The sequence below is a fragment of the Leuciscus leuciscus genome, assembly GCF_965113295.1.
Source record: "Leuciscus leuciscus genome assembly, chromosome: 7".
NCBI lineage: Eukaryota > Metazoa > Chordata > Actinopteri > Cypriniformes > Leuciscidae > Leuciscus > Leuciscus leuciscus.
The window spans coordinates 25,821,103-25,965,281 of NC_138731.1; the positions used below are offsets into that span (position 1 = coordinate 25,821,103).

At 37.3% G+C, this 144,179-nt stretch overlaps 3 protein-coding genes across 5 annotated transcripts; 2 read left to right on the forward strand and 1 right to left on the reverse strand.

The window, feature by feature from the left end:
• Window positions 1-6,802: 6,802 nt before the first annotated feature.
• Window positions 6,803-9,453, reverse strand: LOC309502689 (zinc finger protein 862-like). 3 transcript variants are annotated; one of them, XR_014207371.1, is made up of 5 exons: window positions 9,137-9,453; window positions 8,221-8,920; window positions 7,813-8,042; window positions 7,520-7,722; window positions 6,803-7,427 (listed from the first exon to the last, which is right to left on the reverse strand). XR_014207371.1 is itself a non-coding variant. In XM_082175156.1 (4 exons), the coding sequence occupies exons 2-4, from the start codon at window positions 7,950-7,952 to the stop codon at window positions 6,931-6,933; spliced, it is 840 nt and encodes a 279-aa protein (XP_082031282.1). In that variant the 5' UTR covers window positions 7,953-8,042; window positions 9,137-9,453; the 3' UTR covers window positions 6,803-6,930. The 3 variants fall into 3 exon arrangements, 2 of the variants coding, with proteins under 2 accessions (XP_082031282.1, XP_082031281.1); XM_082175156.1 differs by lacking the exon at window positions 8,221-8,920; XM_082175155.1 differs by having other exon boundaries at window positions 8,221-9,453.
• A 26,548-nt stretch (window positions 9,454-36,001) lies between these two features.
• cntnap5a (contactin associated protein family member 5a) lies at window positions 36,002-114,945 on the forward strand. The gene is made up of 24 exons (XM_082174486.1): window positions 36,002-36,268; window positions 58,704-58,814; window positions 60,057-60,250; window positions 69,999-70,146; window positions 77,366-77,569; window positions 77,908-78,092; window positions 80,058-80,201; window positions 84,593-84,866; window positions 86,851-86,994; window positions 87,704-87,875; window positions 93,189-93,295; window positions 93,723-93,842; window positions 97,545-97,745; window positions 100,382-100,538; window positions 101,560-101,687; window positions 101,883-102,053; window positions 105,287-105,505; window positions 105,647-105,886; window positions 107,503-107,727; window positions 109,513-109,646; window positions 109,901-109,985; window positions 110,463-110,666; window positions 111,328-111,402; window positions 112,667-114,945. The coding sequence occupies exons 1-24, from the start codon at window positions 36,187-36,189 to the stop codon at window positions 112,861-112,863; spliced, it is 3,921 nt and encodes a 1,306-aa protein (XP_082030612.1). The 5' UTR covers window positions 36,002-36,186; the 3' UTR covers window positions 112,864-114,945.
• A 1,968-nt stretch (window positions 114,946-116,913) lies between these two features.
• On the forward strand, window positions 116,914-117,852 carry tas2r203 (taste receptor, type 2, member 203; the record flags this gene model as incomplete). The annotated part of the gene is made up of 1 exon (XM_082175773.1): window positions 116,914-117,852. One exon carries the CDS (start codon window positions 116,914-116,916, stop codon window positions 117,850-117,852), a length of 939 nt encoding a protein of 312 aa, XP_082031899.1.
• Between the last annotated feature and the right edge of the window lie 26,327 nt (window positions 117,853-144,179).

The window sequence follows — 144,179 nt, forward strand, 5'->3', positions numbered from 1 at the left end:
GTCAGTAGGAAGGAACGATTTAGTCATCGTCTTCCTTAGAGGAGCTAAGAGACTGAATCCTCCCAGACCTCCCTCAGTCCCTGTATGGAACCTTTCTACAGTGCTGGAAGCCATGAAAGGTGACCCATTCGAGCCTTTACAGACGATTGATCTTAAACACCTGTCTTTCAAGACAGTGTTTCTTCTGGCTCTCGCTTCAGTGAAGCGCACAGGGGACTTACACGCGCTCTCAGTAAGCGCGACGTGTATGGAGTTTGGGCCTAATGACTCAAGAGTTATACTCAAACCTAAGCACGGTTATGTTCCAAAATCCCTCAACACACCGTTTAGGGCGCAGGTCATTCCCTGTCAGCCCTACCGGTCTCTGACGAGGAAGGAGACGCAAGCTTCCTTTGCCCAGTCAGGGCATTAAGAGCTTATGTGTCTCGCACGTCTGTTTTCAGACAGACAGAGCAGCTCTTTGTTTTCACTCTACGGATGTTCTAAGGGACTTGCCGTGTCGAAACAGAGCCTATCCAGTTGGATAGTTGATGCTATAGCGCTGGCTTATACCTCTAAGGGCTTACAGTGCCCATTTGGAGTCAGAGCACACTCCACGAGAGGCGTGGCCTCGTCGTGGGCTTGGTCTAGTGGGATTGCCTTGCAAGATATCTGTATGGCGGCAGGCTGGGCCTCCCCGTCTACATTTATAAGGTTTTATAACCTAGAGGTTCCCGCCTTGCAGGCTAAGCTGCTTTCGGTCTAAAATCGGTACTGTCTGCCCTGATGTGTTCGGGCCAGAATACTGAAACTGCTTGAGCAAATGCTCGCTGTTGGATCGCGCAGCTCTATGGGCAGTGTGTAAGACCCACTATATTCGTCAGTCCAGGCCGGGGGTCGCCCTGACTGTACGACACATCATCAGTATAACTGCTCCTTATAAGATGTTATATTATTACAGGAATGATGCTATTCTAGCCACTCTTTCCTGGGCTCTCTGTGAGTCCCTTATGATCATGTACTATATGAGCCCGGGCACTTGCCCTTGGGACTTTGGTGCTGGATCTTAGCATGCACGGCGTTTTACACTGTTTCCCCTAGCGTAAGATTTACGCAGTACGAGAGTACCTCTCGTAAGAGAACGTACTCGGTTACTAACGTAACCTCGGTTCTCTCTAGAGAGGAAACGAGTACTGCGTATCTTGCCGTGCCTGCACACGCTCTGGTTCGCTTCGGCGATGAAAAACCAGTGAGCTAGCCTCTCGAAGCTATGTTTATAGCCCTAGACCACGCCCATTCTGGCGGGACGTGACGTATTGGGCGCGAAGCGCCCCCATTGGAGCTGACGTCACGAGTGGGCCTTATCGATAGGCTGCTGCAGTTGCCGCAGGGCAGCCAATAGGCGCACAAGCCGTCTCGCCTGTGTCTGCATGCTGCCGCAACGCGTTTTACATTATTTCAAAATTAAGGATAATTTTTTGGCTTCAGTATCTCGCGGAAAAGAGATTTTCCCCTAGCGTAAGATTTACGCAGTACTCGTTTCCTCTCTAGAGAGAACCGAGGTTACGTTAGTAACCGAGTACGTTTCCCTTGCATGTGTTATGTTTTCATTGGTTTTTCTAGTCACGTGGTTCTCTGTTTTTTGTCTGTAAATAGCCTTCATGTTACCATTGTCTTGGTTTTGTTTGTTATTTTAAATTGTAATATTTCACAATATTATTGTTTTCACTGTATATATCAAATGCAGCAGTGGTGAGCATAATAGACTTATTTCAAAAAGAAAGAAAAAAATAAATTAAAAAATAAATAAATAAGATTTAATGTTATACACATCCAAAGCATTGTAAATCAAAAATGGCTCTTAGATTTGGCTTCAAGTTTTTGCTTGAATGTTTATGGTGGCATCCTTATTTTATTACATGAAATCATATTGTGAAATGGAATCATTATTTTTCAGCAGAAGTGTCTTCCACAGAAATCCTGTGTGCATGTGTCTGTCTCACAGGGAGAAATGCTACAGAAAGATAAAATGTGTCTGCTGGAATTAAGTCAGCTAAAAATGAAGCCAGGGAAAGCCATGTCTGACCTGTTATATGGAGAGGACAATCGAGTCATTCAGTCTATTCCCAAGGAAGCCATGACAGATTCAGATACCATTTCTAATCCATCCATTTTATCTCCATTGTTTTGGCCCATGGGGTCAGTCAGTCTGCTTTAGTTCTACATCACTACATCACACGCAAAACATATCTACTGCATTTATTACCCAAACATTACCCAAAACGAGGCAAAGCAGAACAGATATAGCCTAATGGGGAAACAGGGTAAAACAGAGGGAAATATTATGATGACAAAAGTGCAACTTTCTTTGTTCAAATGTATATGTTGTCAATATTAAAACTAAAGTAGGCCTATTTAATAACAATCTGTCTCACAGCTTTCTTGGCATTAACAATTTAACACAATCAATCCCATGCTGCTATTGGTTTACTATTCTTTTGCTTTTACAACCCCATTTCCGGAAACATTTAGTAAAATTCAATAAAATCAAGAATCTGTGATTTGTTAATTCTCTTTAACCTTCATTTAACTGACAAAAATACAAAGAAAATATTTTCAATGTTTTCACTGACCAACTTAATTGTATTTTGTAAATATAAACAAATTTAGATTTTGATGGCTACAACACACTGCAAGAACTGTGTTGCAACCATCAAAAAAATTAAATAATAAGAATTATATATATATATATATATTTATTTTTTTGACTTTTTTTCTGTTGAATAAAGATTGTATTTTACTAAATGTCCCAACTTTTCTGGAATTGGGGTTGTAAAAATGCTTGGTATTTAATTTTAATTAATTCTCTTTCACACCATTGTATTGATATTCAGTAATAAATTGTGACAAACAAACCCAGTGAATAATATTATTTGGATATGATAAAAAAAATAAAAAAATAAAGGAATTAGCCTTTAAGAAGGCCTATTCTATTCTATTCTATTCTATTCTATTCTATTCTATTCTAATCATAGCAATCATAGCAGTGTTAAAACATTATTCAAGATAGATATCCAGTGGTTTAAGGAAGAGAGATGGAAACTTCACATTTAATGCCTCAGCTCCTCTCACAGATCTCTGGTCACATTGAGATCTAATTATTGCCTTTTAATTATTGTTTAATTATTGCCAGACATATGACTTAATTTCTTGTGCATGACACAATGTTTGAATGCTATTTATGGTTAATGGGGTTATTAACAACATGGAAAGTAAGGGAAACATATGTGATATTCATACCTGCACAATAGCATCATATTATTTATAGATATGAAGCAGTCGAGTATATTGCTTAAAAACAATAATAAAGAAATCTAATATAATTATAATATATTTTGATAATGGCATATGGGTTTATTAATTAAACAGAGCTGTTTAACTCTCAGTCAGTGAGTGTGTAATGTTGAAGGTCAGTGAAATCTAAATCAGCAGAAATAAGCCTGTCCAGACTGAGAACAACACCACCTGGCAGATCTGTCATCCAAAGAAGTGCTGAGATGGAGGATACGGCTAATAACTGAGGGACAGTGAGCAGCATACATAACCACAGTGTTTACGCACAAAGTTATCTCCAATTTACTCAGACTACTGAGAAAATCTGCTTCAGAGCAGCAGTAGTGGATGATATTCCAGAGCTGGGGCAAATGACCTTTTATAGATCATTGAACTGATATACACATTACTCAAATCAGTTGCGGCTGGTGCTTTTCAAGAGGGGGAAGCAGAGATGTAATTTAGCAAAATGTCTTGGCCTATTCAAATCTTTATTTTCCCCTTTTTTGATGTGCACATTTTAGAGTGGCCTTTTATTGTGGCCAGCCTAAGGCACACCTGTGCAATAATCATGCCGTCTAATCAGCATCTTGATATGCCATACCTGTGAGGAGGATGGATTATCTCGGCAAAGGAGAAGTGCTCACTAACACAGATTTAGACAGATTTCTGAACAATATTTGAGAGAAATAGGCCTTTTGTGTACATAGAAAAAAGTCTTAGATCTTTGAGTTCAGCTCATGAAAAATGTGGCAAAAACAAAAGTGTTGCGTTTATCATTTTGTTCAGTGTATTATTACTATTATTATTATTACAACTTTGATTTCCAACCAATATCCAATGTCTGTACGACATTGGATGTTGACGTCAATATGACGATGGGTTCTGACGTCAACCCAGCTTTCTTTTTCAAACAAAATCCAAGGGCTGAGGCTGCCACCGCTCAGAGCCTTCATGGATGACCTCACAACTTTCATCACGACTAAGGTTTGCACTGTGCGGCTACTAAGAAAGCTCCAGGAAAACATTGAGCGGGCTCACATTAAGATCAAGCAGAGCAAGTCCAGAAGCATCTCCATTATCAAGGGGAAGCTGTCAGACCACCGCTTCCACATTGGCGAGGAACCCATTCCAACGGTTTCTGAGAAGCCAGTGAAGAGCATAGGTCGTTGGTACAATGCCTCCCTCAAAGAAAAAAGAGCAAGTAGAGAAGCTCAGGAAGGAGGTAGCCAGCGGCCTGGAGAACATCGACAGAACCATGCTTCCTGGCAAGCTGAAGCTCTGGTGCATGCAGTATGGACTACTTCCACATTTCCTGTGGCCGCTAACCCTCTATGAAGTCCCAATCTCAAAGGTGGAGAGACTGGTCAGCTCATATATAAGGAAGTGGCTTGGCCTTCCCAGGTGCCTCAGAAGAATTGGGCTCTACGGCAAAGGGATGTTACACCTGCCCATTTCCAGTCTGACAGAGGAGTATAAGTGCGCCAAAGTCAGACTGGAGATGATGCTGCTGGATTCGAGTGATCCATTTGTAGCCCAAGCTGCCCCCATCCTGGCCACCAGGAGGAAGTTGACCCCATTGGCAGCAACTGAGCAGGCAAAGGCAGCACTCAGACACAAGAACATCGTGAGCCGAGTGCAGGAGGGGAGGAGTGGTCTTGGCCTTGGGTCCAGTACACCAGCGTGGAGCAAGGCCTCTACATCTCAGAGACGCAAGTTGGTGGTCCAGGAGATACGTCGGGAGGAGGAAGCAGGAAGGTGCACCCAAGCTGTGGCGCAGGCAAAGTAAGGGCAGTGGATGGCATGGAAAGGAGTGGAGAAAAGGAAGATCTCCTGGAATGAGTTGTGGGAGATGGAGGCATTCATGGCAAGTTTTACCATCAGGGCTGCCTACGATGTCCTGCCTTCCCCCGCAAACCTAAGCCTGTGGTATGCCGAAGACTCCACGTGCCCTCTATGTCCAAGTCCAGCAACACTGAAGCACATCTTAGTGGGATGCAAGATCAGCTTCACCCAAGGCCGTTATACCTGGTGGCACAACCAGGTGCTAAAGTGTCTTGCAGCAGTGCTGGAAAGTCGACGGACAAGTGTGAATGCCCTTCCTCTCCCGTCATCCCGGTGGCAGCCGACACCATTTGTTCGGGAGGGCGAGGATCAAGCCACTGGGCAGCTGGTCAGAGCACGGGACTGGAAGCTGCTGGCAGACTTGGACAAGAAACTCTGCTTCCCAGCTGAGATCGCAGCTACCAACCAGCGACCAGACCTTGTTCTGTAGTCAGCCTCACTCAAGCTTGTCTACATCATCGAGCTCACCGTGCCCTGGGAGGGTGCAGTGGAGGAGGCTTATAAACGGAAAGGGCTGAGGTACGCTGAACTTGCAGCCGATGCGCAACAAGGCTGGAATGCGAACGTATGCCCAGTGAAAGAAGGCCGCAGAGGGTTTGTCGCCACCTCAACATCCAGGATACTCAGGGTGATGGGATTGCGAGGGATGGCCCATCAGCAGGCAGTCAAAGACCTCTCCAGGGCTGCTGAAAAGGGGAGCCATTGGCTGTGGATGAAAAGAAAGGACGTCTGGGCCTTCAAGTGAGTTGATGGGAGTGAACTTGGGACACTGGGATTCACTGCTGAACCCTCTGGAGGTGTCGTGGGCCTATCAGCCAAACACTGAAGAATGAGGGCGCCCACTTGATAACCCAAAGGGTGCCATCACTCATTTGACCATACCACGGAGTCTCATCTGTGCCTCAAGTACGCATTTATTGAGGGATATCAACATCTAGTCCTATACAACAGACCATATTAATAAACTTGTGTGACAACAGATGTTACATCAATGTTAGCTCAAGTAGAAACAATTATTACAAAATCAGGTTACCACTTTTTGCAATGTACTCTATAAATTATACATTTTAACTTGTGAACCCAAATGTTATAGACAACCTGCAGCAAGTATGCAACATTAAACATTTTAGAACTAGTGAAGCCAACTGTTACAGGTATTATATAATAAACATCTGTTTCACTTCAAGATACGATATAAATTTGAACAAAGCATGCTGCTAAAATATTATAAAAAAATAAAAATAAAACAACTTAACTAAATCTAGACAATTGAAAAATGAAATGCAAACATGCCAAGGTTTTAGACTGGTCTTACAATAACATCTCTATAGCTACATGGTTTTGTGAGGTTTTGAACTGAAAATAAAATGTAAAAACTCACTCGTTTACACTCTGCCTCTTTCTGCAACTTTTTTTGCAAAGTAGGCTACTTCACAACAGGGATGGAAATTAACTTTTTTGTCCACCGGCCACTGTGGCTGGTGGATTTCAAAATCTACCAGCCACTCAATGTTTTTACCAGCCACTTTCTTGTTTTTAACCGACAATGTGTAACTGCATGTGACAATTAATACTACAAGATCTACAATACTTAAGCAGTTTATTTAATCTCAAGTCTCAATGAAATACTGACATTTTTTCTTTCTCTCTTATACACACACAAACCATGAACTGATATAGATTTCATTAAATGAGTAGGGCTGCTAGGGCAGATTAAACAAAAAACTAACATTCCTCCACCCATCCTCCCATCCTCCCCACTCCCAGTCCAATTTACTCCTGCTCATCAGAATCAGATTCTGAGGTTTCAGAGGTGCTTTCCTGAGCGTTCTTCTTCCCCTCCATGAACTCTGGCCTTCTAGGCCGGATGCTAGCCTGATGCCAGAGCTGGATAGCAGGGGTGGGGTCATAATTCTCAATAGAGGGACTGGATAGCTGGACAGTCAGTAGGTCACAGAGGCTTCTTGATGTAAGACGGGACCTCCAGTCACTTTTCACTAACTTCATTTGATTGAAGCCTCTTTCACAGTCTTCAGTAGAGGCTGGTACGGTGAGAATGAGGTCAACCAGGCTGAGGATGTCGGGGCACTGCGGTTGCAAAGACCAGTTGATTTCTGGCCAGGTCTTCATGTGGAGACTCTCTCCTGTCTCATACAGTCTGGTCTTTAGAATGGTCCACTGATCTGGGATGAGCTCAACAGCGACCCCCGAGGATGTCAGGATGCTCTGGAAGTGTGTAGTTAATTCCTCCACTTCTGATTCACCAAATTCTGAAAAGAGACGGACATAATGAAACAACATTGAGTTATATGATTTCATGACTTTGTAGATGAAATTTTATGTATGAACCTAAACCACATACCTTTAGAGCGATCTGCGTCAGGCCAACTGTTCAGATTCACTAACTTTGTAGCTTGGAGAATCCCTATGGTCATGTCGGTGAAGCGACTTTGCAGACTCTGGCAGAGTTTGTCGAGCAGCTCAAACTTGGCCTTCATGACACGGTTTAGGGCGCTGTCATCATTCTCGTGCTGCTTCATACAGGCTTTCAGCTTGGGTCCAGGTCTGTGGTACATTTACATTAGTAAGTTTATTCAATATATTCAGCTAAGCAGCAAACACATTAACACAACTTTTCAGTTCTCTGACACTCACCTGGTTTTGTATTTTGTGAGCACTGTTTGGGTGGCTGTCAGGCAGCTGTGTACTTCAGCCACTGTGATAGCTGAGGTTTGAAGAGTCAGAGAGAGGCTGCTGAGGTGGGTCAGGCAATCATGCATGAAGTTGCAAAACATGAAAAATGCTGGATCCCGGCAGGTTTGGAAGTAGTGGCGTGCTTTGCTCTTCTACACTGCATTCACCCCTTCAGCATCTGGTGACTGAATCTTTATACAAAATCCATCAATAAAGAAAAGTCATTAGTCAATTTATAATTTTTATATAAGTGTTTTATAAGTGTAAGTTAGTTTGATTTATTAAATTACACTGAACAAATTCCTGACAGTAAACGGACCTAACCTTTTAACTTAACATTCAAGTTCTCTACACTGTTATTTAGCCTACCTGGTCTAGGTGCTGGGTAAGTCCCTGGTAACCCCTCAAAAAATGGTCAATGGCCCTGAAGAGGTGAGAAACCCACCTGGTGCCTCCAACCCTAGTTGGTACAAGGGGATTCTGGCCCAGAATCTTGAAGCTGTGCTTTAGGTTTGCCCTGTTGAGAGCACTTTTACAATAGAATGTATGCAGTCCTGACAGCACATCTTCAATCTGTTTTGCCATAGAGCAGCTCTTAATGGCATCCTTGAAAGCTAGTTCCAGGCGGTGTGCCATACAGTGAATACCCAGGACATGCATGTTACTTCCTCTCAGCCTGCTCACTACTCCTTTACGTGTCCCTGTCATCACTGACGCACCATCAGTTGCACATGCCACCAACTTGGCCTGCCACTCTTCTCCACAGACCTCCCTCATCATGTTATCTATTGCCTGAGCGATGTTCTTACCATCTGCTTTCTCCACATCCTGTATCCCTACAAAGTGGACCTCCACCTTGCCTCGGTTGCACAAGCGTGTATACAGCATTTCCTGTTCCATCACGGCAGTGTCAGTAGACCCGTCAGACATAATGGAGAGGAATTTTGCTGCCGCTATCTTTGACTGAAGGGTCTTCCTCTCAGCTGCAGCTATGTGCTTAATAAACACTCTGGCTTGCTTCCGATTCACGTATGTGCTACCTGTGCTAATTCCCTTTTTCTCATCTAATCTATAAAATGAAAATGGAAAAATAAACAATGAAAAGTTAGAAGTAAATATCGTACCATAGCACTAACGTTATAGGCTACTTTATGCATATAAACTAGCCTAGCTACTGACATTAGTTACATGGGCGCTATATTCTTCTGACCTTATTCAGCATTTAATCTAAAATCTACTATTCAACATTTCATAGAGAAAAAAAAAAAAAAAAGACTTGACTTACTTGCATTGCCATTCGTAATCTTGAAATGGCCTTCCTTTTTTCGCGATTGCGTGGGCATTCCTAAACAGTATTATCATCTTATCCAACTGGGCCGTCTTCAGGCTGATAAGTGCCTTCATGGCAGCCGTATTCTCCGGGGCTGCTTTTCCCTGTGCTCTCTTTTTTACCTGGATGTGGCATTTGGATGATTCGTGGTCTTTTATGGCTTCCAGTTTTAGGTTTTTAGTCCCAACAATGAAACTGTTCGTTTTGGCATCTTCTGAAGCGTGTTGACGACATACCGAGCAGAACATTGTCAGACTTGTCTCGTCGTACACTAACCATCGTTCTCTAAAAAAACGTAGAGAACACTGTCCACTGGCTCCTCCTAAAATGTTTTCTCTGCAGACCTCTTAACGCCTGCGATGTAACGCCACATTTTTTTTGAAGGTGTGCCTCCTCTAAAAGTGTCCGCCGTCCGGGTGAAACAGTATGCTATTTTTATTTACCCGCCACGGTGGCCGGTAGGTGAAGCGAGTTTACCCGCCACAACATAAAATCACCCGCATTTGGCTGGTGGCGGGTGCTAATTTCCATCCCTGCTTCACAAGTTCACACTCACATCAAATTAAACAGAGTAAAGATTATGCGTATTTGCCGTGCTGTCCGGGGGGGAGGGCTCCGAGCTCGGAATTTTTGCCTGAACCCAGAGTACAACCCCGGTTGTTGTAAAAGTAGTTAGGACTAGAAGTGAGGAGATGGGGTAATGGAGGGATGCTGTTAAACTGTAAACAAACAGAGGTAAGTCTGCTGTATATATACACCTCTTAACTCGTTGTTTGGGTTGAATATATATATATATATATATATATATATATATATATGTGTGTGTGTGTCAGTAAAAACACTTGCCCAATGACAAAATATCTGCCTATAATAAAAGGTAGCCTACTCTGATCTCCAGGTACTGACCAAACTTAAACACTGGATTATCTTCTACCCAGGAAGCTTCATAAATGTCAAACTCAAAACAGTCACATCGGAATACAATCAGTAATAATATAGCACATGTGATGTAGCCTATTACCATTAAAAAATGTGGGATTGGTAAGATCTATTTTTTACTTTTGTCTTTTATGCTCACCAAGGTTGCATGTATTTGATCAAATAACAGCAATATTGTGAAATATTTCTACAATTTAAAATAATGTTTTTTTATTGAAAAAATTTTTTCTGACATGATCCTTCAGAAATCATTGTAATATGCTGATTTTGTGCTCAAGAAACATTTACATCAATGTTGAAAAATATTGTGCTGCTTATTTTAATTTTTTTCTGCAAACATACATTTTTTCAGGATTCTTTGACGAATAGACAGTTATATATTAGAAATAGACATCTTTGTAACATTATAAATGATATGCTATTAATTTTGATCAATTTGATGCATCTTTGCTGAATAAAAGTATTATTATTACAATTATTATATCTTACTGACCCCAAATGTTTGAATGGTATGTGTTTGTGTAATATTGATGTTTGTTCAGTTTTATAATGAACGTTTTCAGCATTGTCGATCATCTGGGACAGCTGTTCATGAACATTGTATGAGACCAACACAACCTGATGAGGCCATACACTAAATTTTTCATTGTAACTTGTGACAAAAATACAGTATTTACAGTTCCAGTTGAAGGACCATTAAAGTCATTTGCAATGGGATTTAAAATAAAGTTATTATGACCTGGATTTGTATTTAACTGGATTTAATTCAAACATAGATAATCATCGTTCCGTTCTCACTTGGTCCACTGAGCAAATCCAATCATCCTGACACATTCATTTAGGCTTCCTTTGTGGTCTTTGTCCATCCAGAATGACAATATGAGAAAGATGTGCGATTAAGTGCTCTGGAAATAGTATGTGGGGCTGAAGTAGAGATATTTATGAGCCTTCTAAACAGTTCATGAAGGAAGTTCCTTTACATCTTACCTAGAGTGCACAATGTATGAAAAATACATCCATCAAAACATGTCTAGAAATATGCACATTCAACATAATTAGTAAATATTCACAATAGTTAATGACAATTTACATTTTTTAAGCTGTCTTTATGTATAGGCTATATATTTTACACAGAGTTTGGGCAATTTGATGCTGTGTATATTTGACTAATAGTATTTGAGATGGATGTGAAGTGCTTAGAAATATAAATATTGAAACTGCACACTTTGAGATCCTTCCTTGTGATCTTTAATTGATTTTTTTGTGGCTTTTCACGTAAAAATCTTTCATCTACAAAGAGACAGACAAGATTATTATCAACACTTTCAATATATCTTATCTCTTATCATCTCATCTTCTAAAAATCTCATCAAAGTGATGCAAACTTTCTACTTTAACACATTCGAGTGATGTTAGTAATTAATTGTCAAGCGAGTGCCATTTATTCAGCTTTTTATACATTTATGTGATAACATGGGTCTTAGAAGAGGATACAGTGACTTAGCTCTCATTCCAGATCATCGGTTGATAACATGGAAGTCAAACACCATAACAAGGGAAGTCCAACTCAAAACAGTCAAATTAGGAATCCTGAGTGCACACACACACACACACACACACACACACACACACACACACACACACACACACACACACACACACACACACACACACACACACACACACACACACACACACACACACACACACACACACACACACACACACACACACACACTCATTATCGCTGACATTGACTGCATCATTTGATGACAATGGGGAGACAGAATTTGACTTGTTATCCTCATATTCTTTGTTGACTGATTGGTGTAAGGTGAACATCAGAGGAATAAAATGCATTCAGAATGGAGTGCTTCAAAAGTGTAGATATTAAATGATGTCTCAAACAAACAGAACAAATTAATGAGTAAATAGAAATGGCATATCAATAGTCAGGGCAGGTTCTGTCTCAACACATCAGCATGTTCCTGCTTCTGAACGCAGTTGTCATAACGTGATGGCCTCATAATGTATTGGCCCACTTGTCTGACAACACTTCATCCAAAATAAACTAAGCCCAAGAGGCACAATCCATCTCACTGAAATGGTGCAATGAACTGTCTGTGTAATTTCACTCCAAACTAGCAGGGTTTCTTCATGCTGCAATGACAGAGAGATGAAGTCATACATCATTTCCATCTGATCAGAATGTGTGTGTGTTAAGACCAGTGAGAGATGTCTAGGTAAGTTATGAAACATGTTGTCATAAAAAAGTATGAAAAGAAGTGCTGAAATGTATTAGTATGTGTAAAAAATTACATTAACTAATATTAATAAATGCTGTGAATGTATTGGTCATTGTTCACTATTAATTTACTTTTTCGTTAAAGTGATAGTTCACTCAATAAATGGAAAATGAAGTGTTGATAATTGTAAAGTGCTATTTTTCATATTCCCCTTCCCTTCCCTTCATTCCTTTTCATTCCTTGTCTCATTCTAAATGAGTTTTTGCTTTCTCCTGACCACTTGAGATATCTTTGTTCGCTGTTGCTGTGATTTGTAATTAAAGAACAAATAATTAATGGTTGTCACTTTCCATTCTTGTGTAAGGTGTGTTATTGTACCAGGCAGCCTGAAGACACACTATCATGGCCAGGGTTAAAATTAATGGATATTCGTCACATTGATGCAGTCGTGCCAAGTGACCTTTCAGTTTAGTGTTACTCCTTCCGGTTGTTCTATGGAATGTGTTGTGTTGTGTTGTGTTGTGTTGTGTTGTGTTGTGTTGTGTTGTGTTGTGTTGTGTTGTGTTGTGCAGTCAGTCAGTCAGTCAGTTAGTTAGTCAGTCTATCAAAATCCTAAAAGCACAATTATTCTATATCACTCACTGGCTGTAGGTCCATGAGGGTGATCTCAGTGAGATATACAACATTTTCTTTCTTTTCGACTAGTCTTTACATTTAGACCTTTAACCTTTAGAAAATTGCCTTGAATTGTTTGCCTGACTCAAAGTGACTCAATGGTTCAGCCTCAAGCTAAAATGGTCTATTTTACCCATAAATTGATCTAAAACAGCCCTCCAATGTCAAAATATAGAGTGAAGTAAGACCAAAACTGATTTCACAAACTACATGGCAACTTCTACAGGTCCCAAAGTGATTCTGATACTGAGAGATGAGAGCAGTTTCTGGTTCAGGTGCCAGTGGGATAAATGATGCATGAACAGCTGTCCTCTCTGGCACTTGGAACTTTCACAGCTGTGTTTGAACACCATTTATTGTTGCTTTTTTTTTCTTCTCTGTGTCACACACACAGATTATTGCCGCACAGAACCAAACATGTTGATAAGGCAATCGGAAAGAACAGTGCGCGCTCTGGAAGCGGGTTTTCACAGCTTGGAACTGGCTGACCTGATTCAACGTTTTACACCTTGGTCTCCTATAACTGATAAGGTCAGACAGTAGACATGCCCTAAATTCACTGTATTCAACAGTCCACTGGGAAATATTGATGATACTACTAAAAGATTGCAGCAAACATTCCTCCACCAGTGACGTTTGGTGTTTTCACTTCCTGTGCTCAAGATCTGCTGAGCTCATGACTGACCGTTTCTTGGTCACCTCAATCTCGCTGACATTTACACACTTTTAGCATGACTCTCACTTCTTACATTTTAATGTTTTGTTTTGCTGAAAGTCATGGCGAATGCATACTAAGTGGGTTTTTAACATTTACCTTGAATATTGCCTCTATTTTCATCCATTAGCTGGAGACTCTCAGCCTGCAAAGACCACGGAAGTCATGACCCACTTTAAAGAGCTTTAAAACGCTGTCAGTTATTCATCTCTTTCCAAGGCTCTGGAATACCATTTACAACTGATTCTACTTACAGTATCCTATTTGTCTGCTACAGAAGTGCAGCATAGCAGAGCAGAAGACTGACGTGTGAAAATTTGTAACCCGCACAACAAAAGTTGACTGTCAAAATTTTATAGCCATTATTAAATAAGTTCTGCAAAAACAGTCGATAGGAAAACTAATATGTATTTTAATTACATTTTCACTTTAATAATAGCAAACATTATAATTCCAGATTAACCGAGATAGTGTTGCTTTGCAAAAAAAAGGGTTTTAGATTTGTATCTAGTTTTGAAACTGTACTTCACCAAAATTCAAACATTAAAACTGTTTAAAAACAAAACCCTGATGACTCATTCTCTCTCCTCAGTTGTTGAGGTTTGTCCTTGTTCTCTCTGCACATGTGGTTGCTGTTGCTTTTAATCATGAGGGAACTTGTTGTCCAGATGCTGCGTGGTGCACAGTGGTGACACTGCTGGAACTGTTCACTTTCTCCTCTCTATGGACTAAACCATTGAACTGATTTAAAGAAAATCAGTCAAGATAAGAAAAGCAGAAGAGCACAAACCTGAGGGACAAACCAGGATTAGCTATGTTTGTTTGGTGCAACCAGGAACATTGTCCTTGGGCTTGTGATATACAGTATAGCTGAGTATATGTGCGAGGGGAGGCCAATTATTAAATGTTTGTTACAGATCCAAGTGAATTCAAGTGAACTGCTGCTCTTTGTTTTAGTATTTAAGTCCTGTGAATTACAGCGATCATTCACATCTGTTTGTCAAAATATTGAATACTGAATTGTATTTACACTGTATGAGATTTCAGACCTGTTACTTTGTGAGAATGTTTTTTCAGATGTGTTTGCTTTCAGTGTTAATGGCAGGGCTAGCAGTGTAGAAATTACACACTCCCCCTTTTAGGCATTATCTGAAAATATAAGGCATATAAATAAATAAAGTGTGCTAATTCTACAGTACTTCTCGAATTTAAAGCCATTAAATTAGGCAATCTGGTAATGTCCGCAGGCCTGTTTATAGGTTAAAAGCCGAGTTCATTTGTAAGTATTTTCTTTACTTTTTATGAGACTGCATCAGATGATTTTTGTAGCTCATAGAAAATAAATGATGATAAACAAATTAGCCTAATGGAAAGAATTTTGCAGGAAAAAAATAAAATAAAATAGTGACAAACAAAACCATTTCAGTCTGCTAATATCAAACACAAATGAGACATTCGGATGCAGCACCCCACTGACCTCTCTATGTGGTCTGCATTATGAAGAATTAATTACTTTATATTCCACTATTTTGGGTAAACACTACTTTCACCGTAGAAGACATCACAAATGCCCCTGGATTTCTATGTGGCTGTGCGTAACAACAGGTAAACAAATTGATTGATTCATCTCCTAAAGGTCATTTTCCTCCATTTCCTCTTACGCAGAACTAAATATGGTAATTAACCATAACATTAGCGCTGTCTTTCTGATGGCACGCTTTCAAATGTTACATCTCATTTTCCTGTGAATCTGAACAGACATTTGAGGTATTACTGTGCTGAGCAAATGAGCAGTAATAGCACTGGAGACCCTCTCATCTGCTAATGGACTATCTCATATCCTAATGCTGCTATTATCAGAGTGTTGTATGATGCTCATACTGTTGAATTAGTCTGATCTGTATGATGGCTTCCTTTGAAGTGTCATGATGTTCAAAGATGGTATATTGCTAGAGGAGATCTTCTATTCTGCTATTGAAGTACTGACGTTAGCAAGGATATCACTGAAACTTTTTCATGCGTGTGAACTTTATAAATTGAGTTAATGTTTAGTGTCTTCGCATGTTCTCCTGTTTGTGGTAATTTATAACATACTGTTTTCCACTGTCACAGATGTTTGGTGACCAACAACATCTGTACTTTACACCAGCATGAGAAAATAGCACGAAAAAAAAGAAAAAAAAAGAAAACAAAACCACTGAACATGCTGTGAACTCACAAGAGACAGCTCAGCCTTTGTTTTGCCCAAACTTCTCCCTGTGTTCCCTGTCATCAAGGCAGCAGGCAGATGTGTGCTGCAGCTGGGAGATGGTCCGGGGAGCCCCATTACGTTTAGTGTTTCCAAGGGCCAACCTTAATCACAGCTGTTTCCATCCATACAGAGCAGAGAACACAGCAGAACTCTCACCTCACAGCGCTTAAATGGACACAAGAGAACAACCATTAGCAGTCTGCTGCATACAAATATAGACAATTAGGGCCAGTTCACACAGAGCACATTTTTGCTATTCACTAATTTGCACTTACTTATAATCAGATAAGGTATGAAATATGCGTATTTGGTGTGCTGTCCGGGGAGAGGGCTCTGAGCTCAGAATTTGGCCTGAACCCATAGGCTACTCCCCCCAACCCTGGCTGGGATAGGAATAATCAAGAGTGAGGAGTTTGGGTTGAGGAGGGAGTTGGCTGAGGTGAGGTGATGCTTCCTCTCACATTGATTAATTAGATTATCTGAACGTGCTCCTCCCGAACGTATAATAAAACATAATTTAAAGATGCACCAGCAGGTCAGTAGAACAGAAAAAGCGCAAGGTCTAGAGATGGGTTTTTAAAAAGTTGAACTTCATGTGGGGCTGTTCACACAGAATGCATTTTTACATTCCACTACACTGCTTTTCCATAGTTTTTGTATGTAAACATGTGCTAAATGGACGTGTTTGACCGTTGCGCTCGTGTCTTTATCAGCGTCTCGCATGTGACATGTGCTACGTCCGAAATCGAATACATCCCTATTATATAGTATGTGAAAAAAAAACAGTTGGCCAACAGAGTACTATGTCCAAATGCATAGTATTAGAAAAAAAGTAGGTGAAAAGACCCCGCATTCAATGGACACTTTACTATCCCATGAGGCCACAGGAGAGGATTTATTAATGACAGTGAAGCGACACAACAGTTGGTCACATGACAGTAAAACATGACGGAGTACTCTCTCTTTTTTTGTTCCAATGACCTGCGTCATGCAAGTTTAACTGCAAAAACGAGGTTCTGTGTGAACCGACATTTTACTAAACTATTTGATTAAAATTTTGCTTAAGATAAATTGAAAGATATTCTTTAGCATTTAGACCCAGCGTTCTTTTCTATTTCACTGTGCTTCGTCTGGAGTTTTTATTTATTTATTTATTTTAAACATCTAACAGTTCTGTCTTGTGTCTGTCTTTAAGATTTTTTAAATTATTTGCAATAATGGTAGACTACAACAGTGGGTGAATATAACTGGACACTGATCCAACAGAGTATTTTAGATTCCAAGTAAAAAATTTAATTGTAAGCATAATTATTTACTCCTTGATTTTGTATTTGCATTTTCGCAGATGGTTCACCGATTGTCTTTGATTATGGAATGGGCCAAAAGGGAAGGGACTAGGTTTGTGGGAGCATTGTTAGAGTGTGCATGTGTATGAATGTGAATGTCAATGTATCTAAATGTTTGTTATAGTCCTGTGTTGTATTTACTTTAATTATGATTTTCTATTATGATGTTGATTTCTTTGTACTGACAGGACCCCCTCGAAAATGAGTTAGTTCATCTCAAGGGGCTATCCTTGAAAATAAAGAATAAAGAATAATAGTAAATATCATAAACCTTACTGTTGAGTCCGGTTTATTTTTAAATGAATAAATAAAACAAGATAATGGCGGTGACAGAGAGACATCTGGCGATTTTACCCCCTCTTAAATAACCTTTGCTTATTCACAAATTTCTCCCAGGGTGACTTGAAGCCTCAGGGCAGGAAAAAAGCATTTATATTCCATACACAAGGACAGAGCAGCTTAACGGGCTGTTGTTTTGCCCAGGGGGGTGCATATGCCAAGACAAGACACTTCGAGCCCTAACAGTATGTGTTGTTCACATATTGCTAAATTAATGGTGAAATTCGTGCACTGCATTGTACAGTCACTCTGAGTGGGGTGACCTCACAAAGCAAGACAAAGTTAATTACAGGAACTCAGAGTTCAACCACCTCTACATTGATGCAGGGGCACCTTTGAGTTTTACTGTTTTCGTTGCTTTTCTGAAGTATTCAAGGTCAAGTAATGCTCATCAAAATCTTTTTTTAAATTAAACTTCTGGATCTGGTCAAAAATAACAAAAGCTCAATTCTGTGTGAATTCTTTGAGAAACGCTATATTTTCAACAGTAAAAAGACAATAAATGCATGACTAAGGTTTAAATTACAGGTTTTATTTGTCATTATGTATTAAATTGAAAGTAAACAATCATTATGAATGCATAGTCATTTTCGTATAATAGGAGTAGACACCTCTGGTGAGTATCTGCATGTTTGATGCGCCCTGGTTATTGTCCAGTCTCAGCAGTTTTAGTGATGATTGCCAGGCTCTTTGCCCCCTCCGGTTACAAGACTCCCTTTACAGCAGGATCAAACACGCTCAATCTCTACCACACTTACCCTCAGAAATATATATTGTGGTATTTAATGTGAAATCACCTTTTATAACAGAAGTTGTTTCCCCTTCTTTCTACAGCCAACATAGTAAGACAAAATGAATCGAGTGTGCATCTCTTAAGTGAACAACGTCAATCAGCTACATGTGAAACCTTCACAAAGCATGTGGGAAGTTAATTAGGTTTAATGAATCTTCTACATGAACAGATGGGCTCAGACTGAATACCACATTATCCAGTTTCTCATCTAATCCATCTATGGATTCTGTTGACAAGATGTCCATCATATCCCGCTCTGAGCTGTGGTAGGTCTAGAGCAAAGCCTGCGGTCTCTGGGTTTATTAATGACTCACTGAGGTGGGCTTTAGACAGGAACAGGAACAATAGGAAAAACAGACACAGTGAAAATGCAGAGAATAGTGTGTAGTGAGTAACTGATTATTCTTAAAAATAGTCTGTCATCATTTACTTATGCCGCTCCAAACCTGTAAGACTTTCTCTTTTGCAGCACACAGTTATAGTGGACATTTTTTTCAGTGTGGTCCAGAACAGCATTGGACCCCATTGACTTTCATTGTGTGGCCTAAAAAAAAAGAATTTTTTTAATGTTCTTTTGAGTTCCAAAGAAGAAAGGGAGTTGTACATGTTTGAGAACAAATTGGAGATGAGTGAATTTTTTTTTTTTTTTTTTTTTTGGAAAAACTAGCCATTTCAAATGGGCTTTTTAGACTGAAGGTAGAATTTATTTTGAACATAATACAACAATTTGGTGTTTATACACTTAATGATATGTATTTGAATTTGAGTGTGTTGGTTTACACTTTAGCTGTCAATGAACCGCAAATATCTCAGAATATCCTCTAAATTGGAAGAGTTCTGTGTTGGACATCCATATTCAGAAAAGGACAAATGTAATGTCACAGAATATATTCATTTTCTTTGAATTAATAGGCTCAAGCTTAATCACTCCACACGCTGGAACACGTTTTGTTGCTTTAAAAGTGTCTAGTAGGCCTGACAGCTCTGTTGAGAAAGGTGTCTGTGACTTATTGATCCTTCTGTGGCCTCTCAAAGTCATTCAGAGTCACTCTGCTCCAGGCCTGACAAGCCAAGCGAAGGATCGTGAAATTCTCTGTTAATTGAACTCTGTGGTCGGAAACAGAAGAGTGAAAGTGTTGTGGGAAGGTGGTCAGGGCTTTTATTTAGGAGATGACACTTACGGAAGAGAAGGGCACGGTGTCCTTAAGCGACAGTTGTTGGAGCTGTTGAAGATACTGGGTAGTGAACTGGTACTTTATTATTTGATACTTTAAAAACGGAAAACTTTAAAACCTTATAGGTTTCTTTATTTCTTTCCCTTTTGGTACTCTTTTCTTTCCCAATTAATTCTTTTTGCCCTGCATTTGTTTGTTATTACATGTCACCTTGTATTTTATTTGGACTGAACTGCTGGTGTTGGTTATATTCTCTAATAAATATTCCTTTTCAATGCTGTTTTTCAAATGATTGCACTTTTCATAACATTATGGCAGACAAGGTCGCATTTTTACAAATTAGCTTTAAATTAAAATTAAAAACTATCAAACAAACAAACAACAACAAAAAAGCAGTGGTAATGCTGTTGTAAACTGTAAATAATTCAAATTAATTCAAACTGCAAATAATAATAGGTGTTATATCAGTTTAGCACAATGTTTTGTTTGGCTAAAAATATTTCTGTAAAGGTTTCTTGACTTCAAAAATGTATATTAAGCATTCTTGATTTTCTGTGCCATTAACCAGCTGGAAAATAATTGAGCCTATACAATAACAAGTGAAATCTAACTAGTGTTATGTACTGTAAGTTATTTCTGTGCACTTGTATTATCCAGTGAATATTCACAACCCTGAACATACTACCAATTAAGCTAAAACTCAGCTCTTTTTCAGGGCACTTCAAAGGAAGGGCTATTTTCTCTAATGAATGAGAATCATTTTAATGGCAGTTGGTTGAGGTATTGATCAGAAACGGTGGTGATTACTGGAACGCTTTGGAACATCGGACATTATTTAATTTAATAAACCATTGATGCATTGCTCTAGTGAATAATTAATCCCCCTGCTTGGCCATGACTCACTGTGTATTCAGTCTTCTTCTGCCAAGGTACTTCTGACTCTCTGCACTGAATCGCTATCATTTTCATTAGCGTCCTTTATTCAGAAGTTTGCTGTTGCTGTGGTACTGTTGACTGTTGTGTTGCCACTGCCAGTGTAGTCAGAGACTATATTAGATTTAGTCACAATATAATGATTATTAATCAAATGAATTAATTAGTATAATATATTTTGTCAACAAGATTAATGATAATCATCCATCTGTGCTGGTGTGTATAGTTAAATATGATTTTAAAATCATATTTAATTACACACCAGCAATGCATTTTTTATGCCATTAGTTCTTTTGCATAATTCCATTTCGAAAGTGCCTTATTTTTGGTACTTTATGTTATATTTGATTAAAACCTAAACAGTATATCTCACATGCTGACATTTAGTAACTACTGTAGGTCAATGCAAACTTCTTTAAGACTGTATGCAAGGAAATTGAGTTACATGAACATTACTGCAAATATATGCTCTAAGCAAGTGTATTTTTATGAAAACTCCTTTCAGAAAATGTGCCTTTGTATCTTAATCATTGCAAAGGGCAACGGAGTTCATCTTGCATGAAAATAGATAATAAATGGTTTGAGTATATTTCTTCGGCCAGTAAAGAAGAAGAGCGATTCACTAAAAAGAAATGGCCTTTACCAGATTTCCTTTTAGCATAATGACAGTGGAAAAAAAACATGATCTTTCTCCTCACTTTGCATGGAAAGAGAATGCTGAACCCCATGACAACAGCCAATTGAATATCTACATTGGATATCAAACCTCTTTTTTCAATCTTAAATGATAAAAATTCTATAAAAAAATCAGATTTAATTATTCAGATGTATTTCCTCAAGTTTAAGCATAATTAACACAAACACAGAGCTATGTACAATCTGCCCATTAAACAGCTCTAAACTTAATGATTCTGTTCTTCTGGGATGGAAGTGTCAGATTCTTCACTTGGCTAGTAAAGACTGAAACCTGCTTACATCTGCACATTGTGCCCTAGACCGCTGAGACATTAGCCGCTGCCTCTGATATGAGAGCAGTCAGTGGATATTTAGTGTCTTTGGCAGGCACTTACATGTTTATGAGCTGTCCTGGGCTCTCAGCATTTTTTTATTTTTTTTTGCCACCATGCAATAATGTCGCAACTTATTAATAAAGAATACAGTTTATTGATGCAAAGACTTTCATAAACGCTTTTTTTTTCAACCGTCAGTTCAGTAGTTTTTAGGTATCAGAATTAGGTTCATTACTTGAGTGAAAAATGTAACTGAAAATAACTTCTGTTTTTGTACTGCACACATTACAATAATCTGACATTATTAGTTTCATTTAAAGACATAATTAGAAGAAAGACAATATTTTGTGCATAATATTAAATCATTATCCATATGGTTTCTACCACTGTTTTAAACATAATATGATCTGATCGTCTATCAAGACATTTTGGATAGTCTCCGAACTTCTGGTTTAAACCGCTCGTGAGTAAGACATTCAGTCGTGTATGGAAAACGCCCCCTGTGAGGATCAGTTATGTTAATGAAGGGATGTTGTGTAGAATCAAGACAAAAGGCCACCGACAAAATGGAAATAAATCCGGCTCTGGCTGGGTATTATGACAAATCTCCTGGGGAATGGGAGCCAACTGTGCAATACATCAGAGAAGAAGATTAGTGGAATGTTTCAAATTGGAATTCAATTGAAGATACCAAAACTCAGAATCTATCTCTCTTTTTCTTTTTGCTGTCTTTGAAACAGATGAGATGCCAAACAGTTGCAATGGGACCATCAAAGAAGCACTCAGATGATCTCGCATTGTCCTTGTGGGAAGGAATTTGACCATCAGTGGCCTTTCATCAACAATGATAAATTCACATTTCAAATGTGCCTTGTTTTATATTCCCGCATACAGTGCACAGTTTAGGCAGATTTGCATATGTAATATATGTAATCCTGCCTACATTTACTATTCTCAGGCTCTACATGTAGGCAGGCAGCAGCTGAGTGTCTCTGCATGTGTAACAGCACTAAATCAATAAAGTTGGTTCTCGTGTAATCTTGAATTGGTTCTCATTTAATCTTGTATGTGCGATTAGTATATTATAAGCACTCACATCTTCTGGTGATTGACACTTTTTAAAACGATAGCAAGGAATCCAATGGCATTTGGTCAAATGTAGAATTTGCTTTGTTGGATATACATTAAACATTTGTTCCTCTGTCAAGGGTCGGTCACACTATACTTTTCGTTATACGAAATGTACTTTTGTTTATACGCATGTGAAAGAGGGAGACAGATGCGAATTGTTCCAAAGTTCAAGTTTGGTGAACTCTGCCGTGTGAATTTGTGTCACATGAAGATGTGTGACCAATAGAATATTACGTCAAGGTGAGACCTTTTAGCTGAATTAAAATAAAGCAAACTTTATATCTGCAGGATTGAAGTGTTGCATTGAAGTGGATTAGATTGCATTTTTTTATTTACATTTTGAATAATGTATAATATGTATAATAAAAATGTGCTCATAAAAAGACGTGTGATGACATATTAAGACTGTTGCAATGTCCGTAGAAATTATGCATACTCAAAGCCTAGTGTGACTGTGCCTTTAGCACCATTTTATGGACCCCTTAATGGAAAGGAAAAAAATAGTTATTGGAGGAAATTTTATATTTCAATGCTTTTGCGTTCACCTGTGAAACTTTGTGTCTGATCGAAAAAGTTTTGCATTCCTCCACAAAACTTTACTTGTGAAACTTTTGCATTCCCCTGAGAAAACTTTGCGTTCGCTTGCAAAAGTTTTGCGTTCCTCTGAGAAACGTTGCGCTCGCCCCCAAAAACTTAACAGTTTTGTAAGTAAATGCAAATGCAAATGCAAAGTGAAAACAGTCTTTACTTTTATCATTACTTCTGTTGTTTTTAAATAATATCTTTCTGCTTCTTTCATGTTTTTGAATGCTGAATAGACTATATTAACAAAAATGTGGGCAGTCATCTGTGCTTATGATGGGTTCAAATGTATTTATCTCATTATTTTTTAATTTAATTTTTTGCATCTTGATTTCACTAAATGTTGGGAGGAACACGTTCAAATAATCTATCCAACCAGCATGGGTGATACTGTATATATACAGGCAGCCGACTCAGCTACTCCTTACACTTGGCTGGATCCTATCAGAGCCAGGGGGATACAGGAGGGAGTATGTTCGGGCCAAAATATTGAACTCTGAGCTCTCCCCCGGACAGCACGCCAAATACGTATACTCTTTACTCTATCTGATTATTTCTAAGTGTGAACACGTGAAACTGTTTTTTGTTTTTTGTTTCTCACTGGGGAGGAAGATTTGAGTTCTGAAAGTTACAGCATGTTTTCATAATACACTGAACTCTTTTATCTCAATAGATCAAGGCAGATTTGATTCCTTATGATATGAGCCCTTTAGGAAACAAAATCCGCCAGTGTCATATTCACTGCTCTTGTCATGTAGCATGATAGGTCGTATTAGAGCTTTATTGACCATCTGTCAGTGCCGGCCTCAGATGTCACAGACTGTGTTTGCGTTTGACTGACAGCTCTTCTGTTGTGGTGCTTGTGTGACAGCGGCCTGTCCTAACACTCATCTGTGATCTGAGAATTAAAAAAGATCATGAACCCTCAAAATACTCCCCGAGATAAATGAAAAAGGACAACATTGCTTTACGTAACAGTGCTGCAATTCAGAAACTGGTCATCTGTCATTTTGATTCAAACACACATATACTGAGAAATGATTTGAGATTCTGTACTGCACATATTATAATGTAAATATTGTTTGCATTTGGCATGGTGGTGGAGTTAGGTGGACATATTGACTTTAAGGACATTCCCTTATTAAGGTTATTTCATTATGCTGGAGATCACTCGATTTTGCATTGACAAATCAAACATGCAAAGTAAGTATGCACTTCTGTGTTTTCATTGATGAAATGTAAGTATTGAATTTCCCTTTATAGACTAATACTTAAGTGCAATTTAAAGCCTTGTTTATGCCTAATGGATTCACTCTTTTTTCATTGAAGGTGGTGATATTCTCCAAAACTACAGGGGGCAGTACAGAGAAAGTACAGTATGAGATCAACCTGTAAGTTGCAGTAGTTTGCAAAAGAGGCTCAAGTTTACATTTTAGCATCAAGATGTTTCCTTTAACATATTATATCGTATTAAGACATGAGCTAGGATTTAAACACAAAATGCTATTAAAGTGCCTTTATTTTTACTTTGAATAAGAGCCGTACAAGAACCTGGATGATTCATTTAGTATGGAAAATGTAGTGGACATATACATAATTATATACATTTTCTTTCTATACAAGAAAAAGCTATCAGATATAGAAGGCAACTACACCGTGTCGAGAAAACATGGTGCATCTATATACATTTGATTTATTTTAAATTGTTCAAATTAAACTTACGCCCTTGGCATTATGATGTCTTGAAACAATCTGTGCATTTCAGTAAAGATAAATCAACCTTGTCTAAAGCTAAAACTAGGCACTTCCTAATTAAAAAAATGCCCCTGCGAGCCCTAGAATTAAGTTACTGTTTATAAACATATGTGCAGAGTCATGCGGAAATATATGATAACATTGCTAATTGTTTGAGGGCATTTGTTTGCTTTAGCATAACAGCCTCACAGTTACAGCAATTAAAGATTACACATTTGTGTATGTCAGTAACAGTTTTTTCCCACTTGACAGTCATTTGAATACTATATTTGCACAACAAGCCAATTATAACTTTTGCTTTAAAAACATTTTTATTACCAGTTCTTATTTTACCAAATAGTATAATGGAAGTTATATAAAGTTGGAAAAATTTAATCTTTCTCAGGCAAATATCTGACCTGAAATAAAACCATTCCTCAGTCAAAATCCACATGTACTGTAGATAAACATGACATCAATTTCAAGGATGAGAATCAAAGACTTCCAGAACTACAAATCGATTAAAGATTGAAACATAAAATAGACCTTGGACTTTATACTAATTCAGAAAATACCCAGATCTGATATACTGCAAACACACAGAGTAAGCCAGAGAGAGTGTGTTTTTATTTTATTTTATTGAGGTTATAATGGAGCGATTCTGTTGTGCAAGCTCAGGCTTTGGTGGTGCTATTTTGAATCCCAGCTCTGTCATTGTGGACAGAAGCAATGAATATTAATAATATTTCCTCATCCAATGATCTGAGGAGGTTTGATGCCTCCTTTAGACAGGACCATGCCTCGTGAGACATCGGTCAATGCGATCTACTGACCTACAGACTGTTTGTTCAATAGAAATTTACTTAGTGAAGTAATAAAAGTAAATTTGATGAGTGCAGTGCTGAGCTAAACAAAAAGTGGCTGATAAGTTAGCCATAAACCCACTTCGCCATTCTTGGTTTACAAATGCTAATGCGGTTATTAAAGGCAGAACACAGTCATTCCCTTCCACAATTCCACATCTGGATGCACTTAAAAATCCACTCAACAGACTTAGAAAATATCAAGATGCTTAATGAAGTGGGTACTCATCAGAGTTTTTTAACAGGCAAATCTGTTGTAGTATTTATAGTGTGTACTGTAGCATATAGAACGTGGTGTTACCTCAACTTCAACTTTTAGAAATAAAACATGCTTAAAAACTCATTTTCATACATAACAATGTCCAACAGTGAATACAGTATGCACCACTGGAGAATTCAGTCAAGATCACAAATCAATAGTCATTATGTTTTGGAAATGATGGTGATGGAAATTTCTGGAATAAACCAAAGATGCAATGAAGACATTTTATTTTTAAGATTAAAGAAGACATTTATTAATCTATATAAATTAATTGAATACAAGCACTTTGTAGAATGTGGGATTTATTATAATTATTTATATTCTTCCAGGGAGAAATAGCAGAAATTATTGACTTTGTGATTAAAATATAGCTTTTGTTTTGTTTATTTATTGTTGTTATTTAATGTAACAAATGCAGACAGAAGTATGAATAATGGAATGTTTGGTATGCAATGAGTTTAGCTTTATTCAATCATCTTGAATAAGAGCATCTCTGGAGCATCTGTCAGTACCATTTAGTGACATGCAGTTATAGTTAACAAAGCTCAATAATAGAGCAGCAACACCTACTGCTCTGATGTACAACACTTATACTCAAAGCACAATCACTATACAGTCAAATGGCTGTCAGCAACATGATTTATGTCTGCCATCATGTCGAGATAAGAGTTGTTTCACATTGCGCTTGCCACGCTGACATTGTTCAGGTCTGTAAAGTCTGAGTTTTCCCTCCAGCCTTCACTTGTTTGGTTTCATTCCCAAAATGTCTCCAGGTACTTTTTCCATTAGAGTCGCCCACAACATACACCTGATTCAGCAAATGTCTCCTGACGAACCCAGCTTGCGGCATTTTACGCTTCACATCCAGATCAGCTGATAGTGTCCAGAGAGGTGCTATCAGGATATCTAAACTGTTGCTCTCTTGGGGTTAAAATAAACTTTCAACTGGTATTTCTAACCTGTCTTTACAGCATCCTCTTGTTAACTTACTGTCCAGAAGAATAACACGAGTGCTACAGCGAGAGGTAAAATCAACATTATTCTGAGGGTCAGACCGAAATGCCATATTGTCACAGTTAAAACAAGGTATGTTAATGAGCCACTATGCTGGAGGATGGGAAATGCCCCACATGCCCTGTCAGTTATCCTGCCCTTTTCCCAAGTGGAAATGAAATCCAAGAACGAATTGTGATATTAATGGTGTTTGTGAATATGGTTGTTGGTGGGCCCTCAAGCAAAAGACAAATTTTGAAGTGCAGAGGGCATCTTGATTCATTTCTAGGCAAAATTGTGGCTAATGAGCAATGATCCTGATTAATGTATAATGATTATTTTGTTAAAGTAATTGTGAACTGTAATTGCCCTGGCATTTTCCATCACATAGATCCATTTCACCAAATTAATGTAAAACTGTTTTGAAAAGGCAAAACCACAGAGCAAACCCGAATTAGTTCATCTGAGTAAGGATTCAGAGAATTACCACGTTTTTGGCTCATTTGTGCTAAATTCTTAATAAATTTTGCACATTTTGAAGAATTAATATGTTTTTTTTATTTTTATTATGTACAGTATTCCTCTCTCTCAATATAATTTTGGTAATTAGATAAGAAATCATTCGCACAAGGCCTGTGAGATCCTGAGGGGGAAGTTCAATCATATTTATCATATTGCATATCCTGATTAAGAGGCGCTTGTGAACTGTGGGTTGTGGGAAGCAAGATAATTTTATAATACATCCTCCGGTCACACACAACAACTATACATTCTGCTGCTGCTGCTTCTGCTGTTTTGGATAACGGCAAATTTGTTTTTCATTTAGGGTTTAATGGTTTAATAATCTCAAAAGAAACATGGATGCAGTGCACACTTTTGCAATTACGCAAGAAAGTGGCTGTCATTCATGACTTCATGTAGTCCCATCTGACTGTAGTTAATACACCAGCAGCACCTTCCTAATCTTTCTCAGAGGAGAATGAAGTGTGAAAACACTAACACTGTGCTGGATGATGTCGTGGTTGCCTTTAGCGATGGGCTCATCCTCAGCATGGTAAAACTGATCCAATATAATTCTTTTCAGTTTTGCATATAAATAAAGCCATTTGTCACATTGCAGACACGGAGAGCCCTTCACGTTCAAAGGGGAGCCCTCTCTCTGAGGTGTTTAGATTTCCCATCTGGCTCTTCTGGGTGATGGCTGTGTACTGCAGGAACAGCTGGCGGCCCACCTGTCCCCCCGCACCCAGCTCAACTTCTGTGAGAGATGAAAATAGAGAAATGAACAATGCTTTGACTTATAAAATGTTGTCCTATTTCATAATGTTTTTAAAACACTTGGAAGCCTTTCACAGATGTATGTGAGCAGGTGGCTGAAGAGATGGATGCTGCATTTAAGAATAGCAGTTCGGTTTTGTTGAGTCATAATGCAAACAAAACAAGCATGTGTATTCAAATAATTCCACATTTAGAAGTGTTCAAATTATTCCAGGGTGTTTGCAAAGCATTTTTTTTACTTTTTGGCGGGTCTTATGAGCAATCCTCTTCTCTTTAATGTAACAGTTCCATTAGATTGAATGAACTTATTTTACAAGAAAAAAATATGCAAACATACATTCAAACACTTCTGCAAACATTGATGTGTGATTGCTCATGGTGTCTTGTTTCTGATTTGCTGGTGTGTTTACAGTGGGCTATGTGTTCAGTTTATATGTTTATTCTTTTTGTATATTCTTTATTCTTTAAGTGCAAAATAAAGTTGTGCTTTTCATAAAAACTTTTGCAAACTTTTGTTTTTAAAGATGTTCTTTTACATTGTCTAACGGTAATATTTTTCTGACTATAATTATCAATATGTCAAGCTTTACAGGGTTAAACGCTCACATTTCAAGCCATGATGAGGAGAAGTGTTGTTTTGTCTGTATTAATAATATCGAGTCATTGATTCCTTTATTTTAACCGATTCCATAAAAACACTGATTCATTCGGAGACCAAACACACGCCACTATTGTGTGCTGTTCGGAGATGCGCAAAGCATTCAATCGTGTTATTATTTACTATTAACTAGTAGTAACCCAGCAAACACAGAACGATCCCCTAACGTTAGTATTTGGTTCCCGTTTGATTATATTTTGAGAACCAAATAATAACGTTCTAGGAACATTCTCTAATGACATAATGACAGAATGACTCATGGCCAAATTCACATGTGCTGTATATGAGTATAATGTAAAACATTGTTAGTTAGTTGTGCTGTTGACCGATTACTGGCCTGACTGTGGTTGAATCAAAGTCGTAGTGATATTTGGAACAACAGCAATATTTATTATGTGATGTTTTTGATATTGCTCAGTTATCATATCATTTACTTTTCCTGCTGTGCAAGCAATGAAGAGCTTTAATTTCATCTAGAAACGTTATGGTACATTTGTCATTTAATGGCAGCATTAGTCAGTGCATATTAGCCAGGGTCATTCTTTTCTAGAGATAATTACATCAGAAAATAAGCAATAAGACACAGTGATGATTGTGGTTTGTCAGGTTTCCATGGAGTTTTTCTTTTGTTGGTGAAGACAAAGATATTTTCTTTAATTTGAGGACAGCAGGAGGGAGAGAGAGACAACTCAAAGACATCTCTTTTATTAGTTATTTTTGCAATGAGATAAGTGCAGGCAACTTTTTAAAGCTGCAGTCCGTAGCTTTTTTGGGTTAAAAATTATCCAAAATAATTTTTTGAGCAAGTACATAACCAGCCAATGTTCAAAACTATCTGTTTGCCTTATAGCTCGATTCAAAATGGTAAGCTTGTAATAATGTTTTTAATTCCAGTGGTACTGGTGGACTTCCGCGGGAAATTCAAGTATGTCTTTGCGTCATTACGTCACATCTGTACACGTAAAGAAGGAGTCTCGGCTAGTAGGCTATGATTGTGAGGATGTTGGAGGTTTATAGCCTTTTCTCACAGCACTTGATATAATTAAACTTATCAATTTGATGGTGGATCCAGAAAGGTTCAAACGACAATCACCGGTGACAACTGTAGATTCACCCATTGTAAAACGCGAAAGACTTCGGACTTCGGAGGAAAAAAAGAGACTGCAACCGGCCCATGCAAAAACAAGGACAAATATCGGAAGGGCATTAAATGTAGTCACGCAGTGCTGATGTTGTTAACATTAACAATTTGAGAACCAAGTTTAATTTGCAAGTGGATGTTACTTACTTGTTCAGATTACATTTTCCGGTGGAAATTCTTATGTTGGTCCATACTTCCAAAAAGTAGAATCTGTGATTCCGAATGACAGTATCCACACCACCAGAGCGGTGATTGACAGCTGCACATTCTCCTCAAAACATTGGATTCATCCGCGCTGTGCCATGCCGAGGCACAACGCACGTAAAGTTGATAATTCCGCGAATAACTGCAATTGCAGATTTCGAACAGAGATTTCCAAAGAGGAAAAACTGCGGACTGCAGCTTTAAATACTGATTTATGATTTTTGATGACAGAAAAGACCGAAAATGGGCTTGTAGACAAAGATATTAAAAAGGCCAATCTGGAATTTTTCTTGCTTTCTTTTATTAATTACCATAGCATATGGCAGATGTTGCATGATTCAGTATATTCAGTGTATTCACCTTTAAATTAGTTCACCTTTAAATGTTACCACAGACATATAATTCACATATCCAAGCGAACTCTGCACCAGAAGTATCTCTGAAACCCCTGAGAATGCCACAATCTCCTGCCCGACCATTCATAATATTTAGTGTCAGCCTGTAACAAATGTGTCTCCGCTCTGAAATAGCAAATGCATTGTTTGAGCATTACTTCTTTCTCACCCTGACATCGGCCGTCTCGTGTGATGCTATCTGTCAGTAACTGCTATTACAGAAATGATGGGTGTCACTGGCTTTTCTATAAATCAAACTGATGAGTCCTTGCCTGAAATTTGCCAGTGAGAGTTTGATTTCTCTCCTATTTTTTTAACCTAGAGTCACAAGTGAAGAATAACTGGATTACGTTAGTCAACAAACTCATCCTCTCCTAATGGATTCAGTTTGTTTATTATGAAGTGGGAATATATGTCCTTACACAGAGCCATATGGACTCCGATCTAGAGCACAAGAGCCTGAGGTGACTTGTGGTGAAAGTAATTTTAGGCAAAAGGTCTGTTTTTTCCCCATCATTACCACATGGAAATACAATTGCAGCACATCAAACATGATTATAAATCCAATGCTACTATTACTATTACTACTACTATACTACTACTGCTACTACTACTACTACTACTAATAATAATAATAATAAATATGTAGTTAATAAATAACTTGACAAATTGATAAATGTATTGGCTTAATACATTGGCATAAATGCTTCATTGTTATTTTAGTAGTGAACACTTTATTTTATAGTGTTCATGTTACATGTTACATGTACTTACCATAGTAAATTATGCATAACTACATGCAACGAACCCTTTAACCAAACCCTAACCCTTTAGTAAGTACATGTTGTTAATATAAAATTACTCAGTACTTAAATATATAATCACACTGTAAATGACACTTTACAATAAAGTGTAACCTTTTAGTATAATTTATATATTATATTTGAATTAGCTTTTTTTATATTTTCAGATTTCATCTCAATATTAGTTTTAGTAATTATGTTTATGGACTTATGAAATTATGAGTAATTATGATGTGTTTTTCCACTTTTGTATTACTTTTTTAAATATTTGTTTGTAGCTTTAATTTGTTTGTTTTTTATACAATTTTTAGTTATTATATATTTACTCAGTTAGCTGCCAAGGGAAATTTTCTAATTTTTATTTAAGATTTTAAGTCTAAGTTTGTCATCTAATATGTATTTCTTATTTTTATTTTTTTCAGCTTTTAAAAAAAAAAAAACAAAAAAAAAAAAAAACTTATTTTCTAGTTTTAGTTAACAATATCAGCACTGGTCTGAATATGCTAAAATGTTTTATTCAGAATCCACACTGTGACTCATTTAAACGAGAGAGAAAACTGAGTTGTGTGGGACTTTTCAGATCGTCGTGCCCAGAATAAATGTATCTAAATTTAGGTCCTCTATTGGAGGATATCTCTTGAATTGTGTTTCATAAAATCTACTAGTTTTATATAAAGATACCAAGTTTGATTAAAGACTTTGCAGTTTATATTTTCATATTTCCTGTTAAATTTAAATTGAACAAAACAAATTCTAAGACCTGAAGCACTCTAACAAATGTTCACTCTTTAAAGGTAGATAGACACAGACAGCTGTCTCATGAAGGAAATCTACCCTTTGGAGTACTGTCGTTCCGAGCCTCACACATATCTGACTCAGTGCTGATAGGGCCAGTGAAGGTGAAGACTCTTCTGGAGAGGTGTGAGTAATGAAGCAGCTCGAATGAAGGAGACCAGAACAGACAAAATCCATCCCTCCCAACAGTTACAAGAGAATCTTCCCATTTCACTCCAGGTCTGCTTACAATAAGAACATTGTGGTCAGAGTAAAAACAACAAACAAACAGTTTATGAATCAAATGTTAGTTTTGACTGTGGATGTCAGAGAATGCTCAGGATGATCTAAGCGTAAAATGTATTCATTATATATTTTAGAGTTTGGTGCAGAGAAAAAAACATAAGCATTTTAAATGCAATAATGCTGAGCCATAGTACACCAAATAAATCTATCAAACCAGAATCTCAACCTCTGAATTCTGTATTCCCAGGATGAAAGACCATATGGAAATTACCTAAGAGCTGAATTCGCACAGCATCATTGGACATTGGATAAGATTGGTATACAGCCTTAAGCAGACACCTTTTCTTCATTGGTGTGAGGTTGTATCCGTTTCTGAGTAGCGATGTAAGAGATCTTGAAATATTTAACATCCAGCAACCTTTGAGAATGTAGAATAAATAATACATTTTTCATGGTTCTCAATCTTTAGGAAGGCGATGTTCAACCAGAATCGGATTTGTATGGGTGGAAGAAAGTGTCAAAAGCGGCCTTGTAATTTAATGGCGATTTGGTACAGACTCATAACTTGACATCCAACAAGAAAAAGCTCAGGGTAAGACCTTAAGGGGGAGTCTATTGAGCTGCTAGATAAATGAGAACTGAATGCATTTATGCAGATGGTGGAAATAGTGCCGTCAGTAGAAGTCAGGCACATGAATCATTTTTTCCCCCCATTATGCACATTAATAAATAGTCCAATGCAACTTCTACTACTAAAGCATTAAAGTGGTTTTACACAGACTACTTTAAATATCAATTAAATAGTGTATAATGATTATATAATTGGACAGTCTATCAAACAATAACTTCAGCAATATATTCTCTAGAGACTCTTGTCATATTGAAAATCTAATTCCATCACAACCACTGGAGAAGAAAACAGGAACTAGAATGCACGGTTGAAAAGTCCTCATTTGGAGATTAGATATAGAGTGCGTAATTCTAGCATCTTTGTGGCATTGAGATCATGAATCTTTTTGCACTAATCAGACCACAAGCATATTTATTGCACACAATTGATGATATACAAAGCATTCAGTATTGATCCATGTAATATGAAGTAGTGCAAATATAGACAAAAACTGTTACAGCTCATGAATAAGATCAATTCATTGCAAACTGCAAGCGTGGTCATGCATTTGTTTAAGCAAACCGTTTCATGAGCAATACGATCTATACGCATTATTTGACATATCACCATGCATGGTTTTCAGTTAATAAATAATTGATAAAGAGATATTGAAGTGCTGGCTTGGACTTCACTTCTTCCTTAATATTTAAATCTTTCGTATTTTGACCCACGAGAACAGACATCTGAACTGAGAGGGTAAAACTTTAAATATTAATGTTATTGCCTCTTCATTCTGTCCCATGTGAAGCCTGTTTATACTCTCTTATGCGATAACATGCTTATCACTCTTCCCAGTGGGAGTCTTGACCGCAACATTAAGCCACTGTTGCACAAACACACTTATCATCCAACTGTCCACACCAGTTTGAACCTCCATTGCAATGTCTGTCTCTATCTATCTATCTATCTATCTATCTATCTATCTATCTATCTATCTATCTATCTATCTATCTATCTATCTATCTATCTATCTATCTATCTATCTATCTATCTATCTATCTATCTATCTATCTATCTATCTATCTATCTATCTATCTACTGTATAACCCTTTAATATCTCGTAATTCCACTATTTGGTATTAGTTTGAATGCTTAAATATGCTGTAGAATTGTACATAATAAAAATAAATGTCACTCAACAGCATCTGTTTACTGCACTTGGAAAAAATTTGACCGCTATATTTAGAGCAAGACTCTTTCACATCACCTGTGATGATTTTGTTTCAGTCACTGGGTTAAATTAAGGTTGTTTAACTCACCTGCTGTTGATCTGGCCAGTGATGCAGTCAGGATAATGTGAGCAGATGAGAATAACCTCCAAATGAAGATGAAAAGGCGACCAAAAATGAGATAATGAAGCCGGTTTTATTGAGTTTGGTTCTTGACTTTAAAAGCATCAGGTGCCAAACGAAAGCTTTTTATGAATTTTTTCATGGCATTTGAACATAATTAATTGATTTTCACACCACTTCCTGTTTATTCTTTCCATGTGAATCATTTTAGTCCTCACAAAGGGAAATGGAGGAGCAGTTGTCTGAGTCAGTAGGCAGGTGTTGTCATCCCATTTAAAGCCTATGGGTGTCACCAGCTGTCTAGTAAAGTAAGATGGATGAGATCCAAAAGTGTTTACAACCACCAGCCCAAGAATAAATAAATAAATAAATAAATAAATAAATAAATAAATAAATAAATAAATAAATAAATAAATAAATAAATAAATAAATAAATAAATAAATAAATAGTGCACATGACTAAATGGATAGGCTCACAGGGTGGCAAACACTTTCGAAAATATGTTGAGCATCCATCTTTACTCACAATTTTGAGTGGTCAGTGGCACTGATGGCCAACTTCTTTACTGTATATTGTTAAGTTACATAGACTCTCCTTTCATGAAATTCAGGTTTGACATTCAAACTAATGATGAGTAATTTGGACACTACTAATACTAATAGTCATTAGCATTAATACATTATATTTTCACAAAAATGTCTTGATTTCTTTTTTTATTCTTGTTGCTATAATTACACAGACAACAGAGAAATGGTGGGAAATATTCAGAACTGTATTTAAATTGTTAAAATATCGAGCGCATAGCCTCCGGAAGTTTTTCTCGTGCTTTATAGACCACCTGGAAAAATGTCAACTGTAAAGCAATGGAACACTAACTAGGCTTAATTAACTCACTGGTTGTTGATGTCTATCGGAATCCAACCTGCTGGACAATCTAGCTTAAGCTGGTAGCTTTGTGTTGAAACATCTGGTTTCTAGCTAAAATATTCCAAGTTAGACATTAACTGGTGCTGGTCAACCAACTAATGACCCACTTGCACCAACTAAGTGGATTGGTTATCTTAGACCAGCTAGAAACCAGCTAGCATCTTCCTGAACATCTCCAGCAGGGAAAGCAGCTGCGGAGCTGTCCATGGTGCTGAAAGCGTACCGGCTCACAATTCACTGATGAAATCACTATGCCCTGATGAATATGCCACATACACTTTTCCACATCGTTCGCCTCTATTTCTCCAAAACAAATTTATACGTCATATGGGACTGACTTATGATGCATTTGGAGCTCAACCAGTGTTTGTTTTGGAAAATGAGGGACGCGTGGTAAAAGAGGGAGCGCGATGTGTAAGTGTGTGCGCGTTAGAGGGATGACGATGACGGTGTTTGGGGAGCTGTGGGTGTCTTTAAGAGCTTCTTTCAGCTGCTCACTGGTGTCAGGATAGAGAGGCACGAGCCACTGAAATAAATACTCACGAGAACAGAGAGACACGCATCGTATTGGAAATACGTTTATTTTCATACACATTTAGGATATACTGCCATCGGGAAACCTGGACAAGATGCAGTCGCCAAAGTCACAGGCTTTTGCTGTCAGTTTGACGCTGTTCTCCGTTCTCAGCTCGGCAATGTGCGCCAGTCACTGTAAGTACATGCAGTGCCGTTGAACACTGTATCCCATTAAAAGTTGCTTTGGTTTGTGATTTTTTTTTTTTTTTAATGCGTCTTTATTAGACCCTATGATTTCATACTGATAAATTAATTAAATTATTGAAATAATGCAGGGGATTTAAAGACTATTCCTGCAAATGTGAACTTTTACTTGATCTGGTGAACCTGTAACAATGTTGAATGACTGCATTCGCGTTTCACGATGCGACTTCTCATAAGCATCTGCCAAAAGATAATGGAGCAGGTGTGAGACATTGTGCATTTCAAATGTTATCACGGAAAATGAGGCGTAATAAGCAGTTATTTGCAGGTTATATCATTTCTCGATTAAGTAGGAGATGGGCAATGTTGTAAAATTTTGTTTCAAGGTCTGCAACTCATTGTTTATTTGTGTATTAACTTTTATATGATATTCCCATATGTGTCTGCTACCAAATAAAGTAGTTTAAAAAATCTACTACTTATTACTAAACTGTCTAAATTAATATAAAGTACAGAGACCGCTTAAATGCTGTATATGCAATACCGGATGGGTTGTAACACTAATAAAGCACATTTTACATTTTGTGCATTAATTGATTGTGGCAAGTTCCCCATGCATTACCAGTAAACATTGTATATGAAGCATTTTCATTCACAGCATCTAGGAACAAAATAACAAATTTAAAAATGAGAAAAAAAGCTCTAAAAACAACAGTTCTGGTAATCAGAAATGTAGGAACATATACTGTACCATTTTGTTTTAATTTGTGTGCTTAGTTGAAGTACATTGAAAAGTGTTACAACCCCTCCCATCTGCTCAAACATGATATTTCTAGTTATTCTAGTTATAACATGTATATCAGATTAAACAAGATAACCTTCTGATCCAAATGATTCCAGTCCTGTCATGTAACATCCATTATGCAATGACATCCCAAAATTAAATTATATATACCTAGCGTGAAATTATTATTTCTTACTTCAAAATTATTTTGAAGAGAGTGTCGGTTTTATGATGTGATTTCACTCCGTAGCTCATTTCTAATCAGTTAAATTTATGGTTTTACCTGTTCTTTGCTCTCATCTATGCTATTTCAGTGTTGTAGCTGAGTTATGTGCGCCAAACGGGATGATTTCCAGTGTCATCCCAGCACACTTTATTTTATTTTCATTACTGTGAATGATCGCCATGTGTGTGAAGCTCGATGTGTTTAAAGCGTTCTCACAGTGCCTTCTCAGCAATAAATGCATGAATCAGGAGAGCACATTGTTCCCCTCATGGATCCACCTTTTCCTGTATTATTAAGATGAGAAACACTATGCTACTGGAAGTATCTGTAGATTTCACTACGCAATGATATCTGTCATTTCTATGTATTCAGAGTCCGTTTGCATCATTGCATGATATGTATTCCATAGTCATTCATGGCTCTGCTCAGCATGAGATGTGCTCTGTGGATCTGGATCAGATGAAGTGAATCCTTACTGAGGACATGCAAAAGGATATTCTCATATTTACCACAGGGGTACCAGAATAAAGCTGGAGATCCATCATGCCCTTGTCATCTGTGTCAGGTAACAGAGATAATGGTTGGTTCTGTCTCTCCCAGGAGCCCCTGGCTCGGTTCTCAAAGAGGGATAACAAGGGGATGTCCTTTCAGATCTGGTTTCCCTGGAAGAACAACTACATCCCTTTTACTGTGACCACTGGGACAGTGGATGGTCTCAACATGACACAAGATAAAAGCCTTGTTTCACCTGGCTAGGGCAAACTGAGGCAAGACCAAGAGGCTCAGTGTTTTCTGACATTGTCTTTGGACATGATTGTAGTAAAAATATCCAGCTTTTTTTTTTTTTTTTTACCTCAATAAATGAATAGAAGTAGAGATAATGCAGAATAGTTGATCTAAGTCACTGATAATTGTTGCAAAGCATGAGTGTGAGATTTGCAAACATGTTTTAAACAGCATCTCTAGAACATACTGTGCTGCCATATATTCACTATTACTCCATTAAGAAATAATGGTGCCTTTTTCTTTTTGCATTATATTAACCATTCTTGGTTCCACAAAGAAAGGTCCATATTTCTTTATTATTAGTATGGCAAACATTTTCTAATCTATGGAACATTTTTCTATTACAAAGAACTTTTGTGCAATGTGAAGGTTCTTTACACTCTTAAAATAACAGATCCATTTTGGGTTTCCCAAAGAACCTTCCAGTAAGCATTTCTTAAAAAACTGCTTTTCTTGTGTGAAGAACTTTTTAATAATCCAAGGAACTATTTATTTATTTAACTGTTTAACTGATTTATTTTTAATGGAGAATTCTGGGTTAAATAGTATTAGACCCATACTATTTCTTTAAAGTTGCGATGAAATGGACGGAGTGACAGATGTTTTTTTGCATATTGTGATGCACATCAGAACGTCAATGAAACGCATTATCAAAATTGAAGAAAAACAACAACAAAAAACAACTGGAGACCTGGATGTATTCAGGTCTAATCAATGGAGGCAGATCTGAGAGCTTGCAGTCGATTTTAAGCATGGATGGCAGGTCTCTGCAACAAAAGTAGCCCAACAATAGCTCAATGCGATTTTCTCCATCAGGCGACAAAATTCTCCACTGAATTTGTACGTCTGGGGAGTGTTTTGGGTGTGTTGGAGCGCCGAAATAGTACTTAAATAATATTGAAATAGTACAGGTGGAAATCAACCTGCAGATTTTTTTTTTTATCCGCAGCAACAACTTAAAAGTAGCCCAATTCCTCGGGAAAACCGCGGACTTGGCAACATTGATTGTAAAAAAAGGTTGGGATTAAGAAGACTCAATGATTGGAGAAGTTTGACATATGTCACCAGAGAGAAGTCTGTCGTTTGACCAGAAGAACAAGTTATGACATTCTGATCAAAAATCATGCATGAATAAATTGTTCACAATAAGATTAATGGCATACAGTACATTTAGAAAACAGTTGAATTTTCATGTAATTCCGACTTTAAGAGCGCTTGCTGTTGTTGTTAGAACAAGACTGTGAATAAATCATGCAGTGTTGTCAATCAACCCATCTATAACTGACAGAAGCTAAAAGTTGTCTAAATTCTCTCTTTGAAGTTTGACTCCAAGTTTGAAGAGCAAAATGTGTGCATTGACCCAAACAGGACATAGATATTTATTCAGCTTGAACGCATGTCAGAGTGCTGTTGTGGTGCAGGCGGATTGATTTAACATTCTAAATACAACTCCCCTCTCAGTGGGGGAGAGCCGAGTCTTGTCGGGCATTAGCATGATAGAGTCGTTTATTTCAACTTTCTTATGAGGTCAAACGCGGGAGGCTTTTTAAAGGGAGCTCTCCTGTGGAGCTGACCAGATTCCCTGTGGGCTTTGTAGGGGAGGGAATCTTTAGAGGATTTTCCTCCCCGTTTCCTGTATAATAGTTTGGCACTATGGGGTTAGCGTAAATGAGAAAGGACCTGTTCAGATTTTCTTTGAAATTTTGATGCACAACTAACTTGCTTCTGTTTTAACTGATGTAAAAAGATAATAAATTGCACTGACTCATCTTGGAAAGTCATACAAGAGACAATGGAGAGAATGTCATTAAGATTATAGCACATAAATCACCTTGAAAGGGTAGAGGCGGCAAAGAGCATTGACAGTGTTGTCCATATTGTAAACTTGACTTCATTCTCCATGCTGATTTATGCTGTGTGGGCATCAGAGCATGAAAATATTGATTAATCAAGGCTTTATTCAGTCTAAATCACTGCATCCCCTGCTTCACATCTGTAAAAGGAGATACACGTACCAGAATGAGACAGATATTGCTGAATTTATGATGCTGACAAACTAGTTATGACATTTTTTTTTTTTTTTTGGTACTGCAGGTTAGTGGATAGTCAGCAGATATATTCTGCTAACAATCTTATAAAGATACATTTTTAATTAACCCGTGCTTGTCCTGAAACGCTGACATTGACACACATGTGCTCTGTCTGCAATTATTGTAGCTTAGTAGTTTTTCAGTTCCTACATCATAGAGTGGATAGTTGTAGACTGCCTTACTGTGGATCATGCATCTATAATCTATCTATGATCTGAGATATAGCTATACCCAGTGGGGCTGTGACCTCTTAGGAGGATTGTGGTCAACATATTAATCATTCAGCCAGCTAAATAAGAGTCGTTGTAAAGGCTGTCTGAATCACTCATTTGTTATGATTAGATGAACAAAATTTTTTGGATCATGAATCTTTTAAGTCATTGTGGCTTTTTGGTACAAGAATGAATTGCTCTTGCAGATATTACAGATCATTTACAGTTACTAGCACACATATGGCTCTCCTTTTGTTCTCTGTGTGATAATCCATCACGCTGTTCCTATAACTTTCTTCCCTCAGTGTAAATGCACAAAAAATATATAACGGATAGTTTCCCAGGAGTTCGACCAGAGCCTGTTCTCTTGTTCTTTTTAGAGTATGGCAAAATATTTCTCTTGAAATGTTTACAGTATTGGCATGTGTAAAATTTCTTCTGTGAAAGTTAATCAATATATTTAAAGAAATGTAAATCCAAGGTATAATAGAAAAAGAGGTTCAAATGTTATTTTGTATTTTTATTCTTCTGTTTGGTTCTGTACATTTAATTAAACTGAATTAACTGGCACAATGCAGTGCAAAATATTACTTAAATGTAAAGCTTGAAATAGCTACTTTAATACGAAAGAAACTCTTTTAGAGCGATGCTTTGAAAACTGTCTGAATTGTCCGTTTGAGATGAGCACAAACAAGGAACTAGAACATGACTGTGGCCTCTCATTATATCTTGTTTGCCTTCATCTGATATCTTTTGATGATAGAATCTGGAAAATAATCAGTCCTAAATGAATGAGGCTTTTGCACTCAGGCTTTACGAGAGCTATTGGCAGGATGGCACTGTTGCTGGTCTAGTTTCATTTATTTGAAGATCATTGATGAGAAATGCACATTAAATGGTGGTTTGCAATGCTTTACATCTTGCGTTCTCTATTCTTTCATCCATTATTTGTCTCTAGTGAGCTCCCGGTATTAATCTATCTCAAATCTTCATACAGTCAGCACTCCGGTAAATGTTGTTGAATATCAGCCATGATAACGCATGCAATCAACCTTCCTTCAAGTGCATTCAGTATCCCTCTCCAATTAAAACATGATTCACATGCAGATTAGACATGTAGACATGAATATGTAACTTGTCAGAGTAACGTTAGATACTGTTTCATTTGCCTTTTGATTACAGTGCCTCGGTGTGTTTGCAGTGCTAAGATGTTCACAGGAATAATAGAACAGAAATGTAACATTACAACAATAGCTCCATCTGAATGTTAATCCTAAAGCTTTCCTCTGAACATTTTAAAATCCCCAACATTTGGCTATATTTTTCCCCAATCACATACCTTGAGATACCAGCTTTAAAAAGTACTGTTTTTATCTTTAAACTTAAATTGGGTTTAATTGTGATACAGCTACATTTATGTATTTATCCAAATCGGCTTACATTCAAGGACTATATTTTTTTTTTCTCAGTTCATGCATTCTTTGGGAATCAAATCCATGACCTGCTTTCTGTTTTTTTTTTCTCTTTATTTTAAAATGCAATTTATTCCTGTGAATTTTCAGCATCATTACTGCAGTCTTCAGTGTCACATGATCCTCAGAAATCATTCTAATATGCTAATTTGATGCTTAAGAAACATTTCTCATTATCAGTGCTGAAAACAGCGATAATACAATATTTTTTACATGATACATTGACAATACAATATTTTTTTGTAACATTATAAGTGAATTTACTGTAACTTTTAATCAATTTAATGCATCCTTGCGGAATAGAAGCATTTTTTCTTTAAAACAATCTTACTGACCCCAGATGTTTAAACAGTATGTAATTATTTGTATATAACTATATTCACTTTTAAGTGATTGTATTAAGTGATTGTATTGAAGTGTGGTATGAATAAGTGTGTTGCAACTCATTGTGGGCGTTTGAAGAGAGTCAGATACTGTTGTTTTAAACAGTATGCTTATGCAATGTCAAAAGTATTTAGCATATGCCACTTCAGTGCTTCTCTCTCTCTCTCTCTCTCTCTCTCTCTCTCTCTCTCTCTCTCTCTCTCTCTCTCTCTCTCCCCCCAAACGCCCAGTGGAATGATTTTTTCAAAAGACGTTTCACTCCATTTGTGAAGCTGAAGAACCTGATGAGAGTTTAAAAAAAAAAAATTCACGAAGGGAAACACCACATCAAAGAACATTCTTCCCAGTGTTAAGATTACCAAAACATGCTTTGAAACTTTTTTTTTTTAAGAAGAGCGTATCGTGTCCCATTCCAAATTATTTAACCTCTCCCTGTTAAAACCTTATTTCGTTCTAGAATCCAAAGTATGTCACACTGAAGTCCTTAAACTGTGATGTGGTAACACGGTCATGTTCTATACAGGTATAACACAGAGATTGAAAGAAAGAAGACAACTTCTTCCCCCCCACCCCCCACCCCATTATGAACTAAATGCTAGCCAATCTTGTGACATTTCCATGAGCCAGCTGGGGGGCAAAGCATGTGCCCCACCATCTGGGCTGATGGGATGGAAGCGGACACATGTGATATTCACCAGAAGCTCACAGGACAGTAACCTCAGGCATTCCCTCACTCTGTCCAGCATACAGGTTAACAATGATCTAGCACTGCATGACGTCAAGACTCCCAATTTCTGACTAGGAATCAATAGCAGAAGAGGATTTAAGTCACTTAGCCAATGTGTGGCACCGTCTAAATAACCTTTGACTGAATTTGATATGTCTTTTAACTACTTTCTCCACATGTGTTCAATCTGGTATTGTGTGCCAAGGGCAAGGGGACATTTTTACTACCCATCATTCTTACAAAATATCATAGATATACAATCATGATCTGTGGTCTGGTGGTCCATGTCTTTTCTTCATGCTCCTCTGTATCTTTATTTTCTTCCTTGTGCTATGATGCTTGATGTTGCCTTCTAGCTGTTATTTTCATTCCTATAGGTTTTCATGCTCAGTGTTTATTGGAGAAAAGGCTGATCTTGCCATAAAAAGGTCTGTGCTTCATAATAGAAGACTGGATTGCATTCTGCCATGTACCCTTGAGCTACTTGATCTTCCTGTGTTGCAAGCCTCCTCAATTCATTCATTTCTCTTCAGAGCTTCTATAGAAGCATGTCAGTATACTCATTTAATCTCATATACCAAAACCATCAGCTCTGTTTAAAAAACCCCATCTTTTAACATCCAGTTCTGCATTATAGCAAAGTTATAATTTCTAATCATCTTTTCTCTTTTAGATTTCAAACACAACACACCTACCTGAGGCATTTGATTTTATTCTGGCACAGACAGAGACGTGAGGCAGAAATGTTTTTGCTGGGAGACAGAAAGCAATTTGTTGGCATTATTAAGTCGGATCTCTTTGTAGAGCAATGTTTGTTTTGGTGAAGTGCAGACTGCCTAATTAGGGACCGAGTGATGCCAATCTCCCGTACAGCTCCATGCATGCAGAGGCCACCGAATAACAGCTGTTCAAAAGCTATTAGGAGGAAATGCTGACCAATAATGCTGAAAAATGATAGCTGGCAGAGTAGCCAAAACGAAACTCATCTCACAGGCGTGGAAAGTGGGAAAATGACAATAGACATTCATCATAATCAATTCACGTTACAAAAATATCATGCTTTAATTCGTTTAGCAATGTACTGCAGTATGTTCAGCGATAACAAAAAATATGGGCAGGTGAGGGTCTAATTGAAGACATTTCATTTAGTAATGAATTGTTCTGAAATTAAGGCCAGGCATATTCAGTCGTCATGCCCATTCAAATCAAGGGAATCAAGGTTTCGAATGCAACTTCCAAAAGACCAAAAATAATTTTTTTTTTTTTTTTTTTTTGATAATTAAGTTCCACGAGTACTGACAAAATTCATTGTGGCCCAAAGTTGTCACCTTTTGGAGAATGTTTTGACGCCAAAAATGACATTTAACCTATGTGTATCTTGCAGGATGAGTTTTGCATGCAGGTGGTTGGGAGAATCCATCCAAAAATTTTACAAAATATGAATTTGTCAACACAACACAACCAAAGAGTTTTAGCATTTAATGAGATATGTATTTTATATCCATTTAATTTGTGCTATATATCCATATCCAGGTGCAGCGCGTTAAGGACTAGAGAAAGACCTTTGATTCACAATATGCATTTCCAAACGCAGACATAAGGTGCAGTTTAGCCTTGCGGTGTCAAGCTACACGTTGTTATATATATATATACACGCTATGTGTTGGAGACTGAATCGATGCAGCACTTATAATATTTGTAACATGATGTAATAGCAACAGTAAAGGTGTTAATAATCTATGTTCTTCAGGCTTCGGTTCATAATTCAATATATAACTCTCTGAAAACATTGCAGAAATGATTACAGTGAAAACTTAGTGTATAAAATAACAAGTTATTTTTAATTTGGGGGGGGGTTCTGTTTTGTTTTTTTCTTCTTTTTTCTATGCAACACAGAGTTAGCAAAAAGCCAAATCTGCTGTTTTCCATAGATGAAAATCGAGGTCGATCACTGGCAGGCGAGTTTAGTTTGTTATCAAAATTGGTCACACTTTAGTTTGAGGAAAACAGATTCACTATTAACTATGGCTTTTGCCTCAATAAACACCTAATTTACTGCTTATTAATAGTTTGTAAGGTAATTGTTGTAGTGGTTAAGTTTAGGTATTGGGTAGGATTAAGGGATGTAGAATATGGTCATGCAGAATAAGGCATTAATATGTGCTTTATAAGTACTAATATACAGCCAATATGCTAGTGAAATGCAAGCTAATAAGCAACTAGTTAATAGTGAGAATTGGTCCCCAAATGTGTTACCTAAAAATTGACTATATTATATCAGGATTTGTACCCAACCCCCATGCACACTATAATATTACACTACTAGACTCTGATGTCTTTTAGGAAGATGTGTCAGAACTGTCACAAAAAAAAAAAAAAAAAAAAAAAAAAAAAAGTGCATGAAGCTCCTGGGCATATTCCAGAAAACCATTAGATGAAAAATTGCACTAAAGATGTTAAAAAAGCTTTTTGCAATATATTGTATTGCACTTAGGGGTTCCTCTTGTGTAAAATACTGGGTCTTGTCTGGCTGCCTTTAATTATGAGCAATGGTGCACTCAGGGTGTAACATGCTGTTTTACATCCTTAGCTTGAGTCTCATCAACAGCTTGGGTGATGTTAAAAATTAACTTGGCTAGGTTTCCTGCTGGGTGACCTTCTCTCGATCAGTTTAGCAGTTGTCTTGGCAATAAGGTCCCTATAGTTTTCTGGCAAATATGCACATAATTAGCATGAACCTCTTTTATTTTAAGTGAAGGCAGCAGTATTGTCACTATCAAGGTTTTTCACATAATAAGCAATGCATTTTCTTTGCAGCTGTGTATTAAAGGGATGATTAAAGGAGATATAGAAAAAAATCTGCAGAACATATATGGATAGTAGTTATCATTGACTTTGAAAGAAGGGTTAATGTTTCATAGGCCTGGCTACAATTTCTACTTAAAGTCATTGGAGAGAATAACGTATCAAGGCATTGAGTAATGTTCCTATTAGGCTTCATGATGCATGTCTGTCACAAAAAAGTATTCCTGCCCAATCTGCATGGGAAGGTCAAGTTCTCATATGGTTTGTCCATGGAACAGTATTCTCTTGCTTACTGCTGGGCCAGCAAATCCCTGGGTTGGTGTGCATGCAGAGCAACTGCTTTAGGACATAACTCACGTTTTCAAAAAGAGACCACACACACCACTAACGGCAGTCCCCACACTACTGCTGACAAGAAAAAGGGAAGAAAAAACAGTTTGGACCTTTTTTTCAGATGGGCGATGCTGTTCTGTTTCTGGCACAAGCTTGCACAAGCTGTTACTGGAATAAGACAATGTATGTTACTGGCACAGGCTGGTTACGCTGGCTATTGTTGCAGGTAGACCATTTCAACCTGTGTAGACATGCCAAAACCAGCATTAATGTTGCCAAAACATAAGGCCATCTCAAGGCCTTTTCACTCCCAGACAGAGAGAACCGAAAGACTGTTTTCATCCAATTAAAAAAAAACCTGACTGACCAATTGTCAGGGTTGGTTGCAGCAGAGATGAAACAGGATCTAAGTGCAGCAGTCTTTATTTAGAAATAAACTCAACTTCACAAAACAGAATCTCAGGACGAGGAACAGAACAACCAACATAAACCAACGTAGAACTGACAACTGAACTGAACCAAACACAGATGACAGGAATACAGACACACACAGGGAAACATGAACTGAACACATGCAGTGAAAACTAATCTAGAAACAGACATGAACAGAACAGATCAAAAACAAACTGTAAATTTGAACAAACTGTGACACCAATGAGATATAAGCTTTTGGCCACATTTCCCAAGCCACTGTGGCTGCACAATTCACCTCACTGGTGACACTAAAGCTATTTTGCCGACACCAGCAATGCAGTCCCTTCCCTGGACACTGGTAATAATAAATGCGCATATAAAATGTGCATAAAGATATTCCTGCAATGGTGCTCTTTTACTTGTATGATGCAATATATATATATATATATATATATATATATATATATATATATATATATATATATATATATATTGTGTATATTGTATATATACATGTGTGTGTTTGTATGTATATGAAAAGTTCAGATGCAAAAGCCTCTAAGTGCCATCTGAAATTTTCTTCTAGAATGATCATTTTTATCAAGCTCGTATATTTAAGTTCAGTAATTTCACTTAAATGGGAATGAAAATTACCTATTAATTGTCATTTAAGTGAAATTACTGAACTTAAATATACGAGCTTGATAAAAATTATCATTCTAGAAGAAAATTTCAGATGGCACTTAGAGGCTTTTGCATCTGAACTTTTCATATATATATACACACACACACACACACACACACACACACACACACACACACACACACACACACACACACACACACACACACACACACATACACACACACACACACACACACACACACACACACACACACACACACACACACATCTTTTGTTTAACCTGCGTTTCAGTGCTGAGACTGTGGGAAAAAAACACTGAGCTCAGATAGTTTGTCAGTATGGCTTTTCCTTTCTCTAATCAGCTCAACTGCCAGCAGTGTAAGTCTCAGTTGTACGCTAGAACTAAACAAGAATTTATTTTTTTTACTGAATACTGTCTCACTTTATTTTGTTAAGCCTTACCATTGAGTGTTGACCTTTTGGCTACATTGAATGCTTACAAAGGTCAAAAGATTGTTACAGTTTGACGGAGTCAAGACACTTTATGACATGCTGGCGAACACAAGTGTCCTCGTTAATCTGCTGACAATTGTGAATTATAATTAATGCAGCCAGCATCTGTTTGGGCTGCAGTCTGTGACAGTGGGAGTCAATGATGTTAAAGATGGATGGCTCGCTCTAGATGGATGCGGATAGAATCAGATTTAGTGGGCTTTCATTTCCCAGCAAGTGTGGGAGTGAGAAAGCATCTTATGCTTATCATTGAGAGCAGTATAATACAATTACATTGATACTAAATACATATTATCACAAAGGGACTGTTTTTGACAATTCATCCTTTGCTAAAACAAACACACTGATTGTAGAACAAAAACAAATGCCACTTGAGTTTAATGAAAATGGTCATCCTGTGGTGATTAGAAGAGAAATGATGAGAAATGAGAGCAGAGTTCCCTGAATTACCAGCTAACATGTAAATGAAGACCAGATCTAAGCACAAGTACTAGCTGAAAGGGACTGATTTGAATTACAGAGAGTGTAATTCACACATGAATTTACAATGTTTACATAAAAATTGGAAGTTGATGTGTTTTTCTCTGGTTTTAATGTCAAAACACAAACACACATGGATTCAAGACATGGAGATACTGAATAAACCATCAGCAAGCTGTTAAAGGTGTGCACATGTGGAGTGCAATTGAAGTAATATGGAAAATTCTTGGAGTGAAACATGTTCAGCACACAGATTTCATTCTGCACGTAAACACCTTTATTGCTGTGTAAACACCTTTATTGTCAGATGTTGTTCTCTTTTTCTTTTTTTTCTTTCTTTTTTTATGTGCGCATGTCTGTTTGCATTTAGAAGTCAAAACCTTAGAGAAATCTGCCTATTTCCAACAACAACAAAAAAAACAAAGCTTCCACCAAGCTGCGGCGTAGTGCTCCCCTCTCAGTCTTTCTATTGAACCAGTTTGTTTGTGAGGTTTTTTCAAATGACCAGATACACAAAAATAATTCAACTGATTTGACTCACTGTACTATCTTTAAAGTTTGACTGTGTAAATTGGGGTATTTTGTTTTATTTAGAAATGTGTCCCTTTTTGATATAAAAAAAACCCCAGCAAAAATACAGCTTTGATTAATTAATAAATTACACTACTGTTCAAAACCAAAATTAATGCTTTTATTCAGCAAATACACATTAAACTGAACAAAAGTGACAGTAAAGAGAGTTACTGTAGAATTTGACAAAAATGTTAGTAAGTAATATAATCTAGATTACTAATTTTAGGTAATGTATTCTGACTACTTTTTGATTCCCACTGAGCAAAGGTACGTCCAAAAGTCGACGTCTTTGTCACATGTTGAAAAGATGTCCATGAAGAGCCAGAATGAACGTTTTTTATTACGTCTTTTATATGACGTCTTCTGAACGTCCGATATTAACATCCATATGACCTTTGTACAATATTAAAAACTAGTTCAAATGTGGACTTTGTTGACATATTTTGGCTCTTCGGGGGACGTCTTTTCAATGTGTGACAAAGACGTCGAAAAGACATCTTTTGTACGTACCTTTGCTCAGTGGGTTACTTTTTAGATTACTTTTGACAACTCGTCTATCTATCACATAGATTTGAATAGGATTTTCTTGTACCATATTGATATAAAAAATAAAAATAAAAAATAAAATAAAAAGAGAAATAAAATACAGATATATACTTAACATGCCTACGACTTTTGCAGAGTATATCACACTCTTTGTTTTCAACAACATGAAGTGCATTAAATATAAGGCCGCGTCAGCGTTACATAGACTGGCGTTCGTGATGGTACTGCAGGGGCTCGTGAGTTTAATGAGAAGCAAATAAGTAATTAAATCATAAAATAAAATAATAATTTTAAAATAAAAACAATCAAAATAAAACATTTAATAAAAAAATATAGTTTCTGTTTCTGATTTCAAATGCTTAAAGTGTAGTGGTATAATATGAATTGCATTTCTCACAGCTAATGAGACTGTATGGTGTAGATAGAAATTAGAGGAATAGAGATTGTTGTCAGGAAGAATGAAAAGGTTAAATCATAAAGGGCTTGAATTATGCCATTAGAGCGTGTGACAGTGTCATCGGCATAATCCCTAAGGAGTTCTGATGTATTACGGCTATGTAATGGCCGAATAAGACACTCACTCAGATGTATGAAAACAGCTTGATCCTCTTCATTTGGCTGTTAAATCAGTATTACAGACATCTGTTTCACATACATGATATGAGTGCAGTAAAGCCAGGTCACACAGAGGGGTTTTACCGCAATGAAATGATATTTTACCTCATCTGCACTCAATCCTTTTTTTTCTCCATCGAGCTGAAAACATTGTTCAGCTCCCTCTAGCCTGTCGTGGACACTATTTGAAACCGAATGGATTCGCTAAATGAACACAACTCTCGACCCACAGATGGCTGGAATGCAGTGATTATTGTAATCGCTTGGCGGACAGTCTTCACTGTGTCCTCGCTTGCTCTACGGCAGATTAGAGTGTCTTGCTGTGCACTGGCGTGGAGACGTGGAACAATGGGGAGAGAGTTGGAGTCCAGGCAGATCTGCTCCCCTGCCTTATCCCGGATCAGCGGCCTGTGAGTGCTGACACACTCAGATCGTTGTACTCATAATCTGCCACTCCACGCTGGAGGCACAGTAATCCTAAACGCTGCTCAACGAGCACACAGGGAGAGCCGGGGCCGCCATAGGCTTTCTCGAAAAGGTTCTTGTCATCGCACTTAGTAGCCTAGCCTACTATACGTGATGTCTTGTAACTTGTACGTTTTTATTCCTTTCATCAAAAGGTGCATATTTGTTCAATAATTTGCACTACATGCCATCTATCAATGAGGATCAACATGATGACTGTTTCTGACTTTTATGGACATTACTTTACATTTCATTCCCTTACTTGGGAATTAATTATTGCTATTATTATTTACACAAATCCTCACAACTTTATACATGCTTGGGCAAAAATAAATAAATAGAACAGCCTTATTTATACAAATGCAGAAGTATATTATTCATATAATAAATCCACAATTAATTAATATAACTTTATTAATTAAATACAATAATAATAACTTGTATCCACATCCTATTAAATTTGCATAGCAGCAGTTGCAGTAAATTTGCATTGATGAATAGACAAAATCTAAATATGCCAAGGCTAATTAGCCTTGTGCATATGGTTGTATAATATCATATATCCGTACTTTCTGTTAGAGGTAGCTACTTTTTCAAAAGGGTACCTTTAGTTTAACTATATGCAAATTATATGAATCTTATAAAAACAGTTTAGAATAGCTTAATTAGTCCAGTGTTATTTTAGTATTATTTATTTATATATACTGTAGGCTATTATACATTTTAGTAATATTTTATTTATGTTGCTATTTATATTTATGTTTTTTATTTGAGAATGTTTCTGGATGTCATGACGTTTTTTCACTAACTTCTCTGAAGTCTATCTTCATAGAAAACATATACATTATACACTAATTTTAATTTGAGACTCATATTGTTCACTTTGCTTGACACAAAATTCAAGAAATTAGCCAGATTGTGTGACATTGCAAAACTACAAGATATTTTACACCATCTATTTTATGTTTCAGACAGCAAGAAAACTCAACATCAAATATCTTCATAATCTCTAAGATATTATGAGAAATGATCCATAAGACACAGTTACATACCATGTCCGGGTTGCAAATTGTGCATACACCAAAATTCTTTTTATGAATATGGCCCATTTTGAAGTGTTTGAATCCAAACAAACAATATTCGTAGATTCTCCTCTATTATTGTCCTCTACTCTACCGCAGAATTGGGTCTGGCTGCAGACTTGTACTTGCACTCTCAGACTTGCACTCTCAGACTACATATGTAACATGTACTTACCATAGCAATAACAGTAAATTATGCATAATTCCATGCACCTAATCCTACCCTAACCAAATCCTACCCTAACCCTATAGCTGGTTACGTCACTTGCAGAGGAAGCGCAGGTGACTGCAAGTCTGCAGCCAGATGCTATTGGGGCACCGGGAACAATTTATTCTAATAAAAATAAGTTAATATCGCCAAAATGTCTAAAAAACAGTAAAGCATTTTTTCATTTTCCATATTCACGAATAAAGCTGATGGTGTTTCTGATGAAAAGCGATCCTGAAGATCAATTAGTACCCCCAGGGGCCCTCCAAAGGGGCCCTCCACAACCACACCCTCCAAAGAAGGCGATAAGTGCAGGCAGCTGACCTTCGAACCACCAGACACACTCCACACATGCAAACACACAACACACACACACACACACACACACACACACACACACACACACACACACACACACACACACACACACACACACACACACACACACACACACACACACACACACACACACACACACACACACACACAGACAAACAATACTAAGGCCCACCAGGTGTGTACAACATGTACAATGTACAACATTACCTTGTTCTGTTTTTCTGATGATGACCGGTCTCATCTCTGTCTTTTTCTACAACAACTTCGCTAAAGCTAGCTACCGTTAGCTGAAGCTGAGCTTAGCCGGTAGGGGGCAGCGATTCTTCCAAGCTAATGGTGGTTATCCTCCTTGACATCCTCCTCTTCATCATTCTTAGATGTTTTAAAAAAGCTATTTATTCGACATTTTTAATAGCAGCCGCTTCTTTCTCTTCCTTTTCCTTCTTTTTTTTTTTTTTCTCTTGGTAGTCCCGCTGGGCTTTTGGTTGCTGTCCATTTTTTGCAAACACCAACTTTCCGATAATTTCCCCACACTTACTCGCTGATACAACCCAATCTGACCGTGAATCTGTTACAAATTAATTCCACTCTTTTAATCTTAACTCGTTCTTAAAAAACTGATCTTGAATCAGTACGATGTAAACAACCTGCTCTATGCCCGCCCACCTTTATCATTAGCCAATCTACACAGTGCATGCGGCCTGCTTCCAATCATCATCTGTCCAGCCATCCAACTGACATATAAAACTTTTTTAATTCTGATTGGATAATTGTCAAGATCGAGGCCAAGCCTTGTGTATACTATTTTTATGTAGCAAAAAAATAAATAAAAATAAAATAATTCCCATCACATCTCTGCGCAAGGGCCCCTAGGCACGTGCCCAGATTGCCCGGATGGTAGATCGGGGCCAGCTGAAGATGTAACTACTTATAATCAGGATAGCAGGAGACACGAGCAAGGGGGCAGTCAGGATAAGAAATTGATGGAATGGAAGAAGCAACAACGTCAAAGGTGAGAGAGATTATCACTGATCAACTGAATAGTATTTGGTCTCAACAGACTGGTCAGACAGGTCAGTTTAGCTCAAAAGAAATTATTAATTAATTTATAGGAAATCTTGAAAGAATCACTTATACGGCCGAGCAATTGACTCGTCCAGCATTCATTTGAACAGACCGTAAATCAGCTCTGCAGCGGATATAAATATCCAAACTAGTGAAAGCACTCTTTATTAGCAATGTAACTTAGATCAGCAGTTTAAGACATTAAATTCATAAGCACAAAACACAAGAACACTTATTTTTTAAATACAAACAAGACTTTATTGATTATTCCAACACATAAAAACGATCTAACGTTGACAACGTTCTTCCTTTAGCTGGGCTCATCTCTTTGAAGCTTGCATGGCTGTAAAGTTCTTAGCTGGGGGGTTTTGTTGGTTGGCGTAGACTGGCTGGAGCCTGGATTTTATGGTTCTGGATTGATGATTTGGGGTCTGAGGGGTTGAGTTTTGTGTGAAATTATGCTTGAACAAATCATTTGGAAGATTAATTTGTGTTTGGTTTGCCCACAAACCCTACAGTAGCTATATGTAGGTAGGGCTGTGCAGAAACATATGAATGATGCTCTTATAGTTGTGCCATCACCATTTAGTGACGTTAATGTATGTTCTTGGAAAATTGAATCTGTATTGTCAGTGTCAGTTACAGCGCCTTTAAAAAAAAATTGTGTATTATTATAGTGTACATTTATATGAATTACAAATCGCTGATCTTAAGAGTGCTTTATGACCCACTTATGGCGCTTTTCTACTGTATGGTACAGTTTGGTACGGCTCACTTTTTTGGCGCTTTTCCACTGCATGGTATGGTACTGCATGGTATTCGCTTAAATAGTACCACCTCAGTTGTGGTTCCAAGCGTGATGTACCGATACTAAAATGTGACGTGTAAACACTGCAGATAACTGATTGGTCAGAGAGAATCGTCACTACCAGCGTCATTGGATTTGCGATTTTCAACAGCCACCGCAGTATCATTAGTTCACACGACTTTTTTAACGACCGTCACACATAACTTGAACAAATAAATGGCTGAAGCCAAAGCGAGCCGAGCGGTGCTGTGCCGAGCTGTACCACGCAGTGGAAAAGCGCCATTAAGTATTAACGGGGACCTATTATGCCCCTTTTTACAAGATGTAATGTAAGTCTCTGATGTCCCCAGAATGTGTCTGTGAAGTTTCAGCTCAAAATACCCCACAGAAATTTATTATAGCATGTTCAATTTGCCACTATTTGGGTGTTAGCAAAACATGCCGTTTGTGTGTGCACTTTTAAATGAAAATGAGCTGCTGCTCCCCGCCCCCTTTCCAGGAATAGTCTGAGCCTTTACAGCTCCTGCTTTGGGAATCTCACACAGCAAAAATGCCAGAAATTGTCAGTAGAGGTGTTCAGCCTTATATGTTCAAACCGGAGTTGGACACTAGAGACTCAAGAATAAGTAACTTTTAGAATGCAACAGGGCGTTTCTGAATGGTTAGTTGATGAATTTATGTAGGGGAGCGCGGGGCACAACCTAACACGGGGCTAGTTGTAACACGCTTGTTTTAAATACTTCCGCACATGCTTGGATGACGAAACTTTGTGTATTTACTAGTTGCCATATCAACACTATATAGAAAAAACAATTCCGCCAAAATTTTTTTTTTTTTTGAAGATATCCATAGACATTTATTAAACCATAGCAAAAGTAAATTTCTTACTTAAGTTAATTTTTCATCTCTATTTTTTGTGTTTATTTAAAATAAGACAAATCTGATATTATTTTAATCTCCAAGATGTTATTTAACAGTTGAGATAGTTCTTTAATGCTTCGCTAACTAGCAGAAGACACTAGCAGGGTTTAAATCCCAGTTGTGCAGGCGGGGGCATGTTGTAACACTGCGTTACAATGTGCCCCTATTAGAAATATGCTATTATATTCTATACTTTTATTAATTTTATTGGGAAAACTTGAGAAAAAGGTGAATAAAGACTGAGAGTCAATGTTCAGAAATTACTAATTATTTATTTGTTTTGAACTATGTTGTATAGCTTTGTTTTCATGTGTTCATAGTCAAAACTCAAAAATTTGTTTATATTAAAAATTGCCATTATTTTATATGAAAAAGTTTTTTAATTGTATTTTATTTAGAAAATATTTTAGTTTGTTTTGTATATATTTTTTATTAGATCAGATAACATTTTAAGCTGTCATATGTTATGTTACAATGTGCCCCACACATGTAACAATGTACCCCACCTATGGGGCATGTTGTCACATTTCACTTCCATTCTTTCGGGGTATGTCAAGAAAAAAGTATATACTGTATTAATAAAACAAAACCACATAATTGTACTAGACATGTGGGAAATTAATGTGGGAAAAAATAAATACTCTGAACCATAAGTAGATTTACACAAACTGAGAAAGTCAAAAAGCGTTAAGTTGTGCCCCGCTCTCCCCTAGATGTTGGGGAGTTAACTTGTACAGGTGCTCATGTGGGAACTGTAGTAAGATTCCTACAGAGCCAGAGAATATATACTGCAGCAGGGAGATTGGACAGATATCATTTTGTTTAATTACGGTTATAATTTACATAATCATCTTTAGCCACATTAGCCTTACGGCATGCTAACAAGCACATTTAGAAACATGATTTGGAAACATTCACACAAAGAATTAAGTGCACTACTTACTTGTTCTGGAGATGAAGTTGGTATCGACCCATCTTTTATTAGAATCAACTTTTGTGCAAATCCAGCATTGAACTGACCCTGGTTTGCGAAGCAGTCCGGCGTAAAATGATTTGTACAAACATATAAGACTTAACCTAACTTCTTCGGCACATTTCCTTCAGAAATGCAATTCATCCACTATGTCTTCAGTGGCCAGGGAGTTTATGGATACTCTTATGTTCATTGGTACATCCAAAGTAGAACATTTTGTAATGTTTATGCGGCATCTTAGAAACAGAGGAGTCAATTGGATATGGCAGGGTATGGCGACTGCCATACCTTGTCTGTCTGGTCATGTCAATGCAAGTAATATGTTTTTATTGCAGGATTAACAGTTATAATACTACGTGTACAATGTAATTTGTATTGTTTAATAAAACGGAAAAGTAAGTAAATTAGAGCGATCTGGTTGTTATATTCGTGTCATGTGAGTTTGTCAATGTGTCTATTTATAATGAGATTTTTCAGCGTTGAGCATTGTAGCCAATCACTAAATCACAAAAAAAAAATAATAATTTAATTGCGACACTTTTTAGTTTTTACAAATGAGGACAATCTTTGAAGGATGAACAACAAATGTTTTTGGTCATCACATTAAACATTTTATTTAAATTGAATAATATTCAGACTTTTGAGCTTTGAAATGCTGGAAAAAGTTGTGTGAAGTACTTTAAAGTGGGATTGTCACGTCGAGGGAGTGAGATTGGATGACGTCATCAGAGTCTGCCATACCTTGGATTTTGGTGAATTGGCTCCATCACTGCTTAGGATACATGCAGAACAAGAGATTGTAAGGTCTTCTTAAATAAGAGCTTCTCATTTCCTAACGATTAACGTTTCATGACAGCTTTCAGGAAAGAGATTTTGTTTTCTGCTGTTGTTGGTCTCACTAGGAATCTGCAAAGGTCAAGAGAGCTTGAACATAAGAATATGATACAGAGAAGAGATTCAGACACTGCGGTGACTTCACATATGTATGAAGGTCAAAAGTGGTTAGCGCTTAGCAGGAGGTTAATAGCTAAACATATGTCGTCTAAATTTAAAAGGAGGGGTTATCTGGAGCGTGCAGCATTTGTCTGTGATGCTTTTTGTGATTAAAGTACTTATTCATACTGTATAGTATCTGACCCTGAGAACTTACAACAACTGGTGACTATCATTTCATTAAGTTTATGGCTATCAATTTATGTAAGTGCCCTTCAAAGCCTTTGACTCTCACTTATATTCACATATCACATATTACTCTTTCATATCTTTCTTCCTGCCTCAAGGCCTTTGCTTGCAATGCGAAGTAATTTACATCATTTGGAAGCTGTAATGAAAACCACAGTGAAAGAAGCTGAGCGTCTTTAGCAGACACCCAGGAGAAGGTTCGAGATGGGTTTGTCAATATGCTAATTCGATTTTCAGTCAATTATTAAAAACATGCAGTTGTCTTTACAGTTCAAAATGTGTGGTGTTTAATTGTAGGTTTTTATGTATTTGTGTCTTGAAGCCATTGGAGGTCTCAGTGAGGACAGACACTATAGAGCTGGTAAGTCCCGCCCCTTCCGCTAACCCCACTGGACATCTAGGTTGAAAAATCGGCAATGCAAGTGAATGTGAGAAAATAATAATTTTCTGGTCCCATTTGAATTTTGCCATGAATGTGAACATATGTTGTCTGTGAATTTTTAATATAATTTTTTGTGTAAAGAATGCTACAATTTAGCGGGTAGAAGTTTGATACGAATAGACTTTGTGTGAGAGCACTTTGTGGACTACAACCTAGTTTTTACATCAGACGGGAATCTGAAGAAAGAACAGCCCATTTGGTTTGAATGGTGACATTTGGGTACAAAACACACAGGCATCTCGATCTGTCTCCATAGATTATCGCATTAGCACCGTGATTTGACAAGTGGAGGGAAAATGTGTTATGGGGTGACGTCACATAGGCGACATGTAGTCTTTCTCGTTATGTCTTTTCCACAACTGCTAGCCAAAGAATCATACAATATACTGTCAAACTCGTAACATAAAAAATTATATAAAAAATTCACAGACAACATATGTTCACATTCATGGCACAATTCAAACGGGACCAGAAAATAATTATTTTCTCACATTCACTTGTATTGACGATTTTTCAACCTAGAGGTCCACTTGGGGTTTTACGGATGGGCGGGACTTACCAGCTCTATAGTGGCAACTTTCATTGTCCTTGCAAAAGCATGTTTATAGGCAAGATTTGTACTATATCTTTTTTTGAAATTTTGTAAGCTAGACATTTTTTTTTTCGTAGTATAGTATAAATAGGTGATTTATTGTCTTGTCTGTGAACTTTACATGATACACATAGCACTTACCCTTTTCTATCAAACAGTAAAGTCAAGACCCCTACTGAGTTTTAACCCTAATTATGGCACTTTCACTAAAGTACGGAGGTATATTTTGCTGTTACCATAGAGATAACCTTCAGCAGTTGCTTTCTTGACCCAGAAACCTGTTTTCTCTCCATCTCATTTTTAAGCTTCTGACCACTTATCCATTTTTTTCATTACAACTATTATACAATATTTAAAACATGTAAGACCATGTCAATGCCAAACCTTTGTTTGTTTAATTTTATTCAAATAATTGCTCAACTTAATTTCATCTGAGATCTGTACATTGATTTCCTTTTTTTTTTTTTTAGGTTGTGCCTTAAATCTACAGGTCTGAACTTATTAAGAAAAAGGTTCACTCAGTTACTCTGACTCTCAATATGTAGCCTACAACTAGGTGTGATATGATCAATATAATACCATGGATTATTTTACTGATTTATTAGTGAAGAGATCCATCTCATCGGTCTGACGGAAGATTATTATCTCAACAGTAAAGGATTTGCCTGAAGAAAATGTGAGTAGAAGGGTTTATTTTCACATTAGCTAATATTTGTCTGTTTTATATTTGTTGTTTTATCCAGACAGCTGTGATGGAACTCTAGCATCTCTTCTGCCTGCAACCTCCTTTCAGAGCTCTTCTCATTTCTCAGACAGTCGGGCTGCGTATTTTGCCAAGCTAAACAAAAGAGATGGTAAGTTTAAGTTCTTGTTTGTTTGTTAATTCATTCATATCTGTGTCAGTTAAGGAGACAACATAAATGACACCTAGAAAATGTAATCCTTCTTAGAGTCATGTTCTTTTTGTTTAGTTTTTTTTTGTTTATGACCCCTTTAAACCTCTTCATTATACAAAATTCCCATTCAAAATGTGTCCCTGAAGACGGAATTAATAATCACATAAATTAATATTTTTTTAAAATTATATTCAGTTATTTTACGTTGTAATACTATTTCACAATATGGTTGTTTTTACTTTATTTCTAATCAAATAAATGTAATACATCCTTGGTAATCTTAAGATAATTCTTTCAAAAACATTTTTGTTTACATGTATACATGTTAATGTATTTATGTATATTGTGTGAGAATATTCTTCATATTTATACAATTATTATACAATGTTTTATGCAATTAAAATATTTTATATTATATTTTTAAGATAATCATCATCATCATCATCTTTGTTTAAAACGTATGAATAAATTATAAGGCGAAGAAAATCCTTACAAGATGCAATGATGCAAAGCACTTATTAAATATTTACTGCATCCATGTGCAATTAATTCATGCCCAAAAAATGAAAGAAAAACCACAACTTCCGAAAGTTGCAGGTTTGATACATTATTGAGCTTTTGCTTTCGCCCTATCTCTGCATGTCCTGAGCTATTTATAGATGTGACCAAACTCTACCTGCATGCATCTGTAACAAACTAAATGATTCCTCTCTTTAGGGGGTCTGTGTAAACGCTGCTTCTTTCAAGTCAGAGGTCCCAGGTTTAAAATTCTGCTCTGATCTGCTCCTGTGGTGTCCGCTGTGCTTGAGTAATGAACCTCTCTGCCCAAGTCAGACCAATTTCTCCATACAGTTCTGAGCTGGAGGATTGTAGTGGCAGAAATGCATCTTTAAATGGAACACATGTGCCGACAGCCTTCTCTGATTCAAAGTGAATGCTGTACATGTTAAGTGAGGTCAAGAGGTTGAGGCTCTTGGCTTGTTTTGGAGTGGAAGAAGTCTACTGATTGACACCAGCTCACCCCATGAATACAAAACCAACTGAAAAGCAGTTTTTTATCATTTTATGTAGTTTCTTAAATTAAAACCTTTACCAGTTTCCTTTCCTGTATGTCTTGCTTTTGAGCAAGGACACCATATGACACTCAAAGTTGAATAAGATTTTAATAGACATTGACAGAGGTCTTATGGGGTTCTCTAGGAGGAGGTGGTTGGAGCCCAGAGTCGACGGACAGGTCGCCCTGGCTTCAGGTTGACCTTCAGGACCGAATGGAGGTTACAGCAGTGGCCACACAAGGTCGTCACGGCAGCACGGACTGGGTCAGTGCCTACATGCTCCTGTACAGTGACACTGGACGTGTCTGGAAACAGTACATGTTGGAGGACAGTGTTGGGGTAAGTGTGTGTTTTGGTACCAATTTACCGTATCACCCTGAAGGGCCTTATTTTGTGAAATTGACTGGCTGTCTGTGTATTAGGCTATCCCACTTATCACTTACGTAATAAATGAAGAAATGCAAATGAGATATTGATTTTGGTCTAAATTATCTATATTATGTGGGAAGAAATATTACCTCAGAGTAATATTGAACTAGCATAGCTATAGGAAATCAGCTGTCTGGGGCAATGGAAGATTATACAGTTTAGTGGTCATTATACAAAATTATTACACCGCGCTCTGGAATACTAAATTGGGATTAGTCAGTCACAGCATTCAGCAGTTGCATTTTTTTTTTGGTAATGATCGCTGAACTGTATATTTCACCATTGTCCTTGACAAGCAATTTCCTACAATGTGGTAGTTCAGTGCTTTTCGTATCACTCCTCAGTCTCTTTCTTTGCACATAATCAAATAATTTCAACTCAACTCAATATTTCATGTCAGTTTATTTATTTATTTGGTTAGTAATAAGTGGCGTAATGTACATTCACCAAATCTTTAGTGCAAAATAAACCCCTTCAGGGTTATACAAGACTCTTTTGCTTTGTGTCTGGGTTCTAATCACCCTATTTGGATTCAATTTCAAAAAAGCATATGAAGTTATTATCCTTTTTGACAATCTCTTTTTGAGGCTGAATATTTACTGATTTAATTGATTATCACCTGTGCTACTCCAGAGGGAAATGATTGTCTTGTTTTGGACATCTTCAGTGCAGCTTATTTTCATGAGCTGAATAGTTCTGATCCCATTAACTGAACTCTGAATTCAGTTACAAACATATGAATTGCTGCCAGCAATTTCTGAGATTCCTGAAATACAGTGTACTAATGATGTTGAACCTTGAGCCTCTTGAGCCTCTCAATCATCACAGGTGTTTAAAGAGAGCTTGATGCCACCAATGCATCTATTGTCTTTGTCCTCAGGCTTGGCCTCCACACTTACAATGCCTGTAGATGACGAAAAATATTCATTGTCTCATATTGCTGCTTTGTAATTATATTCAAACGATGAGACTGCCGCTTTATAAAAGATATAATGACATTTTCAAAGTGTGTTTAATGAAAAGAGAAGATTACAGTCGAGTAAGATGTAATTATTTTTTAATGTGGTGGAAATGTAGAATAAAGTGGATCAGAAGTCTAAGGGTAACATGCTCAGCAGTGTGAAGTGATGCAGTAATAAATTCTCTGCATTTTCCAGGTTTGATTTGCTTGGTTTAGCAGTACTACCTAGTCAGACTCTCATGTTTTTTTTTTTTGTTTTTTTTTTATCGGACATGAATAATGTCAGGACTCTCTCTCAGCTTTATTAATATTCCATACGGCACTTTTTATTTGATACACAATTGGCTCATTATAAAGCTCTGAATGTTTGACATGATATACAGTCAGAAATGGTCCATATTCTCAGTCAACGCGGTGCATTCATGCATAGTGGATTGATTTAATAATCTTTTGATATAAATGTTTATACAACTGGTACAGTTGATTGATTTTAATTACAAGTCATTCAATAGGTTAAGAAGCTTGATTATTTCCCTTTTACACATAAATACATCCAAGCATTATAGAAAAGGCATTTCTATAAATATGTATTATATTATACTGTATAATATAAATATAAAAAATATAAATATATATTCCTACAAGTGAGGTATTGGGAATATACAGACATTTTCATCAATGGCAATGAATAGTAATCATGCAAGTTTAGACATCCATGTAGTAATAAATTGCAGCACTTGCATTTATAGCAAGGCAGTGATTAGGTTTAAATATTATATATACAAGTAAAATCTACTCATTTTCACACAAGCATGCATTAAATTGATCAAAAGTGACAAAAATGTCACAAAAGGTTTCTATTTTAAATAAATTTTGTTCTTTTGAACTTTCTATTCATCAAAGAATATTAGTGATTTCAACATTAATAATAATAAAAAAGTGTTTCTTTAGCAGCAAATCAGCATATCTGAATGATTTCTGAAGGATCATGTGACACTGAAGTGACACTGAAAAGTTGGAGTAATGATGCTGAAAATTCAGCTTTGCATTACTGGAATAAATTATATTAAATAAAATATATAAAAAATAGAAAGTAGCGATTTATTAATGATATTTCACAATGTTATGTTTTTACTGTATTTTAAATGATCAAAGATAGTCTTGATGAGCATTAGACATTCTTTCAAAAACCCAAAATACAAATCTTACAGACTCCAAACTTTTGAACAATAGTGTGTGTTTAATACTCTAGCTGCCTTGACTTATTGTTTTTTTTTTTTCTATCACAACGACATAATATTCTCATACTTGAGGCATTATTGTGAAAACGCATTATGCAAAGATGGTACATTAGGCTGATATTTTTCCCAGCAGCAAAATTTAAAGACAGAGTGAACAAATATTTCCTGTCATCAGATCCTCAGTGCTCCTGTATTAGCATTCCTAAATGCATAGATAAAAGCATCTTTGAAATGCAATGTAAGCCTCTTTTGATAAGATGTTGTAATGTAAATGTAAAACTGCATGTCTGAATCTTCTGCTTTTTCCTTTCTTTCTTTCTTTCTTTCTTTCTTTCTCTGCCGACTAAACTTTTCTTGTTTTAGCGAGCTGTGACAAGCCAACAGTAAAGAATACGAGTTTTAGACAGCACCTTTCACAAGGGTTTCACGTTCACAATGTTCATGTGAAAAGGTTTTGAAAAGAAAGTGTCTGATAAATGAAAAAAATGACTTGTCCATAAAAAGAATAGGAAGAAAAACACTCTTAATTTGCTGTCAAACAAGTTCTTTGTCTTAATGAGTGCTATAACTGTATCAGAAGTGGTGAGGAAAGCTGCCAAAGGTTTTGGGCTGAGAGGGTGGCGCAATCGCAGAGTTTGCCTCCGCTGTATGTCAGAAAAGGTCTTCCTGTAGGAAGGTGCGAATGGGCTCCCCAAAGTGACGGATAATTGCTCTCTCCAGTCAGCACTGCTGCTGTTGGGTGTGGTGATGCGTAATAGTGTTTGCTGTGAGACCGAGGAGGATAGAGAGAAAGAAACAAGTACGTCTTGTAAAAGCATGAATTTCTCGTATCTTTAATCAATAATCATGCAGTCAATAACGGAGAATGTTCTAGCCGATCTCACAAGAAAACATCACTATTTTACGAGGTGCCGAATTGCACGAAAACAAAAGTTTTTTTTTTTTTTAAAGTGAAGGGCCACCCATAAACATAACGTCACTGGGCCGTAAGCAGATAGTTCCAAAACATACGAATAAAAATGACGAATTAGCCACTAGTTTGCCATTGCCAAGAAGTAAAATATTATGAATTGCCATAAGATTGTGTTGAGAATTTGTGTCCAGGTGCTGATATTTGGTTGAACATTTGAGATTCAAACAAGAGCTTATGTCATTAAGTCTTAATATTGTGGCCCTGGTGAGCTGAAGACAGACTAGCACTATAGCCTTCAAAGCAGTAATAGCTGTCGACATGTATCTTTTTGGAGTTTCCCTGACACATTTCATTTTTTGTCTTCATCTTCTCTCATCTTGTATTGCCATCATTTCCTTGCGGGGAAACAGGATTCGCTACATTGACGGAAAATTGCTGACTGCATAAGCTTTGTGAAGGCCTCACCACGGTCATTTCTTTCGTCTTATAGCCTGCAGGGGCTTCGAGCGACTGAGCTGTGTTCATGCTGTCCTTTGTCATTTTCTTTCCACAGACAGTCTGTGTGTGAGAGAAGTGTCTCTGTAATGTGAGAAGGTTACCCGGAGAATTTCTAGGACTGAATCTTACAGGAAGGATCTGCTCTTTAGAATGACAGGAATCAAACTGGAAAACGTTAACAATATGACAGATGTTAAAACTGGCGGATATAGACATCCAGGAGACCTGATGGATCATTTTGCTTTCAAGCAGCACTGTAATGACATAAAGACCTTTTTCTTTTTTTCTTTTCTTTGTATTCCACCCCCCCTTTTTTTCCCTGTTTCTCCCCCATAGCATGTAAGCAGATGCATATGTAAAATAACGCGATCATCAACATTAAACCGCATATAAATCAAAACTGCCTAATGTTACTGAATGTCCTGTGTGCCGAAACTCGTTGGCAAAATAAAAAATATTCCTTTTTCAGCCGCATCTTTTGTTTGTTCTGACCCCTTGACGTCACAAGTGTCGCCGCTGGTATTGTTCAAAATGAATTTTGTTTCTATTCCACGCACCTTGCTGATCGTGTGAAGTTGCACCAGAACAATTACACAACATTTAATGTTACTGAATGAAATGTTGACCCAGGACGAGCTACAGGACTGTGCAAGCTTTGGGGGTTTTGATGGACTCGATCTACTCCATTCAAGTTTTGATCATCGTTCTGAATCCGATCCAGATTTAGATGTAGCTGTCTTTGACAAAAACGCAACTTCCTCAGCTTTTTGCTCAAAATGTTGCTTTTTTTTTAAATGAAACTTACTGTACCTATATTCAAGTGTTGATAAAAAAAGAATGCATTAAGCTAGAATAAAACAGGCTTTTTTTTTTTTTTTTAAGCAGAGGCTTTGTTCATTTTTTATATATTGCATGTTCAGATATTCAACAAAATATTTGGGAGGCCATGAAAATTTTGTGAAAATTGATTAAAAAAAATTGGCTTTTTGCCAGGTGGCTGGCAAAAAAATGGTGGGGAAATAGTTTTTTTTCTCCTCTGTCCTTTTTTTTCTTTCAAAAGAGATTACAAGCTTGCATTCTCACCATGAATGTATAAGCCAAGGCCTGCTTCACACCACACACAAACTTTTTTTTATTGCCATATTAACAGGTTACAGTATTCACACTGCGAACATGACTGGAGCAGTACCACTTTGCAGGAATGTAGGTGTGAGCTGAGTGTTAGTGCTGTGCCTATTTTTGCCACATATAAAGTAGCTTTCTGAACTCTGTGAAATATGGTAAAAAAAAATACAATATGGTTCTCCTCATGTAAATTAAATTTTATGACAATGATGTTTGTAATAATTGTAATAGACAACTTTTAGTTACAATCTTTTAATTTATGTCCATTAATGAACTACAGTATATGTAATGAAACAGGCCTAACAGTCCTTAATCAGAAAGGACACAAAACCTTTACGTTTTTTAAAAACCTTTAAAGGTGGGGGTGGGGGAGAGGGTATCCGGAGTGGATGTAGCCTGCTCAAGGGGGCAGATTTTGTGAAATCCTGGCAGTTCTTTCAATCAGATCATTGGATCAATACCATAAAGGTTTTGCCTTACATCAGCAAAACTGTTGTTGTGCTTGAATAACTAAGGTTCAAAACTTGTCAATAAAGTGCTATGAAGTCTTTGAACTCATTAAGTAAATGTTCTATGCTTTTATCATTGATATAAATACTGTACAATTATATTTTTTTATACTTGGTATGATCCATTGCACTAAACATAAAACACAGCCCATTCTTTCTTTCAGTCACTTACTTGCAAAGAAATGTTTGCTATTTTTTATCTTGAAATTAGTTTTGTCAATATAGTGCATTTAAGTAATTTTTTTTTTAATACACATTTAATCATGCCCCTTATCCATGTGTAAAAAGGGAAATTAAACAAACACATTTGACTTTGTCACTTTTTGTAATGTGTTCAATGCATTTATATGCAACAAGAAAATAATGTCTTGTAATTGTCTTAATTTAAGCCTTTTATCTGCAAAATATTAATATATGCTAATACAGTAATAGTGATTATTTGTTTAATTACTCTGCATATTATGTAATCATTTTTAATTGATTTACAGCCCTAAAAAAACATCATAGTTTCTGCTTGTCAGTTCATCTTCATTTGGTTCCCATGCGCTAACTAACTCATTTCTTTCTATATCTCTCTTTCTCTCCCTCCATTTCACATCCATACCTCCCAGGTCTCACATTACACGGCGGCTTGAGCAGCCCCATAAGCAATCGATAGGAGGGCCCATGGTTTCGTCAGATTAGCTTGCTTAAAGCATGAGCCTGCTGGCCCATTTGGGTCCCATAAAGTATAATTGAAGTAACGAATGGGCCAGAATCAGAATCGCAGTAGAAGTGTTCTAAAAATCACCTCAGGTGTGAGCTTCTCACTTGGCTAGCAACACACTTCAACTCTCAGACAATGATGAAATTGTCACTTGCCAGGCCTTCGGATCCCTTTAGATATTTTGTCTGTTTTCTGCTCCGCTGAACGACTGTAAATAAAACATTTATGATGTTTCCAGGCGCAGGCAATGCACATTGGTGACAGTGAGAGAGGAAAGCAGGAAAAGAAGAGACTCTTTGTCTATTGTCTGGGGACAGTTTTGCTGTCTTAGCTCTCGTTTAAACAGTCACTGAGGCACTGAGGTGCTGTCTATTTCTGACACTCTCGGGCCCTTGCTTCTCCGGGGACGGAGTGTAATTCTTGTTTAGAAGGGGTCAGTGGAAGCCCGATCAACACTTGGGCAGCTCAGAAATCGCTTCCTGTTGATGAAAAGTGACATTAAATCGTTTAGCATTCATTTGCTGCAGTGTTATTTTAGGATTATTTTATACTATTATAGTTTTTTATTTATATTTTGAAGTAGCTTTTTTCTGTTTTCATTTTAATTTTACCTTAATGTTTAGTTATGTTCGTGCTTTTTCTATTCTAGTTATTTACAGTGAGTCATATTATTGATTCAACTTTAACTGATTTCAGTTTTCATCTAATATTTATATTTAATTTCAGCTTTATTTGTATTATTTCAGTTATGTTTTAGTTAATGATAATAACCCTGGTTTGCTATTGAAATCTGTCCTTCATTAGAGACATACACTGTACAGTAGCAAGCACCAACAAGAGTTTTCCTGCCAGATAGCAAATATAAAACCCACCCCAATTGAACTCATCTTGTGCTGGCTTTTCTTTCTGTTGTGGATTCACTCTGGGTTTAAGGAAACGATGCCTGGTGAATCACATGAGAATGTAACCGTTGCAGACGTAACAGGGCTGATGAAACGGTCCGTGGAGAGTCCGTGATAACGCCAGCAGTGCACGGGGGCTTAATGAATGAGAGGAGGTCTAGCAGGAGTCGATACAGGAATAGAGTTAATGAAGTGTAGAGAGGAGCTGTTTACGTGGGCAGCCTGTAACCTGGGCATCTCCCCGGATCCGATGGGAGCTCTGCTGTGCCCTTGGGCTGAGGTGAGCTGATAGGTAATTGGATGGATGTATTGTTTTCTTTTTTTTTTCTCTCAGAGGGGGAAAGAGAGAGAGGAAGCAGCTGTCAGGGACAGGATGTTGTCGTCATTGAGTGCTCAAATGAGTGTCGATGAGTTGATGATGTAATGACAAACATGCTCAGGTTGAGGTTGATGCGTTTAATAATGGAAAACAATATCTAAACTGCTTTACAAAGGAAAAAGAAATGATATCATAAAGTCTTGAACTGTTTGATTTGAATCAGAGAATCTTTGTATAGTAACAGCAAAAGATTTGCAGAAAATGTGCCCTCTTTAATAAAAATAACTTCCCCTGCCTCTTGGCGTGAAGGCGGGACAACCTGTCACTCAAATGAGATCACAGCTAGTAAACCACAACCAACCAACCATCCAGTCAATTCCCAATGAACAAAATCAAGTGTTTCTTCTTCCGAGTCTGTCTGCCGGGAAAACAAAACGGGACCTTTAAAGTCACTAACGTAAGATTGATGTTTTTGCTGGCATCATAACAGCATTTGTGGGCTGCGAGTGTCTCACCAAGGGAGGTGATGATATTGTTGATGTTATTTATCTCAAAGGGACATGGAAAAGTCCATCTTTGAAAAAAGCTGACATCTTCTCTTGGTGATTCATCCGTAAATGTGGTGTTTTGGTCATCGGTTCTTATGTTCCATACAAGTCTCAACTGTGAAGTGAGTCAGACACAAATTACTGTCAAATTATGTGTGCTAGCAGATGAAAACGAGGTGACATTTACATAAACTGTTGAGACCTTTGAAAGACATACTGCTCTTTGGATTCAATAGGATTTGTGTATTCATAAATGGCATTCTGCAGAAAACATCTTATCAACCTGCATGTTATAAATTATTATAAGGCACTTTCCATAAATATGGTATAAAATAAGACATGGAAATGTGATGTTTCTTTTGTATGTTTTTACTTAATTTTATATAGCTGTAACAAACTCAGGCTTGGCGTCTGTTGAGAATCCATAAGCAGAAAATCCAAATCGACAGGTAAAGCAATGATCAAAGATAATGGCTGGGTTCAGTGAACAAAAATAGACGGTCCAAATAGGCAACCAAGGCAAAAACAGTAATCCAAAAACATGATATCCAAAAGGCAGGCAAAAGGTCATAACAAGAAGCAGGAAAAAATGGCAATGGATAGAACGCTCAGTATGGCAGGTAAAACTGGCAATACTTCACAAAGTGTTAGTGGAAAGCCATGGCTCTTTATATCTATCAAACAGGAAGTGACTGTAGAAGAAATGGAGTGATGTCAGTATTCAGGTGAGGGCTCCCTCTGCTGGTTGGAGGGAACAGATGTTACAATAGCTTAAACCCTTGATTTGTGTGATTTTATTTTAAAATAAATGGACAATTTAACAATGGGTAGCATAGCATTATTAACTGTAATGATTTAATTATGCATCACTGTTTGGTGCATACAGTCCAACGACGAATTCAGTCAGCCACAGGCTATCCACACTCCAATCCAGAATGGGGCGCGCGGTAATGCAACGCTGTTTGTTAACCGTTACATCAGAAAAAAGCGGAGAAGAAGAACAGACGATTTATGCATATATATGTTTACGTCTATTCTCTCAATCAGTGTTTTAAACGTGGAAAGAAATCAATAAAACCTCTTGAGAATAATATCTCACGTAGCATGACATTTACCTCAGGCAAGTCAATTACTCTGGAGGGGATCCTTTCAACTTATATATTAATTATATTTACTTTAATGTCTTATTTGCTATTATATGTTTAAATACATTTGTCATGAAAACAAGGTGTGATAGTAACTGTAAATGATTATATTTCAAAAATGACGTTTTTTTTTGTGTTTTTTTTTTGTGTTAATTGTTAAATCTATCTAAAAATAAATTAATTATAATTAAATGTATTTAAAGAGAGAGACACAATTTGTTCAATAAACCACTGTTTAATAAAAAAAGAAAAGAAAAAAAAAGAAGCAGTTTGGGTTTAGTTTACTCCCTGTACCAAACCGTCACTTCAATACTGAGGTTCGAACTGAACCTTCATGTTTGTGTACCGTTACACCCCATATATATATATATATGAAGAGTTCAGATGCAAAAGCCTCTAAATGCCATCTGAAATTTTCTTATAGAATGATCATTTTTATCAAGCTTGTATATTTAAGTTCAGTAATTTCACTTAAATGACAATTAATAGGTTATCTTCATTGCCATTTGAGTGAAATTATTGAATTTAAATATACAAGCTTGATAAAAATGATTATTCTATAAGAAAATTTCAGATGGCATTTAGAGGCTTTTGCATCTGAACTCTTCATATATGTATATGTATATGTATGTATAGTATGTGTATATATATATGTGCGTGTGTGTGTGTAATACTTCTCACAACAAAAAGCATGAGATTTATGTCTCTAATGCTTCAAAAAAACTACTGGAACTCCAATGTGTACCATATTCATAGAAAGTGAAAACCTTGTCCTTTTTTTCTATTTCCAGAGGATTGTGGGAAACGTGAATCCAGACAGTGTGGTCCACCATAAACTCAGCCAGTCTATCAGAACCCGGTTCCTCCGCTTCGTTCCTCTGGACTGGAGCCCCAGTGGTCGGGTGGGCCTCAGAGTGGCTGTGTACGGCTGTGCTTACCGTGAGTGAGAATGTTTAATGTTGAAAATATATATTACAAATGACCAGCAGGCGTTTTACTTTCTGAGACACAGCAGTTACATCTATTGCATTCAATTTTAAAGGTGTGGTATAATGCCCTTTTCACAAGATGTAAAATAAGTCTTTGATGTCCCCAGACTGTGTAGGCCTATGTGAAGTTTTAGCTCAAAATACCCCACAGATATTTTTATATAGCATGTTAAAATTGTTACTTTTTGAGGGTGAGCAAAAACGCACCGTTTTTGTGTCTGTTCCTTTAAATGCAAATGAGCTGCTGCTCCCGGCACAGAGGGCAGAGCTTCAACAGCTTGTGTCCTTTTACCTCACACAGACATGCACTGAAAATTTCTAAAACTTTTAGCCTTTTATGTTCAAACTGGAGTCAGACAATGATGGAGAGACTCAAGAAGAAGTGACAACATGTAGAAGCAACAGGACATTTCTGAATGGTTAGTTGATTAATTTATGTAGCTTATGTGTAGTTATCTTCTAGTCATTGATTAGCATATTCGGTCATGATAATCTATAAATCGCGTTCCCGGGGGCGATATTTTTTTTCCCAGGATGGTAGGGTAAGGTACCGCCTCTGATTGGCTAGAAGGGCTCTCCTCCGATTGGTTATTTGATTTGGCCGTGAAACCATCTCACGTTCATGGCAGACTGTCGGCTAGTCTGTTTTGATCGTCTTTACAACAGAAGTAAACGAAGTCAATCCAACATAGCCTATTAAGAAAAGCGCTATATGTGCGTGTCTTCAGATTTATATTAGGATTAGGATTAGTCTTAGCTGTTTGGGGGAATTTTGTGACAAACATGTGAACTTGGGAGTACAAATCTGACCAGCCTACGTTTTGGACAGGGAGCACAGCTCCAGTAATAAATGGTTTTGGCGCAGGTATTGAGAGGTATTGATTGGTTAAGGTTAGGCTTACAGTAAGGGTTCGTTGTTCGTTGTGTTGATAGGTTCTAATCTCTTCAAATTATCTGTGACCTGTACTTTTTTCTACTACAATGCAAGTAAAGAGATAATTGTAAGTTTGCCTTTTGAAATAATATGGTTGATTTACTAACATTATGTTTAATTTATTTTAGTCTAGCAGTTTGGGGTAGTTTTGTGATGAGAGAGAGAGAGATGGTAGTGGTGGTGATGCTGTCGGCTCGCGCGCTAGTCTGTTTTGATCTTCTTTACCGCCAACATAAGTAAACTAAGTAAACAAAGTCAATCCAACAGTGTGATAAGTGCGTGCCATCAGATTTATATTTCAAGTTCACATTTTCATAGCCTGTTTAGATCATGTTTAGTCCTAGATGTTTGAGTGAGTTTTGTGATGAGAGATAGTGAGAGAGAGGTGGTAGTGGTGGTGGTGGTGGTGGGTGGTGCAGAGGTGTGTGTGTGTGTGTGTGAGAGAGAGAGAGATGGTGTATCTAGGTGAGGCAAACACTATGAGGGTAAATCGATCGAAGGTAAATCGACTGTACAGTAACTTATATGCTATGAAAATGTGAATTTGGAATATAAATGTGATAGCACGCACTTATCACACTGTTTACTTACATAATTCACTTCTGTTGACGGTAAAGATGACCAGAATAGACTAGCCGACAGCCTGCCATGAACGTGAGATGATGTTTCACGGCCAAATCAAATAACCAATCGGAGGAGAGCCCTTCTAGCCAATCAGAGGTGAAAAAGGCGGTACCTTCCCCTACCATCCTGGGGAAAAAAATATCGCTTCCCGGGGGCGGGGTTTATGTAAATTTTAGGGTTTGTGATGTCACAAACCCGGGAGGAAGCTTGTGTAGTCCCTACCAGCCGTTTGTTGTAGTCCTTAAAAAGCAATTTCTTTAAAATAAAATATCTTTGAGCGTTGTAACTTTGCAGATGTTGTTTATGCTCAAACAGCAACATTACACACTAACTAAAGTTAGAAAAGTGAAATCCTATTCAACTACCAATTTAAGGGTACGCAGTATTTCTGTGCTTGGCATTAAAGTTGGAGTTTAGATGTAGTGTTCCATATTATGCAGTTAATATTTCACATTATTTCGTAAGAGTTGAAAAGGAAAGAGTAGAAAAGTGTTGCAGAATTAGATTACAGAAGCATCCTAGATCCAATAGCAGTTCACACAGCACATTTCCGCAGTCTTGGTAGCAGGGGTAATAAAATAGTTGTGGCACAGTATATAAGGTGATAACATTACCCATAATTCTTGCTGCAGATCTTCACATGCCTACTGTCCTTTGTCCTTTTCCAGTCACACAGTATTTTTTACAGGTGTTGAGTTAAGGTGACACAGATAATTCACTGCATGACGGCAGCAGTTTCACTTTTCTCCTTTAAATGAAGGTCGTTTGATGACTTTCTTTGATAATACTTTTCCAAAACCGAACAAAGATGTCTACATATCAGACACTTATCCAGTCAGGCTGTGTTAAATAAAAAGAAATGTGCCTTTTAATGATACCGAGATCCACAAAATGGATCAATTGTTGAATTACATAGACATTTATAAAAAGGTACCTCATTATTCTGTGGCATGATCCATGTATTAAACTCGGATGAATGTGTGCTTTGCAGATAAACGTTCAGCTATCTCGGCTAATCAACCACAGACACTTAAAGAATTCACATGTGAATCCCATGACAAATCTGAACATAGAGTTTCGATATAATGAATCTATGTGCACTAGTCTGACTATGTACACTGGATCTTGAGTGTTGAATATAACCTTGAAAGAAGAGCATAAATGTTATTTTAATTATACATGATTTGACGGCTAGTGCTCACTGGAAGTGCAGTGATTGCACCTAACAGCTCAGATTAACTTGAGCCACATATCACATAATACTAATCAGCCGACTGCTGTGACAGTTGTGAACTCAAGCTGAACCTGAGAATGGTGCAATACTAGATGTGTCATTATCACGACTGCAAGATTGCTATGACTAGACCACGTACCTCATAGCTCACAGTATCCTTATTTCACCAAATGGAGCGGTTGCTTATTATCAAAAATAGGTCATTATATTCAGTGCTGAAAAATATACAGGCTTTCTGCTTTGCTGCACTAATCCGAAAAAGGAGGCATTCATTTTCGATCTATTTTTTAAACTCACCCCTTCGTTTGATTTTTCCGTAGGCTGCGGGGTTTTGCTTCATGATTGGCATTATACAGTAATGAACTGGAACACAGATATAGAGATTTCTGCAAAACAACTTTGCAAACAAGCATGAGAAAAAGAACATTTTGTGTTTTGATCCTGGGAATATTTAGACTGTTTTGGTGTATCAAAAGTAAAAACAAAAAACAAAAAATCAGAAAATTCAAAAGTCATGTCTATAAAAGACAACAAAGAAAGAAATGTTTAAACTTCTGTCTTGGAACAATGGGTCACACTGGATGCATTGCTCAAAGGCGTAATAGAGAACTGAGTCATAACAGATGTTTTCCATCAGGTCATATGCCTTTTTGACTATCTCAAGACAAACTTCATTAACTTTCTAAGCAAAGTACGTCATCTGAAAATTGAGAAACATTTCTGTTTACCAGTATGTAATATAGAATATGCAGCATTTGATCTCTTGACATGTTATGACATTCAAACACTAGATTTAAACATTAGTGAAACGCTTGATTCGCTGAGTTGATCGTTTGTGCTGTGAGCTGTTGAGCCCCATTAACTTGCTCGATTAAAACTTCAATGGGGAACAGTGCTCCTGTAAGAACTCTACTAATATCTGCAGAAATGTTAGTCATTTTCTTATAGCCTCCCATTTTCTAAGTAGCTCAATTAGAACTCCAGTTCTTGGCTGGAATACACTACATGACTTTTGCCCAGATTTTTGCCCCATTTCAAAGTCAGAGCCATCAGTCTGCAGAATTTAGGCAGTCGGAGTGGAACGATTTCACATAAAATTTCGTTGTGTATGATGGACACAGATTTTATTTTTTTTTTGCTTCAGACTGATTTTATCCAGTCTGAGGATATGTCAAAAATGTTTGATATTATGATCTAATTTTAGAAATAAGGATGCACGATATATCAGCCACCATATCGGTATCAGCCGATATATGTTCATTTTTAATGTTATAGCTGTCGGCCCGATACCAAATTTTGGCTGATATATTAAGATCGATATATTAAAGCCGATACATAATGGATTATTTCCTTCAGCTGATACACTTCAGATGCGCACTGTTCGCCATGATGGTTTTGAATTGCTTGAAATATGATCGGAATCAATTCAGAAAAGGAAAATACAGTTAAGTTCAACATATGCAGCGCAAGGCTGTCATATGAGCTACATAAAATTATAATGACAACATTAAAATTGTGTGCTTGGGACATGGCCTTAATGGTGAGACTTTTGTTTTTGTAATCAGGCTCTCAAAAATTATATAAAAATTTGGATTTAGATTTTTCGGCCAATATCGGCTATTGGCTTTCAAATATAAAGAGTTATCATATCGTCACAATTATCATATCAGTACATACCTATTTAGAACACATATTATTCTTATTTGTCATGTGTCTCCTAGCAACAAGGCACATGTTTCTGCATGAATTTATTGTGTTCGGAACAAGAAGTCTGGGACTGTGTGATCTTCATTCATTTAGTGTATGATGCCCAGTTCCTTTTCAAGGGAACTCGAGCTGCGTCGAAATGCTGTGGGAACGCATCTGCGTGATTGCGTCATGAAGCATGTATGAAACCAGTCCAATGGCATGACGGAACATCATGTGACGTCATCGACCAGGAAACTATAAAGCACACCTGAACCAAACAGCGTCAGCTTCTATGTCTTTAGCAAGCGCTCTGTGAATCTATGTCCCTGGTGTTTTGTCTGTCTTAGAATTTGCTAGGCAGGAGTTTTCACCCATAAATATATATTTAAAAAATATATATAAAAAAAACTTTATAATGGCAAGTGACCAAATTTTCAATAGTGTGTTCATCCCTACCCAGTCTACATCGCGGGTGGGGATACACATGTATTGTGTGTTGTTCATTTGGGAGTGCAGCACGCTCAGTCAGGCCTCGAGGGGGCTGAATATGAGCATTGTTGTGAGACAGTTGAGAACGCTGTGCTCCCGCCAATCACTCTCGAGTCGCGGGGTTCGCAAATGGATCTGGCAGAGGGGTTAGGGACGGGCTTCGCCCTTTCTCTGCCTTCACCTGCCAGGCCCAGTGTCTCTGGGGTTGGATGCTATGTTGCAGACGTGGCCGTGGTCATGTCTATACGCATTTCCCCCAATTGCTCTGCTCCCAGGAGTTCTGGAAATGGTTCGCCAGGATGGGGTCAGTCTACTGCTAGTAGTCCCGTTCTGGCCAGCCCGAGTATGGTTTGCGGACCTAGTGTCTCTCCTCGACGGCTCTCCCCTGTAGATTCCGATCAGGAGGGACCTACTCTCTCAGGTGAGTGGGTTGATCCTTCACCCCCGTCCAGAACTGTGGAAACTGTGGACTTGGCCTCTGAGAGGGCCCAGCTCATAAGTTCTGGTCTCTCAACCAAGGAAACTGGATACCTTGAAGTGGAGACTTTTCACTTCCTGGTGTGGAGAGCACCAGCTGGACCCGGTTAACTGCCCAGTGGGTGCAGTGCTGGAGTTCCTGTTGGAGTTCCTGCAGGAGCGCTTCTCCGTAGGGTTATCCCCCTTCACACTGAAGGTGTACGTGGCAGCACTAGCTGCTTACCACATTCCTTTGAGTGGAGTATCTTTGGGGAGACACCCACTAATAACTCGTTTCCTTTATGGCACTTTGAGGCTGAGGCCTCTCCCTAACTCCATTCGAGCCCATTGAGGAAGTTTCTGAGAATATCTCTAAAGATATTTTTTTCCTTGCTATTTCATCTCTCAAGAGAATTGGAGACATTCAAGCACTTTCGGTATCTCCCTCGTGCATGGAAATTGGCTCCTGGTATGGTAAAGAGTTTTCTTCACCCTAAGACCAGGTTATGTTCCTAAGGTTTTTACTAATACTGTAAGACCTAGAATTCTGCAGGCCTTCTGTCCTCCTCCGGACGTCAGACCTAGAGAAACTTTACCTGCTCTGCCCAATTAGGGCCTTAGATGCTTAAGTCCACAGAACTGTGGAGAAAGTCTGAACACTGTTTGTTTGCTTTGGGGTACCCACAAAGGGGTGCCCGGCATTTAAGCAGAGGATGAGCAAGTGGGTGGTCAAGGCCATCTCACTTGCTTATGAGTCAGTCAGTCAGCCTTTACCTTTGGCTGTACGGGCCCACTCCACTAGGAGTATGGCTGCTTCTAAAGCATTACTGACAGGAGTTTCCCTCCAAGATGTTTGTAATGTGGCAGGCTAGTCCTCACCGCATACATTCGTGAGGCTTCACTAGCTGGACCTCGGCTCCAATCGCTTTTGCCTAGATGTGCGCATTGATTTCACACAGATGGACACTTGCTCTTATGGCGGCGTGGGCATTAGCGTTCCCACAGCATTTCGACACAGCTCGAGTTCCCTTGAAAGGGAACGTCTCGGTTATGTATGTAACCCTAGTTCCCTGAAGAGGGAATGAGACCCTGCGTCACCCTGCCATACTCCCAGCATACCTGTGATCGACTTGCTTAAGCCTATCAGAAACTGACGCTGTTTGGTTCAGGTGTGCTTTATAGTTTCCTGGTCGATGACGTTACATGACGTTCCGTCATGCCAATGGACTGGTTTCATACATGCTTCATGACGCAATCACGCAGAGGCGTTCCCACAGCGTTTCGACGCAGCGTCTTGTTCCCTCTTCAGGGAACTAGGGTTACATATGTAACCAAGACGTTTTTAAAATGAAAAATTAAAGTGTCTGCTAAATGATTAAATGTAAATGTAAATTTACAAAGTCGGACGAGTTATTCAGAAGTTCTGTAGTGTATTCCAGCCTTGGGTTAATTTGGGATTGTAAATTTGGATTTTAAGTTTGCAAAAAATTTTTCCTGACACTTTTCTAGCAGCAAATTCAAGTCTTTTGTCGTTTCAGGTGGTCTCATCCCTAGGGTTATTAGTTTAGCCAATATCATCATCTAGTTTAATCATGATTTTTTAAAATGTCTATTTAATATTTAATGTGAAATTAAATGTTAATTTGTTTTTCTGTGTACTGTCATTTTATTTGTTATTTACATTTTAAGTGCAATGAGATTGTGTCCAGTAAGTGTTTCATACAAAATATCATGTGTCTATAGGATCGTATGTGGCTGATTTTGATGGCAGAAGCTCTTTGCTCTACCGATTCAACCAGAAGTCTATGAGCACAGTGAAAGATGTTATATCGCTGCGATTTAAGAGTCGACAGGCAGAAGGTGTTTTACTGCATGGAGAAGGCCAGCGAGGGGATTATATCACTCTGGAGCTTCATCGTGGCAGGCTGGCCTTGCATCTAAACCTGGGTGAGTTACAGTACTGGGGGAAGCTAGCAACTTCAAAGGGTTGAAGTATTATTCATGTATTTAACCATATTTATTTTGGAGTGGAGACTATTGTAGTGTTTGTTTGTACAGAATATAAGAGTGATTTCTGAAGGATCATGTAAGACTAGAGTAATGATGCTGAAAATTATTTTGCCATCATAGGAATAAATTACTTTAAATTATTTTAAATTCTAATAACGTTTCACAATATTACAGTTTTTTTTTTACCAACCCCAGAGTTTTGAGCGGTAGTGCATGCTAATGACTGGAAGTTATTCATGGCTATTAACATATATGGAAAAACTTCTCATTGGCAGATGACAGCCGGGTGAGATCCAGCAGTGCTCGTATGGTGGTCACCTTAGGAAGTCTCCTGGACGATCTGCACTGGCACTCTGTTCTGATCGAACGCTTTAACAAGCAGGTCAACTTCACTTTGGATAGACACACTCAGCACTTCAGGACCAAGGGTGATGGAGTCTCCTTAGAGGTGGACTATGAGGTAGGTGTCTGGGACTCCCTGTTTTCCTCTTTTTGAAAATGACAAGCCTTTTGAGGTGGTCAATTCTACACATGTGCAACTTGTCTTGTGTGGTCAAAGTTGTACGCAAGTCTAAAAAGGGGTGCAAGAAATGTTGTCAGCTCTTTCAAATGGCCTGTTATACTAAATTCATTTGACAGATGTATGTTGATTTTTATATAGCTATAATGAGAGATAAAAGGGTCTCATTTGTATAAAAAATTTAATAAAATGATATATTTATAAAATATAATATAGTAAAATACAATATTTTCAGTTGCATATGATCCTTCAGAAATGATTCTGATGTGCTGATTTAGTGCTCACACTAACAATAATATTTCTATCATCTCGTTGTACTGCTTAATATTTTTATGGAAACTGATTCTTTCCACACACACACACACACACACACACACACACACACACACACACACACACACACACACACACACACACACACACACACACACACACACACACACACACACACACACACACACACACACACACACACACACAAATAAAAAATAAAATAAAATAATTACTGACCCCAAACATTTGAACAGTAGTGTATATAAAACTCACTGATATAATTTTGAAATGAAATAATACCCATTGTCTAAGTATAATTAAATAATTTATTGAACCCATAATTGAATATGTTATTGAATTACTGTAAGCGTTTTAAAGAGGGCAATACAAATAAGATCCAACCCAAGAGATGCATATCAGGTGTTTGAGGTAAATATAACTACAGTACCACAGAAAAAAAAAAAAAGAATAGTTTTTGTATTTGTATTGTCTTCATCACACAGGTCTGGCTTTCGGGAGGCCTAGGAAAATGATTTTTTTTAATAGCCATGTGGTGCTAGGTTACCACAAGAAAATGCATTATTGATCATCGAAAGAAAAATGTAGTTCATAAATCCACTGTGATGGAATATCTGCCTCCCCTCGTATCACTGTTTCCCCAGGCGTCCATCGGCTGTCCTAGAGCCAGACTTACAACAGTCAAAGGCTAACTGGAGTGCAGCTGATGAGGTGCACTGAAGTTAATTGCACTATAAATGCAGCAGTTCACCTCACCTATGAGAGATGGCACTGTCCTGTGTATGAGCAGAAAAGGTGTCCTCAAGATCCAGGAATGACATGACATACTGTAGCTTGACTGCCACTGAGACCGCCTGGCCACAGACTGACCTTTATTCCCCTCAGCAGCAAGGACACTGCTGTTGTTGTTTATGCTTTCTAATTACTTGATCGTCTTGCTCATTTATATATTTAATTTTAAATGTAAGCCCCTACAATCCTACTGTTTTAAATGGAATCTAGTGCTCTCTGCAAAGGAACATCACAGGACTGGGGAATGTAGGAAATGTGTTAAAAAAAAATAACCTGATCTAAAGCATTCAAGATCCAGCAGTGCTGGACAGCGGAGTAACTGATGGAAAAATTTATTCTGGACTGTATTCATAAATTGTATAGAACCATGTCAGATTGTCCATATGTGAGATGGAGCCTAACAGAATGAGGCTCAAGCAGAATAACAATGAAGCTTCACAGAATGAATGTACTGGCTAAGCCTGAAGAAATGGCTCTTTTGGAATAACCAAGTCAGTTCCTGACCTTAAACCCACTGAAATGTTGTGGCATGACCTGAAACAAATCATGTAAGACAGTCCAAAATACCACAGACTTCAGGCATTTTGTTTACCACAACAATGTGCCAGTCTCATGACAATGGTCAGATGCAGTGTTTAATTTTATGGGCTGAGTGGGATACATTTTGTGTGTACATTTTATAAATAATTATTAATTTAATGTAGATATATAATATTTTGAATATATTGTGTATATATATATATATATATATATATAGAAAAGAAACATTTAATGTTGTTCATGTTTTGAAATTAGATATGTTTTATTCATTCTCTATAACAGCTAAGCTTTGGTGGGATCCCACTGCCAGGGAAACCTGGAACCTTTATTCGACGTAACTTTCATGGCTGCATGGAGAACCTCTACTACAATGGAGTGAATGTCATTGACCTGGCTAAACGACGAAAGCCTCAGATATACAGTGTGGTAAGCAGCTGGTTTATTATGAGAAATGGGTTTTGACCTAGTGATGTTTAATCATATCCAGACTCCAGAGATATTACTTCTGCCTCTTCAATATCAGCAAGAATCATTAAATGTGTGCACAAACTGTGCCAAGTTTCACACTTTATCAGGGCCCACGTGTCCTGGAAAACCTGGAAATACTGGAAAATTAATGACCAATTATCAGTCCTGGAAAACACATGGAAAATGAGAGAAAACATAAAATGTCCTGGAAAATCTGGAAAAATCTTTCTTTTTTTAAGTGTTTTATTTCATTGAAGAACAAACAATTTACAACTGGTCCGAAGCAACGTTAGTAGCAGAAAGTGCAATGTTCAGGACATTGAGTTTTGACACATGAGAGAAGTGTTTTGAATTACTCGCTGTTTTAAACTCGCTGTAACGTAGTGGCTTTCGACACTTGCCTATGCTCGCATGTCCGGGGGGCCCAATTACAGAAATAATGGTAACACTTTATTTTACAGTGTCGTTGTTACATATGTTACATGTACTTACCATAGTAATAACAGTAACTTATGCATAGTTACATGCAACTATCCCTCAACCAAATCCTAATCCTATACCCTAACCTATAGTATGTAGTTAATTAATATTACTCAATACTTAAATGTATAATTTCACTGTAACAGTGACATCTTAAAATAAAGTGTAACCGAAATAATATATATTTTAAATTATCATTATTGTTATATCACCCTAATGTTAAAACCTATAAGACATTTACTTTATAAATTAACAAAATGTACAATTTAAAATATCATCTCTGTCTTGCAGAAACCTTGTATCTCCATATTTCGTCTTTTTTCTTTTTCATAAACCATTGCTATTGGTCATCCTTTACATCTGTCTGTGGGTTTTGCAAATATTTAACCAACCAAAAATTATTAAACAGAGCTTGTGTTGTGGCTAAACCTCATAACTCCATTGGATCCTCAAACGGTCAGTAAAACCTCGTGCTGCATGCAGTTTGGACTGTCTTTGCTTATATGCAATGCAAGGGTAAAGGTATTTTGTTTAACTTTGTTAATATTAATTCTTGCAAACTAATAATTTTTATACGGTATGCAAGTCGGCAAACTACAGCATGCATGACAGCATTGTCTATGAACTTTCATTTTTGCAGTAACTCTGTATATTTCTATGACAGCGCTGTCGAAGAGTAATTAGCTAGTGAATTGGATTTACTTAATCTAGAGCATTGTAATGTTGGAAGCAGATCTCATAACAAATTTTACTAGACCAGGAAGATTTAAAACGAGCAGTTCATTCATAAATCTGTAAGATCTTACCTTCATGCTCATTACCTTTCAGTGCTGCGGTCATTGTGTTCTGTCTGCTGGTTTGTATTTCCACAGCATGAAGGTAAGATCTTAAGGATTTATGAACGAACCGCTCGTTTTAAAATGTTCCCGGTCTACTGACATTTGTCATCCGCTTCAAACATTACAATGCTCATGATAACTTTCATTAGTAAATCCACTTCACCAGCTAATTACTCTTCGACAGCGATGCCATAGGAATATACAGAGCTACCGCAAAAACTGAAGTTCAAAGACAAAATTCTAAAGAGGGCTGCGCGCTTGTTTCTCTGGTGCAGAAGGTCTATAGAGTGCGCGACAGTATAAGAAATCTTTGAAGTTCACTTAAATGCTCCATTTAAAATGACAAATAAATGCATACACTGTGAGCGCTCCACAAGATATGTTTGATTATACCATCTGGATGCTCAAAATTGATCGGGTGAATGCACGTTTTAAACAGCTTATAAGTTAATCACCATTCTGAACTAATGCGCTGCTTCATTGTAACGCACACACATACAGACAGTAGCTCCACATCACGTGCAGATCGTGCGCACACAGAAACATTCAGTAGAGCAGAAATGTATTGTCAACACTGTTCTGTGATTTGTCAATAAAATAGCTTATGAAAAGTTCTAGCATAAATTTCTTAAGAACTAAAGCCCACAGCTTCACTGTTAAAAGTTTCACAGACACATTCAGTTTATTTTAGGTTCTTGGACTTTCTGTTTTGTTTACATTCATCACATGTATTCCTTGTTCTAGTTTCCCGCCACTGATCAGTCATCATGGACACTAACACTAATCATCACAGCTGTTCGTATTTTAGTTAATAATCACTGTGAATTTAAAGTTCCTGCTTTTGTTCTGTTCCTTGTCCTGTATTGTTTGTGCATAGCACACTGTCTCACATGCTTAGTATCTTGTTCTGTGTTGTTTAAATAAACCCAGTGTAATACCTCATCTTCTTCATCCTCCTTGGATCATCGTGTTACAAAAAGAGAGATGCTGCCAGGTAGAATTAATTCACACACAGTCAGCTTTAATTTATTTTTTTAAAGTAGCTTTCCTTTTTACTATTAAAATTATTTATTTTAAAACATTAAACATAATAGCATAATTTCTGCAATTGTGATATATCTTTAAGACTTCTATAGAGAGAGGAATTTATTCTTTAGGCCGTGAATCTGTATTCTTTGCATGTCTTTTATTCCCTTTTTAAAGAAATGCGAAATGTCCTGGAAAATGGTCTCTGAAAAAGAATGGGAACCATTCAATACAAATCATATTTGTTCTGTCTTCATGCTGAAAAGCTTCTTGTTAGAAAGACAGAAATATCTTTTAAATGATCACATCACACTCCTGTCTATTTCCCTAAATCAAAATGACAAGACCACCATGACTCAATCACTTCAGAGGAGAGATGAATGATATTGCATCTACTGTAGCTCTGTAAGAAACAAATATGTGTTCACGTTACACAATGCTTAATTGCCAGATCAAAAATAGCAATTAAAAGGTGCTGTGACTGACATATGTTCTGGAAAAACTGAAGTTGTACAGTCAATGACGTCTGTAAACGGTGATGGCACAACTAAAAGAGCATCATTCATAGGTTTCTGCACAGCTCTAACTACATGTACGTAGTTAGAGCTACATGTTCTACATGTAACTACATGTAACTACATGTTCTCCCTTTTTTTTTTTTTTTTTTTTTTTTTATTTATACCTATGTTACTTGTCTTGTCACTTTATATTGTATGTGTACTGGAAGCTACTGTCACCAAGACAAATTCCTCGTATGCGCAAGCATACTTGGCAATAAAGCTCTTTCTGATTCTGATTCTGATTCTGATTCTGATTCTTTCTGATTCTGATTCTGATTCTGATGTACATAGCTTTACTGTGCGCAAAACACTTAGCTGTAAGCACCAACCAATGAGAGTGATTTTGAACTTAAGAAAGCTGATTGGTCAAAAATATATGCTGAGGGCCAATAGCAAAACATAGCCTCCAAATTCATTTACATAAACCTATGCTTACACTTTCTTGCTATGTCTCTCGCACACACTGTCAAAATGTAATGCACTTGTTAATGCCGGATTGTTTCAAAACAAATTCTGGAAAGCAAAAATCCCAAATCTGATATTTTCCGGAACAAGATCCGGTGGGATCCGGCTCAAATTAAGCACTGACGTTACACAGCTTAAGGCTGTCAGGTTGGGAGAAGGTCTGCCGAGGCCTCAGTTCAGTGATCTGGTGTCTGTACAGCCCTGTGGCACAGAGATCAATGAGGTGTTCACCTCACACTGCAGTAACCTTTTCACGCCTACGTGAGCTTCTGTCCTGCGGATGTGCTCTCTGTGTTTCTGTTGCTCTCTGTGGATCTGCGCTGGTGACATTTAGCCAGACCGCCTGCTGCCTTTGTGGGTTTAGCCTGTCTGGCTCTCAGCCTCCCCAATTCTCATGTAACCCTTCAGCTTGTTTCCTCTTTCTTTTCTTTTCTTCTTTTTTTCGCAACCAGGTTTCTTAATTGCATCTCATTTTTTACACTCTTTTTGTATTTTCCATTAAGTTTTTCAACTGAGGTTTATATACATGTTTTGAATGCACCATCTCTATGACAAGCATGTTTTAATCTCTGTATTAAAATTCTTTGCAATATGTTTTTAGTGCATAAATTCAAAAGTAAATATTTTAACCAAATATTTTATTACTTTTTGCTTGATGATTACAGAACAAGACATTTTTAGAGTCAATTAAACTTTTCTTGAAACTTGAATATATTTTTTTGAAACTGTCCTGAATGCAAATTGTACATTTCTGTGAGAAGTAGATTTTTAAAGGAGCTATCCTTTTCTTTTTTTAAGGACAGTATTATACGGTATCTCTTACACTATCTTGTGATTGCGTGATTTTGGCCTCAGCAGTGTCATCTGAGTAGATGCAATCAGCTACAGTAGATATGCAATTGGGTCAGGCTGCATTGCCATTTGGTCATACCCTGCTTGCATGTAAACCGATGCTTTGGCGTTCTCCCTTCTCTCACAGGGCAACGTGACCTTTTCCTGTTCGGAACCACAGCTGGTGGCCGCCACATTTCGGAGCTCCAGCAGCAGCTTTCTGTCGCTGCCAGCACCTGCACCATTCCTGGAGGGCCTTTCGGTGCGCCTGCAATTTCGCACCTGGAACCCTGATGGCCTGCTGCTGTCCAGCCCACTGATCTCTGGACAGGAGCCACGTTACCTGATTTTGCTGATCAGCAGTGGGCGCCTCCACCTCACACATCAGACGTCAACTCTGAAGATGTCAGAAGTGTCAGCTGGTGAGTAGACCCATCTCGGCTCTTCTGTAGCTTGACTTTAAATCCCAGTTCTCTCAAAAATACGGTTCAGATACTTTGATACATTGAGAGAACTTTTGGGGCAAACCCTGCTGGAAAATCATCTTAAACCAGCCCAAGTTTGTTTGCTGGACTTAGTTGGTGTCCCAGCCTGGGGTGAATGTCCCAAAAGCGTCATTAGTTAACTATTGTCCGTCACTGGTAGCACAGTTCAACGAATCGGTGTTTCCCAAAACCATAATTCAAATTAACTTTCTCAAACAGCATCGCAAAGTTGTGTGATTGGAACTACAGCTCTCAACATGTGGTTAGAAGCATAGTTTCTTGTTAGTATGACCTGCTAGGACTAAAATAGATTAAAACAAAATAAGAAAGCTAAAATGCAGTACATTACTATAAATAAAACAACAGGGAACAAAAATAGCTGTGTAATCCGCAGATGATTTCAACAATAATAATCAAACATTACTTTTATCGCGAACCAAACCTAAGTAGAAGTTATTATTCCACCACCTGACGTCATAAACGACAATTCTATATTGTTGAACAAATGTGATTAAAACGACAGATGTGCGACAAAGTTAATACTGTTTTGCGAAACAGTTGTGACTAGCTAGTTAATTTAAACTGCTAAACCAGCTAAAAAACAGCTTGGCCAGACTGGGAGACCAGTTGAAATCAGCTAAGACCAGCAAGGTGTTTATCCCCCCCAACCCCCTGCAGATTAGATATCATTTTACAACCAGACTTTGTTCTTTAAATGCTGGTATATAAAAAAAGATTAAAAACAGAAGTATAGTATAACAAACACTTATGGTGCTAAATCATGTAATTGATATAGCGTTTATTCTTTTTAACATTCATTCTTCAGCTCAGCAATTTAACATGCACCAGGCAAATTGTAAAAGGTATAAAGCTTCAGCAAGTGACACGGAAATGCAGCTGTGATCAAATGGTAGAGCTGTCACTTTTATCTAGGCATGACACACTCTAGCCACTGAAATTACTGCTTTGAAGGAGTCTAATTGGAAATGCTGCTCAGTTTCAGCAATTATGTGCACATAACGATCAAGAGTATAAATGTCTCTGTTTTTCATTTCTGCCAGCCTGGCAATGCAGAGGCATCCTATTACTTTCACAGTACAGAATGACACGCTTTTTCTATGGTCCTCTTCTCACCAATGAGATGCTTGAGCAAAACAAAACCATTTGTATGAAAGGCAACACTTACAGCTTATCTTGTCACCCAAAAAGGCAATAACGTCATTTTTGTTCAGCGTTCTGGACAAAAGATCAAAGGACACACACATGCTGGTCTAAACAAGATTAGTGTCGGAGACCAACAGTTGTGTGTTTCAGTCTAGTGAGAAATCCTGATGTTCAACAACAATCGACACGCAGCAGGGGGAAGGAGGGCGCTCTCCATCTGTTGTGCAGGGCCAGTCTGTTTTAAAGCTGCTGTTTTATCCTACCTTGTTTTTTTTTTTGGTCTAACTCTCGTCATAGGAGCATTGGCAGAAATAGAGAGTGTTGTAATTACCGGAATAGAAGAAGTGAAGCGCTTGAGCTCAAACGACAAACAGATGGCTGGCACAGGGGAGACTGTAGACACACAGTGGCCACGCACAGCTTGGGCGCCCTTCACATATAATGGCCAGAATTAATTAAATCAAACCTCAAAGAGAATTTATCTTTTGGGGATGGGGGTCGAGGGGGCAGGTTTTTTATTTTGCCAGCAGATTAGCTTTCTTGGCACTTTGTATTGTGATATTGAGTTCTCTGTTTCATCATAGTTTTGTTTTGTGTGAGAGTTGACGGTTCATTCTGATTGTTGCCTTGGATGACTTTATAGTATTTGTGTGGTTTGTTTAACATATTGTAATGTGGTATTTTGTTTCACTAAAAGGTGTTTCATGGTCATAAACACTTGGTGTGTTCCTTAAAACATGGTGATTTTGATTGACAGGTCAGAGGGTGAATGATGGTTTGTGGCATTCAGTGAGTCTCAATGCTAGAGGTCTGCAGATCATCATGACCCTGGACAGTGAGCCCGCATCCACCATCCAGCTGACCAACTACCTGGAACCAAAAGACAAACACTATTTTGGAGGTAAAAGAGTATCCAAATATTTCCAGAAAGGATCAAAAAAGATAATTTCAGTTACAGATTTGACATTTGTATTCATAAAAACTCACAAAGTTAAAACATTTAAAATGAAACAGAATCAGATGATAAGCCAGTGTAATTTTAATATTATTTATATAATATTGTATTTATAAAAAAATTGAATTATCTTTTATTTTTGTATTTTCATTTTCATTTGAGCTAATGTGCTGTTTTGTCTTTTTTATTAGATGTTGTTTTTATATTTCTATTCAGTTTTAATTCATTTTTATTTCTTTTTAGTAGCTGTTGTAGTTCAAGTTAAACTTATTTTATAAGAGTTATTTGCCAAGGCAGCATTTCTTATAATCTAATAATTGTATTTTATTTCAGCTTTATATCAATTACCAGAAACAATTATTTTTAAATAATTTTAGTTTTAGTTAACAATAACACTATCAGGAGCTAAAGATGAATTCTGCTAGATAAATGTAATTATGTATTAAATTAAATATTTTTTTTATGTATTCAATATTATAGATATAGATAGATATAGATATAATGATATATAGCAATACTCATAATGGCCCTAATTTTGCCTTTTGTGCATTTAGTTGGCATACATGAAACCATATAATATAATGTGCAAAATTGGGAAGATATAAATGACATATTTCACACCTACAGTCAGATATATTTTCATCTATTCTTTCAGGATGTCCTGTATCCCAAAACAAATCCAGCTGCTTGAATCCCACGATGGCCTTTCAAGGCTGCGTTCGGCTCATCCTTGTCAACAACCAACCTGTCGATCTTCTGTCAGTCCAGCAAGGCCATCTAGGAAGCTACAGTCAGCTACAGTTTGACTTATGTGGCATTCGTGACAGGTGCAGTTGAACATATGCCTCATCCATATTTCTTTTGCTGTTTTACATTTGTCTACCAAAAAATATCTATTGGATTTTATTTTATTCATGGCACCTTGGAAACTTGAACATATCAGAGCTGTTCTTTGTTATTAAGGCCTCAGGTTGTGCTGTCTGAGCTATTGGCAGAGCCCTAATTAGAAATAGAGGAAGTTCATTTGTAATCAAGGTTGTGGCCCACTAACAAGCTCAGTGCTGCGTTTTGCACTTCTTCTCATTACTGCATACTGGAATCAAAGCCCTCATCGACCATGAGCCGCATGACCCCTGCTGTCCCCAGGTCTACAGGCCTCCTGTTTGGAGAATTGGGGATTTCTCTTGTCTCCTTGTTAAATTTCTTTTGAGTAAACAAGATAAATGCCAACAATGGATGGTGGGATCTTTAGTTATAGATCTGTAGAAGATGAAGGGGATATACACTTACTGTATGTACAAATGTTAGATAAAGGTCTCTTATGCTCACCAAGGCTGATTTTATTTGAAATACAAAAATAGAGTAAAACAGTAGTATTGTGAAATAATTATCAGTGTTGAAAACAGTTGTTCTGCAATATATTTACTGTCACGTTTGATCAATTTAATCTGTCCTTGCTGAATAAAAGTATTACATTTATCAATACACCTTCCACAGACAATGTAAATACTTATAAATACACTGCGTTCCAAATTATTATGCAAATTGGAATTAAGTGTCATAAACATTTAAATATTTTGTTTTTTATCAAACTCATGGATGGTATTGGCCTCTTTGGATCACTGAAATCAATCTCAGAAACCTGTGATAATTAGTTTGCCAGGTGAGCCCAATTAAAGGAAAACTACTTAAGAAGGATGTTCCACGTTATTAAGCAGGCCACAGGTTTTAAGCAATATTGGAAAGAAAAAGGATCTCTCTGCTGTGGAAAAGTGTCAAATAGTGCAATGCCAAGGTATGAAAACATTAGATATTTCACGAAAACTTAAGCGAGATCATCGTACTGTGAAGAGATTTGTGGATGATTCAGAGCACAGACGGGTTTGTGCAAATAAAGGCATAATGAGGAAGGTTACTGCCAGACAAATTCATTGGATTAAGAGAGCAGCTGCTAAAATGCCATTACAAAGCAACAAAACGGTAATTTGAAGCTGCTGGTACCTCTGGAGTCCCGCGAACCTCAAGGTGTAGGATCCTCCAGAGGCTTGCAGTTGTGCATAAGCCTACTATTCGGCCACCCCAACCTGTGCTCACAAGCAGAAATGGTTGCAGTGGGCCCAGAAATGCATGAAGACTTGTTTACTGATGAGTGCCATGCAACCCTGGATGGTCCAGCTGGATGGAGTAGTGGATGGTTGGCGGATGGCCACCATGTCCCAATAAGGCTGCGACGTCAGCAAGGAGGTGGCGGAGTCATGTTTTGGACCGGAATCATGGGGAGAGAGCTGGAAGGCCCCTTTAGGGTCCCTGAAGGTGTGAAATGACCTCAGCAAAGTATATAGAGTTTCTGACTGACGACTTTCTTCCATGGTACAAAAAGAAGAACCATGCCTTCCGTAGCAAAATCATCATGTATGACAATGCACCACCTCATGCTGCAAAGAATGCCTCTGTGTCATTGGCTGCTATGGGCATAAAAGGAGATAAACTCATGGTGTGGCCCCCATCCTCCTCTGACCTCAACTCTATTGAGAACCTTTGGAGCACCCTCAAGCAAAAGATCAATGAGGGTGGGAGGCAGTTTGCATCAAAACAGCAGCTCTGGGAGGCTATTCTGACATCCTGCAAAGAAATTCAAGCAGAACCCCTCTAGAAACTCTTCTATCTAAGAAGGGGTGCTATGTTAACATGTAACTTGCCCTGTTAAGATGTGTTTGATTTGAAATAGCTTTTGATTTCAGTGAATATGACCTCCCAATGCTGCAAATCCAACAAATGACCATTTTTAGTTCTTTACAACCTATAAAATGTTTTCAAACTCTGTTGTGCATAATAATTTGGAACAGTGCATTTTGAGTTTTTTATTTTTGAAAAAAAATTAAATACTGTTTTCGTTGGGTGGTTTGTTCAATGAAATTCGACTTATACCCTAACGGTTGGTTAAAAAAAAAAAAAAAAAAAAAATCTATAATTTTGGAAATTATACTGACTGTCATTTGCATCGACTTTTTAGGAAAACAGTGTAAAATATCATTTGCATAATAATTTGGAACGCCGTGTACATTTAGACCACTTAACTTAGTGATTGCTATCAGGATGTGAAGAGACTTTCAACCATCATATCACCTACCCTGCCTTCAACCAGATCACCGTACTAGCTTTAATTCAGTCTCTCAGTATGTTTTCATTTGGCGGCAGGGACATGTCCCTCTGGCTTGTCTGTACAGTGGGATTTTATTAATAGTGAACTTGTATGAACATGACAAGACCCCTCCATCAGTGGCAAGTCTAAATCATTCATGAGCAGCTGTCATAGTCTGAGAGGCTCCGCTGTGAGCTATGTGACAGTTTTTGTGAGCCTGCCAGAGGGCGAATGCTCCCGGCTGCTAGACTGAACCTTTCCTCCGTCTCTGCCCCCTCTGTATGCAGCCTCAGACTGTCTCTGATAATCGTGTGCCAAAATAGCTGACCCCTGCAATGCTTTGCCCTCTTTGGGGTTTTGGATATTGTCAAAGAGAGCTTCTCCATGGAGACAAATTTGTTTAGTTTTTTTCCCTTTTGTGAAGCACTTACATTTTTCGAACTTAATGAAGCCTCAGTGGAAGACATCCATTTCTTTATTTTAATGATGTAGTCGTATTTTGTTTGAAGGTGGTGACACATGGGAAGCAGATTCAGGGTGAGAGATCTGCAAATGAGCAAACTAACTAAAAGTGTCAATGTTGTAACTTTAATTCTGTTTTGATTTATACAGTAAATAATATTAAAGTATAGTTTATATATATATATATATATATATATATATATATATATGCATATTTATAAAGTAATTTCCCCCTCCCCCTACCTAATACCTTGGGGTATTGTTTTCGCTAGTAACGTAAAGTTTAGTTCAGGGGTTTTCAAACTGAATTCACAAGTGATTTTAATTACTTTATTCTATTGACAGCATTTTTTAAAGTTTATCTTGAATATGCTGTTAATTTAATATATTTAATAACTAAATGTGTTAAATACTATAGAAATGTCCATCCATTGTCCAAACTGCTTGTCATGTAAGGTCCTGGGGATGCTGGAGCCTATTTAAGGATTTTGTTATCACTAAATATATTTTTTTCACATAGTTTAAATAGTAATCTATACTAGTACTGGTTTTAGTAAGTTATCATTTTATGCATGAAAGTACACTACCATTCAAAGTTTGGGATCGGGAAGATTTTTAAAGGTTTTTGAAATGTGCAGGGTACATTTATTTGATCAAAAATACAGTAAAAACTTTAATATTGTGAAATATTACTACAATTTAAAATAAATGTTGTTTATTCCTGTTACGGCAAAGCTGAATTTTCAGCAGCCATTTCTCCAGTTTTCATTTATCATCACAGTTCAAAACAGTTGTGCTGCTTTCAAAAGAACACAATACATTTTCATTAGATTTTTTTTGTAACAATGTCAAAGTTTTTACTGTCACTTTTGATCAATTTAATGAATCCTTGATGAATAAAAGTATTAATTTATTTATTTATTATTCTTGGCATCAGTTTGGACACCCTCAAAATGCCTAAACATTGCTGTGCATGTCCCATTGATAATAAGGTCATTAATTCTCTTGTCACAATTATCTTTTAATTCCCATTTTGATATATGTGTTAGTTCTTTGATTTATGTATCTATATTACAGTTATTGCTTTAAATTGCTAATAATATTAATGCTATTCTAAATTTTTTATGTTACTGAAGTATTAAAGTGACCGTTATGTGACTTAATGGGACTTATATGACCAGTTAAAATCACCAGTGGAGAATGACTGTCCATCATTCATTGAAAACGCACATAGTGTCCTGTTTTTTCCACATCACAAACCTAACAACAAATTTTCAGGTCATCGACTTTTACTTTAGACAATGTCCCCTTACTAGCAACCTCTCGCTAAAATTTCACTGGGCGGTTTATTGCTCCAGAGCAGTTCTGCACGTTGGTTGGCATAATTTTATGGTCCAGCAAAGCCCTTTTCCAAGCATGACTAGAAATAGCACCGAGGTAATGAAATCATCACCTGAAACAGTATCCAGCCTGCAGTTGACTCTCCCTGTAGTGGTTAATGGCTGTTTGAATGGCTGTATTGCACGTGGAGGCCTCGTAAAGTGGGCTCTTCAGGGACCAGACGTGCAAACTGAGCTCTGTGAAATAATATATGCAGGCTAAAAGGCTGGTAATTGTGAAAGTTAAGCAGACAAATTAATGTGCTATTAATCAACACATCTCCTGAAAGCATATCAATTTTTTGCATGTCTCTGTGTTAGTTTATCGAAAGCCATTGCAATAAAACGACAGTCAGGAAGAAATCTAGGGCTCGTTCAGCACTGTTATTGAGGAAAACAGAAAGGATGAAATGAGCTGAAATTGGCTTAATCAAATCCTAAATCCTAAAAAAAAAAATTGTAAATTAATGTTCATCTACAGTATTTTTTAAATAGTATATGCTGGGTTAAAATGGCATTTATTGTTATCCAATATTACACTGAATGCTTCTATTGAGTAAGCTTTGAGCTTTTGTTTAGTTTTTTGCTCTCTCATTTGTAAAAGGTTTCCTTTGTTACAGATTATAAACCTCAGTGCTTTTCATAGAAAAGCAAATAAATTCTTGAATATGAAATTCATTTTCTCCAGTCAAGCGACAATCACATCAGCCCCTTGTCTCTGATACTCTCCTCACAAAAATCAAAGTATTAATTTTACCCTCTCTAAATTAGATCCAGCTGCACTTGATATTAAATATTCCGTCAAACGCCCAACTATTCTCTTGATTTAACAGACTGTTCGATGCCGTCTGAGTGGCGAGGCCACATTAAGGTCTTTTTCAATGCCGGCGACAACTTAATTGTATACTGACATACTGACATAAAATTGATTTTGACTTGAGATGGACATGTAGCAGGTTCTCTGTCGACTGACAACTGTTATTCGAAATGAGCCTGTTAAAAATAAATGCTGACTGCTTATATTCTGTTTAAATTAAGTCTGCATTGTAACTTTTGGTCACACTGGGTTTGTTCTCATTCTATTCACAGTATGTTTGTATTGTACTAAATCTTTGTGTGTCTCTTTATACAGTATGTTTCTTCCATTTCCCTGACAGGTGTCTGTATAATTTCTGTGAGCATGGCAGCCAGTGTTCCCAGACGTGGTCTTCTTTCACCTGTGACTGCACTGGTACAGGATACAGTGGAGCTACGTGCCATAACTGTAGGTCTGCACAATGGATTCCTACATTTCAAACACACTGTCTATTTATTATGTGAGATTTAATGTACACACAACATTTCTGGGAAGTTTTTATTTACAACTCCTATCTTTTTTAAACTAAAAAGTAACAATTAGTGGGTCACATATCAAAGTTTCCTTTGGGTATTTGAATTAGAGCTTATGCTTTGAAAACATGCACACGATACAGAAATTAACATGACATATATGGACATTATCAAATACCTTGTATTTGAAGATCCCTGTTTTTCCTCAAAGTCTGTTTTTAACTGGAATCATCTTTAGATAATGTCTGTTAAAAGTGCGTACATCTAGACAGCACAGAAGATTCAAACAATAGTCTTGATCTTGTTTATTAAATGTTTCAGGTGCTTTAATGAAATCGTTTGTTCTCTGTTTGCATTCCTAGCCGTCTATGAAGCGTCATGTGAACACTACAGGCTTGCAGGAAGCACTTCTGGATATTTCTCTGTAGATCCTGATGGAAGCGGCCCTCTTAATCCCATTCAGGTCTACTGCAATATTACAGGTCAGTTATTCCTGTCCTCACCCCATCTCAAATGTTTTATTTGACAAAACTGTTATATTTTTCCCACGTGTTTTACAAGCACTATATACATTATAAAGAGGGTTTGAAATTAACACCAGCCAACCCACCAAATGCAGGTGAAAATCAGGTGATACCCGCTTAATTAATCAGATAAATAAACTCGGGTGACAGGCGGGTAATACACTCGCTAGCCAATTTGGTGGCTTTTGACCAGGAGTTTCCAACATTAGCAAAACGAACTGTAAAGAGGGTCGCACTCTGGACAAGAAGCATCATGTCTTTAAAACATTAAATTACATTATCAACAGTTTGGGACAAGTATTTGTGACTAGGCTGGAAGATTGTGCATTTTTTCAGTATTCTGGCTTGAAAAATGCTTGATATGAAATATGATAATATACATTTTCTGTTTACACAGTTGTTTTTTCAAACACTTAACCCTCTACCGCACGCATTATGATAGACCAATAGAAAAAAATATTTGACTCTTTTCTTAGAATGGCTTAACTTGAAGAAAAACGTGAAAAAAACTTGGAAAAAATATTATTTTAAGGTACTTTATGATATATTGCCATACGGCAACAACATACAATAGTGGACGTTTTTAGAAAAAAAATTGCTATTTAATTTTAATTTTTTGTCATAAAACACCGAACAATATTATAAACACAACACTTTTGTTTTTGCCCCCATTTTTCATGAGCTAAACTCAAAGATCTAAGACATTTTCTATGTACACAAAAGGTCTATTTCTCTCAAATATTGTTCACAAATCTGTCTAAATCTGTGTTAGTGAGCACTTCTCCTTTGCCGAGATAATCCATCCACCTCACAGGTGTGGCATATCAAGATGCTGATTAGACAGCATGATTATTGCACAGGTGTGCCCTAGGCTGGCCACAATAAAAGGCCACTCTAAAATGTGCAGTTTTACTGTATTGGGGGTCCGGGTGGGGTCCGAAACCGGGTGGGGTCCGTTGTTGATTATGGCCTGTAGAATGTTGGTCCACTCCTCTTCAATGGCTGTGCGAAGTTGCTGGATATTGGCAGGACAACGTTGGGAAAACGTTGATGTGTTTGGTCACTTCTAAATTCATTGCTGTTAGATACCATTGAATATACTGGGCTAAGCTAAGTGCTATCAAAGTGTCGCCGCGCGCCAGAGCGATTAAGTGCACGCACTGAGATGAGAGAGGTATGTATCAACTCGTCTTAGTTAAGGGAATAACATAGTTTAATATGAAAAAACGGTGGAGTATCCCTTTAACAGATTGCAGCTGACCTTTCTATCTAGCTAAACTATTGCAATAATGTCATTCCACTATTGCACAGTGTTGCCGCTTGGCAACACAGACATTTGATCGATTTACCAAAAACTAATTTCATAATGTGTGTATATGATATGGGCTGGTCCTTGTTTGTTACTGACGTTTTAGTTTGCTTTCAGCAACTACCGACAAGAGATGGCAGTCTGTCAGAAATCGCGACACAGAAAAAAACTGCATGTCATGTGACTTAACCAAAGCACATTATTGGCTAAACTAAGGTCTTCTCATTCCAACAAAAAACACGAGAATGTTTTCTTAAAGAGACAGTGGCAAGGAAATGAACAAAGAGTATGTTGCCATATGGCAACACCATGCGGTAGAGGGTTAAATTCAAACTCATTGTTGAAGTGAGCTTTCTGTATATTCACTGCTGCCTTGAACTTCAGAAGACAAATAGCCTACTGAATGACTCGTCCTGTGTGCGTATTGAATGGATGTCAAGGGAAGAGAGGCTTTAATACACAGTGAATTCAGTTCACTGACTTTTGTGAGGAAACTGCTGCTGATCACTTTATGAATTGACAGCCTGTCAAGGCTAATCTTTTGCGATTAAAGATTCATTCTGGAGTGAGCTGTATTTGGAAATTACAATGAAAAATGTGGTTTTATAAGAGAAGTCACTGAGAATTTTGCTTTTATTTCTATTTTATATTATTTGTATGGGTTCTGCAAACAATGATTGGATGTTGTAAAACTGCAAGCCATTCAAGGATTCAGAATTCCTATATTTAAATCTAAGCAGCGATTTTGATAATCTGGTTTATTTCTGAAATTTTTGTTTTGTTTAGCAGAAGTTTTGAATGGCCGGTAACTTAATAATTTATTAGCCAAATTCCCTGATTATGAAATTAAATTAATTACATTTTAATCATATACAACATAAAATACACCCCAAACTTGATATAGTATACAGTTTTACTAAATGCCAAGGGATCCACAACAATATGCTTAAAACGGCACCATTTTCAAAACGATCCCGTTCACACAGATCCGCAAAAATGACTAAAGCGCTGCATTCTGCTGCCAGGCCATTAGATGGCGATGAATCGCTATAGATTAATCACGTAATGTGCATGACATCATTGTTTTCAGAGATTTGCATTTTTTTTGTTTACACTAAGGCCCCGTTTACACGTACATGGTTATTTTGAAAAACTGAGACATTTCCCTTCGTTTGCGCCCTTCGTTTACACGCAAACGGAGGATTCGCCAATGAAACCGATTCTTTCTAAAAACTCCGGTCAGGGTGGAGATTTTGAAAATCTTTGTTCGCACGTTTGCATGTAAACTGAGAAAAACTGAGTTTTAGGCAGCGACGTCACAGAATGTGACTATTTTCAGGATTCTGATTGGCTAAGGTGGGCTTGAGCTTCTCGTTACACTGCCACCTACAGGTTTGGCATGCTCTTGACAGCATATACACAGGTTCGTGTGCACGATGTTATTTTCGAAAACGAAGAGGGGTGAAATATCCGTTTATGAAAATAGCCATCCACGTGTAAACGTAGCCTGAGACCGTTTTAAAAAACTTGCACTTTGAAACCCGTTTTCAAAAGTTTGCGTTTTCAGGCACCCAAAACGCCCGTTGTCGTGTAAATGAACGGCCAAAACACATAAAAAGTTTGACGTTTTTAATTGAAAACGGTGTTTTGTAAACACCAATGCTTCTTCAAGATTTGAACTTGAGACTTCTAAGACATTACCATTAATCTTTTGAATAATTTCTCTGCATCTTTGAGTATTTTATTATATATTTTTGTTTTATTTTAACTGATTATATTGTGTGTGTGTGTGTGTGTGTGTGTGTGTGTGTGTGTGTGTGTGTGTGTGTGTGTGTGTGTGTGTGTGTGTGTGTGTGTGTGTGTGTGTGTGTGTGTGTGTGTGTGTGTGTGTGTGTGTGTGTGTGTGTGTGTGTGTGTGTGTGTGTGTGTGTGTGTGTGTGTGTGTGTGTCATGTATTTAAGTATATATAAATAAATTATTATTATTTATAAACCAAATCATTATTCTGTGATACTTGTACATTTTATATCACCGCATTTGTTGAAAAGACACTAGGGGCCAGATTTACTAAACGGCAACTTAGCGGGAGACAGGAGTGGAAAGGTCTGTGGGTGATCTACTGACAATGCACTAATTAAAGAGCACAGACACAGCAGCTCATTTCCATTAATCGCCGCCATGTCCACATCTTTTCATTGCTAAGTTTTCACTACAATAAAATCCTAACAGTAGTTTTTTAACGCCGGAAGAGGGTTTGTGCTGGCGCAACGTATTAGTAAATTTGGCCCTATATCTCCTATTTTCTAAATTGTATATTAAAAAACACAAATTTGTTTTATCAAATTTTTCAGGGAACAAAGTGTGGACGGTGGTTCGTCACAACAGCTCGAATGCAGTCAGAGTACGAGGCTCTACACAGCAGAAGCCACATGTCGAATGGTTCAATTATAGCGCCTCATCTGAACAGCTGAAGGCCCTGGTGTCTCTGTCAGAACACTGTGAGCAGAGAGTCACCTACCACTGTAGAAGGTCACGGCTCTTTAACCCCTGGGGTAAGTGCTGGTTTTATTCTCTCAGGCCCTGTTTATACCTGCCATTAAGATGCGTTTTGGTCAATCGGACCACAAGTAGATGAGGGAAACACATTAGTGCTTGATATAATAGATTGATTGTGTCAGTTACTTCTGCTGAAGCTAATAGCAATAATGTTTCTTTCCTCTCTTTATTCTTTCTGAATTATGATGTAACATGAATCAAAATTAGACATGCCACTCTTGAAGAGAATTTTGCATGAATACATTTTGGTCTGTCAAAGCATCATGAGAAAATAAAAGTGCATGACTTGATAATATTGGCATGCAAAAATGCTTCATTAGCATCTCACCAAACGTATGTGAGAGAGGTCATAATGGTCATCCAGTGTCTGCAGGAAGGAAGAGAGAGATTTTGAAAAGCTGTTATTTCAGTTTGGGCAGCTCTTAAAGGGAGTCATGTGCAGTTTTCCTCAGTTAATGAAAAATTGATGCATCTCAGTTCCCCTGAGACAGATATCATATCACTGCAGACTATAAACAAGAATATTATTCCGTACCTATTGTATCATAAAATAGATGTTTTTATTTTCTTTCTTCTGGTCCAGCTGTCTTGAATAAAAAGCATAATTTGTTTTATTGCTTTTTTAAATATAATTTTTCTCTCTGTCCCTCTCTTGCTATTAAAAGTGTGATATCTTAGTTACAAGTCAGCTAAGTAGGTAAATGCCTAAGTAACGCAAGTTGCTTTCTTTTCCCATTTATTGACTGACAGCTCTCCAGTCCCCATGTTGAGAGAAATCGGGAGTAAGTGCAGAGGCATTTGGTTCGCTGTGTAAACATTATGGCTATTGTAGTTCTAGACTAAATATAGACTAAAAGCAAAAATTACTTCACATTTGTGTTTCAATGTTTTATTTTTAATTGCTGAAGTAAGAGTGTTGAACTTTCTTCTCCTGCGTCATATTCTTCTGCGATCCAGAATGGCAGCACAGCAGAAAGGTTTGTTTGAGCTGTGACCTCTACTGTACAGGCGTGAATTTTCACTTCTGGTGTGAAAGGGCCTTTACATTTGCCAAAAATATAACTTTGGTTTTGTTTGATATTAAAAACAAACAAACAAGCCCAGCCCAGGTGAAAAAGAGTAAAGCATCACTTTCCATAAAGAGTAACTAAGTAATGCAATTAGTTACTTTTTTAGATAGCAACGCAATATTGTAACACGTTACTTTTAAAATTAACTTTCCCCAGCACTTATTTACGTATGTGAAGCATAAAAAAAAAAACTTTAAATTAAACTGAAATGGATAATTATATTAGTTGAACATTCCGTTTAAATATTTCTTAACAGATACAAAAAAAGATAGAATTTTTAAGATGTAATAGAGTTATGGAAGTATTATTATAGAGTGTATTTCATGATGAAAATGGTGTATTTGATATCTAAATTACATATAGCAGTAAAATATTAATGTTAAAGGCTTAAAAAATACTTTTCTTGCTTGTTTTCTGTCATATTTGTTTAACACATTTAAAATATTTATTTTGAGGGTTGTTGTCTTGACAAAGATTTTCATTTCATTTTAGTGGAGTGGGTGAATTATCATGGTGTAACGTAATTATCGTGGCATAATATCGTGGGAGTGTTTCTCGCTCACATTCAGGAGGCAGGTCTCAATAGATTTGATCAAATGCTGAAATGTACATGAGATAGCCCAAAAGTTGTTTTATTTAAGTAACAGATGTCTTGTAGTTCATAAGCTAGCAGAGAATGAAAGAATATCCATATATTTATTTTCAGTCTGGCAGTCACCCCAGTCTGAAACTATAATTATTGCCCAGATTAAATTCCACTTGGCGTTAATATGCAGTGCAGACCAAAGATTTATTGGAAGTCATTATTACAGTACCACACCTTATCACAAGTGTTCTGATTAAGTGTGCTAAATTAAACTGTCAGTTTAAAGATCTGTCAGTTCTTCCAAGTCTAGACTGCAAACTCTTTTTTTTTTTTTTTACACAAATGGGGTATATATGGGGTATAGGTCATATTTCCCAGTCACTGTTATCAAGTAATTATGTCACTTTTACTGCTACCTTTCCTCTCAGTTTTAACCAAAAAAAAAATCCATTTTAATTTCTGCACGTGTTCAAAATGGAACACAGTAGGGAAGATCATATATAATTGTTTGTTTTTTTGCCATATTTTTGATTTGCTTATTGAAATTTTACCTTAACATCTTTGATATATCACTACCTATGTCAATAAAATGTATTACATAATTAAGTCATGTGATGTTACATTTATAATGCCTAGGCTGCACAGGCTAGTTGTAAGTGGGGTAACAGTAAGTAAAAAACACTATAATGTCAATGTGTGAATTGGTCAATTGCATATGAAATTATGTCTCTATAGCCCACATTATTATTTAACACGAAAAAAAAAAAAAGTTTTTTTTAAAAAATATTTGTGCCTATTACCGAAAATATGCATGAAACTGTCTATTATTTTGGGAGGAGGTAGAGGACTGAATTGTACAGGTCTTAAATGGAAACAGTGAGTTTGTTGTGCATTAATTCAATATCGATGTTACAGTTTTTGAGCCTTACATGTATACAGGTTCTCCATTACTTGAATGAATCTGGTGTTGTTGCAGATGGCACCCCTCTGTCCTGGTGGGTGGACCGCAGAGGAGAGAAGAGGACCTACTGGGGTGGATTCCAGCCAGGGGTGCAGCAGTGCTCCTGTGGTCTGGAAGAGAACTGTGTCGACATGAACTACTTTTGCAACTGTGATGCAGACAGAGTGTCATGGTAACAAGGCAAATGCAACTCATTATGTCTGTTAGATTACAGAGATGATGGACCTTACTTTTACTAACACTAGGTCTCATTCACTGATAATTGCGCACAAGATGCGTAATTATGTGCACAGACAAAGCTCAAAACCTGATGCAAAACAGTAAACACCTTTTATATAAGCCTAGACTACTTTTATTTAGAATTGATGCCAGATCTGTGTTTTTTTGTTTGTTTTTTTACTCTGAAATAAGACTTATTTTTGGGTCACTAATTTATTACATTTATGAATTATTATATAAAAATTATATTTTAAATATTTATTTTTTAACTTTTACTTATTTGTTTAAACTATAGTAAAACAGTAATATTGGGAATTGTTGTTTTCAATTTTTATAAATTTTAAAATGTTATTTATGTGATGCAAAGCTGAATTTTCAGCTTCATTACTCCAGTCTTCAGTGTCACATGATCCTTCAGAAATCATTCTAATATGCTGATTTGATGCTCAAGAAACATTTTTATTTTTATTATCTCAATTGAAAAGTTAGCAGTTGTACTGCTAAATATTTTTGTAGACACTGTGATACATTTTTTCAGGATTCTTTGATGACTAGAAGATTCAAAAGAACAGCATTTATTTAAATTTTTTATACATTCTTTACTGACACGTTTGATCAATTTAATGCATCCTTGCATTAAATAAAAGTATTAATTTCTGTCAAAAAATTAAATCTTACCTACCCCAACATTTTGAACAGTAGTGTATATCTAATATATCCATGATTCATATTAGTTTATTCTAAAATGCATCATAAATATAGAGTAGATTGATGATTTTTGCATGCTTTCTGCATTAAACATTTTACCCACAAGTATATGCATAGGCTACCATATGAAGGATAAGTGAATGCGAACCATTGACTGTTTGTGTGCAGTCTTTTTTTTCTTCTTTTTTTTAAATGCTGTCTCTTTGGACTTGTTGCCTTATGCATCTATTGATAGGACTGTTTTGAATTTGTGCTTTTGTTTACAGGGAGAATGACACTGGTGTCCTCTCGTATAAGGAGCACTTGCCAGTGCAGGAGATTGTGATTGGCGATACTTACAGACTAGGCTCTGAAGCCATGTATGTCGTAGGACCCCTGCAGTGCTCTGGTGACAGTACGTGAACTGAACTGATCTGTTCTGCTGTTGTCAAACATGACAGGGTTTGCTGTTTGAAAGAGAATAAGAGGAAAAGAAAAAGAAAGAAAAAGAAAAAAGACGACAGATAGCAGATAATGCTATGTATAAAAGGAATAGGTAAAGGACCAGACTATCAAATATATGACACATATCTATCTTCCTCCCTGTTAGAGTCCCTGTGGAATGCTGTATCTTTTTATCAAGCGGCTTCAAGTCTGCAGTTCCCAACTCTTCAGGCAGAGCTTTCCCTCGATGTCTCCTTCTACTTCAAGACTGCTTCCCCCTCCGGTGTCTTCCTGGAAAACATGGGCATTCAAGACTTTATCAGGGTTGAGCTGAACTGTGAGTCCCATTATCATACGTCTTTAAGACTGTAGAAATATCATACTAAGGTTTCTGTTTTAGAAATCTAATTGCACAAATAATTTAAAGGGGTCTAGAACTGCATTATTTGATTATTTTATAATGTTTCCTTGGGTGCACTTATAATGTTAGTATGATTTTTAAATAAAAAATTGTCATAATTTAGAAAAATTAAAAATTGTCAATACCCTGATTTCAGCCTTTGATTTAAACAATCTGTTTGAAGGGGCGTGTCTGTCACTGAGACTTCAGCGTAAACGCCCTCTGCTGTGATTGGCTAACATCTGTGTTAGTACATGTGGAACTCTCGAAAACTTTAGGCACAATTTTATTATTACAGCTCTCAAAGCTCATCAAGAAAAGTGTTGATTACAGCATTATATTTAGATCTATAGCATTATATAGTTCATGGCATGAAAGGTTGCAGTGATGAGCATGTAGCCGATCACAGACATGTTGAGCGCATGAATGCAGTGATCTCGTCTTTGCAAGTCAATTTCTGCACACTAACTAATGCTTTCATCATAACTAAGTGCAAGCACGATGTAAATAAAAGATTTGTTGAATGTAACAGGAGTTTTGTAGCCTGGTTAAAACCAGACCATTCTCAGTAGTAACTGAGTTATGGTCTGGCAAAGCTTCATTAATAACTCATTTCCAAAGGGGCGTCACCGACGGACGTCGCTCAAATGCCTCTGGGCGCAATTGGATAGACCTAAAACCAATCAGAGCGATCGTCATCGTGTAAAGCCATATGCTGCATCCCAATTCGCCTAAGTTACACTACGCCATAAAAGTGTGTACTCTTTTTGTGAAGAAAAGGTTTTTACTTTTGAATGTGTAGCGAAAAAGTAGACAAGCTGTGGGACATACTACTTCGTCATCTTTATCGGACGGATCTGTCGCGTGCATCCTGTAACTTAAACTGCCCTGTCAATCATCTTGTCACAGTTAAAAACTGCCCTGTCAATCATCTTGTCACAGTTAAAATTCTCTATTAAATCTAATTTAATTTCCTACCGTTTCGGAGAGAAATGTAGTAGCACGTTCATCTGCCAGTGGGTCTTTCATGGAGACTGTCCTCATGTGTTTGCAATTTGAATATAATAATGCATTTAAAAGTTGAACGGACGTCGCTCAAATGCCTCTGGGCTAAAACCAATCAGAGCGATCATCATCGTGTAAAGCCTGCCCCAACGTTTCTGATTGGTGCCGTGATTTCGACAGATTAGAAATGGGCTTAAATGAGCTCTTTGCCAGACTACTTGCAGAGCAAATCTAAATTTGCCGCAAGTTGTCTGGGTTTTCCCAGGCTAGGAGTTTTGGCAAGAGTCCAGAACTCAGTCACTGATAAACTCGCGCTGTTTGATTGACAGCTCCTGCGATTGTAACAGGAGCGTTTCTTTGATCATTTTCCATATATTATTTAATCACAGTTTAAATAACAGATTATTTTCCTCCTACTAATAGAAACAATGTGAAGTTGACCGTTTAGTCACTGGTTTTACAAACGATTTTGAGACAAAGAACATCTGACTGTACATGTATCAGAAATCACTGGTCACTGATCAGGGTATTAGAATTAACTCGGTTACTTACATATTGTGGCATTACTGTCGAGTCCATATCGTAAAAGTCTGTTTGAAAAGCCTGTGCCACAATTACGACTGATTTACAAAAGAATACACAGTGAAATGTACCGAATAAAAATAAATAATGCTCAACTGAGACATTCACATTGTTGAAAGTAAATAACCGCATTCCTAGCATTAGGATCATTTAGGTCCTAATTGAATTTTTAGTCCAGTGATCCCCTGATCGCTCTTCCCTCCTCTTCATCTCACTAACACAAAAGTTGAGATGATGAAGTAGGTGTTGATCTTCTGCAAAGGCGGTCTTTCACCTATGACGTCATAAAAAGGCACATTTCAAAACTAGTCGTTCTCTTGGCTTGGTTTCAATAAAAGCTGTTTTTGAACTAACAAGGAAGTTTGCAGTTCTGAAACTTTTTACAGTATGATGACCTCGTATATGTCAAAAGAAAATTGGATTTCTCAATTCATGAGAAATTCATCCCCTTTAATATAACACATACAGTAAATCTAAAATAGAAGAAATTTAGATTAAAGGGTTAGTTCACCACAAAAATTAAATTCTGTCATCATTTACTCGCCCTTATGTTATTCCACACCCGTTAGACTTGCATTCATCTTGGGAACACAAATTAAAATATTTAAAAAGATCTGAGCAGTTCTGTACTATCCATTGACAGCTATACAACTGACACTTTTACGCTTCAAAAAGTGCATAAAGAGATCGTAAAACTAATCCATATGAATTGAGTGGTTTAGTCCAAATTTTCTGAAGACACATGATCACTTTATATGATGAACAGATTAAATGTAGGCTTTTATTTACATATCAACGAACATAAACAGAAGCTCATCTGAACCTGCTTGACATACAACCTCATTGGTTCTTGCAGAAGCTCAAACGTGCTGCATAACACATGAGAATGAACCTCATTGGTTCTCGCACATCAAGTAAATATGCTTGAGCTTCCTTTCATCATTAATGATGTGTGTGTTGATTAATGTTTATCTGTAAATAAAAGCCTAAATTAAATATGTTCAGCGTATAAAGTGTCTTTTCAGAAAATTTGGACTAAACCGCTCAATACAAATGGATTAGTTTTCCGATCTCTTTATGAACTTGATGTCAAAGTGGTAGTTGCATAGCTGTCAATGGAGGGACAGAAATTTGAGAGGAAGCAGGGCCTTGAACTATTATTGGCTGATTTGATCCATAATGCATAAAATAATCTTAATTTATTCAAATTAAAATGTTAAAAATGTATTAATGTACTGTTATTCAAAGGTTTGAGGTTGGTACAATTTTTCAATAAATATTTATACTTATTATTTCAAAAGAACAGAATTTAAAATAGAAATTCTGTGTAATATTGATAAATTTAATGCATTTTTGCTTAATAAGTGTTAATTAAAATCAAGCTAACCAAGGTCTTCAGGATTACTAAAGTTACAGGAAGGTCAGTGTGATCAAGGTTGGTGCTAAACTCTGCAGGAAAGCGGATCTCAAGGGCCAGGGTTGAGAATCCCGGCAGATTTTGCTTTATTGTTAGCGATTTTAGAAGTGTTATTTATTCTACTTGTTCAGACTGCATTCAAATCCTCATGTTCCTGTGCACCCAGCTCCCTCAGCTGTGACTTTCTCCTTTAATACGGGCGACGGGCCAGTAGTCCTGACCGTCAAATCTCCTGTCCCGCTGAACGACAGGCAGTGGCATTGGGTTCGAGCCGAACGCAATGTGAAAGAGTCCTGCCTGCAGGTCGACCAGCTGCCCCTGCGGATCACAGAAACACCACCTGACGGACACCTTCGCCTTCAGCTTGGAAACCAGCTGTTTGTTGGTAAAACTGACCTTTTGAAAGTGCATTACAGAAAGAAAGGAGCTGTATTCATTTGTTACTCTTCATTCAGTCCAGTAGTAGTTGTCATTTCATGCATCTGCCTCTGAAAAAAAAGATTTTTTTTTTCATCTCATCTCTCAGGGGGCACAGCCACAAGACAAAGGGGCTTTCTCGGATGTATTCGGGCATTAAACATGAATGGAGTGAATTTTGACATGGAGGAACGGGCCAAAGTGACACCAGGAGTGAGTTCAGGGTGTGCGGGACACTGCAGCAGCTCAGCTCGGCTCTGCCACAATCGGGGGAAATGCATTGAGAAGAGCAGCGGTTACATGTGCGACTGCACTCACTCCGCTTACGGCGGACCCTCTTGCACAGAAGGTAATATTCCAAATTGAACTAGTGATGTCAATAAATAAAACCTTTCATAACCGTTAAATCAAAACACAGAAAATGACAATTAGCTAGAAGAAAAAAAGGAAAGCACTTAAAAAGACTTTTCAAAATAGCTAATAACATGCTTAATTTGATAGAATCTACTTTTTGCTATGACTTGGTGAGTACCAAATAAACATAATCAAATAAATAAATGAATGAAATATGAAATGCATTTCCTTTTTAATAATCAGATGCAATCTAACAATTAAAACCCTGGAATTGTTTTTGCAGACAGTCATTATGCAATAATGAATACTTCCAACAGCATAATCTTTATCTCAGACATGATGAAACTGCCATGTAATATGAAACATGAATTCATGGATGACTTAGTGACGTCTATGTATTTGCATAAAATTCTGTAAAAATAATTGCTCCATATGTCAGTGGGCAAAAGCGCTGCCAGTCGCTGAATAACTGGGCTCTATCGACGGCTGTGTGATGCTGGATTGAAGAGCTTTGATGTTTCCTGTATGAGCAGTGAAGCACAGAAGTCTTGGAGGCGTACGTGTTGAGTGGGATTTTTGAACATCTTGATGTACAGAATCTGAAACAAAGCTATTTTTTACATAAGTATCCAACAGTTCACAGAAAAGCTGCCCTTCCATTAGTACAGAACAACAAAGCAATATTGGCTTATCTTAACCTTGCTAGGTTTGAATTGGCCATTGTTCTAGTGTGGGTGGAATGTTCTAGCTTCTTGTTAATGAAAGTTATGACATACTGGCAGATGTACTTGAAAACATACCTTTTCAGAAATGTAGTTATACAAGGTTTTATAATGTAATGTATAATCTCTGTCAGTAAATAAGAGGAGAAAATCCACACATTTGTATTCATGAAGACATCAGAAAGTCGGATGTGCGTTCTTTAGTTGGATCTGATCAAAGGCGCTGAGGACGAGATGAGAAAGTCTGACTGTTCTGTTCTCTTGTCTGATAGTCTGTGTCTAATAGTGCTCGTCACTGTGATGATGCACATTGTTCAAATACAGACAGAGAAGAAAACATGGTTATTAATGCCAAAGTATTTCTTCTGATTCTTGCTGCAATAGTCATTGAATTATGATATGTGAAATATTTAATATCTTGAATATTTAATTTTGTGTTAAATATACTTTGAGTCCTACTTTCTTTGTTATTTTTTTCTTCTTTCTTTCCTTCTGTCTTTTTCTTTCTTTCTTTCTTTCTTTCTTTCTTTCTTTCTTTCTTTCTTTCTTTCTTTCTTTCTTTCTTTCTTTCTTTCTTTCTTTCTTTGTCTTTTTCTTCTGTCTTTCTTTGTCTTTTTCTTCTGTCTCGGTCTGTCATCATATTATGGAAAAAAAAAAGTGAGTTGTAAATGGCCTTTCATGTTGAGTTCAAAGCTGTACAGCCTTTTTTTTTTTTTTTTTTTTTACTTTTCAGAAAAGGAATTATCAAGCCAACATTCAGAGTTTGTCTTGACAGATTTTCTAGTCACATACCCCCTGTTTAATGTGTTTAAACAAAACTTGAAGGAAATCAGGTGTAGTCTGATTTATAGCCAGTGACAATATCCATCTGGTGTTTTTGTGTCCACAGAGGTGTCCATGTCCTTTGAAAGAGGAGCGTCGGTCACCTACATATTTCAGGAGCCATTCTCTGTCATTCAGAACAGGTCGGCCACAGTGTTGCCTGTCCCCTCTCAGTACAGCAAGACCAGAGACAACATGGCACTGAGTTTCCAGACCACTCAGAGTCCTGCCCTGCTGCTCACAGTCAACACTCTCAGTCAGCAGTATGTAGCCATCATCTTAGCACGCAACGGTGAGACGGCTGTGCAAACCTTTATCATACATCATATTAGTTTATGAAAGGTTTATATGTCTATAATAGGGATATTGCAGTATTAAATTAATTACTCGCGTCCCCTATTATCTGGGATACTGTACAACGAGATTAAATTTAAAGAAACATAAAAATGTATAGTTCTCTGATTGTGTTCTTCTCTAATTAGATTTAGGCCACACGGCTGTTGATTAATCCTGCTGAATTGGTTCTTTAACTGTCAGTTTTATAGCCTTGTAGATCACTGGAAGGTGTACGTATCGTATTAACAGTAAATCACAATTAACTAGCAAAACATTAACAGCCTAACTAGATCAGGCTTTTTCACATAACCAAAGCTTCTAATTTCATGCTGTTCTTCAAGGTCACATTAAAACTCCTAAAAAGATAGTTCACTCATCTATCACAATGAAAAGTCCGTCGTTATTTATTCGTTCTCATGTCGTTTCAAACCCATATGACATTCTTTCGTCAAGCTACAGCAATGACAAAAGCACCATAACTATATGTTTTTATTGTTAACTAAATATAAAACTATACAAAATGTTAGATGAAAATAAAGCTGAAGTACTGAAATGACTAAAACTGAAATAAGAGTCAATTGAAGCTAATCATAATATAAAATGACAAACTAAACTAAAACTTTTGAAACCATAATTTTAATAAATGAAAATTGAAAATATAAATTTAAAACATTAATAAACTCTATAATATAAAACTCAAATATATCATAACAATAGTCCAAATTACTTATTTTATATTCCAAGTCTTCCTAAGTCATATAATAATTGTATAGATAAATTATGAGAACATTTGTCATCAATGACACCTTGATGCTCCATATTTGAATATATAAAAACATGAAACGTAACTAACATGAAACTAAATATTTAAATTTCCAAAAACTTTATGATATGAGACGATTTATGATTTACGATGCTTTTATGATACTTTTTTGTCCTTTTGGTCACCATTAATTTTCATTGTGTGGAAAAGAGCAGAATCCCACTAAACTAAGTTGTGTGTTCCATGGAAGAGGCAGTAAAATGCCGAAAGAGCTATTATTTTAAGATCAGTCATGCCTTCACCCAGCTTACCAAAATATGGATTTTTATTGTGCAACACTCATTCCTACATAATAGTACCACCCACATTCTTTTTGTGCTAAATCCAATCACAATCCGTTTTAGAAATATTGACATAAAAGTGTTAAGTGCAGTAATCTTTGGCACATCAAGAAAGTCAAGAGATGTCTCAGATATAACTGTACCAACTTTGTGAGGGAATCTCAGCACCGACCTGCACCCTGACCCTTTATCTGCACTATATGTGTGTAGGAGGGACAAATAAATGTGTATTGACAAATTCAATACAGAGTAAAAAGGGCTAGAGGCTGCCAGGGAATTAATATTTATAAAGCTTAAAGAGCAGCTGCTAAGGTAGCTGCCTGTTTAGTCTATATATAAATACATTGTCTTATAGACTTATGCAAGACTCTTCTTCTTGGGAGCTGGAGCTGTAAAGTCCATATGCTGAGCTCTGTAAGAACGCTACAGGATGACTCACTATTATATTGGAACATACATAATTCACCATGACTGGAGTTACATGGTTTAAATTTTTGCTTGACTAATCCAAGTACCAACTGGATAATAAAATGGATTTTTACAATGATTTACAGCATGCTCACAACAAAATCATTCATCTCTGACTAGAGCTATAAGTAACTTTTGCCAAATATGCTAATGCATCTGTTCCTCTTAGGGAGTTTACAAATCTGGTACCAACTGCATAAGGAGAAGAGACCGGATGTGTTCAGCCCCATCCTGAGCAGCCTGGCAGACGGACGACTGCATAGAGTTCACATCCAGCGGGAGGGAAAGGACGTGTTTGTTCAGGTGTTATATTTCACTGGATACCTATAGTTAGCAAATGTAGGAACACAAAAGACTTTGCATAACTGGAATATGATTGATTGAATTGCTTTTTTACATTGAATTTGTTTTTGTTGGATGTGAGATCAATACACAAAGCTGTACAGGTGAAATGCAGTCAATATACAATAGTTCTTTGCTTTTTGATTAATCTATACTGTAGCTCTTAGAAAATGATTTTCATGTATTCACTCAACTGCCCTTGTTTTTCTTTATAGGTTGACCATGAAAATAAGAAGTACACACTTTCATATGATGCAGCGTTTAACACTATGAAGTCACTGACTTTGGGAAAAGTCACAGGTAATGAATCTAATTGATCCTAAAAAGACACGTATTAAATCCTTTACATTATCTGTAATATGGATTAAAAAAGTATTTTGATACAAACCAAAGTCCTCCCGCTATTATAGTGCCATGACTATATTCAGAACCTGTCATGATGCTTGATGGGTTTGAATTTTCCCCTTTCCTGACATTTAAACAAGGGTGATTCAACAATGCAAAAAGATAAAAGGTTTCAAACTGAAGTCAGCCTTCAGTCTCTCAAGGTTTCTAACAATCATGAAACACATGAGCAGAAGTGTGATTGTGTCTGGAATATTCAGGGATTTGAAAACAGTGAAACTTCATATGTTCGTGGCTGTCTGTAATTGTAACTTTTAAAATAAATGCTCACAATAGCTGTAAGCAGCATTTTTAATGAATAATTACTGTAAATGTGTGTGACAGAAACAATCTTTGATGTTTATACATTTATTATTTTCTTTTTCCAAACAGGAAGTGATGTAATGGATGATGAGGTAGCTCATGCTGGGTCCAAAGGATTCATCGGCTGCTTCTCATCTGTCCAGTTTAACCACGTTGCTCCACTGAAGGCAGCGTTATTGAACAGAGGTAGCTCTCTGGTCAGCATACGAGGACATTTACTGGAATCAAATTGCGGAGCATTAGCTGACCTTTCAACTTCTGTGTCTCGTTTAGGTAAGTTCTTAGACATCAATACGAAATGATCAAGCTGTTTGAGAATGGATCGTTTTTGCATTTGAATGCATCATGTAGCATTTCGTTGCAATGAAATTGAAGGAATTTTTTTGGTATTGAATGTTGTCTGACATCATATCCATCACTTAAATAACAAATAAAAAAGGATGTGTTTGGTGGGAAACATCTCCTAATTCACCATGGTAATTGTGATGACAGTGGGTCACCTGGCTTTATAGTTACAATTGGCATGATAAAGACTTCCCGTGGCTGGGTTAGTTAGGAGAAAATAGATGCGATTTAAAAAGCGAACACTTAAAAACCGTTGCAAGAAGCAATGAGCATTGTCCCATTTCATATAAAAACTAATGTGATGTTAGATGAGAACTCTGCAGAATTTTTTTAACATTTTTATATGGAGTTGCCAAGCAACAAAATCACTAATCTGTCGTAACTGAGATGAATTTAGACACAAAAATAACTTTTCACCATTGAATGTTATATATTTTTAAAAGAGGAAATAATATAATGAAAAGAAGGTCTAATTGGGCGCTATGAAAAACAAAAGGGTTGAACCTTTCAAATGTAAAGCAACTGTATGAGAAAACCGATCTCTTTCGAGTTCAGTCTGTGCTGTATTTCTATGTGATGATTCCTGTAGATCATGGAGAGGAGGAGGGAAAAGATAACGAGCTTCGTGAAGACAACAGCCAGCCTGATTCAGCTGTAATCGGAGGTTTGTTTTACCACCTCAGTCTGCTTCATTGTTTCATTTGTAACAGTCAGTGAAGTATGAAATGAGCTTTCACTATCACGCGTATTGTTTATGTTCATCTTTTCTTTTTGCTGTCTTTATTTCAGAAACGGGTAATGACTTTGTATTGGTAATTTGTTGTGCGCAGTAACTTATGGTGATAAAATCTCCATTAAAATTGTCACAAGGGATTGTTGACTGTTAGATATTTCTCGGCAACATAAATGTTCCATTAAAGGAGAAAGAGAATTTGTAGAATGTGTGAGTATTCATTCACTTGCACATTTATTGTCATTGTAATTTATTTTATTTTATATTATATTATATTATTTTAGAAATCCTACATAATTTCTGCTGTAATGGACATTATGCTGCCTATTAAGATTAACTTTAACATGGAATGTTCTTTTAACGGGTAAAGGCCGGCGAAGTTCTTTTTCATTCTACGTTTAGGGGTAAAACGAATTTCAAAATATGTGAGCAGCGATATACTGTTTGTGAACATCTGACGTCACCCACACTGCTGAGAGCGAGCATTTTTTTTTTTTATAAAGCATAAGAAAAGCATCTGATCATAGCAACGTGGATGTTTGCACGAGCTCTGCAATTCAGCACTCTAATAAAGTCACGTCCCGTTTATTTATATAGCACTTTCAAGCAGCTTTACTGTATTAAACATGAAAAACGGTATCAGTGTCTCGTTTCATCTGAAGTACAACTTAATTTTCTCTTGTAAAAGTGGCTCTCCAGTGTGTTCAAGTTTTTACTCTCGGGCGTCTGATGTTGAAGGACTCGTCAGGAAAAATGAACTTGAAAAGATTTCCATGTGTAAGAAGGCGGAGCCTCCGCGCACACTTACCTATTATGTAATCACCACAGACCAATGGTAGTACAAAGGTGTTTACCAGCCAAAGCAAACTTTTCTGGAAAGTTCACTTTGGAAAGCTGTTTCGAACTCCCAAAACAAACTCCAAACGAACTTCATTTTGGCCTGATTTTGTTCGAAATGACGTCACATCAGTTCATTCTTCGATTTCGCTTGAAGTATTTTGAGGCCTTTCAAAAAGGATGGAACCCTTTTAATATATATTTTTTTTTTTTATTGAAAATTGTGCCATGAAAACCTGCCTTTTCTTCTGTTCCATTGGTCTCCATTTATCTTTTTATGAAATTCAAGAACGAGTCCTATATGTGAACAGCCCCTTTTCCAATTCAAAATAAGCTGAGTGTCCGATCTGATTCGCAGGTGTGGTGACAGCTGCAGTTTTTAGTACACTCTGTGTGCTGGCAGTGATGACCCGTTTCCTTTACCAACATCGACAAGCTCAAAGAACTGCAAGTCTCCAAGAAAAGGAGCACCAACGTAGCCTTGAAGCTGCTTACAGGGCAGAGTTCCACCTTCACAACTCCATGAGAGACAGCATGCAAGAGTACTACATCTGATGGACTATCCGACCCTGTAGTTTTCAGTTCAGCTATCAGTTCCTCCAGGTTCTCCTTCAGCAAACGTGTCGTGAGGCGCTTTCTATCCTGTAAGGATCGTTAGTTGGAGATTTCCTTGCTTTGGGGACAGTGGAATCTTCTGATCTGTGTAAGTAGTAGCTTGTAGTTTTCACAGTGCTTGCCCCAAGTGTTGGATCAATCAACATTAGGTCATTTATGGGATGTGAGTGGTGTGTTAGGAGGTGTTTGTATTAATTTAATAATATGCCCTCTGGATAGAAACTGGAATGGAGAATGAAACTGTCATCTTTAGTGCATGAATGCAGATTCTGAAGTGTTAATTATACTCTAAACAAAATGAAAAACTAAACACATATAAGTCTGTGAATTTTTTAAGGTTGCCAGAAATATCTTTGAAGTGGCAACATTGTGAGAGGAAGTCCTGGTTCACTGTTTGAATATCCAGTGCTTCAGGTCGAGGACAGTAGCTTATCCAAACCTGGCTAACAATTTTACATTATTTTGCCTTAGCATTGTTAAGGAGGAAAGGAGTTTGTGTAAACATGCTGGGCAATTAAAAATGGTCCTTAGGAAATTATTTTTGTTTCACAAAGAACCTGCTAACAGAGACAAAACTCATTCAGTAAAGTGACTTAATTTATAAATTGAAAATATGCGCAGAAATATTGTAGGTTTAAACATGATGCTGTCTTTTGTAACATTACCCATCTGTGTTATGATGTGAAATATCTGCCATATTGATAATGGATAAATCCTAATGGGTCAGTAAGACTTTTTTAATTAATGTTTTTATTCAGCAAGAATGCATTTAATTATCCAAAAGCTACAGTAAAGACAGTAAATATTTTTTGTATTTCAAAAAATAAATGCTCTTCTTTTGAATTTTCTATTCATCAAAGAATCCTTGCTGCTGAAAATTCAGCTTTGCCATCACATAAATAAATATATTAAAATAGAAAACAGTTATTTTAGTTTCTAATAATATCTCACAATATTACTGTTTTGACTGTCTTTTTTTGATCAAATAAATGCAGCCTTGTGAGCATATGAAACTTCTTTCAAAAACATAAAAAAATTATAATAATAATAATCGTACCAACCCCAAGCTTTTGAACAGTAGTGTGATTCTGGATTGGCTGAGTTGTTCTAGGTTACCTTGACATGTTTCTCTCTTGACATTATGAATAAGTGAACTGATGATGGAAATTCCCCAGCATTTAACCTCATCGCACACAGTAACGTTACAGGACGTGTGAATTTCTGTTACACTAACGATGTTAATCACGATCACAGATGTGAATTGGGGCAAAACCGGTTTCACAGGCCATCCACCCCTCCCTGAGACAATCTGACCCCATTTACATCTGTTTCTGAAGGTCCAACATTAGCATGCAGTGACACAGAAGTACATCTGAAGTTTGACTAAAATAACTTTGAGCTCTACTCTAAAAATCAGAGAACATTCCTTTGAAATTGAATCATTATGCTGTGACATCAGATCACCTGAGATGGAGAATAATATCAGGTGTCTATGTCGTATCACTGAATTTCATGATCAGTTCACAGTGTCTAAATGACAAGAATAACTGTAGACATCCTTCAATGATCTGGATAACTGAGAATCTTCACAGACAATTCTGAGTAGGTCGTAACTGTAGCAGTTAGTCCTTTAATATTTGCCTGTGATACAAAATCAGTATTGACTCTGAAGAAAAGATTTTGTCATGCTTATACATTTTTACCTGTGGTTAACCACTTCCTTAAAAGTCTATTAAATGAACACAACAGATATTATATGTTCTTTACTCCAATACACAAGATAATCATTGTAAAGTGAGTGGCATTTTTTTTTTTTTTTTTTTTTTTTTTTTAGATAATTATTATTTCTTCCCAGCTAACACAAAAAGTGGTTGTATTATGTTGGACTGGTCTGACAGATCTTTCTCTTTCTCTTTGGAAACTGAAGTGTCCTTTGAAATATTTATCTTAAACTCTTTTGTACTTCTATTGATATTAATTATTTTAGGGGCTGTTTTGTATGAATGTAAATGTACAGCTATATTGTAAATACATGTTTAATAAAAAAAAGACTTTTTTTCATAATTGAGCCACATTTTTGTGCAAGTACTCATTACTAACATTTTTATTTATTAAGTCAGATGTTTAGAATTTTTAATTTTTTTATATAACAGATATAAGTACTTTACAATTACAGTATTACTTGTGGAATTTAAGAAGAGGATAAGTCCAAGAGCATTAAGTGAAACTCTTGATGTGAAAATAATGGTTTGAAAACCTCTAGTCGGTAATGTAGTTTAGTCTCATTTCACATTACAGTGGCTGTCACTGTATTATTTTAATTATAATTATTTCGATTGCTTTATTTATTCACTATTCATTTCCTTCATTCACATGAGGAGAGATAATGTTTCCCCCCCTTTTTAATATCACAGAATAAACTAAATAGTTTATCAAAAGAATTGCCAGATTAGACAATGGTTTAGCATTTTTTCCACGTGTAACATCAATGGGCCTTTGTGCCAATGTAGACCTTTTATTAAAGTCATTATTGTCTTTCACATAGCATGCAACATCATAACTAATGTAAATATCACATAAAGGTTTGCATAATCTTGTCATGGTTAATTAAACACTTTAATACAGGAGCCCGGCTGCATCATGCATATGCAAAAGTGAACAATGAGTTACAATAATGAACATTTACTTAAGGTTTTACAGTGGTGGACATTGTTGTGCTTACCTGAGCAAAACTTACCACTACTATAAGCTGCTTGCTATGTGGTTACTAATTGGCCAGAGCCAACCCACAAGATGCTGTAATCCATCTAAGGTACAGTATGGCTTAGGTCCCTTTTTCAATGTAAAATCTGTTTTGTTTTGTTTTGTTTTGTTTTGTTTTGTTTTGTTTTGTTTTGTTTTGTTTTGTTTTGTTTTGTTTTGTTTTGTTTTGTTTTGTTTTGTTTTGTTTTGTTTTTATTTTGTCCACCAGGCAGATATGTATATTGACCTAGTATTTTATTTTAGAGACTTGTTCAAATCCCTATAACTGTTGTAACTACAGTTATTAGTATTATTATAAACACCACTAATTAAATAATGCAATCTCAACATCTGGTTATCAGAATATCACAGAATGTGATTTTCTTAATACACATCAGATGACATTTTAGAGATAAAATCGGTCATTCTTCAGTAACTATGGGACAAGATTCAATCTGCAGTATACAATATTAATTTTTTTTATTTGTAGGTAACATTTTATTTTGATGGTCTCTTTTGAACATTCTGTTGACTAAGTATACTGTAAAATAAAATAAAAAATAAAAAAATATATATATATATATATATATTGTTAGTTTAACTTTAAGTAACCTGGTTGCCTTAAAATGTTGAGTTAAAATTTAAAACATTTTGTTAATACAATGTAGATCAACAGAAACTCAAAATATTGTTATCTGAACCACATAAATTATCTAAGTTGATTTGACAAAAGAAAAAAAATTACAGTTTAACTTTGCAACTACATGTCAACTTAGAGTATCTGCTTAATATCTGATAACTCTTTATTGTGATGGTCCTCCAACAGACATAAGTAACTTTGCAACTACATCAACTACTCTAACCCTAACCCTACCAGTCTACTAATACTCTAATAACACTCTAATGAGAGTTAGTAGACATGTAGGAACAACACTTATAGTCAACAGAATGTGTTAAAGGGATCATCAAAATAAAGTGAAAGCCAGTTTTATATATAAAGTATTGAGAGTTCAAACAATAATTTTTGCAATTGCACTGACGTAACACTTCAAGAAGAGCTTGGGTAGTTCTGTTTTAATCCATGTAAGAATGAGTGTGATTTGCTTATGGCTGGCCGTTGAGCCACATTCAATTTACCAACATATTTTACTTTCACCTTATTTGTTGGCAATGTCGTAATAAAAACCTTGGTGTATCAGGAAGAGCAGGACATTTGCTGCACACAACTGATTGGAGGCAACACTGAAGATGGAGCCATGGCTATTTGTTTTGATCTCCAGTCCCCTTTGCCTCACAGCCACCGTTTTCAACATCATCTTCTTTTTTTGCCTAATGCGACCAGTCTCTGGAGTGACGCTTCGCAATCCACTGCGCTTTCTGTTAATTGTTGTGTTAATCAATTCAACATTTCAGCAACTGATCACTGCAATTACCATTATTATGCTTTTTTTTGAATCACCTTTCTGGCTTCAAACGCTATGCAGAGTTTTGATTTATCAATTTTTCTGCGGCAACTTCTCATGCAATGCCTGGATCAGCATTTTCTACCACATGTCAATTGTTCCTCAACATCGTGCCATCTTTATCTGGATTAAGAGGAATATTAGAGCCATATTATATGTCGGCTTCGTTCTGAATCAGATAGTGCTTCTATTTTCTTTGTCTTTGGGAACAGTAGCATATTTTTTGCTTGAGCCCTTCCCAGATAATTTTACCTCACATGAACTGAACACAACATCACTAGCAGAAAGCTTCGAGGCAGACCTGTATTTATTTCACTTGGCAAACTTTTTGTATTTGCTATATTGCACCTGTCCGATGATCACGTTATTAATCTCTTGGGGCAAAACCTTTGTTTATCTGCGTGAACATATGAAGAAGATGGGACAGAGCAGTGAATCTTATTCCCAGCCCCAGCAGAAGAGCCAGATGCGGGTCACAGTAACAGGCATGGTACAGGCCGCCCTGTTCCTGCCCAGTAGCCTGTGGACTGTAGCGGTTTCTGTCTTATACTTGACAGACCTCTTCGAAAAAGTGGATCCTCAGAGATTTATCACAATGTCATTTTGCTCAGCATCCAGCTTGGGAAATATACTTTGTTTTGGATTCTCCCAGTCTGTGTTTCGCCATGGAATTGTAAGTGTGATTAACAAACTCAAGGGAATAAAGATGAATGCCTTGAGTTAGGATTCTTGCTGTTTATAATCATTATATGTTGATATCATTATATCTGATGTAAACAAATATATGCTTAAAGCATGCAGACTCTACCCTATATTCATATGCTAGTAAGGTAAGAATAAGAAATGTGTGAAAATATTGTTGTAACAGATTTCATTTAAATGTCTGTAGCTGTGTTTTTTGTGCTATATATCTCAAGATTTTATACAATATTCCCATATCTGTCTGCTTCAAATTAGTTTAAACATCTACAGTTTATCCGTTAATGTCGAGATTAAGAGCTGTTGTTGTAACCTACAGTGGTAACCATTAGCATTAGTGTTTTTGTTTTGTAACACTAGAAAATGTGGATGTTTTAAATGTTGTGCATTAATATATTGTGATAAGTAACCTTCTATTTAATTTTAATTAAATGAAATAACATTTTAATTGAACAACCACTGAAAGCAAGCAACAAATACAGATAATGTATGTGGCATGTCGCACAATTGCAGCATATGTTTACCAATCTTGGAAAATACTGCTGTTCTCCTGTGCTTCTCTCTGATTGGTCAGGATTGCCAGGAAAGCGCTGACGCCCCTTTATTTGCATCTGCAAAATGTCCTTTATGGAACATTTACTGTGTATCAGATCCTGCACATGGTAACCTCTGAATTCAATCTAACCATTCAATTTGATTGCAATGTATAGTGAAATCCATGACTGCCCCTTCAAAGAGAGAATAATTTGCATTCACTACACCTGCTTTATGCCTCATTAACTGTGATGGGGGTGTGTGTAGCACATGTTTTGCTGAACAGCCTGTGATATAGCCTGTATAGCTTTATTTAAATCGAGGGAGAGAGTTTAGGGTTAAATTAACCATTAAAGCTCCATAATAATGTATGTGTCTAAAGATGTTCAGTGTACTATAGCATGACAAAATGTGGAAGTGTCTTGTTCTCATGCATGTTTGATTGGAGCTATTCCAGACAACTCATCACTCATGAAGATTCACATTGTTACTTTACAATGGAATATTGTATGTTTTGTAAACCACTACTGTACACATGACTCGTTATTAAGGATAATCTAAGATCAAAAGTTTCACCAATTTCCTCAGGAGTTTGTTATAATAGTGTGCAGCCATTATTGAATTTATAGTGAACTATAAAATTAATTGCACTTGGCTGGGCATATTGTTTTCTGGCTGACGGCTTCAGATTCTCAAATCACAAATCATATCAAATCATAACAATTAAAATGGTGAAGGTATTTATTGCAAATATTGATAAATCTCATTGTTTTTATTTTTGTTTTATATGTCTGTATATCTAACTGGTCCCATTTTTGCAAATTCCGAAAATGTACCTTGTCTAAAAAAAAAAACTAAAAAACATTTAAAATTATCTGTTAAATAAGTGCTGGGGTGACCAACATTTCTCTCTGTATTTGAAGCTAATTATGCAGGGATGGCTGATGAAGACGTCTTCATCTTATAAACCCCTGGTTAAATACTGTAGCTTGAAGGACAATTTTGGCATTTTATCTAATTACCTGCCTTATCTCTTCCCAGTGACGATCCAATAAAACTCTATAATTATTCCCTCTGGGTCTTAACACTCAGTAAACCATTTAAACTCCAAATATAACTTGGGAAACAGGAAATACTGCAGTCTCTCATTCAGTCTTTTAAAGAGGTATGATAGAATCTAGCTGCTTTTCATGATTGGTTAATACAAAATTGGCTAAAATAATAAATAAATAAATAATAAACAAACAAACAAACAATAAAAATAAAAATAAAAATAAAAATAAAAATAAAAATAAAAATAAAAATAAAAATAAAAATAAAATAAATAAAATAAATAAAATAAATAAAATAAAATAAAATAAAATAAAATAAAATAAATGGTTTTATGAAGAAAAATATTTCCACACCTGATATGAAACAGCTGAAGAGCACATTTGGCTTTATCATGATCTGTCCTTTGAGACCAATAATGCAGTGCAGCCAAGCACTCGACAATAAAACTGTCAGTGACAATGATTACTGTTCTCTCTCCTGAAGAATATCTTTATCTAATTTCACATGAGTCAGTGGCCACTAAGGAGTGCACAAACAGAGCAGGTAATTACTGTAACTCTGAATGTAGATCAAGGGGAGATGCTTTTAATCTGCTTTTAATGAATTAGGCTCAACCAATGTTAGATCAGCAGTGTTTGGATTCGTTAGGTGAAAGTGGAAAGCATGAGGGTATTCACCTTATTTTTCATGCAAGAGCGGGCGGTGCCGTTTTTTTAATAATGTGTTAGATTTCCGGTAAGCTATAGCTAATCGTAGTTGTATTGTGAACCCGTAGTTTTGCGTCGACTGTAGTTTTGACTGGCTAGCTACTTTTTAAAATGGACTACAGACAGACTGGCGTCCTTTGCACAGTTAGGGTGTGCCATACTGGTTCAAGCGTAAAAAATACATGCAAGATATTTGTTTTGACCATAATCCACACACCAGAACTGAATGTGGACTTGGGGCACCTATGATCTGCACACTGCAAAAAGCTTGTCGGCTTTGGTTAAAACCATTATTGTAATGTGTGAACACGCTGGCAATGCGAGTTGCTTGTTATTTTTATGTTTTAGTCAAATAGTTGCATTAACCACTCAATCACCATTTTGAGTTATTTGCACGCACACGCTTAATGTGTGACACGATGCAGTACATGTGAAACGGTGCATGTTAAATGACGTTAAGACTCTAAATGCAGCAGTAGTTTATGTATTTCTCTTGTGTGTATTTGAGCGACACATTTGTGAGAAACCGCCAAAATTTCGGTACGTTTGCTCTTTCCACTTCGTTAATGGCAGACCCATGGAAGATCATCCCTTTAATATTTGACCACTTCTTTACGATAGAAATGTTACAGCCACTGTAATTTCTTGAACAATAACATGTGGACATCAAAACATGCACTCTCATGAGGGTTTAAACTTTTATTTTGAAGTTTAAATGAATTAACAGTTTGCATATACGTCCCATATGAACTTCATAAGCAACCCAAACTCACAGCATATGCAGAGATTGCATTTGTCAGAGCTGCTGAGACGCGCATCCAAGACCCGTTTACTCCGAGTCACAACACAAAATAATTGAAAATATTCTCATAAGATGTCAGGCCACTTCTTCATTTCATCCCCCCACCTCGGGTGTGATAAATATTAACCATCATGGTGTTTAACAGTGTTTTGTGCGTGCCCCCATAACATGGCTTCTTACCTACCGGCTAGTGAAATGGAAGTCTAACACATTAAAAGGAAGTACGTCATCGTATTTACTTCCGCGTTGCAAAATAAGGTGGATAAAGTCACAATGAAACGAAAGTAGAAATAGATCTTTTCGTCCATATTGTGACGTACATCCGATAGTAGGACGGGGACTTGGTTCAAAGCATCAGTTGTTGATTGGATTTTGAGATTATAGATGAGAGAGTTGCACTCAAATGTGGTGGCAGATGAACATGAGCTTGCAGGGGTGGAGTTTAATTGACAATGATTGGAAAAGTCTTGCATACGTCTTTTTCATCAGAAGGTCCAGCTGACAATTTCATTAAACATTATGAGGTCAGAATATATATTTATATAAAAAATTAAACATATGCACGGATAAAATGTTCACAATAAGATCTATAATATGCACTTAGAAAATAGATAGGGTCATGGGCGGCGCTAGGGAGGGGCTAGCAGGTGCTTCAGCACCCCAAAGAAAGACCAAAGCACCCCCAAAAATAATTTCTAATTATTATATTCAGCAATTATATTCAGGCTGTATTCTATGGAAGCCCTGAACAGCATTTTGAAGAAAAAAACAAAACAAACTTATCTTGTTATTTCAAGATTTCAACATAATATCTTGTTATTTCGACAAAAGAAGTCATTATTTCGACATAATAAGTCGTTATTTCGACATAATATATGCTATTTCGACACAATATCTCGTTATTTCGACATAATAAGGGGACATTCTAATCTGCATTAAGCCACATTAAGCGTTCTTATAATGGTTTTCTATGAGAGGAAAATGCTTAACGTAATTAAACGTTGCGTTCATATTCTGGGCTCATCTGATTTTTTGTACATAGTATAGCCTACTTTGTTATGATTTTAGTATCATAATGATTAAAGGCAGGGTAGGTAAAAAATGTATAAAAAAACTTTCTTCCAAATTTGTTTAGACTTTATATATATATCAATGCATAATTAAAATCTAAGTACTCTGAAAAAGAAAGTATAAAAATCGAGTGTCTGTAGACCTCTCATGACTGTTTTAAAGACAGCTCATTATTTCCATTCACTCCACCCCCTCCCTTCTGGGCTCCTTCCAAAGCCACGCCCCCAAAACACATGAACGCGCGACTCCGACAGCTGAGCTGAAGACGCATTGTTTACCTGAGACGAGTGGAGAGGAGCGCAGTGCATGCAGTGACATCATGTCAGAATCACATGTAATAAAAAAATTGAACTTTATCATTATGAATATAAACAAATAAGATGTATTTTAGTACTCACTATCAAGCTAGCATATTGATATTGGTAAAGTTTAAATTATGCACAATTCAACACTATAGCTATCATCTTGAGCTAGACCAATAGATTATACTACGATAGATTATAGATTATCTCTACTACAGCTCGCTAAGTAATGTTATGTTAGCTAGCCTATATTACGCAGCTACGTGTGCTAATGACACATGCTTCATGAAAAAATAAACAAAAAAATATGTATGATCAAAATACAAAAAGAAAGATTTACCTGTCCAGCAGAAATAAAGCCATCGAGGAGTCACTTTTCAGCCCCTTGAGGTCCCTCAGTTCTCGCCATCGCTGGAAAGCCACGCCGATATTAACTCGCGTTTTATTTCTTTGTTTATCCAAAGACTTTTTGTTCAATGCCTTTTCTTGTACTGTTACTGTCTTCCTTTTTTTGCCTGGTTTGCCTTCACTAACTGCATAGGCCGGTACTGTGAATTTTGCTTGCTCTTTCTCTGCCATTGTTTTGGTATTCCTAGGTGCCTCTTGAATTCCTCAAATCAAACGGGACGCGCAAGTGGGCAGGTTCTGTGTGGCAAATGGGTGGTTGCCATGGTTGCGAGAGAGTGACAGCCGCCTAAGCCAATCCTATGTTTCGTCCCGAATGGAAATAATGAGCTGTGTTTAATACAGATTAAACGGTCTAGAGTCACTCAATTTTTATACTCTTTTTATCAGAGTTCTTACATTTTAATTATGCATTGATATATATATAAAGTTTAAACAAATTTGGAAGAAAGTTTTTAATAAATGTTTTACCTACCCTGCCTTTAATAAATGCACGCACAATTATCTGTGAACTTGATTTGAACAAATGGCTTTCAAATTGTGTGTGCAAAATTCAGAATTAAATGAATGTGCAGCAATTTGTGCAAATAGAGAGTCTGTAGGCGTACTATACTGTTGTAGCCATTAAAAAAGCGCATTTAGTTTCATATTTATTCAAATATTATAATGTTTTTTTATTTGTTTATCTATGTTGATTATGAAAAGTGAACAGCACAAGTAAGATAGGATGTGCAATATATCGGGAGACATGGAGTGGGTCAGACATGATTTTGACCACTTCATTAAGTTTTGTTTTGTAGAAAACCTTTCTTTAAAGTGAATTTTGTTTTGTATAAAATGTATCTTAATTTTAATCAATTTTTCTTCAACCAATTGCCTGGATTTAATAACTAATAAGCAAATATAGCAGACAATATAACCATGGAGGCGCCCGCGCGGTCACTTGCATTGCACGTGAACTGGAGCGCATCTCCTCCTAACTTAACCGAAACTCATATGCCTCACAGACATGAGAAATACATCAAATACACAAAGCTTGAAATGTCTTTAAATGAAATAATTCAAAACGAAAAGAAATAGGCTACTCTCTGATTATGTAATCCAATATGTGCATTACTCTCTAGGCGCGTTCACTACGGATATGGCGATCGTCAACTTTATCTTTGCAGCCGACACGGACACAGAAAACACTAGTTTATTAATAAAAATCAATGCACGCGTCACTGGATTTACAAATGCACATCTTGCTTGTTGCACGCACACATATTATGTCGAAATAACGAGATATGTTGAAATAACATTTTTGATAATAATAAATCTTTAAAGCAACACTAAGGAACTTTTCCTCTTCGGTTGCCCTACAGGTCTGAAGCGGAATTGTTCATTACCGCTGTCGTAAATAATTTTGTAGACTTGCCAGCAGTCTACTGTCGCACGCATGCTCGCTGTTTATCCAGCACCGGCTTTGAATGAACGATGTCCACAGACAAGGTAGAGTATGTTGCATGATTTCATGAAAGTATGAAGTATTGCGATATCAGAAACAAAGAAAAACAAATGATTCCACAGGAAAACTGGTCAGTTGTGAAATATTTTTATATGACAACCACTAAACTGCATATTTGTGTCCCAGGTAAACAATCTCCTGAATAGCAATACTAGTTTCATGTTTCTCATTTCACTCAGATTTCCATTAATATGTCGAATGGTGAAAGCTCAATAGATGTGAGACTTCAGCTTGTTAAAAATCACTGAAAATAAATATACACTCAAAACAAGCACCACACATTAGGGATTGTTCAGATTGAAACCACCCATACATTTAGGTGTGCAATGATCAGAACATCCACAGGGCTTAATAAATGGATTATTCAACAGAGAGACTGGCAGAAAATGGCTCAGTGGTATGATGCATATGCTATCATTTTTTCCGCTACCTGGAGAGAAAAATGGTGTGGATAAATTGATTTCCCCCCACATTAGAAAATTGTTATTGCCAAAGCTGGTGAATGAAGAAGTGGCAGGCATTTTTCATCTATAGCAGAAGCAAAATGACAGTTTAATATGAAGCAGATACCCAGTTATTTTATACATTCTCCATATGGAATTTAAAGTACAAGACTCTAAAGACTAGATCTGAAAATTGATGGCAGAATTGTAAGAATAATTATAAAAAGGAACTTGTATCATTAAACATTGATTTGCCTCATGTGGTGCAATTTCCAGCTGGCTTACTCCAAAGTGATTCTGCAGTAGACAAATTACAAGAGTTTAAAATGAAAGAAGACTTTGCAGAAATCCCTTGGAAACTTATCTGCATGCAACAAATCTTTCTTTGATTTTTCTATATAACGCCATTGCCTCATAAAAGTCTGCAGCTGTGTGGTCTCTTATGCTTACCAATACTGTATTTATATGATACAAAATGCAGTAAAACAGTAATATTAACATAATTATTAAAATTTAAAATAACCATTACTGCAGTCTTCAGTCTCACATGATCCCCTTTAGAAAACATGTTGATTTGGTGCTCAAGAAAAAATTCTTGTTATCACAATTGAAAATGTTTGTTCTGCTTAAAATTTTTTTTTATTTTTTTTTTTTATTGTTTTTTATAATAATAATATCACATTATATTTGAGCTATTAGAAATAATCCTCATCATCAGTGGATTATTATCTGCAAACTGTGTCAGTCAAAGGTAAGCTTCACAAAGAAACGTATTCTTTTCTCAAGTTGATGTATCTGCATCTTTCTGTTGCATCAACTTTTTCAAAATGAGGCACATAATCACTCAATCAAAAGAGTTTTCATTTTTACTGTGCATTAAGCATTGACATTATTGCATTAAATAAAACCGTACTGTCAAGTCAGAGGGATTTTGGAATGTTAATACCTCTCTCAGGAATTCACATGAGGTCTCCGTGCAAGCATGTGATGAGCCTGTGAGTGACAGTCAATCACTCTTTAATCAGTGATGGCCGACCGAGTGTCAGGGATTTAAAATGACCACCTCTTACCGGGGTTTATCAAGCGTGACTCTCGCACCGTAGCCCTAATGCCACTCAAGTCTCATGTAGAGAGATGTCCTCATTTGTCACTAAAGCAGAGAGTGGCAGCAGCTCCACACGTAGAATACAAATGATGTGGCAAAGTTTTAACACACAGAGCAAAAAAAAGATTGACATGGAGCATACAAAATGTTAAACCTCCGGGGAATCACCCATTTTAAACAAACACCAAACAGAGGAGAGTCTGCTGGCAAAAGAGAATGTGATAGAGCTCATATTAATAAAACGAGAATCAACATTGGCTTGGCTTTTCAGAGATGGCGAGAACTGAGGGATTTGAAATGTTGTAAAAGTGGAGATGCCGTTTGCATTACTCAACAGGTGAGTAAGGTATTTTATTGAACAGTGAAAACCATTAATCCACACAGTCACGCAGAGCCGAAGCACAACCAAAACAATGTTCCAAAGCAGTTTTGTGTTTTAACCGCTAGAGGGCCAAAAGTTACCAAGTGTACCTTTAAAATAACATAATAAAACAGATTTTTCTCAATTTTCACATTTTTCTAACAATCATCCTTCACCAACACCATGCCTTTTCCTCCATGTATGGTTATGTAGATGTGTATTCCCTTTTCACTGTAAACCCTTTCGGACAGGCCACCAATCTCTAATTGGTAGTTTTCCTATTATCAAGAGGGATGTTTGTATGGAAATTTGCTGACCCGTTTAATCAGACAACACACTCCAAGCAAAGTACATGCCATTGGTCAGCACTTATAGATTTAAAGAGCTTTCTGTCAGCAAAAACAAATGAAGGAAAATAAAGGTGAACAGATAAAGGTCAACTTCCACCTGGGAGCCAATATAGAATACAAGAAAAGCCCCTTTGTCAAGTCAAGTCACCTTTATTCATATTTATATTTATTAATATATATATATATATATATATATATTATGTTATTTTATGTATATTTATTGTGCTTTTTACAATACAGATTGTTTCAAAGCAGCTTTACAGAGATAACAGGAAAATGCAACAAAGTTTGTTTCTATAAAAAAAATAGCGTCATAGTCCAGCTTAAGTAAGTTCAGTGATGGTTCATTTTTGTTGTAAAAAAGTTATTTATTTAGTTCATTTATATATATATAGCCGCTCTGGATAAAACCGTGATGTCATCGTCCAGCTCAGTTCAGTTCTCATATAATGGTGTCAATGCAGGCAGATCAATAATATTGTTGAATATTAAATTACCCCAACTAAGCAAGCCAAAAGCCAAAGGCGACAGTGGCAAGGAACCAAACTCCATCAGGTGACAGAATGGAGAAAAAAAACCTTGGGAGAAACCAGGCTCAGCCTTTGTGTGATTAAAGGAGTAGTTAACTTTCAAATAAAAATGTCCTGATCATTTACCCACCCCCATGTCATCCAAGATGTCAATAGCCGCGTTTCCACTGTCGGGCCAGGGCCGGGCTAGGGCTAACAGCGAGCCGAGCCGGGCCAGTGGCCTCGGGCCTCAAGCACCGGGCTTGCGTTTCCACTGCCGGGCCATTAGCCCTGCAGCGCTGCCCTAAACCCCGCCCTTAACACGCCTTCCTGGATCAAACGTCATACAACCCCACCCATTTCAGCGGGAATTATGATGTTCATTCAGGCAGGAAGTTAGAAAACTTAGATTTTAAGAAGATAGCATATATTAACTCACCGTCCGCGGCTGCCATAGTGTCCCGACTTGTCTCTCCACTAACAGATGGACGGTGACCCAGCACACCGTCCATCAAGTCGAACCATGGAAAGTTCCTTCTCTGGGCACCGCTTTGTCCATTGGGCGTTTTAATCGCCTTGTACTGCGCCCACAACTTTTTAATTTTTTCCCGAACTTGAAGCGTTGTTCACTGAATGCTTAGCTTAGCAAGTTCAGCAACGATGTATTTTATAACGTCCTCGTTTCTGCACAGAGGAAGCTCCCGAAAAAAAAGTTGCTTTATTTTATGATAGTCCGGTATAAAGAGACGAGACGTGGGCTACTGACAGATAAAATAAAAACATGACTGTGATAGCCTTTATGATTGGTCGGATTTCTTCAAGCGTATGTTTTTTTACTATGCGTATCTTCAAGCGTTTACTATGTTTACTATGGTAACGGTTAGCGCGCATAGTCTTTTGCATCACAAACACAAGGCATTCAAACATGAACGCGAGTTAAATTATTTTAGAAGTCTTTAATGCTGACAGAATCATCCGGCGCTGCCGTCTCTCGACTCAGGTATACTCCGCCTCTGTTCGTAACCACTCCTCTAGCCCGCTCTGGCCCAAGGTATTCGACGGGCCAGAAATCCTGGCCGTTGGCCCTGAGTAAGCCCCGATCAAGCCCCGGAAGTGACAGTGGAAACGCGACTGGCCCTGGCACGCACTAGCACGGCCCGGCCCTGGCCCGACAGTGGAAACGCGGCTAATGTCTTTCTTTTTTCAGTCAAAAAGAAATTAAGGTTTTTGAGGAAAATATTCCAGGATTTTTCTCCATATAATGGACTTCAATGGCAACCAACAGTTTGAAGGTTTAAATGCCAGTCTCAATGCAGCTTCAAAGGCTCGACACAATCCCAGTCGAGAAATAAGGGTCTTATCTAGCGATACGATCAGTCATTTTCAAAAAAAAATTTAATACAAAATTATACTTTTTAACCACAAATGCCCGTCTTGTACTATCTCTGAGATGCACCACGCATTTTGTCATCACGTTGGAAAGGTCACACAGTCGGAAGTACCGACTCAGTGTTTACAAGTTTGGAGTAGGAGGTCCGTTCAAAGTTATTGTATGTTGAATGATACATATTTATATGTATTTGTGTCAGTTTATTGTTTAAAATGGTCCTTACGAGTGCATATCCTGGATGTTTAACGATGTCACGCTTGACCTTTCCAACGTGATGACGTAATGCATGGCGCATCTCAGAGATGGTACAAGACGGGCATTTGTGGTTAAAAAGTATATAATTGTTATATATTTTTAGAAAATGAAATCGTTTCACTAGATAAGACCTTTATTTCTCGACTGGGATAGTGTCGAGCCTTTGAAGCTGCATTGAGATTGACATTTGGACTGTCAAACCATTGGTTGCCATTGAAGTCCATAATATGGAGAAAAATCCTGGAATGTTTTCCTCAAAAACCTTAATTTCTTTTCGACTGAAGAAAGAAAGACATGGACATCTTGGATGACATGGGGGTGAGTAAATTATCAGGAAATTTTTATTTGAAAGTGTAATAAACCTTTAAGTGTTATGATGAGGAGCACCTTAATGGCCATTATTGAGAATAAAAAGAAGAATATTGTACCTTTTGTTATGGCCATCAGCCTCACATTGTGTTTTAAGAGGTTTATCAGATACATTAACTGTTTAGAACAAGGGGGTAATCCAGCACCCGGAAAGCGTACCTTGCCTGGGGGCCGCCATTGGCTAGCAAGCCACCACCTGCTGTTAGCAATCCATTGACTCCTATTCATTTTGGCATCACTTTGACAGCAAATAACTTTGCATCTAAGGTGTTTAAAGACTCCATTTGTCCATTGTTTATTTCTTAAGAAACACGACAATGTATAAAAGGCTCCATTACCTTATCTTACGTTATGGCCCCGTAGAAGCTGTTTTTGTAAAAAATAGGCTAATGATTGCGTCATAACCAAGCGACTCTCTGTCGCACAGTAGAGAAATTACTGTATAGACAGGAGGAGAAGCTCGCAGGCAATCAGGGGTACGTGGAGGCATAAAGTCAGATAAAGTCAAGGGAGAAGCCCATAGAGAGTAATAAAGTTGCTCCTTCTCCTAGCTCATGGACAGCTCCTACTCATGCTCTCCGTCTCTGCAAGATTCGGAAGGGAATGATTCAGATTTCGCTTGGCACAGCTACTAGAAGACTTACAATGATCAAACGGGTTGCTCACATCACATCTATCTACTGTACGTCGTCAAGCTCAGTTTGAGGCTGGGCAGTACGCTCAGCCATCAGGAAGTGAGTGTTTCTAATTGACTTCACTTTTCTCCGTTGAAGTCTATGGGGTCGCTCTGTCCATTTCTTTTACTGTCTATGGTTTAGAATGACAAAAAAAAAAAATCTAAGCAAACAAAAATTTTGAAATAAACCAAACATTTCAGAATGAGCAGTATGTTTGTCTGGGTCGACAGGCACAATTATGCAATGAAACAGCAGCTCAACTGAAATTACAAGTCTCCCAAAACTCAAGGCATCAAGCTGAGAGACAATTCAGAGAGTATTTGGAGATAGTTCTGAAGTAAAAACCTACCCAGTCCCTTTTTAGACTCAAGAGCTTAAGTGTAAACACTGTCTGATTGAGACAGTGATCTGCAGACATCCCTGCAGTATCAGTGAAAGGTAAATATGGTTGAGAAGTTGAAACAACATGAGAGTTGGAGTTTCAAAAGTTACCAAAGTGAGAGATGTTCTAAAACACAGAGTTATGTCATGGTGTAAGTTATGAGTGATAATAACAGGAGGACATTTGCACAGGGATTTTAAAAGCCTCATTGATGTTCGCCTGAGTCTCACATCAGTGCAGCCAGAGGGACTGATAGAATCCATCCCTATGATGTGCTGCAGTTACAGATTTCAGAAAAGAGCAAGGGAATTGCTTGCTTACATTAAGTCTTTTTCAAAGGATTTAGATGAGGACAGATTTGTTGCTTGAATTTGTGGGGCTTGGAACAACATTTTTATGTATGTGGCTTGGCCTGCGTCCGTTACACGCACCCCCCTAAACCCCACTCCCATCTGGGTCACGGCACCAAATCTAAACGGTCCTGATCGACCCGCTCCGACATAGGCCAGTAAGAGCTGTGCATGTAAATATTTATCACCCTACCAGACTTGAAATTAACCGAACATTTCAGGCAAACACACTAAAGCTTTGTTAGCGTGCCCTTCTCCCATGCAGGTTTGAAACCCGCTCTGAGTGGGTCGAGTAGGACCAGTTACATATGGGCCCTCAAACACTCTCAAATAAAGACATTTAGTGGGTATCACCACTTCATCACAGAGCCTAGGACAATGTTACATGTGTAAACATCGCATCAGCAGGCTTTGATATTGTTGGGATAAAATGACAGCTGTTTAGTGGAGTTTCCATCTGTTGTTCCATGGCAAACAAGTGAGTTGTGTATTTATGGTTGGGTAAATCTGCTGCCAATAGCAGAAAAAGTTGGGGAGTTTTTTATCCATCTTTTTATCTGCAATCCATCGTATTGCAGTATTAATGCAATAAAAATACTGTCCCTTTTTTTCCACACACTACTGTCCAAGGGTGTGGTCACATTTATCTTTGTAGAACCAGAATCTGCGGGCCAAATGCATTCATCTCAAAAGGAATCCGCTCAATCTGGAATTTCCCAATGCGGATTTCTCATTGCATTCAATTTGGTTAACATGTGAATTTGCAGCACTTTTCAATTTAAAGCAAATAGTTTGGAGTTTGAAGTCACCTCTGAGTAATCGGTGCATCATTCATCATTGCTACACTATTGATAATGGACAATGGACATTTTTCGGCTGCAAAATTTTCCTGTACAGTTGAACAGAATGATGCCAGAGAGAAATACACAAAAATATGGTCCCACTACATCCCTCAAGGTTTTACTGAAGAGATCCCTGACAGTTCTCAAATTACAGCCCATCTTCATCTCCCTTGGAGAAATGTTACATTGTGATTATTAGAGTCCACATGTGGTCAATAACAGGCCAGTGACCATTCAGGCTCCATTAAAGGGGTTGGGAATGATGAGCATTCATTGGGGGAAATGGCCCACAGAGAGAGAGAGAGAAACTGCAAGGAGAGACTATGAAGCTTACTCAAAAGGATAGCTGCCTATATTGGAGCCTAAACAAGCACAACGGGTTTTAAAGCTCCAACTTTTATATAAGCAAAACAGAAAGTTTGGCTTTTATTGCTAAAATAATTCAGATTAAATTGTTTCATTGTAAAGCTATTTCACTTCTTCAACAATTTGTGTGGAATGCATCAGTGTAAAATAGTTATTGTTCTCTATACAGTGTTTGTCATTATAAAAACCACATTAGACTCCACAGGGAGCAGAAGTGATGACCATAAATGTATGACACTGCACATTTTTACAAAGTATTGTTTCACTGGTATTAAAAATGACTTGTGTAGCCATAATCAAACATATCCCCACTGCCTTCCAGTTTTTAAAGAATTAAAGGCAGTTATATTGCAATATAATCTAGTTCTCCACTTACAGTTTATATTCCCACAGTATGATAGATAGATAGATAGATAGATAGATAGATAGATAGATAGATAGATAGATAGATAGATAGATAGATAGATAGATAGATAGATAGATAGATAGATAGATAGATAGATAGATAGATAGATAGATAGATAGATAGATAGATAGATAGATAGATAGATAACGTTATTTATTAAAGATGGACATACAGTTGTGACACTGAAGACATTTTCTGGCAAATTAGCACGGCTAATATATAATCGATCATATTAACATAACACTAAATTTTGTAATTACCCATGTTTTAGCCACACACACACACAAAAAAAAAAATTGCATTTGTTCATTTCACAGAGCATCAGAAATAGTCAGACAGAGACTTTCTGACAGGAATCAGGAATACATATCAGCCAATTTCATGCACATTAGCAAAAGGGATGAATTTCTACTTGCTCTATAGTGGGAATTGTAAGCACCAGTCTGGAAAATGCATTAGTAAGCTTCACAAAAAGCCACACAATATTCTGATATATCTGCACATTAGCTGTTGGTGGGGGCTCAGTTGTGTTAGTTATATTGCTCCGTTCTAACACAGACACACTGAAACCTTTTTAATGCAAATCTGATTTACCTCCCTTTTCTAAAAGCATTGACTTCCTCCTTCCTTTGAACAAAGCTGACACAGAGACACTAACATGTTTAATTGAGGGTGTGACAGAATCAGTCGTACAATGTCAGCTGACATCTGCTGTGAGAAATCAAAAGAAATCAGAATGGATCAGCTCCCCAGATCAGTTCAATGGAGTCACTGAAAGGTCACTTTTTTAGGGTGTATTTAATCAGATACATTCCTGGACAGTTTGAAATTTTTCTTGGCTAATGTTCTTGCCAAAGGCAAAGACTGACATTGTCCAAGCAAAATGCTTAAAATGGCAATAAGATATATATATGAGTGATTTTGCATTTCAAAAAGTTAAGGGAAAAAACTTCACTAACATAAATTATTTCCTTGATCTTAATGATAAAATATTTCATTTTAATAATTCATTGCTTGCCAAACTCAAGTTATTTCCTCTTTTTACTTTTAACGAAAGTAACTGATTTCTTTATAGTATTGTTTGTCAACTCTGTTACTGTCAATTCTTTTACATACTGTCAACATTGTTACTCTACCTTGGTAACAGAGTTTTATAGTAACAGAACTGATCATTTTAAATGTTTTAGCCAAAAACTCCACTTGCTAGAATAACTGCTAAGAGTGCATGGCACTAATGAAATCATGATTAAAAGACTTTTAAACAACCCGCTGTGTGATCAGTGATAAATTATGATATTGTGGTGACAATTTTGACATTTTACAAAATAACTCTTGGTGAAATAACTTTTTAGATTAAAATATTCTCTCAGAGAGAGCACACATTTCAGTGCTTCATATCTTATCAGTGAGGGAAAGTGACATAATTTCCTGTATGATACATAATTGTGGGAGATAATTCCACCAATTTAAAGGCAAAGTAAGGTATGGTAACAGAATTGACGCAAGATTTATGGACACACATTTATTATAATATAAAAATAAGTTATATTTTTAAACAAGTTAATGTTGTTGAATTAGGAAAATTACTATTTAGGGCTTTAACAAATAAAATAAATAAAATATTACCCAAAGAAAAGTAAAGTGAAATATTTTGATTACACAATGATACATGATGGAAAAAGTCCACTGACTGATTTGGAAAATAAATAAAAAATCATGATTTTCAGCTATAAAGACACATTTTTTACAGAAAATAGTATATTGTTATAGCCTGTAACATTTTGTGATCCATGACAACGAGTAACAAATTATTAAAATAATCAAAAACATACCCATTTGAAAAAAAAGCAGATAAAGAATCACTTTGGACACCAAATGCACCTGCAATTATAGAATCACACATATATTGCCTGATACCTGAGGCAACTTTCATATTTTAGACGCTGAACATATGGCTCATTGTTGCAGCTGGGAAGATGTCTCTTAGGTGAGTTTTAATAACTGGTAAATGGATTTCAAAGAAACAGCAAAGTGCTGAAGACCACATCATATGAATGTGACCTAATTGGTAATCAATATAATGTAAATGGTTGTTTCACACCGATACTTTTACATGCCATCCAATTAAGTCGAAAACCAAAGTTCAGCTAAATAGTCAATATATCATGCTGGATGTCACATGTGGATTCAGTGATTTCGCACTGCTCCTCAAGAGGGAAATGACTTTGTCAGTGAAAGGAAGCTGAGGTCAGGATGTCACAGATGAGTTAAACAGCTCCAGAGACCCCGTGCAGCACTAATGAAAGGTTTCACCGTCCCTTCATTCTGCAGAACATCCTCAATATTATTTGTCCCTCTAAGTGAGCACAGAAATGATTTTTTTACCCATATTGGGGGCAGACTAGTGTGAAAAACAATTTTAGAATCTTAGTCGTATGGGAACAAAATGACTTGAAAATAAGAAATAACAATGCTTTTTTCTGCACTGATAACCCAAGCAGTTTACATTTATAAGACTCAGTGCCAGCCACTGGGTGGTCTTTGGTGTCAAGCAAAAAAACGGTTTGCCCCAGTTTTTTACACACTGTTGGGAGGAAATTTCCATTTAAATGATTACTGATCCCTAAAGATAGAGGCAAAGAACAGTGAGTATCTCTGCAAGGTCACCGCTATTCAGCCATGCCGTGTCAGAGAGAACAAACACATGCTGTAATTGATTTGACTGCCTCCCGTGTGGCTACACTGAAGCTCACAGGTCTGAAGAATTGCAACCTAGTGTGTTTGTCACTCACTGACTAATTGTGTTTGATAGTAAATGAACAGAAGGAATTGGACATGATGGACAGGAAGACATGTTGTGAGTGAACATTCACAGAGACACAAGATTCTGTGGCAACTAAGGGGACATAATAATTATTAGTCAGATAGTATTGAAGTTAATTAATAGGTCTTTATAAATTAACTGATGCAGAATACATGGCCAATGAAATGTTTTTACAAAGTAAACATTTTCTGACTAAAATTACTCCTTTACTATTTCCTCCTTAAATAATCGCTACATCAGTAGGTGGTGACAAATAGCCTAACTGTTTTATTCATTAGTTCAAGAGATTCGTTAAAAAATTGCCTCCCGATTTAATGATCTACAGCAAAATAGAGAGAGCTTTGGTGTTAACTGAGCAAATATTTAATTACCACAATTTCTCGCAAGAAATGATATCAGAAGGTGAAAACATTGGTCAAAAACGTACATTTACACACAAACCCACTACCAACCGCAGCTTTCAGACACCATCTTAATTTCTTAGCTCAGCTGTCAAAGAACAGAATCACAGGACTGTGCACAAAGGTGAATTAAAACATATGCTGCCTTCAAAAATCAGTCAGATGAAGGTATTTCAGGAGACAGGAAGTGAAGCTAACTTTGGATTCGGACATGCCTTGATTCCTTCCTACATTGGAATGCGTCCTCCAAAGGCAGCATTTTTCCGTTAGCCAAAGAGAGTGAGTTATGATTTACGAATAATTCACTCAACCGATTCAATCAACCACTATTATACTGTATGTTGTTCAGAGACGCGCAATGGTTGTTTGTACTACTTGCCTGGATCTATTTTCATTGCCGGATCAAAAATAGACAAAGTAATGTGGCAACACTGTCTCTAAAATGTCAATTCAAGATTCAAGATTAATTTCTTTGTCCCTATAGGGAAATTTGTCTTGGACATACAGGCTCCCACATAAAAATGCATACAGTTATAGTGCATTAATAAAAACAGAACAAGAACAGACATAAGTGCATTCAGCAACCAGACGTGGGTACGAAGTAGGCTACATTTACTTTGTTACATTTACTTGAGTATTTTTTTTTTTAATGTTTTTTACTTTTAAAGGAACACGCCGACTTTTTGGGACTTTAGCTTATTCACTGTATCCCCCAGAGTTAGATAAGTCCATACATACCATTTTCATCTCTGTGCGTGCTGTAACTCTGTCTGACGCACCCATCGCTAGCCTAGCTTAGCACAAAGACTGGAGGTAAATGGCTCCAGCTAGCATACTGCCTAGAGCCCTGCACGGGGCAAAACATCCAGCCCTAACCGAGACCTGGCCCGTGGTGTTCAAGCCCTAAACCGGCCCTAGCCCGAAAACGTCTGCAATTTTTCAGCCCGAACCCGAACCCGACCCAAGACCAACATCAATATCACTTTAAGCTCTCTCTGATGCGCTGTCTCTGCTAGACGCACACACATACACACACGCTACTAGGTAAAATTTTATTATAGGCCTCAAACATAACTACCACCACCGACAATTATGCCCACAAATATTAATACAGACTGTCCATTACAGAGAAGCATAAGCATGCAGTAGAGAATATTATATAGCCAAATGTGATCCAGCAGTAAATAAAGATTTACGGCCTACCTTTTTTTGATGTCAAGTAACTTTACAGAAGAACAACGTTTCAAAGAACTCTTCGCCAACTGGCCAACGTTAAATAATAATAAAAATATAATAAAGAAGAAAAAAACTCTGTTGAACTGAGTAGGCTCATTCACTTGAGAAGCCCTGTGGTGAGGAGCAGAGTTCGCTCAGAGTTGGAGTAAATCACTCCGCAGAAGTAGCAGTACTTCGCCTTCTGAGAATATAGTTCCCAGTATGTATATGGTTAGAAGATGTGTCTCATGTAGGGTTGCCAACCGTTCCGTATAATACGGAATCGTTCCGTATTTGACACATAAAAGTCTTGTTCCGTATTGAACTGATACGGAACGCACTTTGTTCCGTATTTTTGAGAATCAATTCAGTGCAAATCCATGACAGACACATAGCTTCTAATATATGTCAGACTATGAACGAAGACATTAGTAGGCTATGATAAGAAAAAAACCGACGGTGCGGTAGATACTAATTTCTAATTTAACATCTTGGAACATCATCAGAGAATGCCCTTTTAATTGGTCGTGTCAGTCATTGTGAGTCACGTATCGTAGCAACGATGACGACAAGTGACAACAGCGGGAAATGTAAAAATGACTACCTCCGAGCGCCTCCGAGCAGCCGGCGAAAAAGAAAAGAGCACAAACATATAGAATTGAATGGGAAAATGACTACCCGTGGCTGGAATGCGTGAGGGACAATGAATACAAGGCCGAATGTCCGGGCACAGAGGGAGCAATGTCAAGGTTCCTTGTCCGTCAGACGTCTCCAGAGGCTGATATGGTAGGCTATGTAACGTTAATCATGTGGATTTTTTAAACTCAAATATAGTTGTGAAGAGAGTGATTATATTAAAAGAGATAGTACAGGTTTAGCCTGACATTGTAAAGAAATCAAAAAAGTACACATGGAAAAAATAGCTGCACAATGTGCTTAGTCTGGAGGTTTATTTATTTCTGTGAGATTTTCCATGTGCATACATACAGGTGTTGTATTGCTTGAATGCAGTATTTGAGTGCAATATTTTAGATTTTCTTTATTAGCTGGTTTTTTTTATGTATTATTGTTTTGCACTGGAAAGTTAACTATAATGGAAGTATAATTATATAAATATATTTGCACTACACTTCCTTAAAATGTTGTCTAATTAAATTAAAAATATAATTTTTTGCACTGGAAAGAACATTCTAGAAGTCTAATTCTATTGAATAAGTTCGCACAAGGCTACAGAAAACTGTTGTGTTTATTTTTCTTCAAATGCAGTCTAAGCCGATGAGTTTTGAATGTTAGGCTATATGTTGTATTTGTTTAAGTAAAAAATAAAACGTATTATAAACTAAACAAATCCATGGTTCATTGTTGGCAAAATGATCATGATAGCCTTTATAGCCTAAATTTTCTTCCATGGGGGCATGTCCCCCCCCCCTTCCTTATTTTTATTTCAGACAGTTGGCAACCCTAGTCTCATGTGACCTTGTTATTTGTACACGCTGTGATATAAATCACAACATGTAAATAGGGAAATGTTGGCGTTATTTTGTCACTTATTGGGAGCAGTATGCTAGCTGGAGCCGTTTACCTCCAATATTTGTGCTAAGCTAGGCTAGCGGTGGGTGCCTCAGACAGAGTTACAGCACGCACGGAGATGAAAAAGGTATGTATGGACTTATCTAACTATAAGTGGGGGATACGGTGAATAAGCTAAAGTCCCAAAAAGTCGGCGGGTTCCTTTAAGAGTAGATTTAAATGTGGGTACTTTTACTAATTTTAGTACATTTCCAATGAAAAAACAAGTTGGCAGATCTGTCTAAATTGTTTCGCAAATCAGTTTGAATGACTTGTTCAGTTTCCTTCACTCACTGAATTGTCTGAAGCGGTTTCACACTCTGAGTCGTAACAAGAAGGTTTTAGAACATCAAGAGCGTTGGATGAAGTGGCTGTTTGCCATATTGTTTGCCAGCGATGAAGATCTTTATTAGTTGAACAACATCTTCATGCTGTCTGTGAATTAATGATTCCACAGGACGATACATTCGATTTCATTTCATTCAGGTAATACATTTTACAACCAAACTGATTATTACGCCACGATAGCACTACTACAAAGTATGACATTTCCAGTTTGTTGGACATAGGCTACCCTTATTTATACATTAAATAAGCCATTGTTCACAGTTTATGACATGAACACCCGCCAGCCATCCCGCGGTAATTTGTGTGTATTGCGCAGTGGCGTGCGAAATCGTCTTGAAAACGAATGCCTTTGCCTGCCTTACACACAGTTAACCAGTTTAAACATGCTTGCAGAAATATACATTTGATTAAATTTTGGAGAACAGACGGAAGAAGATCCGTCGATGTGCATTTGATCGTTGTTTGTGTTCAGATGTTCAATAGCGGTCATGAGCGCGAGCACATGTGAAGAGTTTTAACTCTTTCTTCTCTGTGTCAATGGTTCCCTGCCTTTTTGCTTTTGAATGCAAAACTCTGCAGATTCACTTTATTTCGACATTGTCTAATAATCCAAATGTAGTTGTATAAGTTACTATTATACAAACCAAAGGACAGGCAATGATTTTCGGGCTACAGATGGCAGAAATAATGCTTGTCTCTTCTGTTTTTGTTGCAAAGATAGCCTATCTAATTATGATAATAATAGTCATTTAAATAAAAAATATCTAAATAATATCATGTTATGTTATGTACACATACATACATACATACACGGGCATATGATCCGAAGTAACTAGCTACTTGAGTAGTTTTTTCATTGGATACTTTTTACTCTTACTCAAGTAACTATTAAGATTATTACTTTTACTTTTACTTTGAGTAAATATTTCTATAAGTACTTGCACTTTTACTTGAGTACAGTTGTTAGATAGTCTACCCACCTCTGCCTACAACACAGCCCCTCATTTCACACCCACCTTATGTCCTGAGTTTAGGAGATTCAATGATAAAGGGATAAAATAATTTTTATACCTATTCAGATATCTTTTCCTGTTTTTAATTGGAACCCTATCGTCTACCTGATGGGAGCAGTTCGTACTCTGAATGCAGGACATGGGAGGGGTCTACTATAATTTTCCTAGCCTGTTTAATTATGGTCTTCTCAAAAAGAATTTAGAGGTAGGGATGCTCCCTCACCCCATCACTTTCATTGCTGTATGAACCAGTCTATTTACTTGTGATTTTAACTTAACTGATATGTTACCAAACCAGGCTACAATTCCGTAACGCAATACACTCTCTATCACAGCATGATAAAATAACATCATTACCCTCTGTCCAACCCCAAACACCCTGAGTCTTCGCAAAAAGTAAAGTCGTTATTGTATCCTAGTGCATACAGAACTCACATAGACATTCCAAGACAGATTACAGTCAATATGTACACCCAAGTATTTGTACGAATAAACCTGGGCAATACAAATGTTGTGGACCAGTAATGGAGAATGATCTCCCAGATGTCCTGGATCAAAAATAATTTCTTCTGTTTTCTTAGTATTTACAATGAGATGATGGTCCTCACACCATTGTACAAACTTTTTAACCTCCAAACAATAGCCAGAAATTTCAGTGTCTCCATTCAAATGGATGGATTCCATCCAAGATGGCAATGTCATCTGAAAACTTAACAATAAAAGTGCTGGGATGACAGCTTGTGCAAACGTTTGTGTATAATGTAAACAAAATGGGTGAACTTACACATCCTTGAGGAACACCTGTATTGATGACTTTCGACTCAGATCATGTCTGGTTCACTTGGACCTGTTGAGTCCTGTTGGACAAAAATGAGTGATACGACCTGATGATGTATGAGTTAACAGACATCTGTCTGAGTTTACTGAGAAGGATGTGTGGCTGCAGAGTATTAGAAGCAGAGATGAAATCTACAAATAGTAGTCTGGCGTATGCCTTGGGGTTTTCAAAATAATTATAATTCAAGAAATAAAGTCCACTATAGTTAATATAGCATCATCAGTGCCACGATTATGTTTATATGCAAACTGATACGGATCTAGCTGTCCCTTTATGTTTGACTTCAGCTTCCTAACCATTAGCTTTCCAGACACTTCATTATAATAGAAGTCAGGGCTACTGGTCTATAATCATTATTTTCTAGAGGAACAGATATTTTTGGAAGAGGAGTAATGATTGCCGTTTTCCAGAGAGATGGAACTGTATGTGAATCAACAGACCTTTGAAAAACAGGGACCCAGGCTGGTGTAAGTTCCTCTGCACATGTCTTCAAAAGAAAAGCCGAGACTCCATCAGGGCCTGTTGCCTTATTAGTGTTTGTTCCTTTAAAAAGTCTTGTCACTTCCCTGGGACTAATGTCTCTCTGTGGAACACCATCATCAATTGTTATGGTGTTAATAACACTGTCCCATTCTAAAGAGAAATCATCTGAATCAAACCTAATGTAAAAGTTATTCAAATCATTTGCCATAGTATTTTCGTCTATTGTGTGCAGTGGTTTCCTGGTGGAAGTCATATTTGTAATGGATTTCATGGTGGCCCACAGTTTTTTTGTATTTTTTGCACAGAAGTCCTTTTCTATGGATTCCCTGTATTGGTTTTTAGCTTTGTTGAGCTTCTGTTTTAGCTCCCTCTGTGCTGATCTTAGTTGCACTTGGTCCTTATTCCTAAAGGCAAGCCCTGCACTTAATACAGTCCTTGACGTCCTTAGTAATGTAGGACTTGTTGTTGGGATACAGCTTTATTGTCTTTTGGGGTATCACAGCGTCCACACAGAAGATAATATAAGCTGTGATGACTTCTGTGGATTTGTTCAAATCTGACTCCTGGAAGATATCCCAGTCTGTACTCAAGTAACACCCCTTCAAAGTTTCAATACTGTCAGTGGACCAGACTTTAACAGTTTTTACAAGAGGTTTGCTTCTCTTAAGGGATGAGCTGAACAGTATTATGATCAGAATTGGACAGCGGTGATTTAGCTCTGGCTCTATATGCATTCTTGATGTTTCCATAGCATTTATCAATAATGTAATGTTCTGTTCAAGCCCAGGTAAAGACATTTCAAGTTTGCAATGATTGAAATCCCCCAAAATAAGCACGGAGCATCTGGTGTACGTTGTAGCTGTCTATGTACACAATCCACCACTTGGGCCACAGCTCTCCCTGGGTTTCCACTTAGGGGCACATAAACAACACACATCACAATGTTCCCAAACTCTCTCGGAAGGAAGAACGACCTGAGACTCAAGCATAATAGCTCAACATCCGGGTTACAGATAGTCTCTTGTGTGGTATATTGCCTACACCACTTATCATTACCAAAAACACATAGTCCGCACTTTTTGTTTGCTGTTTATGTAAATTATGTGACACATAATTGGAAATTAATACGGTACGGTTGTCAATCCCGTTTTATAAACCACACCCACAAAGTCACATACAGCTCAGCTTCATTTTCATTCCAGCAGCCAGTGTGGAGTGTGTGCTGGCACTCATGTGTTGGCTGCTGTTGTCCATCACTGCGCCAAAACAAACATCATAGATTTCCAGTCATCTGCCTTTAGCCCTTTGGCCCTTCGCCGTGTGTGTGTGTGTGTGTGTGTGTGTGTGTGTGTGTGTGTGTGTGTGTGTGTGTGTGTGTGTGTGTGTGTGTGTGTGTGTGTGTGTGTGTGTGTGTGTGTGCGTACAAGCATGTTTGAGAGAGAGAGAGACAATGAAAATAAATGAAATGAGGGATTTAAGTGAACTGGGGGGGGGGGAAATGGACAGGGAATATGAAAAAGGAAAAGGAAGACAAAAGGACAGTGACAGGGATAATTAGATTGTTGAAGGGGGAGTCGACTGGTTATGTAATGATTCCTTCACAGGTCACAAAGGATAATAACCTGCAAACAGCCTAGTAAAACGTACTCGGTTACTATCGTAACCTCGGTTCTCTCTAGAAGAGGGAACGAGTACTGCGTAAGATATCTTACGCTAGGGGAAAATCCTTTTCCGCGAGATATTGAAGCCAAAAATTATCCTTAATTTTGTAATAATGCAAAACGCGTTGCTGCAGCAATGCAGACATAGGCGAGACAGCTCGCGCGCCTATTGGCTGCTCTGCGGCAACTGCAGCAGCCTATCGAGCGAGGCCTGGCGTGACGTCAGACCCAATCAGGGCACTTCGCGCCCGCTGCGTCATGTCCCGCCGAAATGGGCGTGGTCTAGGCCTATAAATATCGCTCGCAGGCAGCTATTATCTGGTTTTTCATCATCGAAGCAACCAGAGCGTGTGCATGCACGGCAAGATACGCAGTACTCGTTCCCTCTTCTAGAGAGAACCGAGGTTACGTTAGTAACCGAGTACGTTCTCTTACGAGAGGTCTCTCGTACTGCGTAAGATATCTTACGCTAGGGGACCCAATGTAAAACGCCGTGCATGCTGAGATCTGACACCAAAGACCCAAGGGCGAAAGCCCGGGGTACATATAGTGCACAATCACTCAGTGAACTCACAGAGAGTCCGGGAAGAAGGAGGGGTGCAGCCTCACTTTTTCCACATAAAGTAGCGTCGAAGGGACGCAAATTTCATCATACAGACAGGGTGGGGTACGGCCTGAACTGATGGGAAAAAATGTGGGTCTTACACAGTTTGCCCAGCTTTAAACTGTCGAAAATTGAGCTGTGCTCAGCAAACGCAGCATTCTGAGCTGAACGCATCAGGTCAGATAATACTGGTAGTTTAGACCGACAGCAGCCTGGCCTGCAGGGCGGGAACCTCTAGGTTATAAAACCTTATAAATGTAGACGGGGAGGCCCAGCCTGCCGCCATACAAATATCTTGCAAGGCAATCCCACTTGACCAAGCCCACGAAGAGGCCATGCCTCTTGTGGAATGCGCTCTGACACCCAAAGGGCACTGCATGCCCTTGGAGGCGTATGCCAGCGCTATAGCATCAACTATCCATCTGGATAGGCTCTGTTTCGACGCGGCTAGTCCCTTAGAACGTCCGCTAAACGAAACAAAGAGCTGTTCCGTCTGTCTGAAAACAGACGAGCGAGACACATAAGCTCGTAATGCCCTGACTGGGCAAAGGAGGCTCGCGTCTCTTTCCTCATCAGGGACCGGTAGGGCTGACAGAGAGATAATCTGCGCCCTAAACGGTGTGTTGAAACGGATTTTGGAACATAACCGTGCTTAGGTTTGAGTATAACTTTTGAGTCATTGGGCCCAAACTCCATGCACGCCGCGCTCACAGAGAGCGCGTGCAGATCCCCTATGCGCTTCACCGAAGCGAGAGCCAGCAAAAACACCGTTTTGAAAGACAGGTGTTTCAAATCGATTGACTGTAAAGGCTCAAATGGCGCACCTTTCATGGCTTCCAGAACCGTAGAAAGGTCCCATACGGGGACTGAGGGAGGTCTGGGAGGATTCAGTCTCTTAGCTCCTTTAAGGAAGCGGATGACTAAATCGTTCCTTCCTATTGACTGACCAAGCGTTGTTTCTGAGAACGCTGCTATAGCCGCCACATAAACTTTGAGCGTGGAGGGGGCCCTGCCCCCATCCAACAGCTCTTGTAGGAAGGAAAGCACCTCCGTCACATCACAGTTTGTGGGTGACACACCACGGGCTGTGCACCAGCCCGAAAACACTGACCATTTCGAAGAATAGAGTCGTCTTGTAGACGGAGCTCTAGCCTGCGTGATCGTGTTTAATACTCCTTTAGGGAGTCCAACATGTACCCGTTGATGGCCC

Excerpts from the sequence above, each read along its gene's own strand:
- cntnap5a (XM_082174486.1), top strand. The coding sequence starts at position 36,187 with ATGCAGTCGCCAAAGTCACAGGCTTTTGCTGTCAGTTTGACGCTGTTC. Across the intron at positions 78,093-80,057 it reads CCTTAGAGGTGGACTATGAG|CTAAGCTTTGGTGGGATCCC; the intron begins GTAGGTGTCTGG and ends TCTCTATAACAG. Across the intron at positions 102,054-105,286 it reads TATCAGGGTTGAGCTGAACT|CTCCCTCAGCTGTGACTTTC; the intron begins GTGAGTCCCATT and ends CTGTGCACCCAG.
- LOC309502689 (XM_082175156.1), bottom strand. The coding sequence starts at position 7,952 with ATGTTTTGCAACTTCATGCATGATTGCCTGACCCACCTCAGCAGCCTC. Across the intron at positions 7,723-7,812 it reads CTCACAAAATACAAAACCAG|ACCTGGACCCAAGCTGAAAG; the intron begins GTGAGTGTCAGA and ends AATGTACCACAG. Across the intron at positions 7,428-7,519 it reads TGACGCAGATCGCTCTAAAG|AATTTGGTGAATCAGAAGTG; the intron begins GTATGTGGTTTA and ends GTCTCTTTTCAG.